A 144,179-nucleotide genomic window follows, 5' to 3' on the forward strand; every position below is an offset into this window, starting at 1 on the left:
AAATATCTAAAAAATCTTCTCAGAGATCAAGGCTGAGAGGAAGAAATAATAATTGTTAGCAGACCACCTAGTTGGAAATATGGCCATGTTTATTACAGTGAACCAGCCCTTCCCTCTCTAAAACCTGTTCAGAGCAATGGCTTTACTCCAAACTAACAGTGTTATTCATTTGAAGTGGTTGAGGGAGTAAGAGTAGTTGAAATCTCAGACTATGGAGAAGATACAAATCACAGAATCATAGAGCCATAGAATCGTTTGAGCTGGAAGGGGCCCTTAGAGGCCACCTAGTCCACCTCCCTGCCATGAACAGGGACACCTACAGCTCCATCAGATGCTCAGAGCCCCATCCAGCCTGACCTTGAATGTCTCCAGGGATGGGGCATCCACCACCTCTCCAGGCAACCTGTGCCAGTGCCTCACCACACTTCTATAAAAAAGTCTTGCTTATTTCCAATCAAAATGTCCTCTCTTGTCCCCTCTTTTAGTTTGAACCCATTTCCCCTTGGTCTGTCATAACAGACCCTACTAAAGAGTCTGTCCCCTTCCTTCTTACAGCCCTTTTAGATATTGAAAGACTGCTCTGAGGTGACCTTGGAACCTTCTCCTCTCCAGGCTGAACAGCCTCAGCTCTCAGCCTCTCCTTATAGCAAAGGTTTTCCATCCTTTGCCCATTTCTCTGGCCTTTCTCTGGATGCACTCCAACAGGTCCATGTCTCTCTTGTACTGAGCACTCCTCATCTGGACGCAGTACACTTTTTTCCATGAAAATTTTTTTGGTTGAGCATGACAATCACCCATGGCTTTTGGTCTTTCAATCATGAAGTTGCACCTGGCTCTGTATTGGCTAGGTTTGTAGTTGCTCTGGCAAGATCTGTCTCCATTTGGTGGCTGTTGGACATGAGGTATTTAGCTTTTGAGGGTGAGACTGTATGAGTGGGAGTGCCTGAAAGGCTAGAGAGGCTGTAGATAAAACTGGTAGTTCCAAGGAAAGTTATTTCAAGGTCTGATCTTTCAGCTATTTTGTAATTATCCAACTTTCTTCAAGGTGTTCTCAGAAAGAGAAGGAATCTTATGATCTTAGGTGGGAAACCTTCTTTTCCCCCCCCATCAGTCTGCATGAGGTACATAAATACTCAGATACAATCATTCTATCATATCAAATTAAGGAAATCAGAGTGGGAGGATTAGAGAAATTTTTAATTACCTCTGGCTCTGTATCTAAAGTTTTTTTTCTTTGATGAAGACAAATCTTCTCACCTCCATAGAGCAGCTCCAAGATCACAAGGATTTTCTCTGCTGAGCCCCAGATGGTGCAAAGCCCATGGCTGTGGCCACATCTGCTTGCAGCAGTGGAGAGATTGACTCTTAATCTCTCCAGTTCAGAATCCTGGCTTGTTTTAGTGGTCTGCATATAAAGAGACCAGTACTGTGCTCCTCTGCTTACAGGGCTGTGTAACCCCTGCTGCCTGTGCTGCCCATGGAGGGATACTGCAGCTCAGGAGTGGTGGGAGGGCACACTGACAGCCTTTGGCATTAAGAACCAGTGCAAAGGTATGATGCATTTATCCCTCCAACATCTTCCATTTGGCAGTGTCCACATTGACAATGCAGGATTAGAACTAATCTAGGGAGTCTTTATGGTTCATTTATTTCCTTGTCATCTCTAGTTCTCTGGTGTTAGTGTATTTTTCTTCTCTTATATTTTTAAGGACCAGCCTGGTACTTCACAACATGTTTATCTGCTGCCTTGGGCTTGCTGTTCCTACCTGTGCCTTACAGTGACTTCATGTCTCACGTTTGATGAATGTCTGTGCTCAAAAAATTTAGTAAGTTCCAGTTTTAGCAGTACCTATGCAACAGATGCAATAGTATGTCATAGAATCATAGAACCATAGAATTGTTTGAGTTGGAAGGGACCCTTAAAGGCCATCTAGTCCCCAGCCCCACCAAGAACAGGGACACCTACAGCTCCATCAGGTTGCTCAGAGCCCCATCCAGCCTGACCTGGAGTGTTTCCAGCGATGGGGCATCCGCCACCATTCTGGGCAACGTGTTTCCCCTCTGCTTAATCACTGTCCTTTGAATGAAATATGAAGACCCATCCAAATTTACCCACAGTCTCTTTGAAAAATATCCTCTATAAATATGATAGAGTTGAGAATGGAAATATGGCATTCACTTTCCAGGGCAAACATCAAACAGCATGTGGGATAAAAAGGGTAATGCATTAACTGTGTTATTTAAATGTATTTAGCGGATATTCCCTATCAGTAGTAATGACATTATTGGGAAGCTTTGTTACAAAGACAAAAATGGAATTAATGGCTCCTGAAGGCAATTACTCTTAAAATCATAGCTTGTTCCCTGTCTCAGGAGTTCAGAGAGATGAGGGAGATCCTGAACAGGGCCAGAAAAGCTGAACATGAGGAGACGTGATTCTTCCTCCTGAGCCAGGTTTCTACCTGATAAATTCCACCAACCCACCCACTCTTTGCTCTTTTCCCCATGAAATGAGGAGAAGGTCACCCCTGGGCAGCCTGAGGGCTTGCAGGGCACCTACACATGCAGTGGCCACCTCAGTAGTTCAAAGCAGTGCTTACGTGGTCGGTTGTGGCTGCTGCTGCCAAGGGGTGGGTGCAGCCTGCTGCTGGCAAGGAGCCCTTGGGCAGCGTCCGGGATGTGCAATGCACCAAAATTCTCCTGCTTTGCACTGTTGCCCATGGGCCACTTCTGGAGCGATTCTGACTGCTCTTCAATGCACTTCAAAGATGAAACAGAGGTAACCATGGCTGGAGCCAGTACTAAATCCAAATTGAAGCAGGATTTTATCTAAATTCCAGCTAAGGACATCAGAATTCCACCTAAATCCTAGAGAATCTGTTACCCATCTGCCTCCTTCCATTCCCTGTGATAGCACCAGTTCAGCTGATGTCTCCCTGCCTGAATCTCAATCTTCTTGTGTCTGAAGTCGGGAGTGGGCAAGCTCATGCAGCACCCCACTTTGGGTGCTCCTCTCTCACCCCAGCTTTACTGCATTTGCTGCTACCTCTGCAGGTCCCTGGGTGGTCACAAGCATCCTTTCTCTGCACTGTATCCCTGGGACTGTTGTGTATGGCAGAGCCTTGCTTTGCAGCACTTCCTGTGGTAAGATTCGCAGTAAAATGGTGCAGCGTGGATCAAAAGAAAATCTGAGGTGGCAATGACCAGATGGCCTTCAATCCGACTTCAAACTGAAAGGGATTAAACCAAAACTGGTGGGTTGCTGTTGGGGCTGGGGGAGAATCACCATCCCACCTTGCTCTCTGCACTGCTGAGTGGCATCCTCAGATGTTAATGATCACAGGAGCAATTTTGGACGCAGAGAGCCCTGCAGCCACCCTGAGAGAGCAAAACGTGCTCTTGGCTTAATGAGGAGATGGACTGAAGGCACTGCACTGCGGCTTGCACATTAGCCTACAGCAGGGAGGGATAAAGCCAGAGATTTGCCTGGTTAATCCTCTACCCAAAGCCAGTGCGAGAAGGAATGATAAAATGAAAGGATGTGAGAAATACCAATAAATTGGATTGATGTGATTAGTCAAATACACATTGTAGAATTGTTTGAAGCTCTCCCTGGAATTATCTTCTCTTAGAAGAAGACCTAAGGCAATTGCAAAGGCTGGCAGGCAATGAATAAGCAGCACATCCCCTCTGCTGGCTGCCTGCTGGCACGGCTGCACCCCATCACTGCTTCCCTTCCCCATTGGAGCATAATCATAGAATCACAGAATCATTTGAGTTGGAAGAGACCCCTAAAGGCCGCGTAGTCCAACTCCCCTGCCATGAACTGGGGCACCACAGCTCCACCAGGTGTTCAGAGCCCCACCCAGACTGACCTTGAGTGTCTCCAGGGAAGGGGCATCCACCACCTCTCTGGGCAAGCCTGGATGGGGATCTTCATGGAACACGTGCCCTATGCCCATATCCAGCATGCTGCTCAACATGGGACCTGGTGCTCAGAACCTTGCTTGCTGTGGATAGGAGCCTGCTGGGAGACAACAGGCTGCAGAAAAAGTGGGAGGACCTAAATGCACACGTGCTGGTGACTCCTGGCACTGAGCACCTCCAGGGATGGGGCACCCACAGCAAACTGGGTAGCTGTGCCACTGCTTCACTGCCTTCTGAGTAAAGAATTTGCTTCCAACATCTAACCTAAACCTCACCTCATTTAACATAAAGCCATTCTTCCTTATTCTGTCACTATCTCCCTATATAAAAAGGCGGCCCCCCTCCTGCTTGTAAGCCCCCGTCAAGTACTGGAAGTCCTGGGCTCCAGGCAGGGAGACCTCTTTTCTTCCTGGGCAGCTGTCTCTGCAGTGACACATAGCACCCAATATCCCTGTGTCCTGCCCTTTGCCAAAGGTACATCTCCCAGTTGAGGGCAGGCTGGTTCATGTGGCACTGGGTAACAGCTGATGGCTCTGTTGCAAAGCCTTGGAAATTACTCAGCGAGCAGAAAAGTTGAAGAAAATCATGTGGAATCAAATGGGGCATTTAATTCAACGTTCAAATATTTCATTTTTGATTTTTTTTTTTTTAAGTATGCAATAAAACTGTTGTAAGATCTGACATAGAATTTCATCTCACTTTTTTTTCTTCCAAAGCATCAGAAGAAAATGTGAACTTTTGTGATTAAGGGGAGGAGGGCCTTCAGTGTTTTTTAAACTGAAGTGATGAAGTAAAATAAATGTGCACTTGTAAAGTGTTTCAATTTAACTTTAAAATATATTTTCTTAGAGAAAAATATTTTCACCACAAATCTTCAACCACTTTTGTTTGCAACCCATATATCACCTGCAGAGAGCGTGGTGTGCCGACAAGCTGTGCAACCACCGAACAGCAGCCCCACGCCTCCCGTTTTGCTTGCAAAGAGCTGCTCCTCAGTCTCTCCTGCAGCAATAGTAACAATTGCCAATACTGCCAAGCATCTGTATTTCTGGTTTTGCTAAAGCTTGGCATTTCAGATCAGATACTTCAGAGAGCTAATCAGCATGCAGACTCATTAAATGCTAGGAAATGCGGAAGGTAGATGGGGCATCCAAGCTGTTAGCCCATTTCCCAAAGGCAAATGCATCTCTGCCTCTTTCAGCTTTATCCAGAGCAACTCAAATCCTCAGGGCTGCTCAGGGAACCCCTTTATACTGTTGACCTCTTCTTGTGCTGGGGATCCGTGAGCTGTGGCAGTGAGGCTGTGGGGCAGTGGCACATCTCCTCCTTGCCATTCCAGCCCGTATCTGCGGAGAGAAAGGAAACCCGAGGGAAGGGATGGTAGCTCTGTGCTCTCATTCTCCAATTACTCTTTCTCACAACGTACAGAATTGGCTGTGGCTTTGTGTGGAAGATAATTAATGATAGTAAATAATATTTCCTTGTGTTAGAAGTGAATAGTGCCCTCTGTTTGGACATCTCATTGTGACAGTGCTCTGTATTTAATTCAGCTTCACAGCAGAGGCACACTGAATTATTCATGGCAAGTAAATGATCTGAAGAATGCAGCCTTTTTTTTCCTGTTGGCCAACCCCATCGGCTTCCTCTGCTGCTCTTTCCTGCATACAGCAGCATCCCTTCAGCAATTTGTGCAGCCAACACACAACACGGGGCTTTTGTTAGCTGTGAGCACGTGTGCTTGTGCTGGGGGTGGCAGGAGGAGGGTAATGGCCTCTGCGTCCTGCTGATGGGGAAATGGCAAAAAGCGATACTGAACGTGCTCCTCATCTGTGCATACACAGAACACACACGTAGGTATACCCAGCCTTGTGCACACTGGGGATCAGAGTGTGTGGTGCTGTGTGGAGCCAGGAGTTGGACTGATCCTTATGAGTCCCTTTCGACTCAGGACATTGTATGATTCTGTGATTTCACACGTGCTCCAGGTAAGACCCACAGTAAGCCTACAAAGAAGAGATGCAGATGGCACCCTCTTGGGCTGGTTTTGGTGTGAGGTCCCATGTTACTTACCAAACACTTACCATGTTACTCATCCAATCTGCATCTGGACAAATATAAACCCCTCCTACACAGCTTCAGCCCATAGAAGACTATTGAAGTGCAGAAAGGACGGAGGCAGAGCAGGTGCCATCTCCAGCCCTAAGTCTGCAGGGTGGCTCTTCCTCCATGGCCAGTCCCAGCACTGGGTGGGTGTGTGGGTTTCCCTGTCCTCGTGCTCCTGGATCCCACCACTGGAAGGAGTTGTTGCTCTGAGGTATTTGGTTGAAAGCTTTGATTCCATCACTATTTGTAATGTGTCTGGCTGTGAAGCGCCCAGGTTGAGCGGCACTGGGCAGCCTCTCAAGGACACCTCCCATGGGGTCTTCCAGAGCTGAACTCAATATGGAAGTTCCTTCTCCAGCAGCCTGAACACAGGGCACATGGCAACACATTACTGCATCTCTGGTTTAAGTTTCATGGAAAATGAATGAAAGTTGGGATTTTTCCAGGCTTCTCACACAACACTTCTGTTTGCTGCTTTTTTGTTGTTGTTTCATTTGTTTGTTTCTTCTAACGAATAAGGTCACCTTTGTAAGAAGGTCTTGTTTTTCTGTTAAAAAAGAGCATTCGAAGTGTATTTTTCCTTTGGAAGTACGTGAGCTGACAGAAAAAGAAATCTTAGATGTGTGTTTTTGTCAGCTCCTTGTAATCAATAACACCTATATAAAAGAAAAAGCTGAAATCAGGCATCAGTAAGGGAACAGGCTGAGCTTGTCATATTTGGGCTGACCTATTTTGTACACATTTGTTGGGAGGAAAATATAACAGCAATCCAGGTTTCTGCCTCCAGCTTGATGCGTTACCTTGGGTTGGTTGGATGCTCAGACCAATGTCCCTCAAGCATTTTGTGAGGACAGCAGTCAGATGCATTGACTGGGATCCTGGCTTCACTGCCATCAGTGGGGACATGATGCTTGGGAGATGGCATGAGCTGAGGACATGGTGCTCAAAAAATGGTTAGAATCAAGTTTCATCATCCTGAGAATGAGCCTCCTAAACCTGCCCTGAGCACCCTGTAATATGCCCATGTATGATGTGAGATCGCAGGGAGCATCTCTGTTGGCAGGCAAGGCCCAGTCCTGAGCAGGGCACCTTCCAGCCCTGCTGCAGGCTGCCCATCTCCTGGCTCAATGTGTGGCACAGAACTATTGCAATAAACCCCTCTCTTTTGGCTCTGTTACGTTTCAGGGCCTTATTCTGGGATGGCCATGTAAGAAAACCAGATTTGGGAGTGTTCGTTTCTGTATGCAAGCCTACAAATTCCAAGTAGAACGCTGAGCACATTTATACGTGGGCTGTATGAACGCTATAAATATTTTGGGAAGTCGGGCCCAGCTAACAACTCGCTTCACAAGGGCACCTGTTGTGCCCCCACGTTGTGTGGATCTCCCACCCATGTGATAGAGAGGGGTTTTGTTCACAGACCTGTGGCTTTTACATCCCATTTGAAGGTGAGAAAAGTGAAGAATTTACATAGTAAACATTCTTGGCAAAAGTTGGAGCCTCCAGTCTCTGTGTGATAAACTAATTATTGTGCTGCCGAGTTTACACACATCAGACAAGCAGACTGGAAACTCATATCCCAAGGTAAAAAAAATGCAAAAAATTCACACTTTGGCTTTGCCAAATGGTTTGTTGGACAAATTCTTCATTTTTAAAATCTAGACAGAACACACAAGTACTGAGTGCTTTTTCTTAGTACTTACCACAATGAAAAAATATTTGCTAAGTCTCTATTTTGTAAAACAGATAGATCTCTGCAATAGAAATTAAAATTGAGAACAGAAACTTGATAGGGAGCAATTTTTCCAGGAACGCAGGAACATCTGGTATGGTTTCTAATTTATTTAGAAAATAGGCACATGGGCTTTTGCCAAGTGAGGAATTTAAGCACATAGATGACATTATTGCACTTCCCTGGGACTATTTATACTTTAAGCCAATCCCAAGGCCAGGCATGCTGCTGAGGTTCACTTTGCAGACCCTTAATGCAATGAAGCTGTGAGGGGTCTGGAGCGCAAGGCTTATGGGGAGCAGCTGAGGGAGCTGGGATTGTTCAGTCTGGAGAAGAGGAGGCTCAGGGAAGATCTTACTGCTCTCTGTCTGAAAGGAGGTTGTGGTGAGGTTGGGATCAACCTCTTCTTGCACATAACTATGATAAGACGAGAGGGAATGGCCTGAAGTTGCACCAGGGAGGTTCAGGTTGGATATTAGGAAAAATTTATACTCAGTAAGAGATGTGAGGCAGTGGCACAGGCTGCTCAGGGAGGTGCTGCAGTCATTTTCTTCGAGGTGTTCAAGGAACGTGGAGATGTGTCACTGAGGGATGTGGTCAGGGATGGGATGATGGCTGGACAGATAATCCTAGAGGCCTTTTCCAGCCTTAATGATTCGGTGGTTCTACGGAGAAGTACAACATCATTTGGATGCTCACCCTTGGAACCATTTCTTGTGGGCAATGAAAATTCATCAGAGCTTGCATAGATCTTAGAAATAATTAGAGAAAAATTTACAGACCTGGTTTTTCCTCTGCACATTTATGCAAATATTTAGTAGGGAGACAGCTGTGCCACAGAAGTACTCAGATGGGCATGAGCAATGAAGTGCATCCTTCACTGCTCTGATCCACAGAGACCCATTTCTGCTGGAAGAGGACACTGAGGCCTGGACGTCCTTGGCTGCCTGCTCACCTTAGTACTCTCAGAGTCAAAAACTCTGGTTTTCAGGACAGTGGTGTCAGACATTCATTTTAATAGCAGCTGTGCCAGCAAAGCACCCAACCACTGCCTTCCTTCATCCTCCTGCCATGCCAAGCTGCCTTGCTCAGCTCTGCAACAGGAACAGCTCATGTCAGTGCCTTCAAGGGCATTTCAGCCGAAGTTGGTTTGTCCAAATGCAATATTTTCAGTTAGTCACTTGCCTTAGCAAAGGAAGAGGAAAAGCATGAGGAGTTGAGCCTTCCTTCCCCGTAACATAAGAATTACAGCTGCCTTACAGAGCATATTTGCAGCAGTTTGACAGAAATAGTTTGTGACAAGAGAATCAAGTGCAAAGAAATAATTTCTGCATTGAAAACACCTCTCTTACAATAGGGTCACCAAATGGCCAAATTCTGAAATATTCAACTTAATGTGGCTGGCAGTAGCTACCAGACTGCTTGTCCTCGAGGAACTGCTGACATTTCTAGAGAAGCCATTAAGAAATCCAGACAAAATAAGGCCTGGAGCAAACCTACTGTTAAGAAAAAAACATTATGAAGTGAATTGTACATATTTATAAAGCACAAGTGCTGCCCAGAACCTTTAGGCTCTGTGTGACAGCCGCATCCTAACAGAAATATTCAGCACCTTTAACCAACTGCATTCCCTTGTGGACACTGGTGGGTCAAGTAGTTTATCCCCACAGTGGCCTCCATACAGAGATGTTGTCAGGGAGCAAGGGAAGCCTTCTGTGGAGGAGAGGAAGTTGTCTGGGATCCCTGAGCACTCACTCAGGGCTCTATCAGCCAGCAGACATCATGGGAAAGGCCCAAGTGTGCTCCAGTTAGATCCTCCTCCAGGGGATTCCTCTGGCCTCGTGAGCACATCAGGCCACTCAGTAGTGTCACTGAGGTCATCTCCCTACTGTACTGTGCTGTGCAGAGTCCAGGATGCACGTGTTACATGCTGAAGGAAAATGTATGTCTTAGGCATACAATCCTGATATAAAGACAACCTGAAGGCTGGGTGTAAGACACAGCTTTTGCTGGTTTTGTAAAAATGTTTTAGATTCTAAGAATCAGCAGGACTGTCTGTTCCAAAAAACTTGATTTAGGTGTCCAAGCCAGTGAACTTTTGCTAAATTCCCCCAGTCCTGATGAATAGCAGTGAAGCTGGTTTATGACTCTCTTTCCTTCAGACACGGGCGATGTAGAATTGCAAACCCCTTGAGGGTTTGGACCAGAGGTCAGGAGGTTGGACCAGAGACATCCTAAGGTCCCTTTCATCCTGAATAACCTTGTGCTGCTATGTTTTTAGGGATGAGAATCAGGCTTCAGAGGACAGAAAACAGAACAACCATCTTTGTGTACATATTGCTATGTCCTTCTTAAGGTGATGGGAGGTTTGGATTGAGCACTAGAAAGAATTTCTTCTTGGAGAGAGTAAAAGCATTTTTGGAGAGGTAAAGCATTGAAATAGGCTGTGCAGAGAAGTCACCATTCATGGAAGCATTTATGAGACGTGGTTGTGGCACTAAGGGACACAGCTTAGTGATGGGACTGAGTAGGTCAGGCTGATGGTTGGACTTTGTGATCTGGAAGACCTTTTCCAACCTAGATTTTATTATGGTTCTGTGATTGTAAGACAAATGGAAACAGGGAACAGAGGAGGCAGGTAAGTGCCAAATGTCACAGAGCACACTGGGAGCAAAGCTGGAAATGAAATGTAGACCATCAAATCCAAAAAGTACGGGGCAAAAGGACGTCTCCAGAACAAGGAAAAAGTTGGAGCTACAGGTGCTAGCAGAAGCCTGGTGGTCAGAAGCATGGCTAAAGGACAGCTTCACTCTGAAGGTCACTTCCCTTTTAGTATTTCCCAGATCATTAAAATATTATTTCCTGTCTCAGCGCCCTGGGATGCTCAGGGGAAAGCAACAGAGGCCCCTGGTACATGGATGTTGGCTCCCCAGCAGCAGCACACCTGGAGTCATCACATACTGAAGTCCTCAAGGTCACATCCAACACTGTGAAAAGGCTCAGTACAATTTATTTTAGAACTTAATAGCATTTATTTTCTTTAGTGAGCAGCACAGACAGTGATTTTCTCCATTAGTGCTCATTTTAGTGATTGTCACAGAATGAGCCCTGTGCAGCAGCAGGGTGTATGTCTTTCAAGACAGAAGCGTGTATTAAATTGTGCTGGGTCTACATCCAGCTTGTTCACCATATGTTTAAATTTGAAAGCACTCTAACATTAGCTACAGCTCAAAAGCAGACACATAATTTGTTTCACATTGAAGCACTCTTGGATATACTTTAACTTCAGCCTAGCAGAGATAAATGACTTGCTGGAAGATACCATTTCTAGGACAGAACATTTATATTGTAGAGACTAGAGATTTTTCTAAAGCTTTATTATTCTTGCAATGAATCAGCATTTGCTCCTTGATGTAATCTTGGCAGTGTGGCAGTGTGCTTTCTGCTATTTTGAAAAGAAACGCGGAGTAGCTGTTTTATTTCAAAATAACATCTTTTTTTTTGTTGTTTTGTTTTGAAGGAGGTGCATTTGCAGAGCTATTAGAGGACAGGTCTCAAAATACACACAAAGGGTTTTTACCTTTGGAAGGTGACTATTACAGATCAGATCCTGCATTTTTATTAGAATAGCTATATATGAAAAATGTGAAAAAGAGAATTTGCAGTGAAGTATTTGAGCTCATAAACATGCTGGTATAGCAGCAAGTGCATGGTATTTTACTGCATTACGAGGTTGTCTACAAACACCTCTCTGTTCACTGATAGAACCACGTGCAGGATTACAGACCCAACCAGCAAGTCTTCGATTCTGTATCTTTAGGTAAGGTTATTTCTAACTTTGTTAACACCCACCCCAAATCCACTGGACGTTATCCACTCTGCCTGACACAGAGCTAGCAATCTTCCTAACTGATAACAGCTGGAAATGGCTTATAGCGCTGGGCAGTGTTTGCATTTTTTCAGGAGTGCTGAGCAATTGGGGAGCACAAGTAGCTTTACCAGAGCGTAGTTGAACAAAATAAGATCTGAAACGCCAGGATTGGCCACTACAAACTGGATGGGCGAGGGCTTTTGAGAATGGAAAGCTAATGAACGAACGTACGCAATTTCAGAAGCGCTGTGTGCATGCACACACGGCCAGATGCGTTTTCTTTAACCTTGTCACTCCTTCCTGCCTCCGTAATCCTGCTGATGTTAAATAAGAGATAACTGCTCTTCTCCTTCCTTTCTCTCTGCCCTAATATCTATCACCTGAAGGTATCTCTGCACCTTGGCAGGAGTGTCCCATTAGCAGAAAACACTTTTTTTTCCAGAGGAAGAACGAAAGGGTAGGAATTCTTGTTTGAATCGTATGAAAACTGACAAAAGTTAACAGCATGACAACATGCACTTTGACTGATGCCACCCAAAGAGGAGGAAAAATGTTGCTGTCCTTTCCTGGGCAACATCAACAGTAGCATCACTGGGACTTTCGCTTTGGCGATAGCTTGCAGAACTAGAAATAACCACCTAAAAACATTGCAAAGAATATAAACTGAATGGACGACATAACAAATAATATTTAATATATAGCATTGAATGCATACACATCAGTACCAGTGCTGTAACAACAAAACAGAACTCATAAAATTAGCAGCAGTTTTTGCAAGTACAAAAATACACATTTTTTCAGAACATATATAATAGCAAAATTTATCAGGATATATTATACAAACTCGAAGCATTTAGATAATGCAGTACTTTTAATATATTATACGATGTTTTAGGTGCTGCACAATAAAATTACATGTGTTCTGCTTGCAGTAATACATAATGCCATTTACAGCGATGTTAAGAAACAATTCACAACTTAAACATGAACAGAACAGCCAACGAAGCACAATAAATGACTGAACACACGGAGTTGGGAGGTGTTAGTTACAAGCTCCAGCATTTACCTTTACATATTTCTGAGCTTATTTCTTCTCTTTCCTTTGCAGCATGAAAGAAATAACTACACCTATCGAACGTACCTCAGAAACACACAGAAAACAATACACTTATTCCTTGACATACGAAAGTCATACCTATCTGTTTCAGAACAGTAGTATAATACCACAGTTAGGGGATCTACACTGACTTTGCACGCTACGTCAAAGCACACACGACTGAGACTCACATGGGCAAGGCTCAACACACGAGTGGTCACGGGGAGTCCCAGCAGGCGCCCTGCTGCCCATGGGGCTCTGAGAGCAGGGTGCTTTCTTACTTAGAGCCTGGGACCTTGTCTGATTTTCAGGAGTTTCTGTTTGCTTGCTTTCAGCAATTGGGATTATTCTTACAACATTCTTTTGCAAAGCTTTACGTAGGAACGTTAACGGTTTCCTGGAAAAAGAAAACCCGTGAGTTCAGGGACTGCTCAATTGAATTTGAACAACCTGGATATTGAACTTAAAATGAACACACATTAACACCGAAGGCATTTTCTTTATGGTGTTTATTTTAAGTGTTAAGATTCCTCTGCAAAAAAAAAAAAAAAAGCTTTGGTCAGTCTCTTCAAACTTTGGATTGTTGCAATCCTTTCCTAGACCTCCTCTTTGATCTCAGATCATGAAGTCTGTCTCTTCCTGCGACTTTCAGAGGCAATGGCTGAATGTCAGGCTTAACCAGATAGCTGTCAATTCCTTCAGTAAGTTTCAGAGGTGCCAGCCTGCTGTTGGGCTCCAGCAAGCTCCCCTCAGCCAGCGCCTCAGTAGGCTGTGGAGATGGGGGCACCATACTGGGTGCAACCAAATAGTCATCAGGAGGCTCAGCAGCAGTCTCTTCATGTTTCTTTACTGGCTGAAAAGTGCTGATATCAAAAGGGGAGGAGGTTTCAGTTGGGGTAAACACAGATTGATCTGAAAATTGAGAGAAAGCACTGTCCAGGGAGCTCATTGATGACAGAGACGGAGATGTCCCTGGAGAAGAGAGGCTAGAAGAGCTAAATCCTGAGCAAATATTTAATCCTTCTGGTGTTGGAGGCAGAAGGCAATGGGACAAGTCCTTCTTTTCAACATTTTGGTTTGTGTTGTCACTTTTACCAACATTAATCCCTATGATCAAGCTCTGATTGATAAGTTTTTGTCCTTCCACTTGCAATGACCGAAGCTGATGGAGATAGTCTTCATCTTCGTAAGAGAGGACAACATCACAGCTGGCTTTGCGCGCTGCCTTCTTGTGACCATCACCAGTGTGGGCAAAAGTAGGGGCGAGGAGACCGATGGCAGGCTCTGAGGAGCGCCTGTGTCTCCTTAAGGTCTTGAGGACACCTGAGGTAGTTGCGGAAGTGAAGCCCAATGCGCTGGAGAGAGAGCAGAGAGGCTCCTTCTCTGAATTTTCTTGCGATGAAAACTTACGGTGAACATCAACAGAAATTGTCAACTGTTTTGATTTGGTTTTATTTTGGATTTCATCCACCTCAGTCTGCTCTGAATCGCCGTCACTCAGGGTGAAGACGGACTCCCTGCTCCTGTTATCCTGATCTCGGTTCTTGATCCAGTCACTGGAAGAGGAGTCGGCTTCATCGTTCGCCTCGTTTTCCAGGCTGTCATAGGAAGAGTCGTTCAGATGGAGGGAGGCCACATCTGCAAGGACAAACCAGGTGGTAGCATGTCAGTGACCGAACCACCCTGCTTACGTGCAGCTGCATTTATTTTTGCAAGTATCCCTTAATTTTAGGAACATTTGCCATTTATTAAAGTCTCTTAAAACAGAAATATCAGTAATTTCAGAAAAAAATACTGTCTAAAAAACCTTGAAATTAGAGGTAAGTTGCAGGCCAGCTAAGAAACACAGAGTAATGGGACAAATAGATTTCTTTGTGTTTTGGTGTTGTTTTTTGTTTTTGTTTTGTTTTGTTTTTTTATGTGAAGACTTCACTAGTAAAAAAATCCAGCTCTGAACAATACTTTATATGTAGAATATTAAATCAGGAAAATATTGAATGTTTCTTTTTGTTACCGAACAGTGAAAACATCATTTAACCTTACATTCTCTCTTCTATACAACTGAAGAAAACAGGACATACTTCATTCAACTAAGCCCTGCACACACGTACCCTGTTCTGTAGACATGATAATTGGAATTACATTAATCTCTTTTGCTCCAGGCTGTGCTAAGCTGACTTATCTCACATTTGCAGCAGACTGAGTTCAGGTATGGGTAGTTACTATGCCCCAATGCCTGCTGGAAAACCTCCTCAGACACATTAACCTACCATGGATCTGACAACTCACAGCACAGCATCACAGGATGGCTGAGGCCGCTGGGAGTTCTGGGTCCACCAGCTGCCCTTCTCCAGCAGGGACACCCAGAGCAGGGAGCCCAGGGCCATGTCCAGGCAGCTTTGGAAGATCTCCAAGGATGAGACCCCACAGCCTTTGGGCAGCCTGTGCCGGTGCTCCATCACTCCATCAGCTGGTGCTCAAAGAGAACCCCCTGTGCTGCAGTTTGTGTCCACTGCCTCTTTGTCTTGGTACTGAACAGAGCCTGGCTCAGTCCTCTTTGCACCCTCCCTTCAGTTTTCTTTGGACACTGATGGGAGCCCCCTGGGCCTCCCCTTCTCCAGGCTGAACAGTCCCAGCTCTCTCAGCCTCTCCTTACAGGAGAGATGCTCCAGACCCTGCATTATCTTGTCCTTCTGTTGCACTGAGCCCATGATTCTCAGGTACTGGAAGGGCCGGAAATGGACCCAGCACTCCAGATGTGGTCTCAATGGTGCTGATTAGAGGGGAAAGATCACCTCCCTTTGCCTGTTGGTGATACTTTGCCTAATGAAGCCAAGAACATCATCAGTCTTCTTAGCAAAAAGGGCATACTGATGACCCAAGTTCATGGTTCTTTTTTTTGGGTAGGAGGACAGGTCAAATTTCATCAAATTCCACTGGAGGTCGTGCATGAGGATTTTTGGATATCAACAGAGTCAGACTGGCATGCCAGGACAAGTGCCATTACCACTTTCAGTGTAGGCCTGTTGTACCAAATCTATTTTGCAGAAATGCAGCTTTGCAAATCATTTAAGGAGAGACCTGAGCCTCAATGATCTGAGAGGTAAAGTGAGAAAAAGAATGATATTCTGGAACATGCTGCATATCAGCCAATTACCCTGCTGGACATTTTCAGTCCCCACTTCTATGACTTTTCTGTGCTAGAAGTAAAATCTGTCTGTTCCATTAAACATCTGGAGAGCTCTCTTTTCTGATAATAAACAATGCTTTCAGCCCTAATATAATGGAGTGAGAACTGTATGATAACTTGTTGATGTACTGATGTACTGACTTTCTGATGTACTGAGAAGACACTGTCAAGGATGCAAATTCAATATCTGAGATGAAATCTTTTCACTGTCTCCCTCCCTCCTTCTTTCTTTCCTTCCTCCCCACCTCCCCCTCAATTCTCCTTCCCTTTTTTTCAACATAGTGGCTCAAATGAATGGAATAGGAGCAAGGAATTCTTAGGGAAAGCTGTTTGTGGTGTGGTTTAGTTCTGTGGTAAGTTGGATCACTATCACCAATACTTTGGGAAAGGAAAAGAAAACAGCAGTATATGGGAACACCATGTGAAGAGGGAACAGCCTTCTTCCACGGACTATGATTGATCTTTGTCTGGTTGGGATTAGCTAATAGGATCAAAACTTCATTACCTGAGCCATTTTCTCTCTTGCATGTCATCAGGATTTCCCCAAAGAGGGAGTTAATCTCCTCTCCAAAAATCTTGCAGCAATTCTCAGTGAGGAACTGCACCAGACTGGAAATCTGCAACAAAGCAACAGAGGAGAGATGTCCTGTCACATCCTGCATTATTACACTCAGGGCAAATTCATCTTACAGAGGAGGAACACAGGCAAGCTACTCATCCATGAAGTGTTTAAAATAGACTAAATGGAGAGGCTCACCTCAGAAGACCTTGGCAGACCGTCCCTTGGCGGCCCAGCCCTGAGCTCTTGCCATGAGCCATCCCTGAGCTCTCAGACGTGCTGAGCCAGGGCCTCCAAGGTGATGAGGGAGAGACAGGGAGAGCAAAGTGACATCTCCTGAACATCACCCTGCCTTGTCTGTTATATCTCATTGCTAGAGTTGTTTTTACCATGTGTTTCCCACATCATACCAAATTCCACCTTCTTCAGCATAAGAGTAGCTGGTAGATGGCATTCATCCCGTTATTTCCTTCCCTGACACCTTTTGCAGTCCTCTCTCCCATCTACATTCCTTTGACCCTTGACTGGGGTCCAAATACTGGTAGTCTTCCTGCATATATCTTTTTCATTTTTACTCTGTCCTGTTTAAGGACAACTGGGGATCTTTTTGATGACAGAAGTCCTCTGCTAATGCACTGTGTATTTCTTTATGATGTCTCTCCCCTTTTCTCAGGCAGATAATAATAATGGATTTATGAATGTTTCTGAGGTGCTGATAAGAGGATGAGAACCGATCTGAAGAGGTGCCACCTATTTTCACCTTTGTAACCAATGGACTGTTTGTACAGGAATATGGTTATCTGTGTTTGCTACATTGTGGTGTCTCCTACCTTTCTTGTGAATTCACTTTCTATATCAGGAGTTGAGGAAGCAGGAGGCCAGAGCAGGCTGGGCGCAATGCAGATGGCAAGATTAAATGCATTCATCTGGTTCTCTTCAGATCGCATTTCTATACCATGTAGCACTCCAAAGATGTAACGTAGGAGAACAACATTGGCTCTGGGGAGTTGCTCTATTAACCTGAAAGCATGTACAAATGTTATTCTTCAAATTACTGACTAGAAAAAGTAAAAACCTTGAAGATAACTCTGTATTTCACCTCAGTTGCTTGACAGTTCACTGTTCACTTCACAGTTCAGTTGTCACTATCTGCCATCCAGTTGCCATAGGTACGTATGTATGTGAATATGCACCAGGTTCACTGGTGTACAAAGCTCTGTTCCCCATAACATAAACTTTGCCCCCTTTCTGCTTGGTATCATCTGCAGTGTGGAGGCTTCCCTTGTCACTGAGCTCCAGTGTTTCATTTACAATTCCATCTTCAAAACAGTCACTAACATTAGAGTTGAACATGGGGGAAAATATGAGGAACTGATTTTTGCTCCTCTTCCCCCTCCATTTTCCCTGTGGATAACTCTGGCTTTGGTATGAGGCAGAAATCCAGGTCTTGGACAGCAAGTTTATAAATATTATAAATGTTTCCCATGGAGGCATGTGTCAATTATTTGTCAGTATCCACAAAAGGCAGAAATGTATGACAAAAGAAAGTCAGAAATTTGCCCCATATAGGCTCTTCCTTAAATATATATGTAAGTTTAAATGCTCTGTATTTTAGCATTTATTTAGATTTGTGGATTTTTTAATTGCAGGTTTTGAGTGGAATGTTTGGGATTCTGCATTCCGGGATATCATTTAACAGGAGGAGAATACAGAATATAAGTAACTCTACCTTTGGATGCTTTTTATCTTCTCTTCGTTATTTCCATGATCCATCACAGAGACCCACTTATCACAAAGCTGGGATGTCAAAATGCTGCCTGGGATGTTGCGAAGAAAATCCTTATCCAGAGAAAAGAAGAATAAAATGTGAACAGCTGTTCCAGAGGGGGGGGGGGGGGGGGAAATAGGAAGAAGCAATGCAGATACAAGAGGATGATTCAGTGGGATAGCACTAACTGACAAGCATCTTGATCCACACAGCAACCAAAACCAGCAGAAAACTACCTCAGATAAAGAAGCACTTTGGATTATGCTAAAATGGATTTTTTTCCTGACCTGTCCTCACTCTTTCTTATCAACAGAGGTATCTGGATGCTTTATGTGCTGTTGATGAACTGAAAAAAAACCCTGCAGTGGGTCCAGTTATTTTGATATTGTATATCTGCATTTACTTATCACTTGAATTCATCCATAGCCCCTGTTTGTTCCCCTCAGCTGACAACTTCTTTCAACACCACCAGACCATAAGCACTCCCTGCCTACCTTCCTCTGGGCACAGTCCTCTGTGGTAAAGGAGTATTTACCCTGGTCAGGGTTAGTCTTCCAGCTCCTGTCTCCTCAAATAGTGGCAGATAAACTACTGCAGCTTGGGAAGAAGCCCAAATTCCTGCTTCCTAAATCCCAAATCCCAGCTTCCCCAACAAGTTAAGTTAAGGGAAGCTATGTTTTGTACAAATAACACATTTTGTGATGCTGTCCCCCAGCCTCTTAAAATGCCCATCCTAAACCATCAGCAGCAATGCAATGGTATCTTAGCCATGAAAACCTCTCATGTGACAGTAAGAGAAATGCTTGTTTTGTTATACTTCTGTTATGCCTTTTTTTTTTTTTTGTCCAAAGCAGTATTTGCTTAAGAATGAAGACTATTATTTCTTTTAAGCCACAAACCACACACAAATGGACATACTATAATAAAATGTAAAGACAGATATGCTCCTTGTAGCTGATATTTTACTGAAGGCTTGTGATGCTTTTTGCACAAACAACATTGCTTTTAACATAGAAGATTTTAGGAGATAATCCATGACAAAATGAACTGAGATTTTTTGGGCAACACTATACACTAGCAATGGTCTGAATAAAGAAACAAGACTGCAAATCTGCCTTTTTGGCATTTAACTGACTTTCAGGTGAGGCTAAGAGAATTATGTGAATATGTCAGTACACTCTTCTTAATTCAGCCTACCAAGGCCTCTCCCCCCCTGGCGAAAAACCCCACTTGTTTGTGCCTAAGATCTGCGCTGCTCTCAACTGATAAGGGAGAAAGGAACATTCTTCACGTACCTTAAACAAAGATGCTGTCACAAATATGGATTCGCACGCTAGGTCCACTTCAGCGCCTGAATCAAGCTTCTCCTTGAGCTCTTTGCAGGTTTTTGCACTCCCAGAGCGTCTGAAAATACCCTCAGTGGAAGGGCCTTCTTGGTACAGGAGAGAAAGCATGTCCTAAACAAAATTAAAAGGCAGAGAGGGTTTCTCAGAAATATGTTTTACTACTGTAATGTGGTTTTACCGCTTTGGTCACAGGCAAAAACCTGTGAGTCCTCAGAAAGCTTACACACAGGTCAGGGCTCACCTCCAGACAATTTGCACAGCAAAGCTATGGCCCGGGGTGCTGATTTTGGTAAACATCCCTTCAGAAGCACAGTGCTGCTACTGCTGAGCACTGACCTCGTGCACCATCTCCTCCAGCACCTGGGCAACTTTTAGCCAAGTCATTGACACAAATAAACGCCGTGGCATGGGAGAAGGCTACTGTCTACCTAATGCAGAGCTCTGCATTTTATTCTCCGCAGGAAGATAAAAAACCCTTCCTGCTCACCAGCACTTTCGATCTCATCACTGATCAGAGATGAAGATTTCTGTTCCAACTGACACCCTGATGTCTGTAGAAAAGGAGATTTCATCTGCTTGGAAAGTGATTGTTTATATGTACCCGCAAGTCTCCACCAGATCAGAGCTGGATTTTGCCCCTTCTTGGACTTGGGAGCACAACGGCACTCTGCAAGCAGCTCAGGACTGCTGGTTAGACCAGCTGCAAGGCTGGACTTGGCTGCTGACTCCTTTGGGCTGTCTCTCTGATGTGCCCATGATCACCTCTCCAAAGATTTGCTCTGAGAAAGAGAGGTAATGGCTTCAAGTTGCACCGGAGGACTTTCAATTGGGATGTTAGGGAAAAATTCTTCTCAGGAAGAGTGGTGAGGCAGTGGCACAGGCTGCCCAGGGAGGTGGTGAAGGCACCGTCCCTGGAGGAGTTCCAGAAACGTGTGGATGTGGCACTGAGTGATGTGCTTAGTGGGCATGGTGGGGATGGGTTGACAGTCAGACTGGATGATTTTAGTGGTCTTTTCCAACCTTAATGATTCTGTGGTTCTACAATTCTAAGCAATGTGGGAGTTGTCGCGTTTATCTCTTCTGAGGGAAAACGCATGCACAGTCTCTCTAACTATGTGCAAACACATGCTGGTCTGAGGACTGAGTTATCAAAAGGAATGAGGAGAAAAGGTACACGAGGAGAGAGTCTGACATCACAAAACCAAGTCACTCTAGCAGTAATGACTAAGCAGAGGCTTCTGGCTTCTTTCAGAGTCTGGCCCTGGTGCACATTAATACAGATATCACTAATGGAAGCTGTATTTGTAATCTTTTAATCTTTACTTTCTTAATGTTTCTTTCTCACTCCTGTAGAAGCGGAAAGTGATGTGTGTGCAACAGGAGCACCTCTCCAGGCAGCAGGACTCATGTCACCATTTACATTTATTTTACGGGGATTTACAGCTCTGCTGACAAAACACCAGTCTCACTGCATAAACACCTTTAAATTATTTTTGGAATAAAATAGCCACAAGATCAAAGTTGGAAAAAATGTACTAACTCCAAAAGATTACACAAAGGGAGCTACTGGTGTAAGATAATTCAGTGAGGCAATGGCTAACAGAGAGCCATTCAGCTGTGAAAGCAACTTTGGAGCTTTGCAGCAAAGATATCAAACACGCCTGCAGCATTCATTCTTAATATCTTCCTTCTCTTGCAGATAAATCCCACACAGTATCTCAGATGCAATTTTCCATTCTCCAGAGATGCTGCATGAAATCAAAAGCCGGTTATATTTTGTGGCATAAACACGGTGTTCTAAGATTCAAACCACAAAGTCTACCAAGCTTTGATTCTATACTTAGTAACTGCACTTTCTTCAGATGCAATTTTCCTAATTGTTATGTTTTGCAGAAATTTCCAAAATGCAGCTTTGGCTCCCCTGTCAAAGGAAGAGAAAGAGAGAGACCAGGTCCTCACAGGGTTCATCTCTAAAGGGCTTATTTAAACTATGATAAAAATTTACACTGCCCCCTCAAAAGAAAATACCAAACCCACGCTCTCAAAAGACCTGAGAAGTCCTGGTGTGATTCACTGCTCAGGAAATGATAAAGCAGCACATCAAGCACAAGCTTTGGAGACAAACACATCTGTTACTGTAAACTGATGTAACCCCATTGATTTCACATTGTTCCAGCTGGAAGTCAGTCTGCTGAAACAAAGGGCCCAATCCTGCACCGCTCATGGTGGGAACTGCTCCCTCCCTTTGGCAAACATTTCAATTGCTGTACCAACAACAGGGCAGTTCTAAGGACACCTTCCTGACCCAAAATCGTAGAACCATAGAATCATTAGGGTTGTAAAAGACCACTAATATCATTCAATCCAAACGTCAGCCCATCACTGCCATACCACTAACCACGTCCCTCAGTGCCACATCTCCACATCTCTTGAACCCCTCCAGACTGCACCATCTCCCTAGGCAGCCTGTGCCACTGCCTCACCACTCCTCCTGAGAAAAAATGATGACTCGGAGTGCTTGTCTGCCCTAGGGTGTCTCCAAGAAAGGCTCTAAAATGTTTTGAGGGCAGGTAGCATTTCTGTGCAAGCATGGGCTGCCTATGCTGGACAGCAGATATCACCTGCTAGGAGCTGGGGATTTTACAGAAACCTTAGGTGTAATTTGAAAAGTATGCATGAATACGGTGTTTATTTGCACTGCATAAGTGAGGATTTGGGAACCAGCCTTACAACATGGGCTACAGAGAAGCAACAGCCCAGAGCAGTCACATGCTTCTCAAGCTGTCTGGCATTAACCAGGCCTCACCACAGCATATGTTAAAAACCAAAGTTTTTGTTGGGAACCATAAACGAGGTTTCCTGCTGTTTTCTCTGCTTGAGTAATTGCAGCGTCCCGTTTCCACAGCATCCCCGTGTTCTCATTGGCTGCACAAAGAAATTCCACTGCTGTAAGAGCCAGCCCTGTGCCTGGACTCACCAGGAGAGGCTTGGGCAGGTTGTCGTCCTCGCAGATGGCTGTTAGCAGCAGGCCAAAGAGCTTCCCAGGGGCAGCCGATGTCGAGGAGAGGGGCGCATTATCCAAGTGGGTGCCTGGACCACGCCAGAAAGCCCAATTTATGATGGATCTTTTCCTTTTAAATGACTTCTGGCTCAAGTCTGGGAAAAGAGAGAGGTGTTTATTAGAAGAAATGCATTTCAATTCTAATTCCAGTATTTGTTTTGCAGTGGTTGCTATGGTATCAAAGGAAAAAATGTCATGAACTCAACCAACATCCTGGCATCCGGCTCAGCCTAATCCACCATGCACATACCTGTGTGTGTGACTGCAGCCCAACCACGCTCTCCGGAGGATCACCAAGAGCCACTGCATGGCCTGACCACTGCCCCAGCACCTCCGCCCGAGGACTTTGCATGTGGTTGGCCTGTGCTCAGGGCCTCATCTCCCATTTGCAGGTGTGAAACCACAGACCTTCTTTGAGAAAAGTGCATACATGAACACCACTGGACTCCCCTGGCTGACCATCTGGAGGTACCCTACTTCTGCTGGCACTGTGATGAGCTTCTGCTGTTGTGGAGGGCAGAGGGTAGAATTAATGCTTGCAGAAGTACAGACTGCAACATAATACCATAATATGAGATTTTTCTCTCCTATACTTTACTATGTGTGTTTCTTAGCCCAAACGGTGATTTTTGCTATACATCATTCCAATCTGGAAGATCATGCTCCCTTAGGGAATGGGCGGAAGGCTTTTCATTAGAGATTTACAGGATGAAAAGTTACAGTTTAACTCAAAATGTGAACATACACATGCTAAAGCCTGATGAAAAATTCCTTTCATAAAAAAATAATGAGGATATACATTTTAAGCCCAAAGCTCCATGAAATATAAGCTTGGCAGTGTCTATAGCTTTACTTGACACATCGTGTTTTGGGAGAACGTAAGCACAATTTTCAAAACAATAATTTTTCTTTAAGATGAGCAGGATATCTGCACATGACTATGGCTTGGTCCACTTGGAGCTCTGGACACACAATCACAAATACGGTTTGGTGGGGTTTTTTTCTGATAGCTTTGTATATCTCAGCAAGTAAAAATGAAGGAGAGATTCTATTTTGGAGGAAAAAAGAAGTAGCAGAAATGACAGAAAAAGAGTCTTAAAATAAGGAACTTTTCTCAGCCTCTCAACTCTTGAAAGCCACAGCCCAAATGGGTGATGTGAGCAACGAGTAACTGTGAGTAAATGCAGCTCTCCTGGAACAGGAGGCAAAGCTTAATTGGTGTTCTTCAGCACAGCAGGACAGAAACCAACAAGCAATGCCACGCAGCAAAATGCCACCTCACTTACAATATCAACACAATGAGCAACAGAACTCATTTGTTTCCCATTCCTATTTCAAAAGGGGAGAAGTGTCGGTGTAAAGAGGAAGATGTAGACTTTCTCTTCTTGAACCTGTGCAGAGCTACATTTGGTGTACAGCTTGCTCCCAGCCAAGACAGATGCAATTTATTACTCTGTGGAAAACACAGCTCCCATATGGAGACACCAGAGTGCACCCCAGGGCCTGCTATGGTGGGTTATTCTAGCCCAGAATCAGAATAAAAGCAACACCACGTTGGCTGCAGACCTTGCTCGGAGCTCAAAACAGCAGCCATCTGCCTAGGGATCAGCTGGGCTCGTATCTTACATACAGGGAATTCAGTCTCTTCATTGGCAGCATCTCAGCCGCACAAGTGCTCATTTCCTCTTCTCACAGACTAATCAGGAACTTCCAAAGAAAACCTCAGATTAGCTTAGAAACACAGCGTCCTTCCTGACCAAATCCTTTCGAACAGCTTTCAAAGACCTCCTTTCTGTATTGAGACTAACTCACTGGAAATTTGCTCTCTCTTTTACCAGACGATTAAATAACAATTTGGATGACAGACGAGTCACTGACAGCAGTCAGTTCTTTCAAGTCATACTTTAGGCAAATTAGCATTTATGGTATTTTGTAGACGTATGCTCGTGAGCATGACTTAATGGCCGTGTTCAGCAGCTAGGTGCTGGTCCTGCTACGTGTCGAAAAGCTGCAGGAGGGAAACATCATGGTGTTCCCACACAGTAAATTCTCCTGTAGGTTTTTCAAGTATCCTGCCAGCACTGCTGACACAACTACAGCAGCACAGTTGGTGTCCACATAGCTTCTTATCTCACAGGACAGCCACTTGTCAGTTGTGTCCTCCTGTCACCACCCATTCGGCGTTGTGTGGTTCAGCCAAGCATTTTCATAGAATCGTAGAATTGTGTGAGTTGGAAAGAACCCTTTAAAGGCCACCTGCATTTAACAGGAACACCTACATCTCCACCAGGTTTCCCAGAGCCCCATCCAGCCTGACCTGAACTCTCCATAGATAGGGCATCCACCACCTCTCTGGGCAAACTGTGCCAATGTCTCACTATCCTTACTGTGAAAAGCTTCTTCCTTATATCCAATCTAAATCTCCCCTCTTTTAGTTTGAAATAATTTCCCTTTGTCCTATCACAACACACCTTACTAAAGTGTCTTTGTATCTTACATCCTCCTTTAGATACCAAAAGTCTGCTTTCACGTCTCCCCAGAGCCCTTCTTCTCCAGGCTAAACAGCCCCAGCTCTCTCTACCTGTCCTCGTAGCAGAAGCTTCCCTTTGGTGAGTCTTGTCCAGCAACACTAGTGCCACAGCGGCTGGCGTATCACAGGAGATGGCATCGGGATGGTATGAGGAGGCTTGGTGGCACAGAGTTGCTTGCCTCACAAATGTGAAACCCTGGCCAGGGTAATATTTGATTAGAAATCATATGATTCTGAACTTGCCAAGGGTGCATGCTATGTGTGTGCTGTGGTTACAGGGAGAGTGGCTGAAGATGCTGCTCAAACTTGGATTCCAAGTTTCCGGTTTTATCATGTTTTCAGGAAAAAAAAAACAGAACACTGTTAGTGCTCAGGTAGCACCACCACCAGAAGAGCAACCACTTGCTGAGGAGCAGGAAAGTCCTCTCCTGCCTGGGGAGAGTTTCTCTGGAGCATGTAAGGAGAGTTACACAGCATATGGGCATCAAATATGCATACCCTCCTCCCTGTAATTTGCCCCATACGTGGTGCTGTGCCCAGCAGTCCCACACTGCTTGGCTTGCTGACCTGAAGACAAGCCCCAAAACAGATCACAGCCTTGGTTAGCACACAGACACCTTTCATCCTTTTCCAAAACCAAAACAGGTGAGAGAGAAGTGGGAAGAGCACAATGAACAGCAAGGTGATCTGGTTTGCAACAGCGAGGCCTATGGAACTCTAATAGGTTCTATCAGACAAGGATGGAAACAGGTATGGCACAAGGACACACAGCTTTTCCTCCAGCCGTGTGGCTCTGGCCCAGCTTCAGTTTCACAGGCTGCCCAGTGCCAGCCTGGCCCCCTCCCACAGCTCACACTGTGCTGCCGACATCACATCTGTGCTGATTTGCATTCCTATTTTCTCTTGCCAGTCAATGTCAGCTGCCAAGCGGGGCCTGTAAACCTAATTACACCCCTCTGTTAGATTGCCTCATTCTTGAAATATGCTGTGAAGTAATACATGATACAAATTACTTGGGGAGGGGGGTGAAGGAGTGTGGAAAGGAAATTAATTTATATAAAAACGCAATCAATTTCCGGAATAATTTGTAACAGGTACTAATGTTGCCTTGCTACATTTAATTTCTCAAAACATTACAAATGGATTCTGCTCGTACTTTTTAGGAGATCTTGACTGTTGGGGGTTGCAGAGTATAACAGAGTGCACATATATTATTTTTATTGATACAGAGTCATTAACGGGGAGGAAGGGCAGAATTCCCAACTAAGCTTAGCGTGACAGCGTGTGAAGCACAATAAAAACACACTGTGGGATGCATCCTCGTCACATGGTGTTTATAGCCTAACGCCCCAGCCTGTAAAGATCTGCCCATATGTTCTACCCGTGAGCAGTGAGCAGTCACTGTATCGTTGACAACAGAGTGCAAAACAGAGAGCAGGTGCTCGTATTTTTGCAGGACCAAGGCCAAAGGCAGGAGAAAATATTACTGTCTTCATCTTACTCAGGGAATAGTGAAATAAAGAAGCTGTATTCCTTCACTTCATCTAAGTACAGTGCCACAGAATCACAGAATCATGAAGGAGCACTGAGATCTTACAGTCCAACCATCCCCACCATGCCCACTAACAATGACCTTCAGTGCCACATCTCCACGCTTCTTGAACACCACCAGGGACAGTGACTGCACCACCTCCCTGGGCAGCCTGTGCCACTGCCTCACCTGAGAAGAAATTTTTCCTAATACCCAACCTGAACCTTGTGCAACTTGAGGCCATTACTTCTCACCCTATTGCTGCTACCTGGGAGAAGAGGCTGACCTGCACGTTGCCACAACCTCCCTTCAGGCAGTTGCAGAGAGCAGTAAGGTCTGCCTGGAGCCTCCTCTTCTCCAGACTGAACAATCCTAATTCCCTCAGCCACTCTCCATAAGCCTTGTGCTCCATATCCTCCATAGCGCTGCTGCCCTTCTCTGGGCACGCTCCAGGGCCTCAATGTCTTTCTTATAGTGAGGGGCACAGAACTGAACACAGTTCTTGAAGTGCAGCCTCAGCAGAGCTGAGTGTAGAGGGGTGATCCCCTCCCTGCTCCTGCTGGCTGCACTATTGCTGATACAAGCCAGGATGCCATTGGCCTTCTTGGCCACCTAGGGCCATCTGGGCACACTGCTAGTTCATGTTCAGCTGACTGTCAACCCCAGAAATTCATGCCCAGGCTGACCCATGAGACAGGTGCCAGTAAGGGAGGCGAGCAGTCCTTGGTACCTTGTTCAGACAGAAGGTGCTGAATTTTGTGCAGAACTGAAGCCTTGGCTTCTGTACCAGACAACCTCCTTGCTTTGCTGCAGAGCACAGAAAGAGGTGCAGGGAGAAGCTCCTTTAGGCTTACAAAAACCTGCAGGGGGAAGATCTTGTCTTTCTTTTGCTGGTTTTAGAGCAACCTCTTGAGACGCCGCTTGTCAAACTGTAACTTATAAAAACAGCACACGGGCAACAGCATTTGCTCAAACAGGGGAGAACCACACAGCAAAATTCCTGTGCAGCTGGCACTGACATCTGCCCGCTGCTCCTCACTGCACACCCTCCAGCCCAGCACTCTGGCTTCCCCCAGCACTGCCAGGCCACAGGCAGGCTCTGCGTTCCGGAGGCAGCAGCAGACCACGTACCGTGCAGCGGCGGGCTCTCGGCCAGGCGACTTGGCTTCAGCACAAACTGGCACTGCAGCTCCTGGGGCAGCTGCTCTGTCAGGAAGGAGCCCTGCAGCTGCCTGGGGCAGGCACAGTGCTTCGAGCCGTGGGGCATCGCATCACGGATGTGGCTCATCTTGATCCCAAAGGGATATTCGTGTCCTGTGCAAAAAGAAATTCCTGTCATTTGGACTGGACTGTCTGGAGGCTCTCAGAGCTCCCATCTACCTCAGAAGAAAAGCAGATTCTGCATGCTGGCCACACAATTTCTCAGTTACCTGAGAACTGTCATTTTTCTGCGTGTTTACACTGGCATAAATAATACCTGGGCAGATGTGGAGTTACTGCATTCAGTGTAACTAAACAGATGTAAAGGTACCATCGGACCTATTACAGCCACCTCACATAAAAGCCATAAAAACAAGATTTTGAGAGCAGTCATCTGTCACCTGAGCATGCAAAACAAAACAAAACAATTCACTACAAAAGTGATCCTCTCTGCCTGTGCATGGTAATGAAGCCAGGAGAGACACAAGTGCACCTACTGCCTGAGGCTGAGAGGAAGGAAACACAAATCCCAGGGCTGCTGCAGGTGAGCTGCATTCAACAGCACCTTTTGGAACTGTGCAAAGGCAACTCATTTCTGGAGGAGCTTTCAAAAATACCAGCAAGAAAGACATGTTTTGAACTTGTCTAAACACATGGCAGCTAAAGTGTATTAAATCTGAAATGCATTAGTTAATTAAATTAGTTATCTTACACTTAAATTTGAGTGCTGATAGTAGAAGTAAACCTATTTGAGACTGTAGATAGGATGAAACTGAAGTGCAAACTGCTTCAAATGTGCACCTCTGATAACAGTCAGCTTTATCTGATAAACCTTTATGTAAATATCAGGAACAGCGTCAGTTGGATGTCAGATTCTTCTTTTACAAAGCTTGTACCTCAAACTTCTAGTGAGAGAGTGTCAGTTAGAAAGGTCTTCCTCATTTCTGAATCCTCTGGTTCTGTATTTAAAACTACAACTGTGATTTTATCTGACTGAGCTACACATAATAGTCTAAAAGACAAAGTTCAGTTTCACATTTCAAAGACAAAACATCTTGCAATGTCCATACTCTTTCTACTCTGCCCTGGTAAGGCCTCATCAGGAGTACTGTGTCCAGTTCTGGGCTCCCCAGTACAAAAAAGACAGGGATCTCTTGGAAAGAGTCCAGCGGAGGGCCACGAAGATGGTGAAGGGCCTGGAGCATCTCTCCTATGAGGAAAGGCTGAGTGAACTGGGTCTGTTCAGCCTTGAGAAAAGGAGACTGAGAGGGGACCTGATCCAGGTCTATAAATATCTAAGGTGTGGGGGGCAGAATGGCGAGGCCAGACTGTTTTCAGTGGTGAGTGGAGACAGGACAAGGGGAAATGGCTGGAAACTGCAGCATAGGAAGTTCCGCACAAACATGCGCAAGAACTTCTTTACAGTGAGGTGACGGAGCACTGGAACAGGCTGCCCAGGGAGGTGGTGGAGTCTCCTTCTCTGGAGATGTTCAAGACCTGCCTGGATGCCTACCTGTGCGACCTGCTGTAGGGAACCTGCTTTGGCAGGGGGGTTGGACTCGATGATCTCTGGAGGTCCCTTCCAACCCCCACGATTCTGTGATTCTGTGATAAGGTGTGCAGATTAGACGTTTCATAAATATTAATGCTGCCTGACTACAGCAAAGCATTTGTAGCTAAGGATGCTTTAAGAAGGAATGCTAAGATTAGATTTGCAGGAGGAGAACAGAAATTTCACAATATTTTCTCGATCTAATTGTGTGTGAACTCTGCTGGACTTCTGTGGGGGAAAGGTTCTTAAAGGTTCTTAATAACGGGAGGGATTTGTTCTCAGAACCACAGCCCAAAATCAAATCAGCCCATCTCATCATTTCTCAGCTTTGAGTTGGTTTCTGTTGACAGAACGTTTAGAAAAGCATTTTAGGAAGTCAGTAAGAACAGTTTGCTCCTAGTCAAAGGAGAGCAGCCAGTTGAGAATCATAGAATCATTCAGGTTGGAAAAGACCACTAAGACCATGCAGTCCGGCCATCAACCCATCCCCACCATGCCCACTAACCACATCCCTTGAACACCTCCAAGGATGGTGACTGCACCACCTCCTTGGGCAGCCTGTGCCACTGCCTCACCACTCTTCCTGAGTAGAAATTTTTCCCAATATCCAACTTGAACCAACCCAGTGCAACCTGAGGCCATTCCCTCTCATCCTATTGCTAATACAAGTCTGCAGAAACACAGGTTTGCAAAGGCCCACTGGAATCAGGTGAACTGTGGAAGCACAGAGCATTTCTCAAAACTCTGCTGAGCTGTGCTGAGGAGGAGAGTAGAGTAAACAATGCTATGGGACTGTAGGAGGAAATACAGCAAAGCTGGAGTGGCTCCACGGGAGGAGGTGGCTGGGGGGAGAGTTTGGCTCTGGGAAAGACAGAAGCTTGTGCAGCCAAAAATAGCAAAAACAAAGCAGGAATAAATGAGGTTTTTCTGTCTCTGTGAATGTGACACAATCAGACATGTTGCTCTTCAAAATTAAGGATCAGCATCTGTTTGCCTAAATAGGCAAACTTGGTAACAGGGAAATAAGAGGAAGAAAAAGGAAAAAAACAACAACAACAAAACAGAAGAGGGAACTGCACATCAATAATCTCTGCATTTCTTGCTTCCTTCAGCACTAAAGACAACGAGTGAACACTGAAAAATAAAATGATGTCATCGACATACCAATAAGAGGGTATGGAGCGTCTTCTCTTCCTGAAATCACCCACAGCTTGTAGTCTTTTTCAGATCCCTTTGGAAGCAAAATCAAGAATAAGTTTGCCAGCTTATGAAAAAGCTTGTGTCAAATTTCTCACAATATAACAATAACCAGCAGCTTGCCACTGGCATCAGTGGAACCCAGTTTACTTCCACAGTGCCCAAATTTGACACCATAAAAGTTTCTGAATTCTCTGCCACAGGGAGTGCAGCCCCCTCGCCTGCAGCCATCCCAGCTGGTGCCAGGGGTGGGTCCCACGGGACTCATGGCACACAGCACAGCCCCAGGCAGCCTTGTTAGCCCTGCTGTGCAGCTACTGGGGGTTTAAAGACTTGGGAGCATTGGATGCTGCTTTAAGGCTGTGGAACCCTCCTTCATAATTCATAGAGGGGAGGATAAATTTACATCAAAGGAGACAATTTCCAGAGGATTGGAGAATGTGAGCAACTTTAGGCAAAGCCTGTAAAACTGCTGATTTGAAAGCACATTCTAAATATTGCCCTCAGCATAAATATAAAAGTCAGTGTTACAGCTTACTTGAAGGAGGAGAATAGCACATTATTTCAGATATGAAAGTGAAGCAACAGAGACAGAAAGAATGACATTTAATACACAGCACTTTCAGAAGGAAGGGCAACAGTGAAGTGGATAAATACCATATGAAATGTGAACTATTGCACCTTAAATGCCTTTTCAGTGAGGATAATTAAAGTCTAAAAATTCTCTGGCTACCCCAAAGCAGCATTAAGCTCAACAATTAAATTCTACCTCCTTGTAAACAGATTTGCCCACTGTCAGGCACTGTCTGGACCTTTCCGCAGTGTCCCCAGAGCTCCTGAGACTCTCCTGCTTGCTGCACACACCTGCTGTAGTGCCAGTACACCCCATAAAGACCATGCAGTTTGCTTGTTGACTGACAGAGCTCTCTGGGCCATATTAGCACTGCTGTTAAGTCAGCTAGCAGGAGGCAGAAGGAAAATAAATAGGCTTTGGAGACATCTCTGGTGCCTCAGGGCAAGCTGCCAGCAGCAAATAAATACAGCTGAGGAGCACAAGAAAAGTATTTACTTTTCCTTTTATATATATATATATATATATATGAATGGGTTAGTTACTGGGGAGAGGGGGCAGGCAAGGGGAAGAGCCAGGCAGGCCTCATCTCCCGATTGCAAATGTTGTCCTTTATGGGCTTTATGAGGCCATTTGTCACTGGAACTCTGGTTGTCCCAGAAAAAGCAGCAAGTGTACCCATGGAGCTGGGGAGCCCAAGGCCCTTCTTTCTGCTCCCCATGAGCATCTGGGAAAAAGGCTCAATGTCATTTTGTGAGAACTAGTTGTTGTTTTATCAGAGAAACCAGAGGGAAAAATCCCGATGCATGAAAATAGAGTGAGCTCAGCCAAAGTAACATGAACTACAAACATGGGAAATGTAGTTTTTATAATTGCTATTGAAAAGTCACAGAGCTCCTTTCAAGTGGTTCTCTCTGGACACAAAAAGCCCCTCAAGATGGTGCATAAGGGAAAGCTCCCTCGCAGTCAGATCAGTCCTTTGGAGGAGCTGGGTGATATATAGACTGCAGCTTAATTTATTTAGCTCATCTGATTTTATTGCTAATCTGATGATCTGCCACTAATGAAAAAGGCCTTATGCTATGCAGATGCAGTGAAAAGAAGCAGTATATTACTCTGAGCAAATGATTCCGTGGGCAAGATTGTACGTCTTGCAGAAGGCTTTCTTTTTTTTTTCCACTTGAAATAAAAATGTAAAGAGGAAGAATGGCCTGATGCTGCTACATACAAAAGAACACAGAGCTGCAACAAAGCTAGCTCCTCCTCCCATGCACCCCAAACACAACATTCTTTTTTGGCAACACTATCTTCCTGATTTTTCTGTAAAAGAAATGAGGAAGTACAAGTGACATCCATGAAATGGGTAAAAATGAAATGTACTGCATTACAGAATTGCAGCTGTAATGTAATGTGGTCTTGATTTCTGGCATAGACGGGGCAGACAGAGGGCTTGATTTTAGCTCACATCATATCCTCTTCACTTCTATGAATTAGAGCTACCTTCACTGAACAGAGAGCAGGACTGTGAGCTTGGGCCACAGCCCCAGACCTGGTGTAGGTGGGACACAGCAGCTGTAACAGCAAAAAATGCTGCGCCCAGGAACAACCATACTAGCAATGTAGTCCTCTAGACACACTAAAAGCCTGTGCAAATTAGGGATAACCAATGCTAGGGAAAGCATACTCTGGAGTTACTCTAATTTGGGCTAGGGGTCTCACGAAGCACAAGAATGGCATGTGGTCATGTTTGACTTCTTACACAGGGCTGCAGTAAGGAAAGCCTTGTCAGACTCCTTGCATTTAGAACAACACAGACACCAAGACCAACACATTGAAAAACATCTTGTTACCCAAACAGCCAACTGTAGGCCATTAAAAACCTGTCATCCAGGAGCTCCCATAACCATCAGCATTGATCAGACACATAATGAAAAGGTGGGATAAAAGGCTAAGGGAGTTGGAACTCTTACGCACAGCAATGACTCCTGTCACCATCTGAGGGACTTCCTTTTCTGGTTTCAGGAAAAGGAAGTTCATTCAGGATCCACCGGGAATTGCTGCATGCACTCAGTGCACTATTTTGAGGTATCTTAGGTAGTTTCAGACCAGTGCTTCAATTAGGTGCATTCAGATTCTGTGCAATCACTTGGCTACTCTCATACCTTACGTGACACCAAAGATCTGTGGGTATTTACAGGGTCTGATCTGGACATTTGAGAGCAGTGCTTGTGCCTGTAATCTGGGGACACAGCTGATCATGCTTTTCTGCATATTTTGAAACTGACAGACAAGCAGGTAAGCAGATTTCCTGCTCACACTGAAGTACACAAAGGGAGTGCATCAAACTCATTTTTTTTTTGTGTCAAGATATCTCCTCTTATGCATCAGAAAAAATAGATTTAAAAGCAACTTCAAACATGACTGATTCATTACAGGGATGGGATTTTAAGGCATTTGATGATCTCTGGAGGTTTTAAGGCATTTGATGATCTCTGGAGGTCTATATATTAACAAAGTATTGCTTCATTCCAACAACACTGAATTGCTAATGATAAAGGTTTTAATTTACATTCATATCCTAAATCTTGGAAAAGGTAGAAGAGAAGATTTGATTATTAAAAGCGACTCATTAAGACCAGTGCAAGTACTTACAGAAATTCCCAGCTGCTGCAGGGCCATGAGAATGACATCATTGGCTGTATCAACATTGGTTACATTTAGGGTTTTTGACTGTGAACAAGGAAAAAGGAGACAGGCAAAATGGCATTAAAAATTGGATTTGCACAGAGTATCTGAAGTCAAATAACTGCATGATTCATTGCAGAAACAAAAGGGAGTTAAAATTTTGCTGAATAAGTAAGTTATACTGCAGAGAAAGACCCAGCTGCCCGAGACAGAGGCCTGACTCCTCTGCCTTGTCACACACTGCCTGTATTCGCTCCCTGCTTCCCTGAGAGCTCCATCAGAAGGGCACAGTGCCATGATTCCTGGGGACAAGATGCATGCATGTCCCCTTTGAAAAGAAAAGAAACATTTCAGTGAGTTTTTTCACTGAAAAAAAGATGGCTTCATACCAATTGTAAATCACTTCCTTCCCTTTCTATTAAAGAACTCCTGGTAAGAGAGCACTGCACATAGGCTGTTCTCTATATTCTTTGCCACTTTCTATATAGTCTTCTCAAAGCTACATTTGGCTTAATACCAGAAACACTTCCTCTTGGGAATGTGTCCTCCAGTTAAAATTACAGCTCCTGCAGCACCCTCCTGCCTCTGCACAGTAGCAGCACAGAAGAACACGGTGGGCACAAAGGCCTGCTTTCTGCATAGCAACGGCAAGACTCAGCACCTGCTGCCTGGTACCAGGCTTCCCCTGCATCATGGGATGCTGCTCTGCACCATCACGCTGCACGTCACACATTTCAGGCACGCCAGGATTAGCAACTCCATTCCTAGCCCCGCTGCGATGCACAGCACCACTGCTATCACCTTGCATGAGGGAAAAGAGGAGGAGAGAGCATGTCCAGAGCGCCTTTTGCCAAACCTCCAAGACATATCCAATGGCCCAAAGAAAGGAGGGGAGCAGAGACAGGATGCCAATGCTCCTGCCAGATCCAGGACAGTTTGCTGTAGCCTGCCGCTCTGTGCAGCACATCAGTTTTATACTGGCCATGTGATGTTTAGGTGAAACAGCCGCCTGACATTCTGCATTTAGACAAGATCTGAGCTGTACAGTGTGTAAGTCCCTGATGGTAACAAGCTGCCATGGCAATCAAATGAAAGTAGTGAGAGTATTCTACATCTTGCTTGAGGACATATCTGAACGCTCATACCATAAAAAATTTAACATTTGCCCAAAGCACTGACATCTGGCTCTCAGCAGTAGGTCAGCACATTTGCATAAATTTTGCTCTGGGCTAGAATACAATAAAACGGTTTATGCCTTGTGTTTACCCTTCCCTACCCTCCAAAAATGAAATATTTCTCGGGCATCCCCAGCTGCTGTAGTACAGGCAGCAGAGTGCCGTAAGACCTATTTGTATCACAAAGTTTCCACGTGCTCCTCCACAGCTTTATTACTGGTAATAGCGAGGCTGCAGCGTGTCATTTCTAGGACTGCCAGGATCAGGAAACTGTATTTGGCACATGAGATAACTATAGCAAAAGAGAAAAGATACAAAATCCCCCCGAACAACCCTGGTACAAGAGTGCAACATCTGGGTGCAGGTGTGCTTTATAGACATTTACACCTGAGCACACCTTGATCTGCAGTCCTTCATTTGAACTACCACAATTATTAATTTATTAACACTTCTTTTAGCAACCCAGCAATTCTATTACAACTCACCTTAACAATGATTTTTTGAAAAAGAATTCTTTATGCTTCTGTCAATGCAAGTACAGAATTCAGTGATGGGCACAGACCTCCAACAAAGTCACTGCAAAGATGCAGTGAAAACTTCTCACATCCTTGAAAATGGTCTTTATGCTTCTGAGCATAAAAAGCATGTCTTATAAGTACCATTAGAAGGAAAGGACAAATGAATAAGAGGAAGAATTGAGGGATTATCACTGAATGCCAGTGTATCCCTGGGGAACTGCCTACCTACAAGAACTTCGTTTAAATTGGTTAAAAATGGCTTTTAGAAGATGTAAATCACCCTGTGGACAATCTTTCTCTACCAACTTCCTTTGTGCCCACAATATACCAACACCCCCAAGCTGATGCAAACCACATTGAAGGTAATTTCAGAGTGTTTGTATACACAGCTTTACAGATTTATTATCATTATAAACAATAAAACACGTTGCAACTTTTGAACTGAATGAAGGCAGCTGTGAGTTTAAATCAGCTTTAAAAGCAAAAAAAGGAACACAGTACATTTCTTAAGATGTTTATGCATAAGTTGTTTTAGATGTGTTTTTTGGGGAGGGTTTAAACTCTATAGTCTTTAGCTTGTGTGTTGGATCCAGTATTTATAATCACAGAATTATTAAGGTTGGAAAAGACTAAGATCATGCAATCCAACCATCAGCTCATTCCTACTAGGCCCACATTCCTCACTGCCACATCTCCACATTTCTTGAACACGTCCAAGGACAGTGACTGCATCACCTCCTTGGGCAGCCTGTGCCACTGCCTCACTACTCTTCCTGAGTAGAATTTTTTCCTGATGTCTAACCTGAACCTCTTCTGGTACACACAGGCCATTCCTCTCATCCTACTGCTGTTACCTTGGAGAAGAGGCCAGCCCATTTCTTACTAAGAAAACTGTCTTTAAAAAGGAACTCACTTAGTAAAGACGGGAAGCACACACTTCAGGGCTGCATATGCTAAGTCTTCTAGAGGGGACTAGATCCTTAAAGGAGGCTGTAACCCAAAAGAACCTGACATGCACAAGATATACAGATGATGTGAATTTATACCCCTAGATTAGAGCACTTACATATGCACAGGTTCCAACATCCTTTGCAATTATCTTCAGAGGAATACTTTTAGGATAGTCTTTTTCTTTCTCTTCCCTTATTCGACTGCCAAAACAAATGCAAAACAAGTGAATTTTTAACATAGTAAGCATAAAGACCAACATTCAAATAGCAAGCAGAAACTGAGAAGGAAGCAGATCATTTTCAGATCTACTGCAATAGAAAGACCTCAGAGGAAATGAAAGCCTCCAGCACAGTCTGAAGGGGATACTGCCCATGGTACCTATTAATGCCTTGTTGTGTCCAAGTTGTTACATTGCAGAAATCAGTGTAAACAGCAGAAGAACCAGATTTAAAATCAACATGCAGACTTCCCTGCAGTTTTCGTTTTAAAGAGACGATCAACATGACATCACTCTGCTTTAGAATCATAGAATCAGAGAATTGTTTGAGTGGGAAGGGACTCTTAAAGGCCTCCTAGTCCAACTCCCCTGCAATGAACAATCAGGTTGTGGCATGATTCAGTGATTGTGATTATTTGAGACCATGACAACTACTTATGAAGGATGTTAATTCCTGAGAAGAATCGTTGCACAGGAGTGTCTATACAACTAGGCCTAACTATGAAGAATGGGCTGCAGCAAAGTCAAGACAGTTTTAAACGGAAATTGAGATAAAACTACTAATCACTGTAATGTCTTAGGCTGTACTATCAGCATCTGCTGAAATCATTTCCAGTTCATTGTCCTGAACAGTGAAAAGGACTGAACAGGAGAAGAGTGAATTAGAAATCACCCCCAGCAGGAATGATTTGAACAGCCCTATGAACTGTAAAGAATGAAATAAAGACAGAAAATTTAGCTGTGGAGAAACCAAAATCACTTCTGGTAGTATTCTGTTCAAAACGTTGACTGAAATCAGAGCTCTGTTTACCCAGAGTCTTGTGTATAACCTCTGGCTGAGGGAACATTTCATACAACCGAAGTTAGCCCCACTGCTCTCCACTGCCATGAGCAGCAGATAGGTTAGAACAGAAGTTCCTGAGCTGGGCTTGGTTAGATGCCATCAATGTTGAAAGAGCCAAGTCTCAACTAGAGTGAAGGTGGCAGTGTATACTTCAACAGCAAAGGAAAGGAAACACATTACAAATAGCTTCAGTTTTCTGTTGGGCCATGGTCAGAAACAAGGAAAAGAGTTTCCTCCTTGACTAGTTACTGGTGCACAAAGGGCACATGCAGCTCTCAGCAGGGAGAAGGTGTGGAATGACTTTTTTCTTTCTTTGAAAGAGCTACTATAATTATGGCATTTGTATTGAATCACTGGTCTAGATGACTGGGACTTTTTCCAGTGCCTTCAAAGACTCTATAATAAAGTACCTTTGCAAAAAGGAGAGCCATGTTTCCTTCTGTTCTGCAGACCTGCAAGAATTATAGAAAAAGAGAGACAAATCAGCTGTCATTCTAATAGCAAAAGAGCCCCTGAACAAATCACAGTGAAACGCACTGCTTCTTGATTGCAAATGCCATAAATATATACAAAAAATAAAAGAGTTTTTGAAATTTGAATGAAAAAGCTGTTTCCCTAAAAAATCAACAGGAGAGCCTGCCAGGGAGATCAAAAGCCCCAGCTGTTATCTTGATCACAGGAATCAAAGCTTTACTGTGAATTCAGTAAGGAACTGATGTCCAAAGAGAAGAGTACTCTGCTTAAAAATGAAAGCTTAATTTAAAAGCATAAAGGTATTTCCTCAGGTACATAGGCTTCTTTCTATTTCCACTGTTTATTTATCTTCTTATTTACTACTTGGCTTACCACCAAGTTACAAAGTACATATAAACCATTTCACTTAGAAACGCTTTGGACTTTTTAACATCCGTCTTGCTTCGACACTTTCAAGGATAAAAAACTACCCAGGTAAATGTAGCTAATAATAGGACAGCACAAGAAATTTAACCTAATTGTGTGCCAACTTCCTTCATCTACATCCTGCCCCAGATGGAGTAGCTGCTATTCCCTCTGCTACTTATGCAAATCAGGTTCTTCACATTTTCAGAGCAGGCATTTAGGGAACTACAAATCTACTGAATGATGCTGCTTCAGGGGCATGCACTTCACAAACACTGTAACTGTGATTCTGCTTTGGCTGCTTCAGTTCTGTAGGATATGCTATCTATGGGCTCACACATGGTGTTTTATATTTTCTACGTGCTTCCAGTCATAAAACAATTTCCCTTCTATAGATCTCTGATTCTGGATTGGTGCTATTGCTTTCATTCTCTCCTACTTTCTAATAGCTACAAAGGATCCCATAGCATCTCCAGATCAAAGCTCATGTTTATTGGCAGGAGTTCAATTCAAAATCAATAGAAAATTTAAGTTTTGTTTCAGGATTATTAAACAAACAAACAAAAAGTCACAAACAGAACAAACATCTCAGCAAAGAACAGTTTGTGCACAGTACTCTGGATAAGGACAATGTGATGTAAAATCAAGCCACATTGCTTTTTGCTCTGATGGTAAAGAGGAAAATGCATTTTTCAAGACACAACCACTATCTGGAATTTAAGGGTGACACTGCACTCCCTCGCACACAGTGCTGACAGCCCTCTCACTGAGAGTGAAATTAGCCTAATCACTGACATTACCTCTATAGCCCTTATGTGTCCTACAGCCAATGCTGCAAAGATGGACCAAAATCTTTCAGTGATTTTGCTTCAGGAGGAATTTTAACATTTTCTTTGGCATAATTTTATGAAAAAGAGAAATAGGAAAAAAAAGTCACTACTTTGCCCTATGTCTCCTGTTACTTCCAGTACAAGCATTTCTGCCTGAAATTGTCCTACAAGGGTCTCTTGGATTCTATCATTAGCTTGGTTGTTTACTATTTCTAATTCATTTTATCAATTAACTGAAGTATGTACCAATTATATAAAAAAAAACAAAAACAACAAAAAGAGACTTCCAACCGAGCAAGTCTGCAGCACAGACAGTGCTCTGCCAAATCACATGCTCTCTCAGATTTTTTAAGTGATAAGAGAGTACTGCTGCTACATTTGCAGAGACTGAAGATGGGGCACGGAGGGTGACTTGCTCACAGCAGTAGAGGGAACTACTTTAAGAATCGATTAATTCTTCCCTCCTATATTCACTGGTGCTGAAATGACTCTATGGCTGCCTCAACCTCTCAGCCTAAACACATTTCAGTAACTTGCTAAATAAAACATGCCTCATTTCTTACCTGAAATTTGCCACACAGTTGGTGGTGGGCCAGCCCAAAACAAAGGACCTATCTGGGTCGGTGCTGCCTTCGCAGACTTCTTCTGTGCAAAATGCTGTCCACATCTCACAGAGACGTGCTTGGCACTTCAGTTTGAAATGAGAGTGCGACCTGATGGCAGAAATTCACACGTTTGTCACACACAGGAATACATAACAAGACAGGTTAAATAACTCAGAATTTCCTCTTCCTTTGAGCACATTTGAAAAGAATTGATGGAAAGAGCACTTCTGCTTTAGTTAAAGAAATCAATGTTTTGTTTGCGTTGCATGTGAAAATAGAGCAATTTTTGATCTAAGTGAGATCAACAGAATTGATATGTGAGATAAACAGGTCCCTTGGCATCTTGCTTTCTGTGACAAAACTGCCCATGTCTGGAGCTCACTTCCAAATTTCACCATTAGGCAAAATCACTCTTGGACTTCAGCAACTTCAGCGCTGCTGAGGTGTTAACAGTATAGTATGATTGCTTAGCTCCACGGCCAACAACTGTGCTGACTGTGAATAGCAGTAACTCAATCAGACTGAAAAAGCTACTTCTCAGGAAAGACACAACAGCCTGGGTCATGTCAGACCTCCACAGACTAGCTGCAGGACTTTACAGCACCACAGGATGGCTAAGGATAGAAGGGACCTCTGAAGGTCATCTGGTTCAAGTGCTTCCTCATGTTTACAGGAAACCTCCTGATTCAAGTTTGTGCCCATTGCCACTTGCCTTGGCACTGGGCACCACTGAGCAGTGCCTGCCTCTGAGCTCTTTGCACCCTACCTCCAGACATCATTTATGGACACTGATGAGATCCCCCTGAGCCTCCTCTCCTCCAGGATGAACAGACCCAGCTCTTTCAGCTTCTCCTCACAGCAGAGGTGCTCCAGTCCTTTCATTATCTTGACGGCCCTTCATTTGACTCACTCCAGCACGTCCATGTGTCTCTGTTATTGGAGGGCCCAGAACTGGACTCAGCAATTCAGATGTGACCTGACCAGAGCTGAGGAGAGGGGAAGGATCACCTCCTTTGATCTGATGACAATGCTTTGCAAAATGCAGCTAGGAATACTGTTTGCCTTCTTAGAGGCAGAGGCATATTGCTGACTTGTGTTCAGGAGCATTGTTGACTCATGTTTGTATGTCCATCAAGACCCCCAGGTCCATCTTTGCAAAGTTCTTCTCCTTTAAGAACACCCACTGTGTTCTCAAAATATCTACTTATTTACAAAAAAGGTATTTTACATGATTTTTCTAAACTTTTGAAATTTAATTTACATTAAAACCACGAGCTTGCTGTACTAGCAGGGAAAGGCTGAAGAATAAATGGCACTTCCCTGAAGGCCCTTCTAATCCGAGGATTGCAAACAAGAGCATGTCAGCTCATCGCACTGCTGGAAATATGGATGGGGACAGCACCAGGCAGCATGGCGATTAGTGCTTTATAAATAAATATGCCAGGTAAGCAGTTTCTTAGGGTTCTGGTACAGAAAGACTACCTTCTCTGAGATTAGTCTCGTTTACAAGGTATTTGATTTAGGACAGACTGAACTAATATGGTCTGAAGCATGAAAGCACTTGGAGTCTGCAGCTCTAAGGAGGATTGTGATGAACTTGCAGTACCTCAGTTGGTCCAGCTGACAGTGTGCTAACAGGTATCTCTGGACAGAGCACTGCTGATAGCCCTGCCACATTCACAGTGCTGGGAAAGAAAAGACCTCCAGTCCGCACCACAACAAAAAGATGCACTTGAATGAGAACACTGTAAAATACCATCTCAAGCTCATGCATTTTTTAAACCATACCATAGTGTTTCCTGCCAGCTGAACATTTCAGTTCTCTTTAAGCTATCACACTTTGTTACCCTGTCCAAAAGAAGCTTAGAATATTTCAGTACACTCATCATCAAGCCAATTTGTGATCTAGCAGATAAGATGAATATAGAAAGGACTGTAGCAGACTGTCCACAGAATGAACTGTATAAATGGAGACTTACAGCCAAATACAGACATAAATTGTAATGTAAATCTTAATAAATGGGTGATTGGCCTGACAGCACCATTAAGACTGGGGTTATGCTGGGGATAAGTCTGCTGAGCTTCCCTTTCTCCTCAATACCTTTTCCCCAGTATTCAGTACAGTAAACTCTCTACAGGCTGCTTCACTTCTTAACATTTACAGTTCATAAAGCCAGGCCCCTGCAGTGCCAGCAGCAGGTGTTGGCAGGGTGAAGCACAGATCTGCTCTCCCCGTCGTTCCTGATGTATATCCTTACCCTATTTGCCATGCCTAGTCACAGCTCTCAGCTATCATCAGTATTCAAGTGGCCTGGTTTCTAGAGGCGCTGAAAGGGGAGCCTCCATTAACATCTAAAGGGCCTGAGGTATAATTTTATCCCTATCTGCCACAATCTTTCTCCAGTCCATGAGTTCTCAGTGCTGCTGAAAGGTGAGTCGTCTATTTAAGTGCCAAGGCATTACATCTAGAAGTGAATTTATCATTACTGACTAAGGAATAAGCATGGCTGAACATTGGAAAAATGGAAGGAGTATCTCCTTTTTTCTTTTTTTTAAAGATGATTTTTATCCAAGATCATTTTTTTAAAGCAGTCTTGAAAAGATCAGGCAGATCCAATTTGCACTGAAATCACAGAAAATTCATGCTCATCAGTGATGGAGGTACTGATGTACCTCAAGTTGTCTTACCTCTGCAGGGCAAACTCAGATCCTTTGGCTTTCTGTAAGTGGCAATTGGATACCTTGAGGCTGTTAACAGATGGAAGATTAACTTCTCACTAGATTTGCTAATCCTCTTAATAGGACCTTCTGACAAAAGCATTAATGGAACTAGTGGGCAATCGCTACTGTAATTCCACGTATTTACTCAACCATTAATCTCTATGTCCAACCAAGTTTGGAAAGTAACCCTAAAATGAACATGTATATGTGTGTGTATGTGTTAGAGAGAAGAAAGAGGAGGCCATTTCCTTCCCTTACAAAAGCTTATGTGAGAAACCTTGATCGGTGAACTGAAACACCCTTGAAATATTTACTCTGCCCAATTAAAACACACAGTCTCTGGAAGAAATCTAATTAGTAAATGGAAAACAGCATACAATTCTGCACCCTTAGTATTGGGTTAGTAAAAAAAAAAAAACAAACAACCGACCAATTAATGTATGGCAATCCTCACATGAAGGCATTAAATGAAGGGACAGAAGACAGACAAGCACAGAGTATTAGTCTTATTTTTCATAAGCTGAGTTAATGGGTGAACTGAAAAGATAACAATCTGCATTTCAAAAACGATTAGGAAGTATCAGAAAATGGACCGATAGGTACTTTGTTCAAAGTCACACCAGATCAGCTGTGGAAAGGACTCACCTCCTCACATTTCCATGGGAGCAATGCCAATTCATCTCTTTCAAGCAGGAGCTCAGTGTTGGGCAGGACTTTGCTCAGCCAGCTTAGAGGACACCAGCTATTTGTTGCTCTCTTTGGAAAAATGTATGCCCATTTGCCAATCACACAAAGTCTAGTTACACATGAGCTCCCTTGTGCATTGACCAGCTACTTCCAGCTCATTTGGCACTGGCAATGTACTGAGCTGCACCTAAGAGGCATCTCTTAGATACGTATAGGCTCCAAGTTGGAAAAAACTGCTTAATGAAAAGAATATTATAAATTTTTAGCATCTGCGTATGGAATAACCCTGAAGTTAAATCAGACTCAGCTGTATCAATTCCATCTAGACATTATCCTGGTGACCTTCTGGCCCGACTCTGCATCCACTACTAGAAAGTCAACAGCAATCCCTAGTTAAGGCTGCAGAGCAGTACATACCACTCAGGTTTTCCCTTTAGGAATCAGAAATGGTATTTTGGTGTGTGGTACCTTTAAAAATGCTGATTTTCACATAGTGTTCATTAGTGACAGCTGTGATGCTTTAATTGCTGTCAGGGAAGCTGTAGAGAGAACATCCCAATGAGTTCTTTAAAATGCATGAATATAATTCAAAATACATGAAGTGATATCACTTTACTATTTTTACCACTTCTAGCAAAGATGTGGCTTATTTCTCCCCTTTTCTTTCCACATACAGAAGCACAATTTGTTCTGTTCCAACTCCATCAAGCATTGCAGACTCCTCACCACATTCAATCAAGTGCTGTAAGAGCCGTTATTACTCCTAGGGACCATATTTTAGAGTGGTGACACAGAATAGGGCTTTCCAATGCCACTGGGAGCCAGTCAGACCTGCAGGTATGCACAGCCCAGCCTGGGGCTCAGCATGCTGACCATGTGGGAGGCACTCATCTCACCTGGCTTCAGCCTTCCACAGCTCAGGAGCTCACACCTAAAGCAGTGAGGTGATGCCTCTGAGCAGTCCCCTCCCCACTGCTGATGCTCTTTTCTAAAGGAGTGGGTTTGCCACAGGGAGGTGCTGGCTTTCCTCTACTGAGACAAAGGAGCCCAGCTGAGTTGCAAATACATAGCATTTGAAAGCCTAAATTGCGTTGAATCCCAGCCTAAATACAACACAATCACAAACAAATGCAGAAACAATTATATTACTGCAACTGCTGGTAGAACAGTAAGATGCCCTGTAAAAATCTCAGTGTTCACCAAACAACCTTAGCAGAGCGTGTTTGGGTACAGTATTCTCCATGTTGTCACACTACATAAGGTGAAGGAGTTCTTCTGGGGGGTTGTATTTACTGTGTGTGATTCAAACAGACAGTGCTCAGATTTCTACTGAAAATGCAGATTTATTCTGGCTTTTCCCAGCAGCCTCTGAAACAACTGCTTAAGTGAAGAGACACATTGCAAAAGCCCAGGATTCACATCGAGATTGCCCACCCTGTGAGACTACAAACAGTGCCTAACAGAGAATGAAGCTGCTTCAGGATCCCTTATGGTTATTTCCCCATAACAACAAGCGAAAGCACCCTCTAAAATTGCCTTAAACTACAAATGCTGCATGAAGCTGGCATGCTAGACACAGCTTGTAAATCTGATTTAATTGTGAATGGTAGAGTGCACAATCAGAGCTTAGCAGCAAGCCTGACTGCACAGGAGCTCAGCACAGACCATTGAGCACTGCTTCCTATCCTCATGCTGCTTCTGGCACAGCACTGTGATGCTGCCCGTGACCTCTGTTCTTAGGCAGCTGCTCATCAGCTGCTCAGAATCTTTCTTCTCAGAAAGAGTGGTGAAGCATAGGCTGTCAAGGGAGGTGGTGAAATCATCATCCCTGGAGGTTTTCAAGAGAAGGGTGGATGTCGCACTGATTGACATTGTCTAGAGTGGTCACAGGCAAGGGGTTGATGGTTGGACTAGATGATCTTAGTGGTCTTTCCAACCTTAAAACTTCTATGATTTTATGATCATTAGAGAGCATCAAAGTAGCTCCCAGGTAAGTGCGAAAGTCTGTAGCCTCTCTCCAACACAGCAACACCTAACCCTTAGCAACTTTCAGTTCAAGGCATCCCAAGGGACACGCTGAGCAGTTGTGAGTTTATAACACTCAGTTCCCAAGGCAGGGAACATGATATAATGCAAGCAGTGTATTCAAGAATATCTGCTGCTGCTCTGTACTGTGGCCTGGATGCTATGGGTTCTAGCATCTACAAAAGTGACTGCTGAGTTCAGGCACCTAACTCATGTTGACAAAAAAAGCTGCTTGATGATTTAGGGAACATTTACTACCGAAAAAACATGAAGGAATACCTCTACTGAAAAAAAGGGCTACTTTGTAGGAGGGGATGCCATACTCACTTGGACTTGGCAACAACCAGAAGGTCTGTGAAGAGGAAGAGGTGTCGCTCCTGGGTCTGCAGGCCTGTCTTCAGCTGCACATGGCCATCAAGGAGGAACGTCCTGTTGTGGCACATAAAGGACTGCACAAGGGGACATGCCTCCGGGCTGATGGGGGAGAAGCAGCCTTCCCTGCAAAAGGAAGAAGGAAAGAATAAAGGAACCCAATTCACCCAAACATCAATGAGTGAGGACTGGGAAGGGACTTTCCATAGCCACCACATAAAGGTCATTTATTTGACCCACTTCTGTAAAAGGTTACAGGGACACTGACGACAATGAGATGTTTGATTACATCTCATGGGACTATCCTTGCTGACTCTTTTACAGCACAAGAACATAGACAGCCTTTAGCAAATGACAATGATTAAAATACAGCCTTCTCCATTTTGTCTATTTATATTAGTCTCCCTTTGTTTGAATTCTTAGGGAAAACACTGCACCTTCTGAAGGCTCTCCATACAGAGGTTTCCTAGGAACAGGTTGCAGGGCTTCTCCGGGTACAAGTTTCCACTGGAAAGCCAGAGATGTGACTTCCAATTCTCCCAGCAGATGACAGAACCAAATCTGTGCTTCCTGCACTATGGTATGCTTTACCTAAGGAAATTCTCGATTAAAGCCAGGACCAATCAGCATTTTTTCTCCAGATCTTGCAGATCTGACTTTTTCAATTATTTGCTTTCTCTAGAGGTCTTTCCAAATGAAACCCTTCCTTTTGGTTGAACAAACAGTTCTGTTTTCATTCAAATACATTCTTCATATATTCTTCAGCAAGGAAAAAATAAAAGAAAAATCAAGCTAAATCTTGGTTGGATCGCCTTGGAAAGAAAAGCCTGAATTGAGCAGCTTTGAGCTTACAGTTTATTCCTATACCCACTGGAATGAAAGACAAACACCTAACGATTTTGTTGAGAGAAGAAACGGACATTACAAAGTGAAAGCCCCAAAACACACAGGAGAGATATGAAAGAAAACAAGAGTGAGCAGAGAAAATCTTTGAAGAAGATTACAAGCCTCCTTACACCTCCCTTACAGCCTGGCTGATTTCCCAGCCTCCTCTCCTCACTGCCTGTAGCTGGATTACTCAGGAAATTATATAGGAAATCCTGACAGCAGAGAGAGAAAGGATAAGCTCTCAGATTGGCCTACATTAGCAGGACACACTTTCACTGATCTGTAAGGGGCTGGTGAGCATCTTAGTTTTTCTGCTTTCCCCTTTCTGGTTAGTAGCCTGAATTTATGAAGGCATTCCTCGACTTAATTCACAGTCTCCCTCTTGACTTTAATTACCTGCTCCTTTAGGGAAGAGAGAAAGAAGAAAAACATCTTTCAGATGAACAATGCAAACCAAAGTTATTTGATTGCTCATAAGCAGGAGGGTTGCTCATGAGAGCAGAGTTAAAAAACAGAGAGGAACTTTGGTGCAACACATTGGGTGCTGCTGACACACACTGCGGCCCACAACATGCCACTTGCATGAGAATTCACCAATTCAACAGTTCATCGGTGACTGGCAGCTTGATGGTACTTGGCCCAGAAACTTTGACAGAAATCGAGAAAGATGAGCAGTCCAGCTGTGCAGGAATCATGCACGGTCTTCACCTCGAAGGTTAAGTGGAGAAATAGTCACTTACATTGAATCCAGTAATGACAACAGTCAGAACAAAACCTTTCATGTTCCACTGCTGCAACCAAACAACCACAAACACTCATAAAACCTTACTCAAATTCCTTGCTGGCTCAGCCTCAAATATTTCCATATAGGCAACTCAACTTGGGTCATTTCTGTTTCCACATTTCATTGGCCTGATTTGTCATCCCACAAATTCATCAAATTAAGCGAAATCTTTGTCACACCGATAAGCGAAGGAGGGTGTACTAGGTTTACTGATGCCAAGGCTCAAACAAATGGAACTTGGTTTTAGAAAAGGAAAACACAATAATATAAATCAGTTATTTTAACGAAATCTGCCCCTTGACTCAGATCTTGAGTTATTTCCATGCATCTCTATCATCTGAACTCTAAAAAGGACTGACATGTTTTAATGGAGTTTACCTGACCAAAAAAAAAAAATTTAAAAAAAGGTGAAAATCTCTTCTTTCTTTGAAACAAAGCAGAAGAAAATCAAAGCTATTTATCCAACCAGGCCTTCTAAAGCCCTGCAGCTCAGGAACATGGGGGAAAATCAAAAGCATCCTTTTGATCCTCTCAAATGATGTTCCAGTTTTTTCAATTTTTGAAAGACGTGAATGAAACCCAAGCTTTGTTACATTGAAGAAAATGCAGATAAGCTGTAACCTCAGGCACAGGGATTTATATGAAAGGTAATGTTGAACTTCAGTTTTTAATGGCTCACTGACTTTTCAGGCCATTAAATGGGTATAATTTGAAAAAAAAAAAAGAAAAAAAGCTAAGCACTCATATATGCACTCTTTGAAAATTCATTCAAATAGAATTATACAAAAATCAGTGCTTATGCCAGTGTGTCAAAAAGTATGTCAGTAATCTCAGGCCTTCTCAGAATTCTCTACGTTCTTCTAAATTCATTCTAAGATCAATACTTCTGGGTCCCCACAAAGTAACACCTTTCCAGTCTGTAAAGAAAAAAGCCTTCATCCTCATTTGTTAAGAGGGACTGTGAACTGATTTCTGAAAGACGGGGTTACCCTGCAAAGTCAGCAGTCGTGTTCTGCTTCACGTAGAATCCAGGCTCACATTGGCATTTCGATGGCATTCCCTCTGCACCTGTCCAGCAGTTGGGTATTTCTACACAAAGGTACTATTTTGGGGTCTGACATTTTCATGCATGATTTTAACCAAGAAGCAAATTCTGTTATTTGAGGATATCTACAGAGGGACTCCCAGGTTACTCGAGAATAGATTAAAATCACTCTACTGCCTGAAATCAGTGAAAAGATAATTGAAGAGTTTTCTCTTGACATTTTCAGGGCCCTGTTTTTACACCTATTATTTTTCAAATTAATCAAAATAGGTGTTTTGTGCCTTTTTTTCAAAGCACAGTGATTTATAAGAACACTTCAATTTTGTGGGTGTAGCATATGAAGCTGAAAGCTCTCAATAGTCAGCCAAAAACAAAAAATACATCCCCACTGCATCCAGCATGAAAGCAAACACATCCATGCTCACTTCAGCAATGCTGTATTTACCAGAAACCACAAAAAAAAAAACCAAGCAATACTCCTTCTTTCCCCACTGGTTTCTCAGAAAAACAGATATCTGAACAATGTGATCCCCGATGTGTTTATTTTAATTCTTAGTGTGGTGGAGTCATCAGCTTAATTGTTTGTTTGTAGTGAAAGCAATGGAAGAAATTATAGATACCCAAAAAGATTTTAATAGCCTATGTTAAGCTGTTATTAAATCCATGATACAAAGGTGATATACGCCAATGGGAAACTTCTCCTTGATTCCAGAGGATGACTTCACCCTATCTGTCATTTAAGGAAGCAATCTGTCCTCCAAGTTACCTAAGCTGGAATGATCTATTGCAGGTATCTCAGCTACATGACATCCTTTTCACACACTGCTTGTGCTCCATCCTAACCACACACCTTGTTTTCATTATTGTCCTCTGTCAGAACCTTCCTTTGTTGATGACAGCTTCTGCAGCTGCAGAAATCTATTTCCTCTAAGGATACAGTCTCAATGCTCTCTCCATGGCTGATTTCTCTGGAGATAAAACAACACTCTGTTCTTTGATCTCTGAAGTCATAGAATCACAGAATCATGATCGGAAAAGATTACTAAGATCTTACAGTTCAACCATCAACCCATCCCCACAATGCCCACTAACCACGTCCCTCAGTGCCACATCTCCATGGTTCTTGAACACCTCTTGGGACAGTGACTCCCCCATCTCCAGCCTATGCCAGTGCCTCACCACTCCTCCTGAGAAGACATTGCTCCTATTACCCAAATGGAACCTCCTCTGGTGCAACTTAAGGCCATTATGTCTTGTCCTATCATAGTTACCTGAGAGCAGAGGCTGACCTCCACCTCACCACAACCTCCTTTCTGGCAGCTGTACAGAGTTGTAGACTTGAACAGGTCTCCCCTGGGCCTCTTCTTATCCAGACTGAGCAACCTCAGAAGTCCTTCAAGGGAGGTAGGTGAGAAATGTGCAATTTCATTAGAGGAGGGACAACGGCTACGCATTGGACTGGAATGCAAAGCAGTCCAGCCAGGTGAGAGCCTGCCCAGCAGCTACGCCTACATCAGACCTTCCAAATTCCTCCCAGAGTGAACAACCTAGCCTAGGTTCATTTCACAGATAGGTATATTAAATAAAACATTTTACCATGTGCAATATTTGTGCCCATTCTGAAGCTCAAGTAAAGATTCAGTTCTTCCCAGTTCACCTGGCTCTTCCCAGTTTTATCCTTACATCTGAAGAGCTTGCAGCTCACGGCATAAACTCAACTTTGTTTTAGACACAGGCTGCAGAGCCCATCAGACAGAGCAGATGCCAGTGCTCACAGCATTCACAAGACCACAAGATTATTCTGTATACCTCAGGGGCTTGCTTTGGATTGATTTAAAGAATCAGCAAATTATCTTTAGTAAAAGCACAGAGCATTAATTTTCAACTTTTGCATTTACATTCTCATCACTGAGTCAGAGCGCTGGATTGGAGCAACCCAGTGAGAGAAGCAGGAGCTCTTCACACCTTCCCAAGGCTGGGGAAAACAGCAGCTATCTGCACAGCCAGAACTGTATACAGCCCGGCCCACATTTTGGATTTTTGCCAACTGTCAGGGCCAACGTGTGATTTGTGACTAGCAGAGACATCCCCAAAACAATTCTGACCCAGAAAAATTAATTCCTGTCATTTTCTTAATGGAGCTTATGCTGGAGATGAGGTACTGATATTTGCACTTTCTTTCCACGTCTCTTTCTTTGACACTTAAGTTCCTAAAACTTCCTATCGGGAGAAAATTCCATGTCAGCTTAATAGATGTTTGCTTCATATTTTTTGCTAACGACACTGGCTTTGTTAACAGGAGCTTTGAAGCCAAGATTGTTTACTCTTGAAATCAGTTAATGCATAAGGTATATTAACCACATTGTGTGGTTAGGAGGTACTTTGCATCCAATATAACAAACTTATTAAGGTATCAATAACTGGGTCTCTTCAGTCTGGAGAAGGTGCCAGGGGGGCCTTACAGAGACCTTCCAGTACCTGAAGGGGACTTACAGAAAAGCAAGGGAGGGACTTCTTCTAATGGCAAGTAGCATCATGACATGGGGAAATGGCTCTAAACTAGAAGAGGGTAGATTTAGACTAGATATTAGGAATAAATTCTTTACTGCGATGGTGGTGAGACACTGGAACAGGTTGCCGAGAGTCATTGTGATGCCCCCTCCCTGGAAGCACTGAAGGGAAGCTGGATGGGGCTTTTAGCAGTCTTACCAAGTGGGAAGTGACCCTTCCAACAGCAGAGCATTGGAACTAGATGATCTTAAAGGCCCTTTCCAACCCAACCCACTCTATAACTGTTCTTTAACCAATCAAAATAAAACGGCTTCATAGTGCTGTGCAGTCCTGTTTTTTCTGAGATAAGGTGGGAATAAAACCAAGACCTGTCTTACGTAAGTGAGCACTGATCCATGTCCCACAGCTGCTTAGAGTGCACTCAAGTGCAGTGTTAACATTTCAAGACTTCAACATTTATCTAATTTCATCATGATAGTTTGGATGTGTCATACTGTATCTCACCAACCTGGCAGTATCATGGTAACCGATTGTCACATTCTATGTGTGAAAAAGAGAAAAGCAAAAAATGCAGAGAAAGAAGAGATTTTCTTATACATTGAAACTTAACAGCTATGCTTGGGACCAAATGCAAGACAACAGGAACAGTCCTGCTTATGTTCTTGATGAGCGTAGCCTCTGTCAGGCTCATTAATGCATATGGCTTGAAAAGAGTCCCTGCCATACAAGAAAGGCTGGGGTTGCAACTGGTTTATCACAGGAGATTGTCTGAACTGCATCAGCCAGGGACTGTGTCTTTGAAGAATGGCTGTGGGACAATCAAAGCCCTGTGTGGTTACTTTATTATTTCCTCAAATCCAGCTGCAGACGCAAAGAGGCAGAAACTGGGAAATACAACACATGGTTCTGCATGTTAACACTCCCTAACTGGAGGTGTCCTTGTGACACAGCTCCTGATTTGGCACAAACTCATACCACTTTATGGAACGAAAAAGATGCTGAGGATGAGGATGCCAGCAAGCAGGCCCTGTCCCCAGCAGGATTCTTCATGGCCACACCAAGGCCCTTTGGCTTCAGGGCCAAGTGCTCACAGCTCCTCCTTCCATGAACAAAGCTCCATGCAGACACAACTCACCCACAAGAGCAATCCGCAGGTTCTGAACCCTATTTAGACACTTAGATTTAATAATAACATTAATAATCCAGTGCACTTTAAGGTGCAAACCACATGCTACCTTTCAACCACAATCAGTGCATTGGAGAGCCACCCGCATGCCCAGAATCACAGAATCACAGAATCACAGAATTGTAGGGGTTGGAAGGGACCTCCAGAGATCATCGAGTCCAACCCCCCTGCCAAAGCAGGTTCCCTACACCAGGTCGCACAGGTAGGCATCCAGGCAGGTCTTGAACATCTCCAGAGAAGAAGACTCCACCACCTCCCTGGGCAGCCTGTTCCAGTGCTCCGTCACCTCACTGTAAAGAAGTTCTTGCGCATGTTTGTGCGGAACTTCCTAAGCTGCAGTTTCCTGCCGTTTCCCCTTGTCCTGTCTCCACTCACCACTGAAAACAGTCTGGCCTCGCCATTCTGCCCCCCACACCTTAGATATTTATAGACCTGGATCAGGTCCCCTCTCAGTCTCCTTTTCTCAAGGCTGAACAGACCCAGTTCACTCAGCCTTTCTTCACAGGAGAGATGCTCCAGGCCCTTCACCACCTTCGTGGCCCTCCGCTGGACTCTTTCCAAGAGATCCCTGTCTTTTTTGTACTGGGGAGCCCAGAACTGGACGCAGTACTCCAGATGAGGTCTTACCAGGGCAGAGTAGAGGGGGAGGATCACCTCCTTTGACCTGCTGGCCACGCTCTTTTTAATCTTCCACGTCTTCCCACTTCAGCTTCTCATGATTTGGAGTAAGCTTTTCATCTAAGTTTATGCAGCACTTTATTATAATAAATGGTAATTATACCTGGAGGGGGGAAGTAAGCACAAAAAGTATCAGCCTGGAGGGTAGGAGTGCTTTCCAGGAAGGTGGTAGGTAAGGGCTGACAGAAAATCAGAATGCTGTTTAATCTCAAGCTGACTATTTATAGAAGGGACTTGGACAGATAAGTATAAAAACTTTCTTAATCACAGAGGCTGCAAACCCATTTCTGAAAACCTGCTGTCAACCTCATCCCTGTTCTGCTAAGGGCTTATTTTTCTGAGGATGCAGGGCAGGTTTGCTTGCTGACATCTATGGTAAAGCATACAGAGTTGAAGCAGCACTGTGAAAACAGTACAGCATTCCAGAAATAGCAAGTCTATTTTCTGCAAGCACTCTTTTAACGTTCTCGTAGGCCATTGCCATCACGTACAGTAGCTTTTGTACAGTGAAGCTAGTGAGATCTACTCAGATTTTTAAAGAGCATTAGTTATTATTTCTAAGTACTAAAATGTCTGCTTGCATTTGCATAAATGTGCAACTAGTTGCAACTTCTTTACTGCTTTTCTGCTTCTAAAATTCAGTGGGCATATTATAATTCAAAATACACTGTGAAAATGTTCCAACTGAAATTATTCTAGAATTCTGAAAGTTGTTCCCTAAGTATCTGAAATCATGTTTGCATGACATTAAAATCTGCTTTAAAATAATAAAAACTATTACAATGAATCAGCATGGTTTACACTGGTTGTTGGAGGTGCCAAAGTGTGTAAGTGTACTTTTCTACTGTAGTCTTCCAGAAATCAGTACATGATTAAGACTTGCAGTAAAATATCAAATAGCTTTAGGATAAGAAGCATCATTAAAAAAATCCTCCACGTTTCAGAATGGAAGCTTGGCAGCTTATCAGAACGCAAACAGCACTTAAGTAATTTCTGCATAGCCAAAAGGACAATATTCTCTGCAGAGCAAACGTATTACAGCGTGGTGGCTGGAGACAGGAAACACACTTGTGGTTTGGTTTACTTCCAAGATTTTTAAAAATTACTTTATTTTAACAAACAGCTGCAAGGTGTTTACTCTGAACATTTAGCATAAGGGCAACATTCTCTACTGGTAAAAAGTAGCACCACACGTTTCAGTCATATTTTGCCTATTTGCACCTGAAAAGAATTTAGTGCAAGTTAAGTAAACACCTAGTGAAAAGCTCTTGCTGTGTGGGTGTCCTCCAGTCCTGCCACATAGCCCAACTGGAGACCACCGAGTCTAAGGGATGTTGGTCCAACTCCTCTCACAAGGGGAAGAAGTGTAAAGGAGGACATATCCATGTGCAGAAGTCAGTGAAATCTGTTTTGGTCTTGCGAAGAACTGATCCTTTGTTCCACAGTGCACTCTCACTGCTTTGGAGTGTCTCACGGCCTACAAGAAGTCTGGAGGAGTTCTTGCCTCCTCCACACTGGCTCCTTTGTACCCATTCTGCTGTCATAGAGGAGAGCATTTTGGGGTTCCAGCTTCACCCTTGTTTCCCTAGATGGGTTCAGCATTATTTTAGTAGCCTGAAAGGATGATGATTATGCCCTACCATAACATTTTGTAAAACAGCAATCACAACTGGGACATTTAATCAACTTAATCCCTATCGGGACATCTAAGAGCTTAGTTCAACTCAGCTGATCGGGAGTTACATCAAGGTTGAAATTAACCCTTACTCCAAATGGGGGTTTCAAATACCTCCTGGCAAAACGTATTACAAGAGTTCAGTGTAGGTCATGCATTAGCCAGGAATTCTAGGCTACCAAAAATAGCCAGGACATGCTGCAGAGCTCAGCAGAAACAAGCCCTGTCAAGCTGAGGTGTACATATGACAAGCTTGGTGTGAGCATCTTTAGAAATCCCTTCTGGCCCATCATTTGTGGCTGTCAGTGAGCCCACATGTAAGCACCTGCCTGCAGTTACGCCACTATCTGCAGCTACCTGTTACATAGGCTGTAAATGGGCAATAACAAGACTATTGTGGGACTGTGTCCTTTTAACAGGGAAATACAGCAGTTTCTAGGTGACTGCCTGAAGGTTTATAGCCTGCCAGACACCTCACATAGTTACCAGGTAGTATCAGAAGGGTTGTTCGTGATCTTTGAAAGCCCTGTTGCCTCTGATTTTGCCATTCTTCAAGAAGTGGTTCAGCAAGGCTCTTCCCCTCAGATCCTGACACATATGAAGAGTACGCAGTTGCGCAGCAACAAGTTTTAAGAGAAGCATTCAAAACAGTGCAAGACTTCAAAACATGTGGCCAGGCAAAGCAGAGATAGAATCCACCAGAAGCTGTTCTCTGAATGCCCTTTTCAGGAGAAACTTGCTGATGGTAAACAAAGTAATCATACACAAAACAACCTAGAAACAGCTCAAGAATTGCCTTTACAAGATAAGGCCTCCTCAGAAGTATCCTTTGGGACCACTTTCCTATGAGGAACAGCCAATACGAGTGCCCGTGTCAGAAGGGACTATCACTTCACTGCACCTGTCCCAGCTCTAATGGGAACAAATCTGGCTTTGGTTTGCTTCAAGGGCTTTAGTTCATGTTTTGATACTAGTACTGCAGCACAGGAATTATCCTATTACAGCAAAGAGATTATTTGATATGCCTGCTGCTGCCAGCCCTTGCATATGTGTGACCCAGATTCCTATGGACAGCCAGCAGCCACATCAGGGGCAGCCACACATACCTGTTTACCCCTTACAACTACCTGCCTGCACGTGCAAGAGTGTTTTGGTGGGTTAGTCAGAGGATTCTACTTCACTGGCGGCCTGTGATGGGGGAAGAAGATATTAGAGGGCACTTCAAACCCACACACCTGATGGTAATAAGTAAGTACATAAATGGGAAGCATGCAACCACTCTGAGCTATGGATATGAAAGGCTGAGCCTGGATGTGTCAGTGAGCCATATGCAAAAACAAAATCCCGGGAACAGACATAGTAGTTGCATCACTCTTTTGGGAAGTGGAAGATGAGGTGTCTGAGGAAGGAGAGAACTGAGCGTGGGCAATTCATTTCCAGTGAAGGTGCACAGGCTTCATGGCCAGCAGCTTCACAAAGAGTAGAGGTGACCAGTGAGGACCTGACCAGTAAACAGGCTAGAAACATCCCTTGCCTTTGTCCAGACAGGTTAAGTGGGGTCAGTAGAATGGTGGTTGCAGTGCCCCAGGGGACAGTGTTCAGTTCTTTGGCATTGACCTGTTCAGTGCCGTCAGCAGCCAGGCAAAAGCACAACTCTATATATATGGAGAGCTTTCCTATTAGCTGGTTAATGCCTAAAGACCAGAGGCACTTGGGAGATCAGGCAGCCACTGAGGACTTTCAAGTCATGGCTTTAAATTCAGGTACCTAAATGATTCCCATTCCTTGCTCCTGAGAGCATTATCCTTCACTGGATCTAGCCTATGGTATTCAAGCACTTAAGACATAAGCACAGAAGAAATCCAAAGATAGATTGTTATTCTCACAGTGTGATCAAAAACTCCCCCCAGCAGTTCTGTATTCCATGAGAAAGCAATTGGAAGTGGAGAAGCGATGCTCTATCAGCCAGGAGGAGAGTTCAATGCATATTTAATGCTGGTCCTTGTCAGAGGTGAGAACACCAGAGGCTGCAGATCAGCCTGCACATCATTAGAGGCTTTCTGCTTGTTTACACAAGATAAACGGCCACAAAGAAGTCTGAGCAAGTCAGTCCTGTGATTTCCTCAGGTATGCTGCTGCCCAAACTGCTTGGCCAGACTGTAGTTTGGCAGAGATTTCATTGTCTAAAACCAGGGATACACAATGGCTGCACAAGGGCTGCATTTTGCCAGATCTCAAGGCTTAATCCCAAAAGTCCCTAAGTGGGCTGAATCCAAAAGCAGACGTGGGCAGAGACATCTGGATGAGCACTCATCCTACTGAGCGGTGCCCTTCGCCTCCTTCGTCTTCAGATTGTCACAACTCCATCCAAAGGGGAATCGGCTTAAAGCACGGGTGTTAAACTATTAGTCATTTATTGTAAAATTAATCCTTCATTTAAACTCCAATCCTTCCAAAACCCCTCTTCCAAGCCTGCAGTCTTCTTACCTTTACTCCCGTTCTTTTAATAAAAAAGCAGCAGATCTCTGAGAGCCCCAGCTCATTTCAATCTCCAGATGTACAAACATCGTTATAAGCCACTTTGTATGTAATAAATGAAGACCTGATGTGTTTTATCAAAAACAAACATATGCACACATACACACACATGCTCACACAAAACAAAACAGAAAAAACAGCGGGGCTACAGGAATGCCAGTCTCGGAGTTAAAAGGCCATTTGAGGCCTCAGAAAGTTCACTTTGTTCCTTGTTAACAGTTAATAAAATTTTATCCCCAGCTATTACTACATAAAAATAACTTATGCATTCAAGTATGTGGTTTAAAGAAACAACACTCCAGTGTAATAATTAGCTTAAATCATGGATGAATTAGAAATACTATAAAAATGACAAATAGTACATTCATAGAATCACAGAATAATAGAATCACCAAGGTTGAAAATGACCTCCAAGATTATCCAGTCCAACTATCCACCTATCACCAATATTTCCCACTAAACCATGTCCCTTATTACAGCATCCAAACGTTTCTTGAACATCCCCAGGGACGGTGACTTCACCACATTGCTGGGCATCCTGTTCCAATGCCTCACCACTCTTCCTGAGAAGAAATTTCTCCTGATGTCCAGCCTGAACCTCCCCTAGCGCAACTTGAGGGTATTCCCTCTAGCTCTATTGGTAGTTACAGGGGAGGAGAGGCTGACCTGCACATCCCCAAATCCTCCTTTAAGGCAGCTGCAGAGGGCAGTAAGGTCTCCCCTGAGCTTCTTCTTCTTCAGACTGAACAATCCCAGTTCCCTCAGCTGCTCCCCATAAGCCTTGTGCTCCAGACCCTTCACAGCTCTGCTGCCTTTCTCTGGACACTCCAGGGCTTTCTCGTAGTGAGGGGCCCAAGACTGAACACAGTACTCAAGGTGAGGCCTCACCAGAGCTGAGTGCAGAGGGACGAGCCCCTCCCTGCTCCTGCTGGCTGCACTATTGCTGGTGCAAGCCAGGATGCTGGTGGCCGTCTTGGCCAGCCAGGCACATTGCTGGCTCACATTCAATAACATTATCATCATTATTTTAATTAAGTGTGATTAATTTAAAAAGGAAGAACAAATTGAAGAAAAATAGCTTTGTCTTTCCTAAACTTTTCACTATCTGTATAGAAATTCATGTTTCCTTGCCTTGCGTGTGGAAACAGGGCATACTGAGGGGAGAACTCCAGAGAAGTTCTCGTTCAGAGACTCACTCTCATTCAGGTAAAGATAGAATGCTAACATATCAGAACTTCTCATGAAATAGAAAATTAAAAAAAAAAAAAAAGTCATAGTCCAAAATGTTGAGTTTTAATTAAATCTCAAAATTAAATACAGAAGTAGAGGGCTCTTCATTTGCATTGTTGGATGAGTCTTTGAGAATATGACTTTTGCTCCATCTTGACACTGGAAATTTGATGTCTAATGAAACTTGCTTGCAGTTCTCACAAAAAACCGAAGCTGTGAAATTTCAGAAGAGGCCTTCAGCCCAGCAGGCACTGTGCTGTCCTCGCTCCTCCCACCAGGAGTTGGTTGGGGGCTGTATGGAAGCAAGTGCCACAGGAGCTGAAGAGATGGCAGCTGCCTGGGGCCTCTTCCTGCCATAGTCACTGCAAGCAGAGAGGTGCATCCAACCCAGTGCATCTTGCAAAGATTACTTTGCAGAGGAAAAATTAATTGCTACCATGGAAACGAGTGAAGAATGAGCAGAACGATTTCAAGCAAAATACCTGCTTAACAAGTTAGTTACTCACAGTGAACTTATTCCATTCCTATTCACAATTGCATTTTTCTGAAACGCCAAGCACTCATCTTCCCTGTGAAAAGAAGACAGTTAAGGCCTCCTGGCAATTCACATTTATTAGAAGCCTCTATTTTTGTCTTCAACCAGTCACATAGCTTGGATCATCCACATATCTTCTGACTAAAACCCTGAAAACACAATGTACAAGACTTCGGGAACACTTTGTATTTGACTTGAGCCAAGTGGAACGCATTCCTAGATTACACATATGATCTTCGTTATCTGGGATATTTAGCATTTGGCATTGGCCCCTGGAAGATAACACACCACAGTCATCTACTGTGCATCAGAATAAGAAAGAACAGCTTCACCATGAGCAGCACAGCCCTGCTTCTATCTACAGGACAGGAGAACACCCTTAGAGATTTCAGAAATACCCAGTCTATACCTTTAAATTCTTTGATTGTTCAATCCAAATAATAAAACTGGGGAGGGCTGACTTTTTAGTATTTCCTTTTCAGGTTCTGTAAAGGTTTGCTTGTAAAGCCATTAAAAACGATGCCTGATTTTATTTTAAAACCAGTCCTGCTTCTCGCTTATACCAAAATAATATCATAAAGATTCTTAACTTCTTAACTCTGTAATAAAGAATAGTTTAATTACTGATATTTTAATGTCTTTAGCATGCAGAGGCACATACCTATAAATGGCCATGAAGACTAAGCAATGTAAAATCATGTTATTAAAGCATGTAAATAATTATATTGTTAAGCATGTAAAAATATGATTTTCAAAGATCTGGTGGGAGCGTGCACGAGGAAAAGGAAAGCTGCCAGCAAAAGCAAGACAGAATTTGGCTGTCCTGTCAAGTATTCTCCATACGAACAGAAGTCCGCCAAAACAGAGCAGAAACTTGGCAGCTTGGGCTTTGTCACTTGTGAAAATTGAAGGACAGCAGAACAAAGGCTGAAAATTTTGTTTGAAATACGTCTTTATTATTAATGTCAATGATTTTGAGAAGACATGCCCTGATGCTTAAATCAAGGTCTCAGACATTTCTGTTCTGTTTCAAGCCCATAATTTGTGCTGCACTGAAGTATATCATTAAGTAGTGTAGTTTTCATTAAAGGACATAACGAAAAAAAAAAAAAAAAAAAAAAAAAAAAAAAAAAAAAAGGGGAAATTACAACTGTGCAACAGGTCCAGGTCCAAATATAACCAGCCCAAGCCCTTCACTGATTTCATACATATTAATGTAGTTAACAATCAAACTTTCCGCATCTGAATATCAGCCAAGAAAAATATCAACATCTTACTCTTTCAGTGTATTCTAGAACAACTCTGCTCAAAGTGCTTCCAAAGAGGACATGTGATAATGTAAAACAGTCCTTGCATTCCTATTCATCACTACTTTGCGAGGAAAGATAAACTATTCAGAAAAGAGGAAGAGAAGCAAAACCAGGAGGCAATGAATAGTTTGCATATTTTCATCTGTTGGAAGTAATGGTCCAAATTCCACTAGAATATCTATACTATTTACTATCTTCCCTTGCTGTCTACAGTTACAATTGAGTGGGACAGGGATTGCAGAGTGGTTGTATATCTGTACACCACTGTGCAATTCAAAGTTGTCTCAGAATTCCTCCACAGGCAAAGTATCTTGGCGTCTTATATGCCCAGTGTGGCAAGGTAAGATCAGTAAGACCTGTACCACATCCTTATCTCCACATTGGAAGGATGTGGATTTGGTGGGTGAACCAGTTGATGGATAAGAAACTGGTTGAAAGGCCGCAAGGCAGAGGGTGGTCATCAATGGCTCTATGTCCAGCTGGAGGCCGGTAACGAGCGGCATCCCCCAGGGGTCTGTCTTGGGACCGGTGCTCTTTAACATCTTTATCAATGACATCGATGACAGAATCGAGTGCACCCTCAGCAAGTTTGCTGATGACACCAAGCTGAGTGGTGTGGTTGACACGGTGGAAGGAAGGGATGCCAGTCAGAGGGACCTCGAGAGGCTGGAAAGGTGGGCCTGGGTGAACCTGATGAGGTTCAACATGGCAAAGTGCAGAATTTTGCACTTGGGCCGGAGGAATCCCAGACATCCATACAGACTGGAAGGAGCGGTCCTTGAGAGCAGCCCTGTGGAGAAGGATCTGGGGGTCTTGATAGACGAAAAACTTAACATGAGCCAGCAGTGTGCTCTTGCAGCTCAGAAGGCAAATGGTATCCTGGGCTCCATCAGAAGAAGGGTGGCCAGCAGGGACAGGGAGGTGATTGTCCCCCTTTACTCTGCTCTTGTGAGGCCCCATCTGGAGGACTGTGTCCAGGTCTGGAGCCCTCAGTACAAGAAAGACAGGGAGCTGTTGGAGAGGGTTCAGACGAGAGCCACGAAGATGACCAGGGAGCTGGAGCACCTTCCCTACAAAGACAGGCTGAGGGAGCTGGGCTTGTTCAGCCTGAAGAAAAGAAGGCTGTGATGTCACCTCATTGCAGCCTTTCAGTACCTAAAGGGAGCCTACAAAGAGGAGGGGAATCAACTCTTTGAAAGGGTAGATAACAGCAGGACAAGGGGAAATGGTTTTAAGTTGAGCAAGGGAAGATTGAGGTTGGATGTCAGGGGGAAATTCTTTCCAGAGAGAGTGGTGAGGTGCTGGAACAGGCTGCCCAGAGAGGTTGTGGATGCCCCATCCTTGGAGGTGTTCAAGGCCAGGTTGGATGGGGCCCTGGGCAGCCTGGTCTAGTATGGGGAGGTTGCATTGGCAGGGGGGTTGGAGATTCATGATCTTTGAGGTGCCTTCCAACCCTGACCAGTCTGTGATTTTGTGATTCTGTAAGGAAGAAAACCAAATGATATAGCTGAGGAAAAAGAAGACAAGTTTTTGAACCCACAAGACTGTCCAATTTCTTTGTCTTTCAAGACTGAAGAAGAGCACAGCAGCACAAAACAGTGTCTGATTTTTCCAGCTTGATCTCATCTCACCTACATCCTCCTGCTGTAAGAGATACAGCAACACAACCATTTAAAAAACTCAATTCACTTAATGCTAAAACAGCCATCTCCAGATGTCACAATGGTTTCTTTGAACATTAATAAACTCTGAACTGCCCAAAGGTAGGTCTGTCCAAAATGGCTGCCACCACATTTTATGAAAATACCCTCTATATAATCCAAGGGCGCTTGACATATAAAGCAGTGTAAAAATACCAGCTGACTTGCGCTTGTAAGTATTTCCTGCCCTTTTAAACTTTGCACTTGTTCGTTAATTTCAACAAATGTTGAGGTGGGCCAGCTGCTGAGGTGAGAGGATTCATATAAATCTCTCACAGATGTATGCTAACTTCAGATAGGAGTTTTATCATCTACAAGTCATTAATCAACCATTAACAAGTAAGTGTAATGGAGTCCCACTATTAAGGTTCACTGCCAAAGGAGAATAATGGATTTTGTAGTCTGGCTGTGTCTACAAAAAGGGGAACTAAGAACTAAGACAGCTCTGAGAAAAAACATTTGGAGGAGATTAGAAAGCACGGGAAGTCATTTTGTTGCTCTCTAGCTCACCTTAAGAGAAAGCACTTCACAGGAGTTAAGCATTTACACAACAAACCAAGTGGAAAGTTCAAATTCATCCATCAGTTTAGTGATGAAGAGGAATGTATTTCGCACAGCCAAACAAGGAAGTCAGGCATAGGTGAGAATTATTGCTCCTGAGAACAATAATAAACACTACATCATCAAGAGCGTTACTCTCTCACTGATAGACTTTGAAGCTACAAAATCACCTGCTCTGGCCTCCAGGGTCTTCAGACTTCATCAGACACTTCTTGCTAAGGCCACAGACTCCAGCTGGAAACAAGAGGAGCAGCTAAATTGCTGCATGCCCCAGGCAGAGGACAGACAGGACTGAGGCAGCACCTAACATCTCTGGAAGCGGCAGGATCAGTCAGGCAAGGTGTTGCTCTTCCTGTAGAACAAGGCATCATTTCCCGTTCTTCAAACCTCTCCACCATAAAGTTGGTGGAGAAACTGGCCTTACAAAAAAAAAAAAAAAAAAAAAAAAATCCTCCTGCACACTTAATATGGATCTGGAAATAATTCTGCCCTGAACTATGGAAGCAAGACATACTTACACTTTAGAAACAGTGAAAATATTCTTAGGTGAAAATTACATGGTATTATCCCATTCAGTGGCTTCTTCAGCCTTGGCCAATTTCTGATACTTATAGTACAGACAATAAAGCAAGAACAAGAAAAAGCAGAATTGAAGAAAAATGCCCAAGTCTGAACCCAGCAGGCAAATGACAGAAGCTCTGAAATATGAACTTTGAATATAATACATTTTTTTAGTATTGAGGACCAAGTGTTGGGACAGTTTCAAGGGAAGACAATTGCCCCATCCCTGGAGGTGCTCAGGACCAGGTTGGATGGAGCTTTGTGCAACTTGGTCTACTGGAAACTATCCCTGTCTATGAAACTAATTAATCCTTAAGGCCCCTTCCAGGCCAAACCATTCCATGATTAATGACTCTAGGCTTATGGGGACACAGGTGTATAAATGTAGGAAAATCCAACATCCAAGGGCTGAGGGATTCCATCTCTTGCCCCCCATACCCTCCAGGTACTGCTGCTCTCCTCACAGCAATAGTCCATCTCTAATTTCAGTTTCAGTTATGAATGTATGATCCATGCCCAAGAGGTGGTACCACAACTGTGAGTACAACTACAAATCCAATGAAGTAGTAGTAAATGGAAAATAAATACGGTAGAACAGACAACAAAAACGTTTCAGTAATCCCACGAAGGGGTTACAGAATACCAATTCCACTTATTTTAAAGACCTGGAAACAAAGTAAAAAAGAGGCCACAGAATAAATTTTACAGCCAGAACCAGAACACGCTGCTGGCTCTCAGCCCTAAACTCAGGCCAGTAGACTACACAAAAAGGTGCAAACACCTTTAGAAATTCAGTGCTCAGTTTTCTCTTTCATGTCACAGCCAGTAAAAAGACACGCAAGTAGTTTCTACTCATTTTCCTTTCCTATTTTGCAACTCTGATGTTTCCACAAAATACTTCCACAAGTTTCTGAAATTCTGTGAGATGACAAATATGAAACCAGGTATTAGTTAGATCAAACACAGAAGACTTTCCAAAGCTCACATACTGATTATTTAACACACCACAGTGTAGGAAAAAAATATTCCTTACAAAGCCATACTTCATTTTCCATCAATAATGTTTCTCAGTAAAGAGCTCTACACAGCTGGAAGCATTAACAACCTACCAGATGGTTCACTTCTTGATAAACACTTATGTTTTGTAAGTTTAAAGTCTAATGAACTGTAGTGCAGGAAGATAAAAGTTATGTATGCAGAACAGTTCAAACGGCAGGTCAGGAGAGAGAGCTGGACAATGGAACAGCTCCATAGAAGCTCCCATCTTTATGGCAGCTTTACATTGGGGTGGGAAGGAGGAGACATGGCTGATCCATGGCTGGCAGATGACACAGACATGAAGTGCTGAACACATCACATTTGCACACACTCGCTCTCTCTCACAAGCTGCTATGGGAAAAGGATAATAAAAGGCAGGAACTAGATCCTGACTCACAGCATTCTCCTAAACCAGCATGAGCTCCCAGACCTCTTGAGAGAGTGCATCATAGCAGTCCATCACAGCTCAAGGTAAATTGTGCAGTCCCACAATTACCATGCCTGAGTTATACCTGGTACAGCATGTACAGCCAGCAAAACTCACTGACTCACCTTGAGACAGATCTAGATCTGTTAAGTGCTTTGACGAAGATCAAGGATGGTGCAGACTGGCGTCTTTGGGCCAAACTCTTCATTTTTTGCTTGAAAAGAGAAACAAAAAGAAATTGTAGGTGAGACTTGGAACCACTACTGCATGCATACAGACTTGTAGTAGCCAGACTCCGATTTCAGATCACAGGAGAAAGGGTGAGTTATCACCATCAGAAACCCTGGGAATGGAAAATGGTTGCAAAATGTCATACTGAGAAAAATAGGAGCATGGCCTGAAAGCCAGTGATACAGAAAAGCTGACAATTAGCGCCCATACAGAGATACCCAAAGTATTGCATACGCAAAATAAACATCTAGAGCTTTTCCTCAATCACTTTTTGACCGTTAAGAACCTATTGTACTTCAAGAGTATCAAGTATCAAGTAATTTCAAATACTCAATACATTTCTGTATGAGTCCGGCAATTTATTATAAATTAATGTTTGGATTTTACCCACCTAAGTTTACACACAATATTGGGCTACATTTTTTTTCCCAAAATCATTAGAACCCCAAAGAGGTTTGAGCAAGTTCCTTTCCTATTAATCTAACTGGAACATTGCTTCTCTCTCTCAGTAGTCATTAAAGACATTTTTTTCATTCCTGATCACGCCTGGGAGGGCAAGGCAGTTCTCAGAAGGCATGGGAAAACCAGAAGGGAATGGGCAAAAGGAAACACAGGGAGAGCAGCAGGAAGAAAAAAAAAAACCAACAACAAAGCATAGGTAAGAGATGGAAATGTCAGTAGCTTTCAAGGGAGCATGGATTCCCACTGAGTGAAGTTGAATACCACAATAAAAATACTGAGCAAATAGGCAAAGCTGCTCTCCCTAGAGGCAGAAATTTTCAAAAGCATGCACTAGAGACAGAAACACACATTTTGCTGCATAGAAATGTATTCATCACTGCACTGCCTCCCTCCTGCAGCCAGAAATAGGACTAAGGTGTGCTGGCCTGAGCACTGGAGCTGCTGTAGGAAATGGTGGTGCAGCCTAGCCTGCTGCTGCCAAGGTGTGTGACTTCTGCCCTCACAGGCCCTCCATCAAAGCACAGTTGTTGCCTTATTTTGTTCAAATACTTTTCATAACAGACTGGTGAACAAGCAGAGGGGGCTGAGCTCCTCCTGAGACCTAGACAGAACATGTCCTGTGGTGGTCCTTCACATCATCAGCCTGCACACCACTGACAGCACACAATCAGAGGAACCTCTGGCGGTCACTGCTCACGGATAATTGCACAGCAAGATTTTCTTCCTTTACCCTAAATATAATCACTGAGTTCCAGGAACAGACATGTTCGGGAACAACTGATTCTTCTGCCAATTTATGCTCAGGATGTGGCACACATTTATTTGGGCATGTGCATGGTTTGCTCTGCTCTGAGAGAAGACCCTCTACAGAACTATGTGTTTTACCTTTGAAAAGTGTATTTCTTTCACTCACTGCAGCGCATTTGTTATTGTCATTATTTGGTTCCCTATTTATGTATGTACATTCATTTTGTTAGATATGTAGTTGCAGCTATTACACAATAATTGTTATAAATTCAACCGTGTAATTTCAGTTCACCTCTAAAAATGATCTCACTTTGCTGTCTCTTTCATTAAGACATAACCTTCTCAAGACAGATCAATTAGGTCTGGGACTATTTAGATGTCTTCCATCCAACTGTAAATTAACTGAATAATAGCTTAATAGATTACTAACATAAGAGATAATACTTTTTTTAGTGAATGAAACCAGTAGATCTCACTACTGGCAAACACGAGAAGTTGTTAACATTTGAAAAAGCGTATTTACAAATGAGAAGGCATAAAGAGATCTGTGTCTAACAGAAAGCAAGACACTGATTTTACTCAACCGTCAGTTTTTGTAGGAGTTTGTATAAAGCATCAACTCCCAATTACAAATTTACTGAAAGTCTCCTTTTGGGTAGGTGACTTCCAGGGGGTGGTTTAAACTGGAGCATCTCAGCTCCTGTGAACACAGTGGAAGTTTGGTGATGTTTCCAGAGAGATCTTAAATCCTTTGATTGCTGCAGTCTGAAGAGAAAGCCACTGAAAAAATGCAGTATTTTAAAGTCACTGGGAACATTTAGGTTGGAAAAGATCCCTAAGATCATCAACTCCAACCCTCACCTAACACTGCAGGTTCACCACTAAACCACATCTCCATGTGTGCCATGTCCACACATCTCCAAAATGCCTCCAGGGACGGCGATTCCACCACTTCCCAGTGCCCAGTCACCCTTTCTGTGAAGAAATCCTTCCTGACAACCAATCTAACGCTTCTCAGTGCAACTTGAGGCCATATCCTCACATCCTAGGCGGTTTCCTCATGTATGAAGGCTCTCTCCTTGCTTCGCAAATGTCTCTAAATTATGGCCACTCTTTTCACACTTGGGCTAGCAGTGCTGCATAGTGCCCTGATTTAAATATCTGAGGACTAAGGACTACAGCATGTTTGATTCGAGCCCAGGTGACTCAGGAGAGGATTCCAGGAGGCCTCGGGTCCAGCCTTGCTGTCCGAGCAGGGCACCACAGCCCAGGGCTGTGTCATTTCCAAGGAGGAGATCCCACAGCTTCTCCGAGCAGCCTCTGAATACAGATAGAGCTTACAGAAATAGAGCTTCATGATATGAAAAAGATCACTGATGAAATTTGGAAAAGGAAAGTCTTCAGAGCAAAAATGAAGAGAGTCAGGTCAGCCACATGCAAATAAAAATGTTACATTAACGACAGACAAAAAGGGTCATTTTGTTTTTATTTTGCCATGTACAGAGTCTGACAAGAGAAAATAAGAAACCATCACAATGACTTATTTTGAGGAGGAATAGGACAAATTCATTTTTGGCTGGGATGGACCCACATGTCTGCTCCCCTATCTCCCTGCTTTCCCATGTGCAAGGATGTCACCGTGGCAGTGCAGAGAGGAGCGGACACATCCTGGACAGCTGCAGTGAAAGCAGATGTTTGGGAGCAAAAGGAGATGCAACGACCAAGAATCGAAGCATGGGACACAGAGAAGCATTTCACAATGTGTCCCAAAACACAACCTCCCATTTTTTCATGTAAATATTAGAAAGGTCAACACAGGGAGAAATCCTCATGCTTGTTGGCTGAGTCACACCCATGTGAAATGTATCATAAAATCGGTATCCATAATTAATGTTTACAGTGTGCCAGATGCAAAGATTACCATCTTGTATCAGTCAGGACAAACTAGAGTTATCTTTGCCTTCCTTGCTTTCAAAAGCCTCAGTCCCCTGCCTCCTCCCCTCCAGTTCAGGTTTAACTTCATACTTTCTGCATTTCTGGTGGTGGCTGCCCTGATTTCTTTCTTAACAGAAACAAAAAGGGTTGCTTCTGTAGTTGGATTGGAGATCCAGCAGCACTTCAGTGTTTGGCTAGTTGTTCATCTGGTATAAACAGATGTAGGGCTATAGATTTCAAAAGAATGAACTTCCACCAGATAATGATCAGACCTGCACTCTGAACCATTATTTTGTAAACTGAGGTGGTAGGTGGTTTGTGAGCAGATCAGCCCACCATACTGAGGATAGTAACCCTGCAAAACAGTACTAAAAATACGCTGTGGCTCTTCTTGAATCAGAGTCCTAACTAAGAGCAGAGTTAGAGTAAAATCTTGACAAGTAGCACACAAGTCTGTGACCGCACAAATAATCTGCTTCTGACTGCCCTCATTCAGCTAATCTGGCTAGTGGTTGAAGTGGGTATTGATACCATATAGAATTTATGTAAATTATTATATCTAAGTTAAGAAATTCATCTCTATTCCATTAAAAAAAAAAAAAAAAAAAAAAGAAAGCGGCAACATCTGCATGAGATCTTTAAAAAACCATCAAGCTGAAGATAAAGCACTCTCTTGTGATTTGTGTATATCGCTTAACCATATCAAGCTTGGAAAGAGAATGGCAGAACATAAATTAAATAAAGAATGCCTGAAAAAAAATGCCTTTGTAGTCAACTGAGAGAAAAGGACATGTTTAGTGCACAGTTCTTCTGTCCTGTTTTAGCTGTGCAAAAATGAAATGAGTCTTGACCTAGAAGTGCTGACTTCTTCCACTGAATGCACAAGAAAACTAAAGAGACCAGGAAGGTTGAATTAATCAGCTCAATTCTCTCCTTGCTATCTGAGCAAAGGACAGGGAACAGAATTTTTAAGCTTAATAAGATACAGAACAATTGCCTTCATAGTGAATGCTTTGAGCTTAGGATGAGAAAATGGTATTACCTGATGTCTATGTAAAAGATTCATATAGGAAATAGTTGAAAAATGCACTCAGTTCCTAGCTGGCAGGTGAACCCAGCAGAAATGCCTCTTCAGCAATGTGCAGACACTTGCTAAAACCCTCCCCAGAGATGAAAGGATTTCAGGCTCCTGACTTACAAGCTTGTTCCAGAAGTGGGTCAAGGCTGGGATGTGTGCCCAGGTCAGTTAACTGGGTGACATGGGCAGCTCTCAGACGGACCGGTACCTTGAGCTGAGGATTGCTCTCAAGTGGCTAAGATCTCCCTCTCACTATTTTTCTAGTGAAAGGAAATCTGATTTTAACAAAGCCTGCTATATGAAACTATCTAAGTTAATAACCATGAGGGATTTCACCCATGCAAACTCCGTTCTTGTTGTCTGAGTAACAAAACATATCTGTGACACACATTTCTGGTTTAGCTAGACATGAAGCAAAGCACAAACAGAAATCTTTACAGAGATCTGTACAACAAAATTCAGCTAACTGCTTGACAAAAAATGAAACATCAAAACAACACTCATCACCCAGCTGTTAATTTTCAAAGACAATTGGGCAATACTATTTCCCCTGTATCACCAGGCTTCCTACAAGAAACAATAAATCCTATATTCCTCTATGCCATAATCCAGCACTTGTTAGACTTACAGTGCACGGCTGCCCAAAAAATACCAGAAATAACAAGAATCTCTTATTCTTGGGTAGGGCAAGAAATGGCCCTACAGTGACCTGTAACATTCCTGAGCCCTTATAAAGAGGGTGAGAAGATGGCTGCAAGTGTATGGCTGGCTCGAAAGGCAGAGTGTGTGCCTGTGAGCCTGAGAGACAGCCAGGTCCCATTTTCCATAACGGCAGAGCAGGTGACAAAACTATGTGCTTGTGTTTATGCTGGCAGAATACTTGTACTTACATGGACTTTCCTAAAAGAAAGCTATTTCTGGAGGGATAACTGTGGATAAAATGATTGCAAGGGCAAAAGAGGAAAGACCTACCAACAGAAGGGAAGAAAAAGCTGGTAATGGTGGACCAGCAGCTGCAGATGGAGACCAGAGTTAAAGTGGAAATAAAAACTGATGAAAGAAACTGTGTGCAAAAGATGTCCTACCAACCATCTCCCACAAGATACTAATCTTTGGAAGCATGGATATATAGATGTGTTGGCAAGATCTCATCCATTTACATCCAAAGCTGCACATGTGGAAGATTATTAAGAACATGGAGGAGGTCACTGTTGAATATTTAGCCCACGGGTCCTGCTGTCTGCTGTACTGCATCCACAGTGCCTGCAGCAGCACCTTCAGATGTGGTGCTGTGGTGTAGAGCCCAAGCTTTCCTACCAAGCTTCACACAATGGATTATTAGCACACAGACATGGTTCTGCCACAGTTTCAGCACACCAGGCTTTTCTTTGGAGCAGCTGACTGATGACAGAGCAAGTATCGTATAATCACAGAATCATTAAGGTTGGAAAAGACCACTAAGATCACCAGTCAACCCGTCCCCACCATGTCCACTAACCATGTCCCTCAGTGCCACATCCACGCACTTCTTGAACATCTCCAGGGACGGTGACTCCATCACCTCCCTGGGCAGCCTGTGCCAATGCCTCATCGAATGGACAATGTAAACAGACAATGATTTGCTATGTTGTAGGTCCCATATGACATGTTGAGTTCTTCTCCTTCCTACCACCATCATGCAGAACTTAAAAAAACACAAGACTGGGAAACTGAAGAGCAAGATCACATTGTTTTATATACAGTTTTCAACTTCTCACATGAACAGGCAAAAGAGGGATAGCTAACTCTCATTCTGAATTAAATCATAAGCCTAATAAAAGGCACATCACTGTAAGTCATCACCAGTCAGCAGTGCCTACCAAGGTGGTTGCATCTGAAGGACAAATGTGGATGACTTCATTAACACGGGCTTTTTCCAGTTCTCATCAGAGATGCTATAGGGTATGTCTCCATGATGACAGGAATTGTCCGACATCCAACACTTACTTCACAGAAGTGTTCCTGAAAAGCTGAGATTTCTGGTGGTGGGATTCTGACCGCAGCCCCCCATATCATCAGCCATGATCACAGTAGAGGACAAAGTCTCACAGGAAGGAGAAATCTCAGCCTTAAGGAGCTTTATGCCAAAAACCATATATACACAAAGGCATGAGACCAAGGTACCATCAAGTACAATGACAAACACATTCTTGATTCATATTAGCAGAGTAAGACAGAGGACAGGGTGAAGGTTGTGTGTGACTGCCTTTACTCTTCCAATTCAATTTGCTTGAATTTTATCCATTTAGTACACAGTTGGGAACACAGCTCTTTTCCTGACAGTAAGCTGTTTCTGTATGTGTGATCAGAATTACAAAGAAACATTGTAATGGTGATAGAATACTGTGCTTTAAGCTTCCACAAATACTATTCTACAAAATGGTTAAGTTTTTTGTACACATTGTATGAATAAACATAACAAATTGCTGAGCCTCACAAAAATTATAAGCAGTCACTTGAAATTTTCAAGGAGGCAGCAAAAAATCTTAAGAGTGATTGCTTATGTTACCAAAGATTGTCTTGTGTAAAATATTCTGGTTGGAATCTAACCCTTCGAAGAAGAGAGAAGTGAAACACCAGAAACTTATAAATATAATTAAATGACCACAGCTGTTACTGCTGACACAGATATACTGGCACAGAAGACATGCTGAATCGTTTGTTTTGATAAATTTGTACAAATAAGCTCCATCAGTAAAATCACTTTTTCTCATCTTACTTCAGCCCATTTCAGAGTTGCATCAATTTACTGGTATTGGTTACTAAGTGGTCAGTACAAAAACTTCTCTGCAGGTCGATCAACCACTGTCCAGTGACTCCAGGTAAGTCCGGTAAAGGAGGGAACCTGACCTAGAATTTTCCAAAAGGATCAATTAAAACACTGCACTTCAGTGTCACCTTCCAGAAGGGCATCTTGAATGTCTTACATGCATTTAATAAGGAGAAGCTCCCATTATTTGTGAGGTATGCTAGCATTTCAGATTGCTTTACATATAAAGAAAAGGAGAGGAAGTGTTTGCAAGACAGCAATGTAAGTGGTCCCACAAAGCACATGGAGTGAATCCTAGACAACTTCTATCTCCTGGTCCTATGATGTGATCCATCAGCTTTGTTGCAACAGCCAAGCGAAAGATAAAATAGGAATTCAAACAATCACAGAACAACACAGGAAATCTCAGCAAAATACATTTGACTTGGGAAAGGTATAATTGAAATAATAAAATAAAAATGTTCACTGGTGGCTCATCACTGCATCCTTGGGGGCATTTTTGTCACAGAAGTGTTCCCAGATTGCTGAGATTTCTGGCACTGTGTGGTGTGATTCTGACTGCTGTCCCCCATGTTGTCGGCCAGGATCTCAGTCAAGAGCACAGAGACTCACAGGCAATGTGAATGTATTTGCAACAATATCTTTAAACTTGCTATGTTGTGTCACCACCAGTATCAAAGCTGATCTCTTGTCAGCAGGCTCTGCCACACAACTACATATAAATGCTACAAGCAGTGCAGTATGTCCTGTAATAACAAAGCCTTCTCTCTGTCAAAAAGTGCTGTGCCTTAGCACTCTGTGGAGCTCAAAACAGAGGTACTCAGATAGTCCATAGCACATAAGGAGCAAAAAATAATTTGAACTGCCATTGAGATCCTGCTTCGAGCAGATTTAGGAGGAGATTTAGCCCAGTGTTGAACAAGCATGAAGGTAGCGACATTCTTCCCCAGCCAAATGGAGAGGCAGCCTGTAAGGAAACTCCAGGGAGCACTGGGACTGTGGAGGAGGACAGAGGCTGGACTGATGCTTGTGGCTGCAGGAGGATTCCCTATGTACCCCCACTGTCTGTGCCTGCATGCTGATGAATTCCAAGAGAGCTGCCAAGATCTGTAAAAAGTAACATCCCTACTCCTTTGTCAGCATCGGCAAAAACAAGATCTGCGTTCCTTCGATGGGAGCAGGAAAGCACAAGTGCTGCCTTCAGTTCTTGTCTTCAGAAAGCTGAATCAAAAAGAATTTGTAGGGAAGCAGTGTTCATCTTTGCAGCACTTGAACATCCCTTCTCATTTCAGGTGGTGCCCGGCATCAGAGCAGCAAGGTGTCTTCAGCAAAAATCAAAGAAGCAGTAGGAGAATAATCAAAGCCACACATTTAGCTACCTCAGGTTACACAGTAGTACTGGGAAGCATTCATTCCATCCATTTGTCCAGCAGAAGACACTCCTCCCCTTCATGTAGGTGTATTGCACTCCTTCTTCAGAAACTTATCAAATCAAGGTGTAGGCAGAAGTCAGGCTAAGCACTCCCCAAGCAGCCATTTTGCACTTTACTTGTGCTCTGAGATGTCCCTGGGGCTGCAGTCAGGTGCATGCCTTGGTGAGATGAGACACACAGAGACACATCCCAGGGACATATGCTCCAGCCCAAAGAGATGCTCCGGAGGAAGAGTGGAACTGTGGCTCCCCTCAGCCACAGAGCCCCAGCCATTGGGTTGGGCACAAGCTACCACGCATCAGGTGGACAGCTTTAATAAAGGACACCATAACCTGGCTGTGTCCTAATCCTCCCAATGTGTTTGACAGCCAGTGACACCATATTCCTCTAAAGGCAGACAGAGCACAGATGTAAATGGCAGAGTGAAGCAGAATGGGTACGGCAGGAAGCCACCCAGCCACACTTCGGTACATGTTAAGCCAAGGAGAAACGAGTTCCCCTACTACATAGTGGGAAGAATGTGGTCATAGCAGCTCACTCATTACAGCACAGTGTAAGGCAGAAATGAGCACTTAGCTGCACCCAGAGAGTGAGCATTCTGCACTTGATCGTGTCACATGCAACTGGCACACCGAAAAGCTTTCACCGTCGGTTGTAAGCCTCTCCTCCATCAGTCACAACAGAGAAGGCAGAGCGCACCTCCTCAGGAAGTTGCCTTCCCATTTCTCTCATCCAAAGCACATGTGGGAGCCCCCAGCACCCCTTGCTGGGAGCAAACCTTCCCCTCCTTGCTTGGCAAATCCCAAACCCCCACTCCTCAGAGCCCCAAACACCCACCCCACGGAGCCCTGGGCACCCCGCAGAGCACCCCCGGCTCTCTCCAGACACCTGCACGCCAAATCACCGCTGCTCCCAGGACAACCATAGAGCACAGACCCGGAGCTCTGGCATCCCGGAGCTCTCCGGGTGACCCCAGACTGACCCTCCCAGCTCTCCTGTACCTCTGCGCAACACCCTCGGGTGTCCCCGATCTCAGCCACACGGCAAAGCTCTACCGCAGAACCCGACCGCCCGGACACGCCTGCACCGAGCTCTCCCGCGGACGCTCGCGGCCCCAGCTCTCCCGACGGCTCCCCCCGCATCGCGGCGGACCCGGGGAGCGCCCGGTGACGAGGACCGCGGCGGGGGATGACACCTTCCCTCACGATTTCCAGAGGAGCAGTCCTACCTTCTTGCCGTCGGCGGCGGCGAACACTCTACTCTCGCCGCTCACCGAGGATGAGCGGCCGGGCCCGAGGTGCTCCTGTTGCGGGGACATCACGTCCATGCGGCCCCGCGCCGCCGATCTCCCGCCGCGGCGACACCCCAACCGCCGCCGCCGCCGCCCGCACCATGGACAGGGCGCGCCGCGATGGCACACGCCCCTCCGGGACACGCCCCCTACGCGGGACACGCCCCCACAGGAGCCACGCCCCCAGCCGGTTCGAGCCCTGCTCTGCGGCGCGGGGCGATAGGGAGGGGAGGGGGCGACGCGCATGCGCCATCGCGCGGAGTCGGCGGCGCGCTCTCGCCGTCCTGCGCGTGCGCGTGTCCTGCGGATGGAACGGTGCGGGGAGAGTGGGTTACGCTGCTCCGGAGCGGGAGGCGTTGCGTGGTCCCGGGGCTGTGGGGGTGTGTTACGTTGTCCCAGGGATGGCTGAGGAACGGCATCGTCCCAGAAGTAGGGGGTGTGGCAGTGGCCCATCACCCGCCCACCTCCTGTTCGAGGTGAGTGCGAGGCAGGGTCCCTCCCCGAGGACTTCCATGGTTTGAAGTCCTTGCTCGTGCCCTGTTCTGGGGGTGTCAAGGGCGTGCCGTCATGCAGCAGGGAGTTAGGAGTCATCAAGGGGAGAGCACGTGTGTGTGAGTGAGCTGTGGGTTAACCTGGACCGGAAACTGGATAGAAGCTCTCTGTCCCTGTCCTTCTCCACGTAGAGGGGTGTTTTTCTCTCCATCCTTTGCAGTGGTTGTAGGTTGTACGTGCATTTTTTCATGTGCTGAGCATCAGAAAGCCAGGCAGTAAAAGAGACACCTTTCCATCTCACACACAGCTTTCCATATGTCCACCTACCTCCTGTGCTGGGATTCAGTGTAGTTCTGTAGGGTTACTTTTCTGGTTCTGGCTGCAGCAGTGCACGTGGTAGCAGCCACTCCTGCCACGTACACCTGAAGCAGCGGAGAATGGCAATGTTTCTGCATCATGCAGCCACTTCTCTGAGCTGTTTAAGCTCGTCAGCTCCATGGGACAGTGCTTGGGTGATCCTATTGCTGAGACTGATGTAGGCTCATGCCCTCTGCTTGCATGGTGCTTCCTGCAAGTCAGGGGAATCGTGTGGGTGCAAGCAAAGGGGAGATGAAATATTAATGCCTAGGATGCAGTCTGAATGCTGCTGCCTCCTCACACAGAGGCACTGAGCTTTCCTGGGCCCAGCAGTTTACTGTTGCCTGACCAAAATCAAATCCACATTTATGAGCATTTCCCCAGTTGGTGATAGCTCTTGGATAACACCATGCCAGTGTCTGAGGCTCAGAGAGCTGCCAGGCTGCCTCTGCTGTCCTCTGGAAAAATCACTGAATAGAATAAAATAATCATTAAAGTTGGAAAAGGCCTCTAAGATCATCTAGTCCAACTGTCAACCATCATGCCCACTAAACTATGTCCCCAAGTGCCACATCTATACATTTCTTGAACAACTCCAGGGACAGTGACTACCTCCTCCTTGGGCATCCTGTGCCAATGCCTGACTACTCAGAGAGTAAATCTTTCTTCTGGCACAATTTAAGGCCACTCCCCCTCCTGTCACTGTGACTGGAGAGAAAAGGCTGACCCCGACCTCACCACATCCTCTTTTCAGGCAGTTGCAGAGAGCGATAAGGTCCTCCCTGAGCCTCCTCTTCTCCAGGCTGAACAATCCCAGTTCCCTCAGTTTCTCCCCACAAGCCTTGTGCTCCAGACCCCTCACAGCTCTGTTGCCATTCTCTGGACACTACAGAGCCTCAATGTCTTTCTTGTAGTGAGGGGCCCAGAACCAGACACAGTACTCAAGGTGCTGCCTCACCAGAGCTGAGTACAGAGGTATGATTACCTCCCTGCTCCTGCTCTCCTGCTGGCTATGCTATTGCTGATACAAGCCAGGATGCCCTGGGCCTTCTTGGCTACATATACTTACAGATTGGAACTCGCACCATTTCCCCCTGTTGGTTCTGTGTGGTCTTTCAGCTGCTCTGTCCAAACCTTGTCAGCATTACGAAGATGATCAGGGGACTGGAGCACCTCCCCTATGAAGACAGGCTGAGGGAGCTGGGCTTGTTCAGCCTGGAGAAAAGAAGGCTGTGGGGTGACCTCATTGCAGCCTTTCAGTACCTAAATGGAGCCTACAAAGAGGAGGGGAATCAACTCTTTGAAAGGGTAGATAACAGCAGGACAGGGGGTAATGGTTTTGAGTTGAGGGAGGGGAGATTTAGGTTGGATGTCAGGGGGAAATTCTTTCCAGAGAGAGTGGTGAGGTGCTGCAACAGGCTGCCCAGAGAGGTTGTGGATGCCCCATCCTTGGAGGTGTTCAAGGCCAGGTTGGATGGGGCCCTGGGCAGCCTGGTCTAGTATTAAATGGGGAGGTTGGTGGCCCTGCATGTGGCAGGGGGATTGGAGATACGTGATCCTTGAGGTCCCTTCCAACCCTGGCCAGTCTGTGATCCTGTGCATCTGGCCCAATGCATCTGTTGTGGGGCAGATCCCAGATCTTGCAGATCCTCTGCAAGAGGGCTGAGAGAAGATTTGCTGGGGTAGGGAGGAAGCTGTACACCATGACTATTCAGAGCTCAGAATATATTTAGAGGTTTGGCACCCTGTTCCCCAGAAACATTTGCAAGTGATGATATTCTTGGTGACGATTTGGAAATTAGGCAGTGATTATGTATTTATTTTGCAAAGGAAATGTTGCACAAGCTTTCCTAAACACTCACACATGTTTTGAGGTGTTCTTTTCTTAGATTCCATAAGCGCATTTCTTACAGCGTTTGTTGAACACTGACTCTGTCACCTGCTCACTAAGATAAATAGATGAGAATCCTGCCATTTGGTTAAGGGAGATGGGAGAAGCTTCTCTGTGCATCATGAATGTGTATACAGACAGACAGCCGTAGTGCAGGAGTTCTGGTTGTCGACAAGCTGAACATAAGTCAGCAGTGTGCCCTGGGGCCCAAAGGGCCAACTGTGCCCTGGGGTGCCCTAGGCCCAGCAGCGCCAGTGGATGGGAGGAGGGACTGTCCCCTCTGCTCTGTGCTGTGCAGCCTCACTTCCAGCTCTGGATGCGGGTTTGGGCCCATAGTATAAGAAGGGCATAAAGCTACTAGGAGAGTCCAAAGGAAGGCTACAAAGATGGGGAAGGGTCGGAAGGACAATGAGGACAGGACGTATGAGGAGCAGCTGATGTCCCTGGGTGTGCTCAGCCCAGAGCAGAGCGGGCTGAGAGGAGGCCGGATGGCGGCTGCAGCTCCTCACAGGGAGTGGAGGGACAGCAGAGGGGAAAAGAGAAATTTGGAGGAGAACAGGATGGGTGGCTGAACAGCTCCATATCATCATCACTTGGGAGCAGTCCCACTGTAAATTTGGGCATTCCTTGTGAACGATGGCTAGATGGCATTGCCCTTCTTTTCTGGAATTCAGTACAGCAGTTTTAGGGACAGAGGGAATTTGTCATTCCTCATCTTCACATTATTTGCTGCTACTCCATGCCAAAAAGGTTGTGGTTTGCAAAGAGCATCTTCCATCCTCTGTGGTCCCTGAGGGCCTTGACAAGAGAAAGCCTGTCCTTCTCTTTTTGATGGTAGCTTGCTAATAAAATTAAGTGCTATGTAAGTAATTGCTAAGTGGAATTCACAAATGTCCAGAAATTCAGGCCATGGCAGTTATTAACATTTTGTGCGCATATATTAGCATTAACAGAAAATACCCTATTCTGCCCCTTCATATGTTAGTAGAGACCTCCAGGTTTCAGTTTTCTATTTCAGTGCCAGGGGCCAAGCCCTTCTACCCCTTCCAAAACTGCTACCTGGACACCAGGAAGGAAAGACCATCACAGCCAGGCCTTGTGCAATTTTGAATATCCATTTCAGCCTGATTACATATGCCGTGTGAAATTGAGTCCAGTGCATCAAAGAGAAGCTTGCCTTTGAAGGGCTGCATGTCTCCTGCATGCAAATGTTGCTCTGACTTAATTAAGCTTGATTTTATAATTGGTGCAGTTAAATTGGTATGATTCTTGTGAGCAAATAACGATTGGCAGGAGCACCTCAGTGTGCTTACAGCATCATGTCAACAGAACCCATCAGCAAGTGACATTGGGATTTCCTTCCATTCACCTTTTTCATGTTTTTTCTGTATCTTACTTCTGATTTTTATGCTTTGTTTCCTTTGTTTGCTTTAATAGACTCATAAGATTGCTTATTTTGGGCTTCTCTGTACTGAAGATTTTCCTGTGGTAGTGACAGAGACAGCCCTTCAACTGGAAATTGTGAGACAAAGTTAAAAGCTGCTGGCTGGATATTCATCTGGAAAGACCTCACAGAGAACAAAATATTAGACATGAAAGGACAGCATGTTTAAGATAAGGCCTAATCTCTTCCCTTTATGGGCAACATTTCTGATCTAAATCTGAGCACTTGCACCCAGAGCTGTTTAACTTTCACTCTCAGGTAGGTGGGCAGCAATGCAAATACTGAGAGCTAAATCTGCATGGCAGTCCTGAGCACAGCATGCAGATGCAGTAAGTGGGAGGCTGACTACCTACAAAATATGCAGGACACCCATCTGGTCAAGTACAATCTTAAACTTTCATAGTTCTCACTGTGTACCCATCACACTACATGACACCTTGAAAAGCCACAGTCCACGGCATTTACTGCTCAGCACTGGAACTGTTTCCTATTTATCAACACGTTCTTGAGAAAGACATCCTATCACTTAAAATTTGATGAGAGTGTGTTAGAAGATGCTTGTCCCAAAGTTCTAGATGAGAAGCATGACTGCGTACACACAGCTCATAAATAACCCATTCTTTATTGTTGTTGTAGGTAGGTGTTGCTGATGGACTCCCTGGAGCTTCACAAAGCACTGGCCATGCAAACAGCCAGATTCCTATTTCGGTGGGTTGAAGCACAGAGTAATAAATTGCATAATGTGAGTAAGTTGGCATATATGTGCCCAGTGAGGATCATACATCCATAACAAGAACCTTTATGGTAACTAGAATGGGAAAATATTGAGGTTGCATCAAGAATAGAGCACCTTTGTTTTATGGCTGATGGGACTTGGATTTATTGGAAACAGAAGGCATACTGTTGATGCTGGCTGTATAGGAGACACAAAGGGATATCCCACAAACAGAGGACCATTCGAGTGTACCATATCAGTCATCCATAAAAATTATTGCTTTATCATCCTTGCTCTGGATTCATTGCAAGCATCGGTTTTCCTATTTCACAGCCTAGACAGATTTTACTTTGTGTTTAAGAACCCAGAGGGCCATATTTTTTGTCAGTTTGTGTTTTTAACACACTGATGGATAGTATTGCACTTCTGGTCCCTCCTTGGATTTACAGTTTTCCATTTACCACAGGGAACTCTCTTTTCTTAACAACCTGTAGGACTGTTGAGCTGTGAATGAGAGACATTAAAAAATGATGGGCAAGATTTTTAGTTGTCCTTTCATGACACACTCTGTTTTTTTCTCTGCAAGAGTGGGATGCTTTCAAAACTGACTCAGATAAATGAAAAATGGGCTAGACATCCTCCTGCAGACAGGGACTCTGAGAGGAAATAGCTATATATTTCCTGCACAAAGTGTAGAATTACTCAGTTTAATCTGATGGACATATCTTCAGCTTCTGTAAGCCAAGGTGGGAGCTTAAACTTCAGTGCATTACATCAAGCGAGGATTTGGCTCTCGTGCCTCTCTCAGCCTCTAACCACATTGCTGGTGGTTTACAGATTAAATGGTCCATTATATGAGGATGGAAATTCCTGGATTGTCTAGCTGATATGCACAATGAGGACTGTCAGACTCCAAAACAGGGTCTGGATTTTGCTGCACTGCAAGAGGGTTTAATTCTTGGGCTCCCAACAGCAGCAGGAGACATGTGGACAATGCCACCACCACTGCCATGCTGCAGCTCCCACCTGCTACGGCCAGTATCACGGTGTTTTAAGAAAAAAAAAAAACAACACAAGGGTGGTTTTGAAGTGGCTCTGAGCTTTTCCTGACACCAACACTGTAATGATAAGAAGCAGATTTAGAAAGGGCCATAGAGGATCACTTAACCTCATTGTCAAGCAGCTTTATCTGTGTCTTTCCTGAAGGGCATCTGGATGAATTCAGAATCTGTAGTGGAGGGGATTTGCAGGCTCCCTCCTGAGCCTGTCTCTGCATTGTCCCTGCAATTAGAAACTTTTTCCTGATGCCTGGCTGAAATCACCTTCTCTCCTGCTAAGCCTATTGCAACTTGTCCTAATCCTAGGGGATACAAAAAGATTCATTCTTTCTTTCTTAGAGCTACCTTTTAGGAATTTGGACACTATCTCCCCACATCCTCTTATCTAGTCTAAGCAATGACAAACGCTTTAAGCTTTTCCTTGCAGTTCATGAATTCTGAACCTCTGATCAATCTTGTTCTCTCAGTTCTTTCCATCTGGTGCAAAGCCTTTCTAAATGACAATTTCCAAAGCGCGGTATGTTTTGTTTGCAAGGACCACGTGCACATGTTTCTCTTCCTTTCACACCCCACCTCCAAAACAACTGTTTTCCTGCTTTTTTTTATTAGCTGCAAAAGGGAGGGTACAGGGAGGTTGGCAGCCCAGTGTTAGCATTTTACACAACATTGGTTGTTTCCCATGATGCAGAAAGACCCTTAGCAAGGAGAAATTAATTGGTTTTGTGTTTTCTGAGTGCCATTGTAACTGCTGAAGCCAGAAAATATACATAAAGCATTAAAATATTTGGATGGCATAAGTTTAGGTAAGATTTCAACAGATATCTGTACTGCACTTGTTTCTCAATGTGAAAGCTGTGACCTAGCACTTCTACTGAATCAGCAGGATATTGGCCCTGGTTATTGAGAACAGTGCTCTCTGGCTAAGGGTTATTGCTTTTAAGTTAGCACAAAGGTGATCACCACTGATGTGTATACATTTGGAGGGAAAACTAAACCATTGGATAGTAGAATCATAGAATCCTAAAATCTTAGAATTGTTTTAGTTGGAAGGGACCATTAAAGGTTATCTAGTCCAACTCCCCTGCAGTGAGCAGGGACACCTACAGCTCCATCAGGTGCTCAGAGCCCCATCCAGCCTGACCTTGAATGTCTCCAGGGACGGGGCAACCACCACCCCTCTAAGCAACCTGTGCCAGTGCCTCTCCACCCTTATGGTAAAAAACTTCTTGCTTATATCCAGCCTAAATCTCCCCTCTTTTGCTTGAACACATTTCCCCTTGTCCTATCATCACAGACCCTGCTATAGAGTCTGACCCCTTCTTTCTTATAGCCCCCCTCCTTTCTTTATATCTTCCCTTGATCATTGTGGGCTTGAAGTATGTTAGTATTCAGGCTTCAGAAAAGAGTTTGTAACAGTATTAAATCCCTGAGCTTCGAAACAGAAAACATTTTGTAAATTCTCTAAAAAATGAAATTTTTGTAGATGGCAAAGAGGGAAGAAAAACATCTAAAAATGCTCATTAACCTGTTTTGAAAACAAAAATCCTTTCTCTCAAAGAGTGAAAATGTTCATCCCTCTGAACACTGGTGCAATAAGAGGGATGGAGTGAGAAGGGAGATGCAAGGCTGTGGGTGCAATGCTGCTGCTCCCCAAGGCAGCTCATAAAGTGGGAGGAAAGAGGAGGTCTTGTTGGGATGTGTGGTACCACAGCAGCAGCATGAGTGCCTGGGGAGGCTGAGCTGCCCAAGGGGACAAGCATGCTAAAAGATAACCATAGACAAGAGTGTGCACAGCATTACTACAGTACAGCGTTACTACACACTGCCAAATTAGTGCCAAAAAGATCACTATGCATTTGTTGAATAGAAGTGTGAAATAGCAATTGTAGGCCTATCCCCCTGCTTCTGCTGTCTTTCAGGATTTGCTGCTTAATTCTGCACAAGAGAGGTTTGTGACTGGCTCGCAGACTTACAGGTCAGTGGAAACTGTTGATCCTGAGAGGTTTGTCAAGAAAATGAGTGATTTATGGGCTTTGGCCAAGCTATGTGCTTGCTTGACCAGTTTTGGTAACCAAGGCAGCAAAAAAATCCATTTCAATGAAATGAAATTAAAATGCATATGAAAGTATAGCCTAGAATTTGCAGGATTTTAATGCTTCACAGTGTGACATAATGGCACACATTTTAATGTTCTCAGACCATTTCTGTGAGTTTCAAAAGGTTGAACTGACACTGATGTCACATTATCCACTTGCTCTAAAATACATGCTGGCCTTGTGCTTTATTTAATGCTTTTCAATGTTATTTGGATGCCATAATTTTACAGTCACCTCACTGGATCGATGAGGAAAAGTAAAAAACTGCCAGATGAAGGTTATTTCATGCACTAAGTCATCAGCAGCCCCAGCTTTTCCCAGCTTACCTTCCTTCTCCACCTGCATGCAAACACACTAAAAATGTTCCAGGAAATCTCTGCCTCTGCATTAACATGTGAGTTGCTCATAAATCATATGTCCTTAACGGAGAGTTGTAATCTGATGTTAATGAAGACTCTGAGGCACTGCTGAATTTGGGAAGGGACTGGTGCCAGAAGCTGGTGCATGTCCATAGGCCTCCAATGTTATCAGTGGAAGCCTTTGGAGTTTCATCAGTGCCAGAGCTTTCCCAGCCTTCTCTATTCAAAAGTTGCTATTGGCAGAATAATAAAAATCCCCCATCGCATCTTGTGAATAGTTTACATTGCAAATTCCTAAGGCCTGACTGCTGTGGCGTGCAGGTCCCAAAGCACAGCGGTGTTGCAGTTGCCCAGTTCAAAGCCTGCTTCCCATTTGCTGCAAGGCTCTCTTGGATCTCTCCAGCAATGTAAAAGGCTCCTTGCATTAAATGAAAGATTTCTTTCATTGAAGGCCCCCTTCCAGCACTAGGTAGGTGGAGGGAGTCCTGAATGCAAACGAAAAGTTGTGCTGGAACCTCACAGGAAAATCTGGGAGGTGCTTCTCTGTGAGGCATGGTGGCTTTTAGGGCACAGGAGCAGACCCCATGCCCTGTAAGTCCTAATCTGTACAATAATGTCAATCTCTTCATTGTAACATAAATCTTAGCTTTTACATCAGAGCACATCAAGGTGACCTGCAGATTCATTAGCCTGGATATTGCAGCCCCTGCTTCTGCCTCCTGTTCAAGCCCTGTGCATCTCTCCCCTCTGCCCTGGGGTGACCACACGGGGTTTCAGGGCATTGGGCTGTGGATGTGAGGCTGTGTGCCATGGCCACAGCTCACTACAGCTGCCTTGGCAAGGAGGGTAAGTCCTCCCAGATATGCCTTCATTCAGATCCATGCAGTTATTTCTGTACACTCTGTCTCGGAGACTAATAACAAGGTGATCCTGACTTGCCAGCCAGTGGATTTGATTGCTTTATTGCTTAATTGGCAAATGGGAATCAATAGCTAATTGGCATGTGAGTATTAACAAATGAGTGATGTGCATAACAATAGGAATAACAATGATTTACTCTGCTGGAGAGTAAAGGCAAGCAACTGCAGCAGGCTGATTGCAGAAAGCTGCTTCTTTTACTCAGTGCTTTTGATGCTATGAAGTATGGCTATAAAATAAATGTATTTTTGTTAGGCACTAGTAGTGTCCTGCTGCTAAATTAATAACTATGGACATAGGTTGCTCCAAAAGTAATACCTCCTATTTATTTCATGGAAATTACATCATGTACAAAGAGAATCATACTATTTGACAGAGCATATTCTCAACTACAGAACACTATTTTTCAACACAATCACTACCAGCAATGAACAAGAGCCTGCATGCTGCACTTGTGAAAATCTGCAGCAGCAGGGGTGACTGACCCACTGCTGCTGACACCACCCACTGCCTCCCTGTTTGATCTCCATAAACATTCAGCAAGCATCAATGAATCCAAATGGTTGCCATTCTTTTCTGTATAAAGGAATTCAGTGACACCCCTTTGCTTCTTGTGCACTTCCATGTCAGATGCCATTTCTTCAGACTGCCTCTCCACTGCCATCTGTCACACAGCAACAACATGTAATGGAAGAAGGCTCAACCTCTTCTGCTATACCACCAACGTACCTCTGACATGGGCCAACATCACAGAATCACAGAATCACAGAACTGTAGAATGGAAGGGACCTCCAGAGATCATTGAGTCCAACCCTCCTGCCAAAGCAGGTGAACATATTTATATAGGAGGCATTACTTTCAGAGCAGACCTCATACAACTGTTTTTCCTTCTGGCCTGTTTACTGACTGATGTGGAGCGGGTATATTTTGCCTGCTAGATGTGCTGCTGTCAGGTGAGAGCTGCCAACTCAGGAACTCTCAGGGCTCAGGTGTCACTCAGCACCCTCGTGAGGCATCACTCATTTGCAGGTCCCAGGTGGCAGCATGAAATCAGCTGCAGTGCACACTCTCATACTGACCAGAAAAGAAGTGATGTTCACTTCTGGGTGGTACCAAGGAGGCACTGGAGTAAGATGTCAATCCTTGCAATACTGTACTCACCAAATGGTCATAAGTACAGAAATAAAAATGAAGTGTAGCTCAATAGAATAGTTGTGGTTGATAATAAGTCTCTGGTATTTTAGCTGCCTATGAGGGACAGTAGAGGTGGTGATATGTGAAAACTTCTGAGAATTTTGATCTTGCTTGACTTCAAATCCTAAGTTTTCATTCAGCATTGTCACTTCCTCCTTTTAACCTCCTACAGTTACCTACAGCAAGAAATATTTTCTCAGGTGTAAAAAACTGCATTTTCTTCTTGCTTCCTTTTTATTAATTGTTCACTTTTCTAATTATCTGCTGCCATTACTCATCTGTTCTCAGCAGTGCTTGCACCTGCAGTGCCCATGCCTTCAGGGACATGGCGACAGCTGACAGCAAAAAGCAGAATGCAGGCTCAGTTCTGGGTGCAATATTGGCCCAGTCTGTAAGTTATCTCTCCCCAGCCTTGCCTTTCAGACCCAGTTTTTCTGTAAGAATGAATCAAAGACCAATCTCTCTGGTCCCTTATGATGCTTCTCTACTCATTGTGCAGTTATTCTTTATAGCACTGTGTTTGTCGTCTCCAGCCAGCTTTCAGTCCATGTGACAATGTTTGTTTCCAGGCCAATTCTGGTTATTATTCTTTGGTGTGAGGCATCCTATCATTTGCTTTACTAAAATCCCAGAATATTTCCTTTACATCATTGTCTTTGTCCAGTAATGGTAAAACTCCATCTTAAATGTAATCAAGATTGTCTGGCAAGATCTTTTATTTAGAAACACATGTGGCTTATTGCACATAATTCCACTGCCCTCTTGATGTTTCATGATTATATGTTCAATCTCAATGTTACATTACTGTGGAGGGAAGGGGGGAGACGTTTGTTTCATACCTGACCAATCATTTATTATGCATGTACACATTTCCCATGATGCAGAACACATATGCAAGGGAGCCATGCTATTTTTCCATGTGGTTTAGGTTTTTTGTTTGTTTTATCATTCATTCTCAACAAGAAGGTCATCCTTTCCCCACAGATGTTTCTTACTTTTGCAAACTGAAGAAAATTTCTCTCCTAACTCACATAACAGATCTGGTACTTGTAAAATACACTTGCCATGCCAGTACTGTAATTGTTTCAAGAACTTTTTTCTTGCAGAGCTGTGGTTTACCACCATGCCATGGCTTACCACAATTTAGCATAGAGCTGCAGCTTTTAATCAGAAACCCAAGCCCTGACTGATTTGAAAACAAAGTGTCTAGAGTATGGGTGTGGAAGATCTGTGATAGATTTGCTGCACTGACTTCTTTCAGCTTTTCTATTTACATCCATTTTTTAAGATTCTTCTCCTATATGCATAGCACTGAGTGTGACAATTGGGTAACAGTAACTACTTTGCAGCTCTGAGATTCACCAGGGAAACATAACCGTCATAGAATTATAGGATTGCTTGAGTTGGAAGGGACCATTAAAGGCCACCTAGTCCAACTCCCCTGCAATGAGCAGTGACACATACATCTCCATGAGGTGCTCACAGCCCTGTCCAGCCTGACCTTGAGTGTCTTCAGGGATGGGGCATCCACCACCTCTCTGGGCAACCTGTGCCAGTGCCTCACCACCATTACTGTAAAAAACATCTTTATATCCAATCTAAATCTCCCTTCCATTAGTCTGAACCCATTTCTCTTGTCCTATCCCTGTTAAAGAGTCTGATTCCTGCTTTCTTACAGCCCCCTTTTAGATACTGAAAGACAGTGCTCAGGTCTCCCCAGAGCCTTCTCTTCTCCAGGCTGCACAGCCTCAGCTCTCAGCCTGTCCTTGTAGGGAGGTGTTCCATCCGTTGGGTCATTTTTGTGGCCCATCCTCTGGATGCACCCCAACAGGTCCATGTCTCTCAAGTACCGAGGGCTCCACATCTGGATGCAGTACTGCAGGTGAGGCCTCAGCAGCGCAGAGCAGAGGGGCAGAATCACTCCCTTCCCTGGTCAAGCCTTTTTCAGCGGGGCTATGCTTTCAACCTTTCTGGGGTTTAGATAAATTATCTTCAGTCAGAATTTTTCCGCCTGTAGAGTTTCTGATCACTTTCAATATACTCAGGTATTTCTGTGACTGCACAGACTACTGGTAACTGCAAGGAGAGCAGATTTGGAAATAAACTCATTTATACATAAGAGAGAACTGACAGGTACAAGTAAATAAATTATATTTTTATGTATTTATGAGCATGAGGGCTGTATGTATGCATACACATTTTGTCCTTGGAAGTCTTACAAGTGCATTTGATTGAGGAGATGAAAGATGTACATTCAGTGTGCAATGTAAAAATGAACTGGTTGTTTGGAAAGGGGCGGCTCATATTTCTGATATGTCTGAAGTCAGATTTCTTCAAACAGTCTCCACGTTTGCCTTGATAGCATGATAACACTGGTGGGACTTGCTAGTAAGATGTATTTCGAAAGCTGAGTAAGCATCTCTGAGCAGCTAGTGGTAAGGATAGGAGATGGACTGAATTAAATCACTGTGATGAGCAGGATTTAAGGAGAAACAAATTTTAAAACTGACATCAAATTGCAGTTGTGACTTTTTCTCAGCAGAAACAGGCTGTAACTACTTTATGTAGATCAAGATATAAATCTTTTGGTCTGATACTGTAATAACCAAGATGTCAGAGACAGTGTTACTTGATCTAGAGTTTGTGGCATCCACTTAATAAGAGGAGCACTGCCACAGTTGTCACACCAGATTCAGGGATTGAAATGGTTCATCTCTTTTCCTCATCATGGGATTTTCACTACAGTCAAGTCTGTGCTAAAGCAATAATTCACATCTGTCTTCCTGCAGGCAAGGACAACAGCTGTGTGCAATTCAGCATTTTTGTATGTTTTGATCAGAAATATTTTCAAGTAAGCTTTCTGCACTTGCACAGAGGCTGTTTCTCACTAGGCACTGTTCTCTGTGTTCCCTGGTCTTGCTGAGATGTGAAGAGAGTCACCCATTAGGCACTGCAGCTTTCCAATAGCCTGGGGATCAGGAATTCTGGTCATGTCTCTAAACTAAGTTATCCTGTGAAAAACTCCTGACTCAACAAATTATCTCAAAACTATTTTCTGTTCTGATAACGCAACACTCAGATAACTGAGTTCAGTTCACTGGAGTGAAGCCTGAGGCAGCAGAATGGGAAGTGGTTGTACCCAGTGAAAATGAAAGAGTGATGGGCAGGGGAAGGGAAGTAACTGGGGAGAAATTGGACTCAAGTCCAAAGGAGATCTAACTCCTTATTAAAAACAAAGCAAACAGCCCAAGCAGGCCAAGCCGTAAGATTTTCTGGATTCTGAAGATTCGATTCAGTAAGTTAGGATACTTGCTGAGAGTTTAATTGATAAATTCAGCTATGTAAATAACTGAAGGAAAGAATATATTTTCCAATTGCTTATAGAATCATAGAATCACAAGGTTGGAAACAACCTGTAAGATCATCTAGTCCAACCATCCTCCCACTGCCCTTGCTACCACAAGCACTAAGCCATCTCTCATAGCTCCTCATCCAGATGCGTCTTGAACACTGCCAGGGACGGCGACTCCACCACCTCCCTGGGCAGCCATTCCAGTGCCTGACCATTCTCTGAGAGAAAAGGTTCTTCCTTATGTCTAATCTAAACCTCCTCTGGTACAACTTGTGGCCATTCCCTGGGTCCTGTTCATTGCCTGGGAGAAGAGGCCAAACCCCTCTTCACCACAATCTCCTTTCAGGAAGTTGTAGAGTGCAATGAGGTCTCCCCTGAGCCTCCTCTTCTCCACACTGAACAATCCCAGCTCCCTCAGCCGCTCCTCATAAGACTTGTGCTCCAGACCCCTCACCAGTTTTGTTGCCCTTCTCTGGACACGTTCCAGGGCCTCAATGTCTTTCTTGTAGTGAGGGGCCCAAAACTGAACACAGTACTGGAGATGCGGCCTCACCAGAGCTGAGTACAGGGGTTACCTCCCTTATGATTGTTGACATCTACAGATAAACTAATAACAAGTGGTATCTTTGCAGGCAGCTGTCCGTAGTGACCTTCCTTTCGTGAGAAGAGGTGGAAAAAGAGGTGGAGAAGATGTGGCTTCCCTTGTCCTTGGTGGGTTGGTTTTTAACATCTTATGTTTGTCTTCCTCATTTCTATCTCAAAAAAATCAGAGTCACTTCAACCAGAAACCAGGCTTTCTGGTTCGTTACAGTGACAGATCAACAGATTTCTAATACCATAAAAATGTACTCACATGCTTCTTTTCCCCATAAGGTAACAGGAAAGTCTATTCAGGATAAATGAGAAGCACTATCACCTTCTCCATGCCTTGGAGGATTTGCTATGATGTACTGCTGACTCTCTGCAAGCTTCCCCAGCCCCTCCTGCTCACAACTCTGGGAGGCTGGGAGAGGAGACAAACTCATGGTGTCTTCTACCAGTCATGAGGGGCGTGCTAACCCAGTCCTTAGAGACAGGTGTCCAAATGGTGGGATTTTAGCAAACCCATATTGCTCCCGCCTTCTGGGTCTGAGAGGGCCCAGCACACCAGCTGCTGTGAGCAGCAGTGCAGATTCACCAGGAAATGGTGGCAAGCATTTGGCTGTGCATTTGCTGATGAAGGCAGTCTGACCTGGCCCACATGGGCCTCCTTGCTGGTGCTGCTTTGGACCTGCTTCTGCTGGCACAGAGCTCCAGGCATACCTAGAGATGCTTCTCAACCAAGCAGTGCAGTGATGTGGAAAAGATGGAAGCTGTGAACCACCAGAAGCAGCAAACATCTGTCTAGAGAAGACAAATTGGTCTTTTTCCTTGGTTCTGCTAATATCTCACTTGGCACATTCATCACTATGAACACCTCCTCTCTAAGTGAGAAATATTTTATCTGGCTAACAGATTGCCAAAGCCATTCCATGGGATATCTCAGACAATAAATCTGGTATCGAATCCCTTCTCTTACTCTAAAACCTGCTTTTTTGACAGATTTATCATTCTTATCTTCCTACATACTACATACTGTGATATACAGCCACAGCTGAAGAGTGACTCGATTGCTCCACACCACTTCCATCCTTTAGGCCTCTCTCATTAACCACTCTGGCAAGAAGTTAGCTGACTGCTGGCACTTCCACATCTGTGCAAATGTGTCCCATGCGTCTTGACAAAGCTGTCTGCTAGCTCAAAAGGCCATTGCTCATGGCACACAGCTACTTCTCCATGCAAAGGTCCCAGTTCCTCTCTGTTGTGCAATCTGTGTGATGTTCTAACCTCACAGAGACAGTTGCTGTTTCCTCAGCATGCAGAGGAAGTCAGGTATTTTATGGATTAATGACTTTACTGCAATGAATTTACTCCAGCTCTTAGAAGAAAATAGCAACATGTAACTCCACTGCAAAAATACAAAAATTGCAACAGCATCTGTCCTCTGAGCAGCTATTACAGAGCTCCCTTTATGAAGAAGATGGAAATTATGGCATTAGTGTGGAATTGTGCTGCTGAGGCATCAGTCAACGGGAGTGTCTATTTGTGCTTTATGTGAGTATGCAAGATTAGGAACCTGGTTTGAGAATGTTCATTTCAGTTTCTTCTAGCTAGTTATACATTCTGCTCTTTCCTTACAGACATTTATTGATGGTTTTCCCTTTAAAGTGTCTAGAGTCATCGTACCAGTTTGTCCTGCCAGGCTGGGTGACTCCTGGTGGCCCTAGATCTTTGGTTTCTGTGATTGAAGGCCATCAACACAGCTTCACTGGAGCTGGCTTGCTCTGTCCTGTGGAGTTTATATGCCTGACCACATCCAACACTGCAGGGCACCTGCTCCAGTTCATCACAGCCCAGCAGGCTGCGTGGGATATCCAAAGCAGCTCTCTCACACTTTGTCCCCTGTACTTTTCCACTTGCTCACTGATGCATCTAACTTTATTTTTGAGGTCTGCTAAATATACAGCCAACCCTAAGCTTCAGCAATCAAACCACAGAACCCAAACAAAAGAAAACTCATTCCTCATTTCCCTGTTTCACCCGCTACCAGACACAAACAACATCTACAACACTTCCCCAATTTAAACATGCATGATTTTCCTGCCAGCCTCTGCAAAACAAAATCAGCATCCTCTCTGGCAAATGCTAGACAAGCTGTGATGCAGCCCTACATATTTTGGCCCAGAGGCAAGCCCTTGTTCTTTTGGTTAACCGAAGAGTTGTTGCTAATATCTTTTCTGACTGTTTTTTAGCACTGTGCTCTGGATTCAGTGCCAACATGAAGGCAGAGCTATTCCTGATGGCTCCTGCACAGTTCGTACCCACAGCCTCCTGTACCACTGCTGGAGAGCTCTTGTATCACTTATCATCACCTGACTTCAAAATAATTTCAAAAAAATAAAATCGCCTATCCTTTGATTGCCATAGGTGAGTAAGTTTCCACCTTTTTAGTAGTGCATATTTTTTAAAACATGATATTCTGCAAATAGATTTACTATGCACAAAATGAAAGCCTCAGACTAGCAACCTCAGCCAACACATCATGAAAGTGAAGTGGCTGTAAATGATCTCTGTGCATAAGATCACTTTGAAAAACAACACCTTGATGTCTGTAGAAATCCACTCCTTTTAGGCAATTTCCCCTTTTCTGCAGCTCTCAGGCTAGCACAAAGAAGCATAAAGTATCATGTGAGAAATAACTGTGAGGTCCAGCAACAATACAGCAATCTTTTGGAAACAGATGCCAGATCTGTCTCTTCTCCAGCAGTAGTGTTGCTCTCCTGCTTCCTTTGTACTTTCTTTAGATGCTCAACTCCACAGAAGCCATTGGCTTCTTTTCTGCTCCCCACAAGACTCCCTCTTCCTTCACCTTCACTCATTTACCTTCTCCTTCCCTGTGACTCTACATCTCAACATTCATTCATTAATGATCTGGACGATGAGGCAGAGTGTACCCTCAGCAAGTGAGAAGACTACACAGAATTGGAAGGAAGGGCAGATGTACCAGAATGGTATCATCATTATGCTGCCATGCAGAGGGACCTCAACAAGCTGGAGAAATGGGGGTCCTGGTGGACACATAAGCTGAGCATGAGCCAGCAATATTCTCTTGCTGCAAAGAAGGCTCATGGTATCCTGAGCTACTTAAGCATTGTATTGGCACCAGGACTTAACGTATCCTTTTCTGCAGACCCACTTTTCAGCTAAAAGGCTCCCAGCATGGACTGTTGCCTGGGGTTGTCCTCCCCAGCTGTAGGACTTTGCAGCATGGCCCCCTGGTGAGTCAGCCACTCCTTCCTCATTTGAGTCACCAGCAAACTTGTGGAAGGTACATTCTGCCTCCCCACTGAGATCATTACTGAAAGTGTTAAAAAAAGACTGGACTCAGTGTTGACCACAGGACTGCACTACTAGTAACTGGCCTCCAATTGGACTTTGTGCCACTTCTCACCACCCTCCAGCCTCAGCCTTTACTCCTCCTTCACCCTTTCCCAAACTTATAAGGCAGGCAATCCCTGTATTGTTGGACTCTCCCATCAGAGCACACAGGGGATCAGGATCTCTGGTGGTGCCAGGAAGCTTCTGCTTCTCCACCTTTCCCACTCATCCCAAGAGTGAGTGCTGCAGCATGCCACTTGCCCGTGGAAGTGCTTACATCCCATGCAGCTGCTGAGGGTCCCTCAACAATATTCCACCATATGGCACGACACTCCTCTGCTTTATCACATGGAAAATATCAAGATAATCAGACCTGCCTAGCTGTGATTCATGTAACCATCTGTCTGGGCTTCCTACTATTCGAGTGCTGTAATACCCAGCCTACTAGCCAGAACATAAGCGGCCTTTTGCTGTCCAAATTTCTTAATCTAAACAAACATGAAAGGCCAAATTCTGATCTGGGCTCCATTTGCAAAAATCTCATTTGTGACATTAAATGAATGAATCAGTATGAATCAGTCCGAGCATGGAGTTTGGCACAAAGTTTTCTCACTGATTTATAGTGTCCATCTGGCTGCTCTTAATCAAGGAGCGTCTGGCCTCAGTGCAGTTTTTAAACAATGACGGTATACACAAAACTCACTTATGGCCACATTTGTATTTGGTACCAGAACTGATAACTCAGTTATATCCCTGTTGCATCACATTTATGTAGCTCATCAAACAGGTCCCTGTTTGTTCCTAAGTAAGTCCTCTGCAATGAGGGTGATAAACTTTTAATGAAAGTTTGGCCATGGACAGTTTAACTGCTACTGAAGATGGCTGCTGTAAATTGTTCTTCACCATGGTCTAACACACATGTCTTCAGCTACATGGGAAAAACTGAGAGGTGAAGTGGTTGGCTCCCAGCTCTGCTGAACTACCACAGCATCAGTTGCATTTAGCACTACCAGAAACATACCCAGTCCCTCTTGGGCATCAGGACCCATTGCAGTCCCTTTCCCCAGTGGCCAAAGGGAGCATCAGCCCCTGATCTCTCTCAGTAAAACCCACTCTCCACTCCTGGCCACATCCATCCCTCATCAGATGCCAATGTGGGGCTTCACAGTGGAAGAAACTTTCTCATTGCCAAGTCTCCAAGGCTGAGAGCTGAGGACTCAGCCAGTCGAACACAGCACACAGCTACCTAGTGGCCCATGGTGACTCATGGAAGCCACCGTGATGCAGTATGAAACATTTTGAAGAATACTGTGAACATGCAGAACGTTACCCTGCAGAGGTGAAAGTGTGAGCAGTGCTTCCTCTTCCCGGAGATGCTCATGGACTCACACCTCTGACGTGCTAGTCCTAAAAAATGGAGGGTTTAAAACTAACATCTGTGCATTCTCTTTATTTGGAAAACAAACGATTTTTGGAGTTCCTTCTAGCCCTTTGTGCCCAATCCTTGAAATATTTTAAGACCACAGGTCTTTAAATCCAGGGAGCACAAGGTATTCATAGCTTGTTTTTAAAAAAAAATCATTCAAAAAATATCCCTTTTTCTCCAGTTTTTGGAAAAAATATCTATTGAAACAATAGAGCCTGCAGAGTGGAAGTCTCCAAATCAGCCAAAAGGCAAATAAATTGATGTGAACCTCTTAATTTTAAAACTTGAAGATTTCTGAGTGTCAGGAATTAGTGACACACAATTTGCATATAGACAATTAAACAAGCCTTCTAATCACTCATCATGATGGAAAGTCTTTTGGCTGCTACCCACAGGATCAGTTATTTTTATAACCCTCGGCTGTTTTAAGTTATTTTTTGAATTACTCTCTCTCATTGCAGCTTGATGTTACTTAGTGTAGAGCTGAAAAAAGAAAATGTGCTATATCTAAAAACCAGGAAGAAACAAGAAAAAGGCCTAGGGTTCCAAAAGCAATGTTGTCATAGCTACATTAGGCCTACTAATTACCATATCAGAAGTTTCTCTGAAAGTGGTGTTCAGAAAGACAATGATGAGGCCAGACAGCTCTGCTAGGGAACCCATATTTATGCATTTTGGCCTGTGTTTTTTATTGAAGCCAAGAAAGTCTCAGAAGTGCCCTCAAAGAGGGCAACAGCCCAGGTATGTGTAGAATGTACATTATCCCAATTCTGCCCACTCTCACATAAAGGAGTTGGAGCTGTGATGTTCCTTCCATAGGGTCTTTCCAGGCTGTTCTGCACTGTGGCTTCAGCATTACTTGACTAAGCCACCCAGCTAGCAAAGGGAAGCTACCTGTGGAAGGAAGCTATCTCTTTGAAAGAAGTAATTATTTATTGGATGGATTGAAACCAACAGCTTAAATACCTTCTGCAAACAGCAGGGAACCCAAGAGAGATGTAGGAGCCAAGGGAAAAACCTCAGTTCTTCTCTTTGCCCTGGCACACAGGCAGGAACTCTGGGCTCCCCCAGACACGGACTGAGTGCTCACAAACTTCTTCTGTTTTCTGGGTCAAGCCAGCAGCTGATGTGGACCGGTGCCCAGTGGCTCAAGCTCTGTGTAAAGGCACTTTGCTCTGGGCTGGCAACTTTTCCATCCTTCTCCTTCACTATTTTCCCTGTATCTTCTTCAGAATGGATGACAACAAAACAAGGGCTCCAGAAATAAAGGTACTTAAAAATTTCCCTGTGAGTAGTATCACCTTTTGTCTGTAAGCCATTTCTAAATCTTTTTCAGCATTTTTCTGCCTATTCTATGCTGTGCTTTCTGACCTTTCAAATCAATCTGTTGTGTGATGTGGTGTTAAATACACCCCTGGCATCTGGATAAACTGTGCCCACTGTTTCACCCTTGTCCACTCATCCAGTGAGCAAATTTATCAGGTATGACCTACATCACTAACTGGAGAGTGACTGTAACTCACGAGAGCCTCTCCATGGGCTGGAAGCCACAAGCATGCAGCCCAAGCACTTTCCTAGAGACAACCTAATCCTGAAATCGTGGTCTATGAGCCAGCCCCACTACTCATTTCTTCCTCCATGAAATAAGAGTAAAATCAAAGTCAGTGGAGTGACACGAGTGATTTTGGCACAGACGAGGAGATTCAGCACTGTCATTTACGATAAAAGATTATATTATATTTGCTTTCAAAGTTCTAGCACCTGGGGACCCTCCTTCTCCCTCTTTAATTGAAGTCTTCACAAGAATCACAAGAATCACAAGGTTGGAAACGACCTATAAGATCATCCAGTCCAACCGTCTCCTCATCACCATTGCCACCACTAGTACTAAACCATATCACGCAGCACGTCATCCAGATGCCTCTTGAACACTGCCAGGGACGGTGACTCTACCACCTCCTTGGGCAGCCATTCCAGTGCCTGACCACTCTCTGAGAGAAGAAGTTCTTCCTTATGTCCAACCTGAACTTCCTCTGATATAACTTGTGGCCATTGCCCCGTGTCCTGCTCGTTGCCTGGGAGAAGAGGCCAAATCCCTCTTCACCACAACCTCCCTTCAGGAGGTTGTACAGTGCAATGAGGTCTCCCCTGAGCCTCCTCTTCTCCAGGCTGAACAATCCCAGCTCCCTCAGCCGCTCCTCATAAGACTTGTGCTCCAGACCCCTCACCAGTTTCATTGCCCTTCTCTGAACACGCTCCAGGATCTCAACATCTTTCCTGTAGTGAGGGGCCCAAAACTGAACACAATACTCGAGATGTGGCCTCACCAGTGCTGAGTACAGGGGGATGATCACCTCCCTGCTTCTGCTGGCCACACTATTTCTGATGCAGGCCAGGATGCCGTTGGCCCTCTTGGCCACCTGAGCACACTGTCGGCTCATGTTCAACCGAGCATCAACCAACACCCCCAGGTCCTTCTCTTCTGGGGGTCTTGTGGAGCACTGCTGGAAATTTATGTGCTGTGTCTGAAGCTGAGCCAGGTCAGCAGCCACACTGAACCACAAGACATAAAGGTACAGGGCTGGGAAGCAACCTGGGAGATAGCATCTGGCCAAGATGGACTGTGAGACAACCACACCATCCAAGGTGGATGCTTCTCCAACCTTGTCTCAAAATTCTCTAATTATCCTTATAATTAGAAAGATTTAAAATTAAATATCTCTGGCTATAAATGTAGCTGATTACCTCTTCTATGCCAAGATGCTCTTGAGGGAGATAAAGAACAAGGGGCAAGCAGGTTTCTGAGTGCTTGTCGGTAATTTCTAAAGGCATGGGGTCAAAATACATACCAAATGAAAGACCTTGTAGTGCTGTGGTACTGCTGTGCTACTCAACAAAAAACAGTCATCTGTGTTTTATGGAGAATGAGTACAGGCAGGAAAATGGGTGAGCATCCTGAGCAAGAAGGTGAGCATGGCTTCTCTACTGTGCTCTCTAACCTGGCAATGTGCCCCGTATATACTGCGCTCATTACTCTTCAGTGTGATGTCACCATTGAGAAAGAAAAAACACGTGAGTTTCCTATACTATAAACCAATAATTTTCCCCATACTTCCTCCAAAATGAGTGCTGAGCAAAGTGCAGACATAGCTGAACATTTCCATTGCTGACAGACCCCAGTTCTTGGAGAGCAGATTTTTCTCACTGGTTTTTCTGACCGTCTCCAGTCTCAGTCCTGTCCCCTGCAGCCTAGGGATTCAGCTGACATATTTCACCTCTAACCCTAAACGATACTGAAGCTGGATTCTGCACTTTCTCCCGTAATTTTTTACATCACTTAGCATACATACACCCAAACTCTCATCACTATGTAAAAATACTTATTGGTCTTTGACTTGAGATAAGTTTGACCAGAAATTAGCAGTGTCACAAAGCTCTAGTACTGGCAATATAAAATAACATGTCAGATGGAGCACACTTTCAAACTCCTACAAGTCACCATCCTGAGGTAACATCTCCTTGGAAACCTTACAGCCTGGCGGTACATGGCAGCGATACCATGTGTTGTGTGAACACGTGAGCATAGAATACCTTGAGTTGGAATGGACCAACATGGATTCCTGAGCACAACCCCCGGCTCCACACAGCACCACCCAAAATCCAATCCTTGTGTTAGAGAGCGCTTCCAAATACTCCCTGAGCTCCAGCACTGGGGCCGTGCCCACAGCCCTGGGCAGCTGTTCCATGCCCACCGCCCTCTGGCGCAGCCCCTTCCCCTCACCCCCAGCCGCCCTCCCCTGACGCAGCTCCATGCCGTTCCCTGTCGCTGTCACACAGAGCAGAGCTCAGCGCTGCCCTCTGCTCCCTGTGAGGAGCTGCGGCCGCCATCAGGCCTCCCCTCAGCCTGCTCTGCTCCGGGCTGCAAGCTCAGGTCCCTTTTCTGCACAGATGTGGGCATGTTTAACCTTATGCACAGTAATTCCCTTGGCTTTATATGCATGGGGCTAATTTGGGGAATGAGTCTCATGTTTCATTATTATAAACATAAACATACGCTCAGCATCAACATAAAGCTGTTCCAGTCACAATCACTGAAGTGCAGCACATCCTGGCTCCTCACCAGTGTATTTTAGGATATGTTAGAAGGAAGGGAGATCACTCACTCTGCATGGAAGCAGCTAAAACCAGAAAGCATCTGAAAAGATCACGTTTTCTTGTTTATCAGCCCTGTGTGTTCTTAAGTGCTTTATTTGTGCTCAGAAGCACAGGTTACAGCAAGGACATGATGATTTGTGTGGAGGGACATTTCTGGGCTGTAGGTTATTTATTTCTATATATTATTAATGTGTTGGGTTTTTTTCTTCAGCTACCTGGATAAAAGCATAGAAGTGTGGCAGTTTCTGTCCCTTCTGGGTGGACCTCAGCTCAGTAAAATGGGAAAATATAAGGCCTAGGCATGAATCATATCCCAACTAAATCCTGTATTTAGGAGTGAATTTCCAACACCCAGAGCAGCAATGCAGACTCCCCCAACCATAGCATCCTCCAGAGCCACTCAACCCTGACTGGCAGAATACTACCTCAGGGGCTGAGAAAATGGATGGTATTTTGTTTTTCAACCCCCTTTTACCGCAGTGAAATATTTCCAATAAAAATAGGAGCTGTTCAATGTAAGTTTCCAGCATTGCCAAATGACAGCAGCACTGGGACTTCACAGTTTAGAAAATCCCTTGTTCACCCTTATGTGATGTGTGAGATCATGGAAAGACAGAGCAATGCACCTCTTGCCTGCCAAACACCCAATCACCATTTAAAAACTTTACAGCATCCCTTGGTGGATATATATTAGCACCATTTAACTATTCGCAGATATTTTCAGAGAAAGTAAATTGCGAGTATGAAAAACAAGAGATAAACAGGGCAACCTGTACAGCAGGAAGAAATCACACACAGATAGAAAGTTAATCTTGGGAACTTATTTTCATCCTCAGTTGGGCATAGAGCCTATCTTTTAGGTAAACACAGGTTTGTTTATTGCTCACTGCTACCACTGCTTGCATTTTTCCAGGGGCAGTAATAGGAGAGAGCATCCTTCCATATCATTTGCATGCCATTAGGAAAATGCACAAGCAGAGCAAGTAAGTGCTGGTGTGCTTAGTAGGATCAGCTGGCCAGACTTACCTACAGCCCCATACCACTGACTGGGAAAAGTGCCCACTTGCTAATGAGCTCAGGCATAGCAATTAGATTGTAAGCACTTTGGATTAGCACCATCTGCACCACGCTCATATAGTACCTGCTACAGAAGGCCCTCAGTCCATGCTGGTGATAAGTTCCACTACACAAACACCCAGAGCAAGGAGATCACACTTTTCCTGATCTCTGCATGTCTTTTTGGAGGAAGTGGGGGAAGTGATCATTTTCAAAAGAACATCATGTTACAGCAGCTCTTAGCGTAGCTCAGTGCTGAACTCAGTAAAGGTTTCCAGCTGAGAAGCAGAAAAGAGACATATGTAGATTTTTGGACTGGAATGGAGAAGATGGACTTGAGACAAATCTCCAGAAGACTTAAGTACATTTCTAGGCAAAGACAAATGATTCATCACACTTCTAAAAATGGTTGTAGGCATAAATGCAAAAGCTGTTGCAAAACACAAGCAACCAGATTAAGAGGGACCAAGAAGACATCTGTTCTGCGGATCAGGGAGAGCAAAGGAGTTTGGGTGCTGTATCTTCAGGCTGAAACCTCCCATGCAATCACCAAATCAGAATTCACAGCACAAAATATTCAGGACAGGGCAACCGGGAAACTGGTCCTGAAAAGCACTGCAGTTCAGCCCAGAACCAGAGCAGCATCTCATTCCTTCTGCTCCCAGGAGCCTTCTGATCATTGCACCTTATAGCCTAGCAGCTCAGGATAGGAAAGGTTACAGAGATTTTAAAAAGTTCCTGGGATAAAATTCATCTACTTGATTCTGTATTTGTAAGATGTCTCATGTTCTGTATTTGCCAGGGAAAAATGCCAAATTTTGGTGCCAAATTTATTTGAGCATTCAATCTACTACTAATGAAACATCAGCTTTAGGCAGAACAGTAATACAAGACTCTTAACATGGTGTGTGATGTAACCAGGGACATAAGATTAACTAGGTTACACAGATGTGATGCAAGTGCCACCAACCATTGCACTGTCCTGTAGAGGGACTGAGTAAGAATTTATTTTCACAATTCCAGCATATATTAAAAAAAATATGCACTGACTGTAGGTAATACATGTAACCGTGCTGTAGGATCAGTTATATGTAGAGGTACTGATTGTTATTGATCTTGCTGCATAAGGCAGTGGCTGCAACGAAATCTTAATTAAAGTCCCTAGTCACTTCACCGAACCCAATGGTTAATGCATTTTCCCACTGATTCTGTGAAAGTCTTATTTTTGATCAGAAGCTGAGAGAAGAATTGTAGAATCCTGGAATGGTTTGTGTTGGAGGAGACCTTAAAGCTCATCCAGTTCTAACCCCCTGCCATAGGCAAGGCTGCTCCCCACCAGAAGAGCACTCAAAGATGGTGGGCAAAACGCATACTCATTGAAACAAAGATGAATGGTGGTTCTGGGCAACAGCACAACAAGGTTTATTTGTGGGTTCACCTGAGCTGGAATGGAACTGTGCATCTTCCAAGGGGAGGAAACCTTTTAGGCTGTGTCCTATTTCCCTCTAGAGCTCAGTTAATTCTATGCTACACAGCTTGTGGTTGGACCTGGCCCAGACTCTGGTGTCTCCAAAGACACTGCTCCTGAAGCCTGCAGCAGAGACCTGTGTAATTCTCATCAAAAGTTACCAAATATTTTCAAGAATATTGATCTCATCTCTCAGTAACAAGGAAGAAGATACCAAAATTAAAGCATTAAAAGCTCAGTCTAGCTTCTAATATTAGTTGTTAGTGTGTTCCAGCAGACATAGCAGACAGTCATGACAGTGAGAACAATCTGTGGAGCATCTGTCTTCAAGTTAGGAAGAAATATTAGGGGCCTGAGGAACCCTGTTATTTTTTAGAAGATTTTTATGGCATCAAATGGTTCATTAGTTTTAAGGAGAAATAGGTGGTTAATGAGAAGCTCTCATTAAACCGGGCTGTGTTTGCACACTGCAGGATGCATGAAGGCCATCTGACCCAGAGCTCATGTCCCAGGTTCCCTGTTTGCACAAATCCACCAACCCTTCCACTCAGTCTGGAATAGCAAAGACAGAGTTGAGAGGGGCTCTTTCCTCTTTATGTGTGTAACAAAAGTACATTTTGGGTGAGTAAAATGTGAAATTCTGCTGTCTGATAGACTCACCCTGGCCAGAAACCACGAGTCCCCTCCATATGCAGTGGCATGAGCAGACTGTGCATACAGCTCTCAGCTTGCTGCGAGCACCTTGCTGGAACCTGTGACAGTGAAGCCATGCCGTATCTGGCCAAGATTTCTTTCCAGGACTGATCCATGTTCTGGAACGTGGAGTCTCCAGGCAGCTGGATATAGGTGGTCAGGCAGATTTTGGTTACCCAAGCAACTCACGTGTTATGATTCCTAAACAACCAAGATGTTGGAAGGCTGGGGGCACTCGAGGGAAATGGTTATGGAAAATAGAAACAGTTTTCCAGCCATGCAGACGCATGTGGTAAGATATATTTATTGAACTATTTTCAAATCCTCATCGTTCTTTGGCTGGTCAACAGATTATCAGCTATCACACCAGATATTTTGTTCTCCTGCTTTTCTTTATTAATTCTAACCTAGCAAAGGAAGACCTTGTCTTGAAATAGGGCAAGCAAGCTGCCAGCCAGCCATGCCCCACAGTGCACAACACAGTGGGTGGTGTAGTTCTCCTCAGATGTGCTACCTCTAATCAGCCATTCCCAGGTTCCAGTGGTTTCATTAGGCTGAAGGAACTGTGAAACGTTATTTGGGATTGGAAAATAGGATTATGATGATGACTGCTGAAAGCCAAGAGCATCAGGTGCTGATGCTGACGCCACACCAACCAGCATTGTTTCAGGGACATCATTTTCCCTCAGAGGGCAGTGAGGCATTGGCACAGCTGCCCAGGGAACTGTGGATCCCCTATCCCTGGAGGTGCTCAAGGCCACGTTGGGTGGGCCCTGGGCAGCCTGAGCTGGTGGGTGGCAGCCAGCCCATGGCAGGGGGTTGTAGCTGGGTGGGCTTTCAGATCCCATGCAACCCAAGCTGTTCTATGATTCTCTGTTCCTATGATTGCTGTAGCTAAATTCTCTTGCAGATCATCTTCACCATCCCATTTTGAGATTTCAGTTTATTTTCACCTGGAAACAGATAAGATAAACAGGTTTGACTTGAGAAGTGCTATGTTCAATCCCACACAACAAGCTGATTTCCAGCAACCTGCATTGGTTGATTTCCACTGCAGATCAGTGCCCATAACCCTGATAACCTTCACAGCTTCTGATGTGAATCAGTTCCCCAGCCATTTAATATGAAGCTTGTGATTGATTTTGTAGGTAGCTCATGTTAATCAAGGGCTTGTTACCTGTCAGAATGCTTGCCTTGTGAAAGACTGTGTTTCTATAGTAAAGGTCCACCCAAGGAGAGCCATGATGTGCAGCAGGTCAGGTAGAGCAGTGCTTTTGTTCCAGTCAGTGTAATGTATTTCAGTTCTGGCAAAATTAATCAGATTTATCCTTTTCCTCTCTGTCTTCTCTGAAGTGTGTTTGCAAAGGTTAGCTGTCACTCACAGGATATAGCTCTAACAGAAATGCTGCAAATTACTTGAGATGCCCTATCAAAATATTTTCAAGGCAGGTTTTTTGGAAGTACTACTACAATGTGAGTCATCTCTGAAGTCAGACCCAAAGTAGCAGCCACTGTGATAAGCAGGCTAAATCAAATCAGTGGGTCTGACTCACAACTCATATTCATCAATTTTGCAGTGATTTGTCTTTTCTGATAGCTAGACTGCTTGCACATACTCCATTGATTCAGAGGGAAGTGCAGACCAAGGGGGCTGAGCAGCCCTGTGTAAAAGCCAAAGGAATACAAGTAACCAAATGTCACAGGACATAGGAAAAAGATCCTCCCTGGTTCCTCACTGATGCTTCCTAGGACAAGGGGAAATGGCTTCAGACTATAAGACGAGAGATTTAGGTTGGATATAAGAAAAAGTTTTTTTACAGTAAGAGTGGTGAGGCACTGGCAGAGATGGCCCAGAGATGTGATGGGTGCCCCATCCCTGGAGACACTCAAGGTCAGGCTGGACAGGACTCTGAGCACCTGATGGAGCTGTAGGTGTCCCTGTTCGTGGCAGGGAAGTTGGATTAGGTGGCCCTTAAGGGTCCCTTCCAACCCAAATGTTTTTCTGTGATTCTGTAACTTCTGTTGAAGGGTAAAGCAATCACTGCCTGAGCAGAGGAGACTACTCAGCTCTGAGTACACAGCTGATCTGCAGTGTGCCAGTCAGCAAGCTAGACAGAGGCTGCAAGCCTCTTCAGGTGGAAAAAGATCACAACACTGCCAAAGCTAGTGTAATAAAACAAGATAACAAAACCATATCTATATTGGTATGCCTGTAGCCATGCAGACCTAAGAAGCCTCCACTAGCCCAAGCCTAAGGCAGCCTCTGGATACCTTGAGGCAACCTGTGCTCTTCAGAGATCCAAAATTAGACAAGAAACAGACGCTGCTCTTTCCTCTACCAGCCCGATCCTGCTCTCATGCTCTGCCCCCTCCTCCCCATTCCACCCAGCATGCTGGACACCCACACTTGTAGGGGGCCATATACCTAAAAGTAGTCATCAAATGCAGTTGAATGGGAAAGGGCTCCATACCTCTGTTAATTAACCAAGTATACCAGTCTCCCTCAAAATATTTAAGGCCAAAGTCTCTTTGACAGGTTCATGTTTACTGAGGGTTGTGGAGGTGATCTGGTTTGCTATGGAAATGATTGCTTTGCATATCTGCAAAAGTATAAAGTGTAGGTTAGATACTCTGACACTTTGGTAGTGCTAATTTGAGGATTATGGACTGTTTTTCTTTAAATAATCCTAGAAATTGATAGTCTAACTTATGCCCATAGGATCACAGTCCCAAGCCCTGGTTTTGAGTGATTCTGTGTGACACCAGGTGTTGGGCTTGATGATCCTTGTGGTCCCTTCCAACTTGGGATATTTCTGTGATTCTGTGCTTCATTAACACTTAGTCATATTCCAGCAATGACAGTATATGGAGGGCCAACTTTGCAACCTTGAACTGTTTCTTCATGGAACTCAGTATAGTCAAATGAAGCAAAAGACGAGCCATAGAAACGGAGAAAGACTCTTGTAGCCCAGGATGAGACATGAGATGAACAGAAATTTGATGGAATGTAATTTCCAGAAGTAGTTAGTGGACACAACTTTGGAAGCTGCTAGGAAGAGAACCAATCTGTCAAGGGCTTTACTCATTCAGCCAGCACTGTCCTCATGCTGATTGGGCTGACAAGGTACAATATCCCACTGCCAATATTCCAATCACTTTTATTAAATCAAGGCTAATTAATGATGCTTTGGACTCATTTCTAGAGGTAAGAACTGTGCCTCAGTGACAGGTATGCTGTTCCTTCTTGAGAAGGCTTTTCTGGGAAAAAAGGTACTGATGAGTTTGGGAAATTGTTATTGCCTAGGATGCTCGTTGTGCTTTCAACTTCAGTCAGATGATCACAATTTGAAATGTGGCTGCTTCTTGTCTTCCAAAATTATTGAGAACCTCATCTTAAAGTTTTAAAAAACCCAAAGCAAACGGCTTCAAAAAGCACATACCATTCCCTGAGTATGTTCAGCCAGCTTTGCAGCTAAGCAACATACCGATTTTGGAATAGCACAATCCATTTGGGATTTGAAAATTAGCATATAAGCTTAAAATACTTTTGATTAATTTTTCTTAGTGATTAATTGGTCTTTAACAAAGGATATTGGCTCATAATTTACTGCAACATTGAGGAAATTACAGGATTTCAAACTCATGGCTCTTCTCTGAACAGTGCACTCTATATTCACACATCTGGTCTCCTGTTTTTAAGTGAAGGTCTGTGTTGAAGTGAAACCAAGACTAGAAGCAGACTATTGTATTTGTAATTTGGTCAGGAGTTCTGAGGAACAACAGAAATTTTGAACTTGTACTCTTTCTAGGCCTGATGCCACTGCTCAAGTTGCTCATCATTCATGTAACAGATTAGATTTTTTGGAGAGAATCACACACTGCTAGAGGGCTGTCTTGTACCTACCCTAATCCAAAATGTTCAGTTCTACCAAGAAAGATGTGATGGTGCCTGGTGGACTGAAACAGGGAGATGACAAGCTGCCTCTTCACTTAATGAAGAAAGAATAAACAACTTCTGAGTTGGAGAAATCTTTACACCTGGCAAACACCTGTTGAAGCGGCCAAATCCCTGTTACTCCATTTTCCTCACTGGGGTCAGATAAAGCACCACTAGACCAATACTGTACACTTAAAAAATCCTTTCTATTAAAAGAAAACGTGCAAAACCAGCTCATAAGCATTCTGTAATTTAGAAGAATTTTGACTATTGCTATGTTAATATCCAGTGTATTAATATCCAGAAAAGTAGCTTCCTGGAGCTGGTTAAAAGGCACAAACCATTGCGAGATCAAGGCCTTAAACTAAGGTGAGCTTAATTTCATTATCTTACAACAAGGTAAAAATGCCATTCTCCAGGCAGGAATGGCCAGATGAGGGGTCACACACTGTTATGTGTCATTCTCTGTCAGTGCTCTCTGAGATGGCAACCTGGACGTGAGCAGCAATGTGCCCTCACAGCCCAGGAAGCCAACCATATCCTAGGCTACATCCAAAGCAGCATGGCCAACTGGGCGAGGGAGGTGATCCTGACCCTCTCCTCTGCACTGCTGAGGCCTCCCCTGCAGTACTGCGTCCAGATGTGGAGTCCTCAGTACAGGAGAGACGTGAACCTGTTGGGGTGCATCCAGAGGATGGGCCACAAAAATGATCCAAGGGATGGAACACATCCCCTGTGTGGACAGGCTGAGAGCTGGGGCTGTTCAGCCTGGAGAGGAGAAGACTGTGAGGTGACCTGAGAGCAACTTTGCAGTATCTAAATGGGAGCTACAGGAAAGAGGGGACAGATTCTTTAGCAGGGTCTGTGGTGATAGAACAAGGTGAAATGATTTCAAGCTTAAAGAGGGTAGATTTAGGTTGGTTATAAGGAAAAAGTCTTTTACACTGAGAGTGGTGAGGCACTGGAACAGATTGCCAGAGATGTGTTGGATGCCCCGTTCCTGCAGACCTTCAAGGTGAGGCTGGATCAGGCCCTGGGCAACCTGATCAAGCTGTGCATGTCCCTGTTCGTTGCAGGGGTGTTAGACTAGATGACCTTTAAAAGTCCCTTCCAACTCTAAGTATTCTATGATTCTTTGATTATGTGATCCACTACAAGAAGAGCTTGTGTGAAAACCAAATCTTAAAGGATATGTTAACAATTTAAATTTTCTGTAGGATTATGTGGGTCCCTTGGAGTAGTGACAGTTCAAGGTCAGACATGCTTCTGGAGGCCTAGAGGTTTTTTTTTTACTGAGAACCTAGTAGTAGTGTAAAGAAATAAGGAAATTCTGAGTGAACTTACAGACTTGCCTCACTGGCATTAATTGATCATGCAGGATCAACGTGCAGTGGAACTACTCAGAAGAAAAAAGCACGTTTTCCATACTATGTATATATGTGATGTCATCACTAGCAGAAATACTGCAAGTGTTGAAGTAAATTCTACTTTGGAAGAGGTGGATAGCATTTCCACCACAGCCACCATGCACTGTTACCAAGGTGATGAAGCATCTGGAGCACCAGTATTATGGGGAGCAATTGAGGGAATGGGGATTGCCCAGTCAGGATACGAGGAAGCTCAGGGAAGACCTTATTGCTCTCAACTGCCTGAAAGGAGGCTGTGGTGAGTCGGGGGTCAGCCTGTTCTCCCTGGTAACAGCAGTAGGGTGAGAGGGAATGGCCTGAAGTTTTTCCAGAGGAAGTTCAGATTGTGTATTGGGAACAATTTCTTCTCAGGAGTGGTGAAGCACTGGAACAGGCTGCCCAGGGAGGTGGTAGAGTCACTCTTCCTGGAGGTGCCCAAGAAAAATGAAGATGTGGCATTGAAGGACATGGTCTAGAGTGGTTACAGGCATGGATTGGACTTGGTGGTCTTTTCCAACTTTAATGAGTCTATGATTCTATGATTCAAGCTAACTATATGCTTAAATACAACACTTAGCTGCTGTCAATAGCTGAGCTCCTCTACTCCTCCTCATTGCCCTCTCCTTCTCATTACAACAAGGGGCTGCCTTGGAAATGGGACTCTCTCTGGCCATGTCCCCTCTTTGCCTTCTATGAGCTTCCCTGGACCCTGAGGACAACATGCTGAGGTGGTATGGGGAGGCATGCCAGCAGAAAGTGAATTCCCCCAGATACACAAAGAGCTGCCTCCTGTCATTTCTGCCTCTGCCAAGAGTTTACGGGCTGGTTTGGCCTAGTTCCATGACTGGAGGGGTGGAGGGATCCACGGACCCATGAAACCATGACAGCCTCGAACCAACTCATTCTCAGAGAAGCACCTAGGCCAAGGTGCTGATGGTGTGATGATGGTGTGATGATGGGCACATCATCACAATTCTCAGCTATAGCATGAAACAGATTTTCACAAAGACTATTTCAGAAACCATTGGAAAGAAACAGTCTCACTGAGCAGACATTCTGTGCACATGTGTATGTTTGTTTGGAGGGGTAGATTCATGGTGTCCCTTTATGTTGTAATGATGTTTATACTCAGGATAACGGATTACTAGCTTCCCAGTGACATTGTGCAGGCACCAACAATAGCTATATACTCACTAAGCACCATCAGCAATGCCAAGAAATGTTTCCTGAATGCCATGCAAGCTTTGCTGACACTGCTGCAAGTAGGAATACTTTCCATCCTGGAAGGCCAACACCATCCTGGACTGCATCAAAAGAGGAGTGGCAGCAGGGAGAGGGAGGGGATTGTCTCCCTCTACTCTCCCTCATGAGGCCCCATCTCATGCAGATCTGGGGCTCTGTGCACAAGGACGTGGAACTCTCAAAGTGAGTCCAGAGGAGAGACAGGAAGATGATCAGAGGGCTGGGGCACTTCTCCTGTGAAGAAAGGTTGAGGGAGTTGGGCTTGTTCAGCTTGAAGAACAGAAGTTTTTGGGAAGACCTCACTGTGGTGTTCCAGTACTTGAAGAGAGCACATAAACAGGAAGTAGATTGACTTCTTACATAATCTGGTAATGATAAAGACAAAGGGGAATGTCTTTAACCTAAGAGGGGAGATTTAGGTGAGATGTTAGGATCTGGTAGGTGGCAACCACGTCCATGGCAGAGGGTTGGAACTAGATGATCTTTGAGGTTCCTTCCAATCCAAGCCATACTGTGATCCTATGATTTTATGATTCTGTGCTCCTTGTACCTCACTCTCTCCTTGCTCTAGCCATGGGCAGGGTTAGCTCCTGGTCAGGAGCAGACCACAACCAGTCCTGGCTTGAGCTGCTGACAGCCTTCTCAACGCTGTGATGCCCACAGGAATTATCCATGCTGATGTGGGTTTTTCCATTGTCCACCAAGCTGCGTGCTCCAGCACAGATACTGTGGGTGGCTTTGCCCAACACTGCCCCTGAAGAACCATGGCCTCCCGGAGCATGGCTCCTCTCAAAAAACACCGACTTCCTCCAAGCAGAGGTGAGCCGAGCTGTGCTCACTGTTTGGTTACAGCAGAGTGAACGTGGTGCAGCCCCTAGCTGAGGTGTGTCCATTCCGTACCTGCACAAATGGGCGAAAGCTAGAAAGCCACCAGAATCATACACCCATCTGCAGTGAACAGCATCCCAGCACCCATGGAAAAGGGAAAGCATTGCTTTCAACCACAGCAAAAGCAGGTTTACTTATAGGTGTGGCTTAAGAAATAGATGCTGGCAAGTAATAAAGCAGTAGGATAAACCAAACTCTTGCAGCACAGCATATATCTTCCTGCTTCCTACATTTCTCCTGCTGCTTCTTCTAATCATCTGCCATTAGAATAGGCCATACTCTTCCCACTTGAATTAATCAGTATTTGCAGTGGTTAACTGACCAAAAATGGAGATCAGGATATACAAGTACTCCATAGTATGACCTTATTAACCTCCATAATCCTGTCTGTGGTTATTAAAGCTGATAACAGTTTTGCTATATATTTATTTTGTTCCATTAGGTAGTTTTCTTTAAATAGATCAGCATTTTCTGTTTGTTCTACCAGCAAAGAAGGGAAGACATGACACTGCCTCTGTCTTTCACTCTGTAGGGGAAAAGATAAAAGCTAGAGATCTGTGGGAACACCACGAAACCATATTCATAAATGAACCATCTCTGTTCTCTTGGTTTATACTGAATGTATTTATTAGAATTACAACTGAGTAATTGCAAGGACACATTCAATTTCAAAATTACTGCATCTCTGCCTGGAAATTGCTTGCTGTCCCTTCTTACAAATAAAGCTGAGGCTCAGTATAAATGAAAACATGACAGAAGGAAAAGTCCCTGTTATTCTTTGTGGAAAAAAAATTTTGCATTCACACAGCCTTCTATCTCTTGGCAGCCATCTATTGTCTCTTTGTCTTAGCAGTCACTCTCTCTCTTTAGAGGCCTGTTTGCATGGTTGCATTAGAGGGAAGAACATTCTTATTAGAAATAAAGGCATCAGGAGGTGGGAAGAGTCCCGTCCACCACTTGCAAGCCAACTAAATGCAAACTGAAAGAGAAAACGTAAATGAAAATGAATTCTGTACATAAAAGTACCTGTGTGCTTCTGCTTATGCCTGTATGAAAGTAGTTTATATAGGAAGGGAAAGAGAAATGGCCGTGGTAATGGGGAATGGGTCTCCTCGAGCATGTCCAGGTGTGTGAGCCCCAGGGCTGTCCCACTCCTGTCCCCCAGCCCCAGCTGTCCAAACAGCCTCAGACTGCCTTTCAACACCATAAAAGTTATGAATAACGGGGTCTTGTTCCCTGCCTGCCAGTGTACGACCCTCTGCAGGTCACCTTCTCCAGATATCCCCTATAATCGTTGCTGCTGGAAATCTGCTGTTCGTAAGAAGCAAAATGAAAACTGTCCTTTTCCTGGCTGCAGCTGTGCTGAAGGTTCAAACGTGCAGCTCCCATGGTCCCATCAGGCCTAGCTGACCTGAGGCCACCACAGCCACCCTTACATGAGAGGGGAGACCCCTACACTGGCCCAGCAGATAGCAAGTGAGCTTTAAGTCCCTACCCAAGGAAAGCCTCACTTTGCACAGGATTCTCCTGTCTGAGTCAGGTAACACTGCTTCCTGTCCTGTTGCCACAAACAGAAGCATAAAAATGTCTGCAAAATGCCAGCGAAATTGTTCAAGGTGACATCAAACATTTTTCCTGACATTAAATTTTAGCTCAAACCATGTTTTTGCCCAGCACTGTTCTCCATGCAAAGTTCAAGCTGTCAGAAACACAGTCTGCCTGGTGTGAGCATGCTGAGCTGCAGATGCTGTGTAGCTCCGCTCTTTCAAAAGCTCACTACAGGATATCCTGCCTTCCTCCTTCGAGCCAGTGCTTCTCCGGGAATGGCTGTGACACAGTTCTGCCAGCTCTTCACCATGACATCTCACACTGCACACCAGCTTCGTGCCCTCTCCGCATGGACACACACAGGGGATCACCCACCTGTGTCCCATGGCTTGGAGCACCAACAAGGATCACTTCCATTTGTCTTCGCTGAGTTTGGGGAACAGCCCTTCAGAAGGGTGAAGCATAAAGGGTGTTCATTTGCACAGTCTGCCCAGAGAAGCTGTGGGTGCCCCATCCCTGGAAGTGTCCAAGGCCAGGTTGGATGGGGCCCTGGGCAGTCTGATCTGGTGGGTGGCAGCTCTGCCCACAACACAGGGGGCTGGAGCTGGGTGGGATTTAAGGTACCCTCCAACTCAAAACGTGCTGTGATTCTATCATAATAATTGGGGAACAAGCTATTATTGAAGCATATTGCTTTTAGTGTACGGATCACTAAGGAAGTACTGGATGCCCCTTTCATTGCCCACAGGAGCAGTTTTTAAGTGCCTCATAATAAGAGTGCTTCCAAAGCTTTCATAAGCTTAACATCGAGTAATGAAGTAAGACTTGTCTGAACTTATATCCTTCTTACTCTCAGAAAGAAAGGGCAAATATTTGGTGAACCCATAATAAATTAAGGATAGGTGGATGGATAGATATTAAGAGCAGAATGGTCTATTCTTAGAATTATGTAAATGTGATTTAAATAGAATTTCTCACAGGGGTTGTGCAGAAAGATAATGGGAAAATTGCATTTCTAATGTACCAAGCTATTTTGAAGTCTGGATGAGTTCTTGCTCTGAAAATGAAAATTTTTCCAGTGCCACCAAGAAGAAAGGAAAATCAATGAACTTTGTTTTAATCCAACACTTAGTTTATTCAGGTTAGTTTTTCTTTGGGCGTGTGGTTTTGCAATGGGGGCTGGTTCCAGGAAACCAAACCACAGCATCCAACTTGTGCACAGGATCCTAAGCTCTTGGCAAGGTGACTGTGAAGCCCTTTCCTCCTCAGCAGGTGCCAGGGGTGCTGCTTTTTGGGACATTCTAAGCATCCCCTCCCTTCTCTGAAGAATGCTCTGTGAGAGAGATGGCAACAGGGAACATTAACATTCCTCCAGGATTTCACGCCCAATGAATTTGCTCATTATATTGCTCCTCTTCCTCCCATTGGCTTTCTGTCACTTCATACGGCTCTTGTGCTGGACATGCACGCACCCACACCACTGATCTCATGCAGCAGATCCCCTCTTACAGCCTCCCAGCAAAACTGCCTGCACTGTGGATTCAGCTCCTTGTGGGTCATTCGAAGTGGGCTTCATGCTTGTGGTGCTTAGCAGAGTTTTACAAAGCAGCAGACCCCGGGGAGCATTCTTGGCCAGCAATCCACCTCTCATTTCTTTTTGCCCCACCAGCACAAATATTTACGAGGTGGCATGTGATGTGATGGTATCTGGTTCCACATGTAATGCTGATGTCATGTGTTTTAGATTTAAAATGCCAGTTTCATTTTGTAGTGTGCAGTAATTTGTTTCTTTGGCAGTCCATAAAGAATTGCACTGAATGTTGGCGTACCGGCTGCAGCAGCATGGAGGTGGAGGTAGGAGCACCTCCCATGTGCTGTATTGTTGTACTCAGAGCCATGCAGTGTGTTCCCTGTGCCTGTATTAGCAGGGCACTCTGATGCATGCCCAGAGCACCTTCTGCTCCAAAATCTTTGCCTCCAATGATGAACGAAGTCTTGCAGCATCTAGGCAAGGAGTTATTGGATATAAATATGGAGAAACTGAGGCACAGAGTCCTCCGGAGGTCACAAAGCCCGTGGAGAAGAGGGCAGTGCACTCATCTTCCATGTTTTCCTAGAATCACAAGAGCCATCCGTCCTCTCCCAGATGCAGGCACCATCAGAATTTGGCTGTCTCTTCTCTAAACTGTGTTTGATTAGAGACAGCCCAAGCCTTCATGCTGGTATTCAAATCTTTCTGAAATCAGGATCATGATCTATTAAATCTTCTATCTAGTTTTGAGCCAGTTCCCAGTGCAGGATGAGGAAGGTACATTTGGGAAGCAGATGTTTAAACTGGATAAAGAAACAGACAAAGAAAAACATTTACTGTCCTGAAGTGCTGATGAACAGGTCTCAAACTTCAAATAATGGGACCCAGTGAGACACTCACTACCCACTGCAGTGGATAGGATCATAGAATCATAGAATATCCCTGACTGGAAGGGACCCATAAGGGTAAAGGAACTGCTGTCAGATACACACACATCCTTCACAAATGTGGATGACTCTTCACACACATTTACACAGGGAACAACACCCTGCAAGCTGCAGAGATGTCTGTGGCATGCTGTGGCTCCCCAGGCACTGTGGTCTGAATGCTGCTCACTGACTGGTGGATGTTCACACAATCCCAAGGGCAGCCCTCCCTTGTGCCATCTGCAGCCCTGAAAGTGAGGGGTGGTGCTTCTGGCAACTGTGCAAAACCAATCAAAAGGAGATCATCTCCTGACCAGGCTGGCATGCATGAATCCAGCTGCAATGAAGTGAAAACCCCTGCTGATCTCTTAACAGTGTGGTGTCCTCCAGACCTCTAGCATGGCCTAATACTTCTAAGCCAACAGAATCCTGGGCTGCATCATAAGAGAGGTGACAGCAGGGAGAGGGAGCTGATTTTCCCCCTCTACTCTGCCCTCCTGAGGCTCCATCTGGAGTTCTGTGTCCAGGCCTGGGGCCCCCAGTACAGGGAGGATGTGGAGCTGTTGGAGCAGGTCCAGAGAAGGGCCACTAAGATGATCATAGGACTGAAGCACTTCTGTGGGGAAAGGCTAGAGGAGTTGGTTTTGTTTAGCTTGGAGAAGAAAAGGGTCAGGGGACACCTCACTGTGGTCTTCCAGCACGTGAAGTGAGCTCATAAACAGGAGGGAGATTGAGTTTACATGGTCTAGTAGAGACAGGAGAAGAGGGAATGGTTTTAAGCTAAAAAAAGGGGAAATTTAGGCTAGATATTAGAAGCAATTTTTGACTCAAAGGGTGGTGAGGCACTGGCACAGCTGTCCAGAGAGCTGCAGGTGCCCCATCCTTGGAGGTGCACAAGGCCAGGTGGGATGGAGCCCTGGGCTGTCTCAGCTGGTGGGTGGCAGCCTTGCCCACAGCAGAGGGTTGGAACTAAATATCTTTGAGGACCTTTCCAACCCAAACCATTCTATGATTCTATGAAATACATAGTGAATTCCGTTTCCTACTCCTCTCTATGCTCCAGTGGCTCTCCTCACTGAGGCAAATGAAGGGAGAGGCTGAAGGGCATTGTTGGAGAAAACATGCCTGGAGGAAAACAGACCTTTCTTTAGAACTGGCCCAGCTAAGGAACTGCTGCAGGTTCAGTTCTGGGTTTGGCCTGACTATTTTAATTCATGTCTGATGAAATGTAGAGAGCACATGATGTTAACATGAGAAAAGATGGAGAGCCACCAGTCCTATTTCAGCTCTGGGGAAGGGATGGTTGGTCCACATTTATTTTCGTCAGCTCAGTCTGCTGCTGTAATAAAGCATGCTGTCTCCTCCTACATCTATCCTGCACTCCGAGGCCCTCCTGGTGACAACACTGAAATTATTTTCTCAGCTGAAGCATTCTGATAGCAGGGTGATAAGTACAGCACAGCTGCCTTGACAGGTTGATTGATAAGGTTATAGACAACATGACAGGATTTCTGTTATTGCTGACATGGCCTAAAGCTCAGTAAGAGCTGAGCAGCTCTTTCTTGTGACACATCTAACTGCTTTTCCAGGCTGTAGAACTCTGAATAAATGTCAGCAGGCACCAATCACTCAGGTGCATGTTGGACTCCCCACTCTGCCACCATTCCTTAGAAGAGACCCAGGGGACACATTTCTGGCATGTCAACTTCAAATTTCCCCTGTCAGAAAGCGCTTACCAAAACGGAGTAGTGGAAGGTCTCCAATTCCAATGCTGGAGATGTGAAGTCTCTAAAAGGGTGGCCAGGAGACCACCAGCTCATAACACACTTACCTTTGTTTCTGCTAACGAATTGCCTGCAAGGAAGGGTGCTTTGCAAGTTTTGCAAACATGATTGCTGTTCAAAAACATTAAAAAAATGAGCATAGAAATATCAACATACTGCCTGCTTTTGTTTCCCATGAGTGCCTCGTAACTGCACTGTGTGTTAGTCTTTTTCAAGCTCCTAATTTGTTTTGCAGAATTTCAGCCTTCTACTACTTTAAAATAAATGTCTCCAGCAGTTCTTTCTTGGGAAAAAATTCTCGATATCTGAACTCATGTAATCTGTGTGTAGACATCTGTGACTCCCATACAGCACAGAAAAACAGAATCACAGAATCATCAAGGTTGGAAAACAACTCTAAGATCATTGGTGGCAATACCACCAATGCTGACCACTAGCCATGCCTCTTGAACACCTCCAGGGACAGTGACTGCACCACCTCCCTGGGCAGCCTGTGCCACTGCCTCACCACTCCTTTGGAGTACAAATTTCTCCTAATATCCAACAGCAACCTTACATAGTGGTTTTCTGGACAACATGAGTATTTCATAGAGGTATATATTCTGGACCTCTATGGTCTTGTCTTCCTAATGGTCTGTCCCACTGCCTGTGACAGGAACCTCTGCTCCCAGTACACTCATTTGACTTGTTGAACCACAAATTTCCAGCAACGAACAAGCCAGTGCTTCCACAGGCAGTTGGCCCCACTGCATGACTGTCTGTACCATTAGAAAGTGATGCTGAACATGTGGCCCAAACTGAGCTTGATTCCTGTCAAGGCACCAAGATTTCTTATCCTGTCTCCTGTAGGTGTGGGTGCTGTTACACTCAAGTTTTGGTGGGGTGTCAGCAATCATAGAATCATAGAATCACTAAGATTGGAAAAGTCCTCCAAGATCATTCAGTTCAACCGTCCATCCACCCAACAACAATATTTCCCTCCAAACTCTTATTGTAACATCTAAACATTTCTTGAATAACTCCAGGGATGATGATTCCATCCCTGTTCCAGGGCCTGACCACTCTTTTGCAGAAGAAATTTTTCCTAATATCCAACTTGAACCTCCCTTGGTGCAACTTAAGGCCATTCCCTCTTATGCTATTTCTGTTATATGGGAGCAAAGGCTGATCCCCACCTTGCCGCAACCTCCCTTCAGTTAGTTGTAGAGTACAGTAAGGTCTCCCTTGAGCCTCCTCTTCTGACTGAACAATCTCAATTCCCTCAACCACTCTTTATAATACTTGTGCTCCAAACCCCTCACCCCTCAGTATGCTGTTCCTCTCCACACTAGACCCTGGGAAGCTGTCCAGTAGTCCTTCCAGCACCAACCATTATCCCCTGTGGTGTCACTGCTCCTTGTCCCCCAGCAAAGCCTCCTGACATAGGAACAAGAGGCACTTCCTTTCCTCAGAATCTGGCTCCAGAGATTGCATCTTGCATTCGGCCAGGGTGAGCCTTGGGTGATCATGGTTTTATCAGCAGCTGGGAATAGTTTGTACACAGAAGATTCATCACCTCTTTGCTCTGACAGCATGTCATAAAATTTGAAGTTGAAAGGAATGTAATCTCCCATCTCATCAAAGAGGAGAAATTTGTTGTGTGTTGGTCCTTCCTTTAAAAAAAAAAAAAATATATATATATATATATAATCCCTCAAAATTTTTCTAGTCTGAATCAACCACAAATATAAGAGTCTGCTGCTCCATTTATGGCTCAGCTCCTTTGTGTAACTGTTTTTTCAGGGAATGTTGTCTTGGGATCCTTCATTTTCATTTTACTACAAAAAATTAACTCGTTAGTGCTCACGGGCAAAACACAGCAAGGATGAGATCTATCTGTCAACAGAACTGTCAAAAATTCAGATGCCTTTCTAGACCAAGCTGCTTGTCCCTCCAGTGGTGCAGGAGACCCAAGATGGCTGGCATGAGATGAAGCATGTTCACTGGAACTCTCAAGAAGCCCCTATTCTTTCCTGGAAAGCTGCTTTCATATATTACTACCTCTAGCCATCCCTCTGCCCTCTGCCACTGCTGAGCATCTCTCATGAAAAATTAAGCATGAAAGATGGAAAGACTTCATGAGGAGCACCAATTTCATGGGGAGCAGCTGAGGGACCTGGGATTGTTCAGTCTGGAGAAGAGGAGGCTCAAGGGGAGACCTTATTGCTTTCTGTAACTGAAAGGAGGTTGTGGTGAGGTGAGGGTCAGCCTCTTCTCCCAGGTAACAGTGACAGGATGAGAGGGAATGGCTTGAAGTTATGCCAGGGGAGGTTCAGGTTGGATATTTAGAACAATTTCTTCTCCTTCTAAGAAGGAGCAGTGGCACAAGCTGCCCAGGGAGGTCAATGTTCCTGGAGGTGTTCAAAAACATAGAGATATGGCACTGAGGGGCATGGATAGCAGGCATGGTGGGGATGGGTTTACAGTTGGACTCGATGATCTTAGAGGTCTTTTTGAACTGTAATTCTATGATTCTAAGTCCTGGACATATTGTCAGCATATGCTCTCTTTAGGCCATATTCATTTACTTTGTCCTTATTTTAAGCAGGCTTCATGGCACTGCAAGATTTGATGAGTTCCATTTGTACAGTAGAGAAGGGTTTGCAGCTTTTCCTAAAGCTGAAGGTGACACATGTCCCCACTGCAGAGTTCCCTGTGGGGCTGTCAGTGCCCATCACCTGTTCTATCCTCCTTCCTCTACAACCACAACTGTGTTTCAGCTGCTGTTCCCAAAGGCAGGTTTGGAATCCCCTGTCCATGTAAGGATCTTAATCTTAGTTCTAAGGGAGGACAATATTGTAGTTACTGCTTCTCCATGACAACACAGTTCAGCCATGAAGGCAGCACCTCCTCCAAGCTCTGGTCGGCTGGGTCCATCCCAAGGACCCTCTTTTGGGTGAGTAGTTAAGGCCAGTCAGGGCTGGGAGCATGAGGGGAGTGTGGCCTGGACATGCAGGATGTGCCATAGGCTTTCTGCAGACAGGCAGGCAAATCATGGTCACATGCAGCTGAGTTACTAGCTCAGGATTTACAGCCAGAATGAATTTAGTGCTACCCATGTTACTGAAATAAAGCCCATGAAAGAGAGTCAGTGGCCATAAATCAGCCGATCCCCAAATCTCCAGAATGTCAGGGGATGAGAAATGCGTGTACTGGTAAGCTCACACAGTGGGCTGCCTGGAAAGCTGGTCTGTATTTCATTTGATTTTTTTCAATTAACAACACATACAGCACAAACTGTATATATCCCACTCTTTCCATTCTTCTTTTGTTAAAGATGCCGTGTCTGCACTCACTGTCTCTTCAGCACCCCATTTCCTCTTTTTCTATTCATAATATTTAAGAACTCTTGCAGCATTTCCTCGCTATATTAATAGCTAGTAACATTTGATTCCCTCAAAGTGTCTCATGAAATGAAACATTTGTCGTTATTGCAGCCTCATTGAGAAAGAAAGCTGGCAAAAGCTGAAAAAAAGAGACCCCCAAGATGGGTTAGATCAGAAAGCTTCAACTTTCCTAACTTGGGTGCCAAGAATTAGGCCCTTCAATTCACACTGATTTTGTAATCCATGCTCACAGCACTTAGATGTGGTTTCATGGGGTGCTGAGCAGCAGACAGGTCTTCCAGGACAAATTTTCAGGTGTCTATTATGTGAAGTTGGTTCTCCCAACTGCACAGGAAGTGGAGCTGGGTCTCCATGCCTCAGCTTCGCTTTCGGAAGCATGCAGGTACCCAGGCAATGTGTTGAACCCTCCAGCACCCATGGGCTTTGGCCTTGCATCAGCCCCGACTGTACGCTCCTCAAGGCCAGGTTGTGTTGCTTTTCATAGTCTGGTGCTAGGCTGGTACCTCAAACCATCTTGCTGCAGTTTCTCAGTTACAAATACTCCTCTATCCCTCATTATTCACCTTGGAAAGTCAGCAGCACTTTGATGTAAGCAGAAAGGCATTCTTAGAGATAGAGTTAAATGAAACATATGCTTCCAGAGGCTCCTCAGCACCTTTCTCTCTGCTCAGGAAGTTTAATGGCATGCACATGGCAGTGGTGCTGCAGGAGCACAGTCAGCCTATAGCAGAACCTGCCTGAATTCATAAACCACAGTGACCCAAAAATCACAGCCAAAACAGGACCACAACTCTCTGTTCTGCACTTCCTATCATGGCTGTCTACTGGTAAAAATACACCTATTGTGCTTTTTTCACAAAATGTGTCCTCCAATGTGTCTCAGTCTGGGACGATTCCCCCACTTCTGCAGCTGCATGCAATGCTGTTGGTGCTAATGCTTGGGAGAAATGGAGCATTTGGCATTATGACACCCACCCACCCCCAACGGGCTCCAGGTGAGATGCTATCAGCTCCCCAGTATGAGGGATGCATTTATGCAAACTGCAGGTGGCTTTGTCGACATTCTCTTTCTGTGTGTTGCTTTACATCAGGCAAAAATATAAGGTGCCATTTCTCAGTAATTACTGTAGCATCCAGCTTTATAGTTTGGCATCTTTACAAAACAAAAAAAATGGGGATGTTTTAAATTGCTTCTGAAAAGTTTTTTTGGACAGTAGGGAAGGAATTCAAGGTATTTAACGCAGGTTCCTGTGGGTTTATGCCTCTTGCTGAGGTTGGTTTTAAGTGAGGACTTTACTGGAGGTTCTGTTTTCAAGCTCTCTCTTCTGGTGGTGGCAGCTGTGGGTAAGGCAAAGCTCTTGGGGGGCTGGTATTTATTCTTTATTTTTGGCTTGTAGATCTGTCAGCCATTTCAGCACCTTAGGTTGTGTATTTCCTTGAGTACTTTTGCAACAGTGCAAGGGCCTGAGGAGGGCCAATCATTTTCCATAGACAGAGTTACACCCACTGGCACAAAGGGGCACTGCCAGCCTGAGCAGCTGTTCAAATCAGCCCATATTCAGTGCCATCAACCTCCATGGGCAGTGCTAGCTCATACACGGGGCAGACCTAAGGGGCAAAATGAAGCTGTGTTAGGTCTGATTCCTGCCGCGCTGTGTCTCAGCAGGCTTTCTGTTACAGCACAGGTGTGAGATGACTCTCAGATGGCTCACCAACCACAGGGCAATGTGTGCAGCTTTGTGCCAGGTTGTTCTGTTTCTCTTTGCAGGCAGCTCTACCACACTGGGTGATGCCGAGGGAGCAAAGAAATATAGCACAGAAAGTATCATAGAAGCTGCCGGGAGCCCATCCTGAGCTGGAGCTGCTGCCCACCCCCAGCTGCCAACATGGCACTGGGCACAAGGAAGGAATTTCACATTCCTTTCTAAGCAAGTGCTTATTGCCTAAGGAATTATTTGTAATGGTGTTTTCCTTCCAGTAGGAATTAATTACTGCACTTTTGACACACTGCAATCCCTCCTCAGTACAGCACCAGGCCGTAGATGCAGCAGGGCTGTGCAAAACACCTTCTGTGCTCAGAAGAATGAATCTCTTCCTTCTGGTTTATCTGAAATCCAACATCTGTCTGCAGAGTACTTGTTTCCCTGCAGGGCATGAGACGTAAGGCATAGCAACAAGGTGAAACACAGATTAATAAACCCACTGCAAAATGCACTTAGTTTTGGTCTTCCAGGTCCAGCAAATATGGACTGCGGAGAGCTAATGCCTCCTCCTTCTTTATTCCCTTCCTCTCCCTCTCTTCGTTTTGTGAGCAGCCAGCTCTCAGGTCACCCACACACAATATCAGAAATGCACAACTTAAAGCACACGCAGTCCTCTGCAGGCACTTGGCCCTTCTCTCTAGAAACCATCCTGGTAACTTCTTTATTATTTGGAGCCTTCGTGCAAGTGTCACAGCAGTACATGGCACCTCAAGACATAAAGCAGCTCCTGGAAAGCCTGTGCGGATGCCTTGCCATGCACGTAATGGAAACAGGTGAAATTTAAACAGATCGCTTAAGTACTTGTCCAGTCCCCATTAGGGTTTTGTAGCTCTCCTTTATTTAAAGAGCAAATTTCTGACACTTAAAAGAAGTTAAACATGTTTGAAAGCTTTAACATAGAACAGCCTTAACGCTGCTTGTTCTCTTGAGAAAATTGTTCAAAGCATTATTATATAAAGTCTGTGCTCAGAATACGGAAATATTTGGATTAAATGGTATATTTACTTTCTAAAATTGCATGCAAAGTACAAAATAGGAGCTAGATATACAAACATGCAGCAAATGCACACAGACATAGAAGCAGCATCTGTTTGGAAAGCAGCAAGCTCTGAGGGCATCCAGGAAGGAGTGTTCCCCAAAACACCGAACATCAGCCACTGTGGCTAATGCAGCACCATCGGTACAGAATCATACATGTTGATGAAATCTAAACAAAATCAAGATTTTTTTAAGGTCATATTCTGTGACAAGAGTCTGCTTAAAGTGGCATCCTAGAGAAGGACAAGTAGCTGTGAATTCCCTTGGATCTGTTATGAATCCCAAAGGGAAATGTCTAGCCGTGTTAGATGCCTATTTGCTGAGACAAGGGATGGCTCCACAGTGCTGTGAGGCTCCCCAGGGACAGTACCATGGGACACGGACACCCCCCAGTCTGAGCCAGTGACTAGTGTGGCTAATGAGGTCAGATAGAAGTGATGCTTGTTGATGTTGACTTGTTGGAGATATTGACTCCACATCTGTGTCCGGGATGTGGAGCCCTGAGTACAGGAGAGATGTGGACCTATTGGAGTGCATCCAGAGGAGGGCCATCCACCACAAGGGGTGGAGCACTGCCCCTGTGAGGACAGTCCGAGAGAGCTGAAGCTGTGCAGCTTGGATATGGGAAGGCTCCAAAGAGACCTGAGGGCAGCCTTTCAGTATCTAAAGAGGCTGTAAGAAGGAAGGGGACAGTCTTTTTGGCAGAATCTGTCGTGATAAGACAAGGAGAAGTGGCTTATAATTAAAGGAGGGGAGATTTAGATTGGATGTAAGGAAGAAATCTTTTACAGTAAGGTTGGTGAGGCACTGGCACGGGTTGCCCAGAGAGGTGGTAGATGCCCTGTCCCTGGAGATGTTCAAGTTCAGGCTGGATGGGACTGTGAGCACCCTCACTGAGCTGTAGGTGTCTTTCCCATGGCGAGGTTGGTGGCCCTGCATGTGGCAGAGGGGTTGGAGATTCATTATCCTTGAGGACCCTTCCAACCCAGGCCATTCTGGGATTCTGTGATTCTGTGATTCTGTTTATTGCCGGGGAGTTAAATTAGATGGCCTTTAAAGGTGCCTTCCAACTCAAATGATTCTGTGATGCTGCAGTTCTGGGAAGTTCACCCTCCTTGTCCTTACTGGATACCAGTTCTTCCTTTTGTTTCTCTTCTGGTTCTCTTCAGTGCTGCAACCTCCTAAACATTCACTGTTCATACAGTGAGGAGAGCCAATTCAATGTATATCTGGAACTCTTAGTTTGCAGTGAATGAAGTGCAGATTTATCTGCATACATTTATTATTTTATTTTCTATGTTGCTTTGATTATTTAAGCTAAGTAAATGTCAAATGTGCTTCTGGAATCATGGTTCCAGAAAGACTGCAGTGCTTCTCTATCTCTGTGCTCATCTTCATCCCCTCCAAGAATTTCTCACTGAGAACATCCCAGCCCATTCCTCTCACCGAGAGCCTCAGGGGTGAAGGAGAGCTCTTATCTCTTGGATATGAGCATATGTGTATGTGCACACCAACATAGATCTGCAGGGAGAGATAAAATGACTCTTAACTGGAATTGCCATATGCAGTGCCAACTCAAAAGCCAGATGCATAACTTTCAAGACTGAAGGGGAAGTTTATCCCCTGCTGAAGTGGAAGTTAGCTCAGGATAAATCACTATATACAACAGAGCTTCTCTCATTTAAAACTTGCAATACCACTGCCAGGGTGATGCACTCTGTATAGCCAGCACCAAGAAGGGAGTTAATTTTTGTTCTCAGAGTGCAAAGACCAAGATTGTGCCTTCAGAACAGATGCTGGCTCTGAATCCGGCTGCGAGGAAGTATAACTGGCTTTGCTGGAAGTGAGACTCTCACTGGTCTCACTCCTTGCATTTTATTCCTGGGAAAATGTGTTGTACCTACTACAGATGCTGAGCAGCTTATGGAAGACAGAAAATCCCCTGCTGTGAAAGCTTTCTGGGCAAGTAAAAGTGATGAAGCACCTTAATATTCTTGCATCTCATGATGCCTTTAAGGGCTATTCCAGGCCCACTGGCTGGGAGCTCATTTTTATCCAAGGAGCTAGCTATAGTGACATTAACTTTCTCTGGCCTCATGAGCTTCAATAGCTTTTCCTATCATCCTGGCCCATCACCCACTCAGTCCTACTGCAATATGAGACAGTACATGCAGAGCTGGTGCCAGAAAAATCAATATTTATTTCCCTGCTGAAATTCTGGGAGGTGACACTGGCCACCCATGGAGCTGCAGAAGGCTCTCTGTGGCAGCCAAGGTGTTGCCATACCAAGGATGGGCAAGGCTGTACAATCAGAGCTTGAATTCATTCATCCTTCCTATTGCAACATACATGTGTTGTAGCAAGTTTGCAGCGTCCCTCCATCAAGCAGTGTGCATCTCCTAAGGTCTCAAGGGCACTCACTTGTCAGACTCATCAGGAGTCCCCTGCATTGGAACATAGGGCACCAGATAGCTGGGACAGAGCCCTTGCTCCAGTTCAGGTAACATTTAAGCAGTGCTTCAAGGAGAAGCATAATACACAGGGCTTGTTCGTGTTTCAAAGAACTCCAAATCTGCTGAATGTAGAAAGTGAGGGCAGAAGTGGGGATGGGATGTTATGTTAAATGGGGAGACCAATCCTGCATGCAGGTTGACTTTGCAAAATCTGGCTGCTCATTTACATTCCTGTGATATTTCCTATCTATCTTTCCCCAGTAAAGAATAAATTAGTCATCCAGATTATGCATTATTTGAAAAAAGACAAGAAATCATAGAATCACAGAATGGTTTGGGTTGGAAAGGACCTTTAAGGTCATCTAGTTCCAGCTCGCCTCCTTCTATGAGGTTATTTGAGAAGTGGTGATGTTTGTGTCTGGTTTAAGCCTCGCTGTGAGGCTTGATGATGAAGAAATGATGAAGAAGGAGAAATTAATGATGAAAATGGAAAAATTCCTAAGTTCATCTCTGCTGGAGTTTCCCAGGGACTCCCAGCACAGAGGGCAGTGGATGAATGTCACCACCTGGAAATCAGGAACACGAGCGATTGTGCATTAAGCTCACAATGGCATCTTTATTCTGGGTAAATCTTCCTTCCCGCTCCTCTAACCAACGGCAAAGAAGGAAAGTGCAGATTTCCCATTTCACCAATAAAACATCAGTTTGAACTACCTTGAAACCTGGGAAAGTTTAACTGGGCTTTCTAATGCGCAGAGATCTAGTTTTCTTCATTTATAAACATTAAACCTTCTGGTTTAACAAGGAGAATAAAAGAAAACATCAGGCAGAGGGTTAAACAGGATAATAGCTAGTCTATAAAAAAACTATTTCTCTGTTAGAGAGAGAGAAGGGTTTAAACCAGACACTGTAAAAAGGAGTTGTGCATTACTCAGACTTTGACTCTGGCTGCACAGACCATCCTAAATGTCATCTCTGATTCACACTTGCCCCAGTAATTCCCTATGAGACTCCTCAGAATGTCCCAGAGACAGACAGTGACACCCAGTTGAGACAAAGACAGTGGCACCCAGTTCAGTTTTTTGGACAGCCATGCACCCACACACATAATCAATGATCTGCTGTTAGTATTTATAATTTAAGCTGTTTTATCACTTACAACAACATTCAATATCATGTTCTTCCAGAGAATGGAAATCAGCTACAATTTCATTTGCTCACTTTAATTTCATTCCCTGAGATGAAATTGTTGGTCCCAGCTATTGACATTTTCTCTTGATGACATGCACATTGATATGTCAAGTATCTGTGTAAGCAAGTTGCTTTTTTCTGTGTTAGCAAATATGTTACAGAAATTTCCGTTCCAACATTAATCTACAGCAGATTGTATGAGGAGGTAAATGAAGCACAGTACTGAAGGAAAAGATGTAGAACAAAAGTCACTGGTTTATGTCCTTTGACATATTTCTTCGAAAGCACCTTCCTGCACATATCTCTTAAATCCAAGGTTTTAAGTAGCAACATGCATTTTTCACGTCAACAGCGAACACCATGCAGGACCCAGAGAAACCAGTGGTGGTTCCAAGTGGTATGGCCAACAGCTGGGGCAAAATTTTCACTCATTAAATTTGGCTTGTTTACCACCAGCTGAACAGTTTCCCACTCCCTCAGCGTGAGGTATGTTTCCCTTCTTCCAGAGATGCTCACTGCACACAGTCCTAGGGATCTTATTCAACTGCCAAGCCGAACGTTCATCTTCACTATGGCTGTTACAGTGCATGCCTAGACACACGCTAAGACCCAGCATGATGGCACTTGTGAAATGCTTTCAAGAAAACAGAGAAATTCATCAGAGATCACAGAGGAACGAGAAAAGCAAACCAGTCCTGGGTGAAAGAATATCTGCATGATCCTGAAAACGTCACCAAGCCCTTACCATCTCAGGACCACAGCAGAGAGAGAAACAGTATTTCCCGTGATAAGAGACACATAGGTAAGACCTTCATCTTTTGTAAGGTATCTTGGATATTCTTGAGCATAAAGCCAGATGTAGAGTTTTTGCCTATGTAAATAGACCATGGGCTGTGAATGGTTTTTTGCTAGATGAAAGGATGTCTGCAATATTCTGTCAATGTGGGTTTTTTTTTTCCACATCTCAGCCCTGGAGTACTATGAAGTACAGCCCTTCATAGTGCCTGACAATAAGGTACAATAACAATGCACTGGACTGACATTTCTGTCATGTGCAAAATGGGCATGCAGCAGGCTTATATGCCATGGAATATGTGGACGTGACCGTGTATGCTAGATGGAGCAGAGGCATCCAGGGATGAAGATAAACAAGTAGATACTCTGGTCTTGCATCCTCACTTTCTTCCCAATTCCTGAATCACAGCCAGAATCTCCTTCTTACTGTTCTTTTCTGGATGTCTTCTTATCTGGGCCTTAGCTTCACCTTTCTGTACTTGTGATCTAGGATAAACACAAACCATGTGAAATATCCTGAGAAAACACCCCCTCCACACTCAGATTTTGGGTGGCAGTAGGCCCTCAAGGGGGTAGAGTTGATACTTCGGGGGAGAAAATTCCTTTTCGAGAGGTACAATTCTGATCAGGGCTCCTACTTCACCTACCACTATTCTTGCAGTGACTGAGAGATTTACTGCAAGACACAGCTCAGGTTGTATATGTCACTTCAAATGCCACCAAAAAAGGCAAAGGTAGAGCTCAGCAATGGAGCACCCTGCCTAGCCCTTCAGCCCTTCAGTAAAATTTTGGGCTGAAGTGGAAGCTCCAGAGAGATCCTACTCCAAGTGGGGATGGGAACAGCAGGAGGGGTGGAGATGGTACAGTGAAAGGATCTTCTTAACTCAAATGGAGAACAGAAACCAGCTCCTTACTATGATAAAGGCAGTTAGAAAGGTATTTCACCCTTCATTCATTTTCAGCTCACATTCAGAATTCTGTTTAATCCCATTACTAAACATGAGGTGTTTTCCTTAAGTTATCTCACCTGCAATTTGTGCTGAAGAATACTTATCAGTTGGAATAATCCCAGTACTACCAATTAAATTATTCACACAACTGCTAGAAAGAAGGGTGTTCCCTGCAGCCACAAGTAAACCTGTGGTGGTTATTCAAAGCTGGAAGCCACAGAACAGAGGAGACAGGGTGTGCACATTCTTTCTGCTGTGGGAGAATGACCAGTAGGTATGCTCACTTCCTGGAAACCCAAGTATCTGTGTCAGCTTTCTTAGGCTTTATGGGGAGTTTTAGTAATTACTGAACAGCAATAGAAATAAAAAGAAGAAAGTGAGAGGTAAGGGGAATGTAAGAATGAAATTCATGACTTACACAGTCTAGTGTAAACAAGGCTGATGTGTCAGTGTACAGATGTGTCAAATGGTTGAAACTGTTTCGATTTAATAACATTTTGTATTTTGGGTATAATTCAGATTCAAGCCAACAACACCTCTTTTGTCTGTATTAGCCAACTCATGTAAACTAAAAAGTTCTGTTGTGTTTGTTTGGTTTTGCTGTTTGTGCTGGCTGCCACCAGTGGCACAGCTGCTGGAAATGGACATATTTCAGTGGGACCATCAGGGAGCCATGCTTGAGCTGCTGGCACTGGACTGGCCATCTCCATTCTCAGAAAGTATTTTTGTATGTCATGTGGTGCCTACATAAAATGATGGTGCTAGAAAGACAGTTATTTCCTCATCTTTCTTTTATACTTACATTTCCAGCTTGTAAATATTTGGTAAGTAATCTTTCTTGATTGATCTTTGTCCTGCTCTCCATTCATCCACTGATCCGCGCATCTACACAGCAACCTTTCATCATGCCAGAACTGCTTTGGTAGAACAAGGTCTATAGGAAAGAACAGGGTAAGGCGAAAATCTTCTATGTTGCCCTTTATTGCATTCATTGTAGACACTTTTGGTTTCAAGACTGGCAAAATATCATGATGGCCAAGAGTAGGAAACTTGGGTCTGTCTTTTCTGAGACACCCAGAGCTCAGTGTCAGACATGGGCATGCTCCATGTGCAAAGCAGAGGCACAACCCCTGTGCTCACAGCATAACCTCTCTGCTCCTTTGATGAATAGAAAAAGCTGCAGTTGTGAAGAGGCGCCTGAAGGGTGTGCGAGCAGTGGGAAAAATGCAGACTAATGGCAGAGATGCTACCACCTGAAGAGCAGCTGATGGCACATGTTCAAGAAAAAAGCAGTATGGGTGTTGTGTTTTGGGAGGGGTGCCAGAGAGATGAATGCTGGAAATTTGGGCATCATGGGTGAGTGGCTGCTGCTCATTTCAACCTGGCAGTATAGCAGCTGCCCTTTTTAGAGAGGAGCCTTCACCTGCACACCATGCTCGTGGATGGAGGCAGGTTTGTTCCCACTCCAGTTAATCAGTATTTGAGTGCATGTGGGAAGCAGCACAGCTACGTCAGGCCTTGGCATCCCAGCAGTGCAGCACTGTTGAGTGAGTGAACCTGACTGTCTGGGTCACTTGTTTGTTGATTTTCTTTAGGCAAAGATGTTTTACAAAATGAGAAAAACATTCCAAAGTGAGTGCTTATTTTGTAGTCAGCAGCAAAGGCTGGAATTCCAGACATGATGCTATGCCAGGACCTGACAATGCAATAGTAGAAGTTTTTAAAGTAGCACAAAAGTATGAGCTAACCCACTCTCAAATGTCTTTTTTAGTAATTAATTTAATTTGCAACACTTCATTTCTCACCTTCATTTCACTGCTTCTAGACTATCTTGTTACGCAATAAAATGTTGTTTCCTCCAGCTATTTGCTGTAAAAATTACTTAAAAAAACAAACAAAACAAACAAACAAAAAAAACCCCAGACTGTGTATGAAGAACAACATGTGCCAGTTCTGTCAAAAAGAAGGACTCAGCCCATAGTTTGGCAGAGACACAGGAGGCACTTGGGATTGTGCCAAGGAGGGGGCCAAGCCCAAAGTAGACCCTGGTCTGAAGAGAAGCATAGTGACATCTTTGGGCCAGGCAGCTTGAGCATCTCCTTCTGCCTGCAAGCCATCTGCTTGCTTTGGACCTGCAGTGTCCCAGTTTGCACATGTTTGCAGGGAAGGAAGGAAGGAAGACAGGAAGGAGAGAAGGAAGGAAGGGAAGGAGGGACAAATTAATGATTATCTGCTACAGTAGCGATAAAATAGTTTCTGCTGTAGCACACTGCTATTTCAGATAGCAGTGCATTTTTCAGGCACTATTGTGAAAAGATTCACTTTCAAAGTCATCAGACAAATTATTTTTCTTTTTGTTGTTTCTCAGAATTCCTGTGATGATTCTTATTTTTCCTACAAAGCACATACAGTGAATACCTTGCCTTCTCCCATCCCTGCATCTGTGAGTTCTTCTGGACCTGTCCCCCTAAGGCCTCTATGAGCTATTTCCTGGATCTCTTAGGATACTACGTTTGTCAGTATTGTGTTATTGACGCTGGCCACCTTCAGAGCCTTTGGTGAGCTTTGCATTCCTCTTCTCCCAACGATGAGCCTTAAGCATAATCAATGGCTCTTCTGCACCTGCTTCAATGACTCTGGGATCTTCTGAGGCCTTCCTCATCTCAATGAGCATACCGTTATGTTGGGCTTTCATTATCTCATCCATCATCCTGCAGCCTTTGTCCCTCTGTTTTCCGATTTGACTTCTTCAATTTATTCAAGATAGTTCCACTGTGAGACCCAAGTTCTTTGGACAGGTCTTGCTTTCTGGACAAATCCCTGAGCCAGTGTGACGTGGTTCTGATGCTGTGTGTACTGTGCACGCACCAAGCAGAAGTCTGTGCCAAGGCAGAAAGGGCCGGGCCTGCCGTACATGCTCTGAATAGTGCTTCATTACCTGGCCCATGAGACCATACTTCATATTACAAATATCAACCCAACCTGTGTCATGTGAGCCATGGAAACACTCTCTACATTGTCTGGCTTAGTGAAGCAGGACAACACATCTGCCCAGAACCTCTTGACACAGCTGAGATGGCACTGATCTACAAATCATGTCCAAAAGGGCGGCATCTCTACTGGTCAAGAAAATGTTCCAGGGACTGCCCCCTAGAGGCAAGGCCATCTAGCAAAGTGGCCTGTAGGAGATCTCTTAGCCTCTAAAATTGTTGCCATTTGGAAATAATGCCCAGTAAATGGCCAGGGATAGTGTAAACAAAACAGTGATGCTGCAGTGCTGAGAGATGTTCCCTGGCTTGTTCAGTTTTCTGGGAAAGGTGTAGCCAGGCTTTCTCTGCTGTCATGCATTACAAAGATTTTTGGCCTGTCCGTGTTCTTCCTCTGCTCCCCATCACTTCCCACAGTAGATTTGCACTTTCTGTCCTCCCAGTCCCCTCTCATCTTTCCGCCATTTTCTCTAAACCATGGCAGTCCGACCTTTTGGCTTGGATGGGCCACACTGAGTGAGGAGGAAATGTCATGGCAAGAGGTTTTGGTTGCTGTGAGCTATAGGTATGCACCCAGGGCTCGGCTGCACCGCCGCGATGATGAGGGCAGATACAGGATGAGCTGGGCCAGGCGACATGCTGTCTACAGGCCACAGGTTGCACATGCCTGATCTAAACCATTTTCTATTCACATGAACAAATGTTTACACTAACAGATGTTCTTCCTGCATCCTCTCCCAGGTGCTTTTTTCCCGCCTCCATTTTCCTCACCTCTGCTATTGCCTTTTTCACCATTTCTCCAGGAGTATTGCTGGTGCTGCTCCAAGAACAGCCTCCAGAGTGAGCTCCTCTCTTCATAACTGTGGGCAGGGGAAGGCAGATGTGCAATCAGCTTTGGTGGGAGCCTGGCAAAGGCCTTGCTCCAAAGACTTGGGGGAGCTCTGCACAGTACAGGTTTTTCCAGTCAACAGCTCTGTCTTGGTCTATTGCAAATCCAAGGCTTTTTTTTGACACTCTGTTGCAGGGTGAAACTTGCCTCTGGCATGATTTCCAGGGGTCTGTGAACATCGCTGACCCAGCAGTCAGCACAGAGATGTGGATGCCTTTGGTAGACATGTGTCACAGCAATGCTTCAGCAGCTCATGTGTGATCCTGTGTCGCTGCTGGGTCCCAGCAGGCCTCGTCACACAGCCCCATGAACCAGCACGACCTTCATTCTGACCCCCTCTGCTCTACATTACACTGACTGTCGGAGCAGTTTAGCATCAAATGAATAAACCAGACCTGAGTTACAAGGACTACCTCGCCTTTACATTTCATCAGTTACAGCTGAAACAAAGAGTTAGAGCCCCAGGCAGCCCACAGTGGCTTTCCAGGAGCCACACAGCATTTTGTCAGTCCCAGCAACGTCTCACAGCAATATTCTCCTGGCTGGACCTGCTGCTCCACCCACCCAGTGGCTGGGCACTGCAATTCAGGGCAGCTTCCTCAGGGAATTCATTAAAAATCCCAAAACACACAAACAGATTTTGATTTCTCTTAAATAAATGTTTTTCCAGTTGAAAATATTGAACGAGCATCTGAAAACACTGTGGAAAAATGCTTTTCTTTTTTTTTTTAAACAGAGTTTAATTTATCCTTGATGAAAAATAGAGGGCATAGCGAAAAAGGCTAATGCCTCCATTTTGTTTTCTATCATCAGCTCAACACTCTGGAGAAATTCTGTAATAACGTAATGTAAGATAATGTAATAAGAGATGGGGGAGAAATTAGAAGACAAATAAGCATCACTGGCAAAATAACTAAGGAAGAAGATATGTTTAAAAGAGTAAAAACTGCAACATTCCATCCCAGTTGAAATCTGTTGAGAAGCCTGTGGGCAGCAGGATTTGGAGCCAGGCTCATCTTGAGGAGACTTACAAAGTATTTCACTGTTTTTGCTTGATGAGATATTGCTGTCATTTGTATTGGAGTGATTGACTTCTGCATCGTTAAGGTGCTTCTTCTGAGGTTAGTGTCCTTGTACATCCATCTTGTCTAATGACAAAGTTCATGGCTAACTCATACATTGTTATGGATGGGGTATAAACTGCTGACACTGGCTGGTGATACTGCCAAGAAACAGTTATGCTCCATTATGAACTCTTGTAGCTGAAATAACTGTGGCTACTCCAGTGCAACACTCTAACACAAAATGGCATAGTAGTGAAGAAATGTCACTAGCTATTCTTCTCGAAGGCTTCCGTCAATGAGAAAGGAAAGTGGAATGCTACAGATCCCAGAACAAGCTGAAGGGAAGATCTTCAAGGCTGAGAGTTGACTAGCAGAGAACTGAAACTCTGAGCAAATAAACGGCTAATCACTATTGGATTTCTTCTATGTTCAGAGAAATAGTTTCATTGTGCTCAAAAAGTAAACAGAATGGATCAGTGGATCTCACAATAGGATCACTTTTTCCCTCTTAACCTTTAGGAAACCAGACTTTAGTATGAACACTTGGGTCATAAGGGGATAATGCTGGCTAGTTATCTATGCATTCTTAACTCACAGTGTCCCACATTCTCTATCACTTTTATAGGCTCCTTTTTCACAGAGGGGCAGATAAATCATCCAACCCCTTTGCCAAAACCTGCATCTCAGGTAACCCTGGAAATGAATGGAGGACCTGCTGCCAGAGCTAAAGCCTGTGCTATGAACTTCGGAGTTACAGGAGGCTGATTTCTTTGGACTTCAGTCCCTGGAAAAAAACAATTGAGTTCATTGGATGAACTTTTTTGAGGATAGTCAGTGAAAAATGGAAATATCCATCAGGGCATTTGCTTGGCACATTTTTTTTGGATGATTTAAGAGCAATACATTCACGGTCATATCCCAAAGTGGAGGACCTGCATTGATTTTTCTCTCTTTTCATCCATTTAATCAATCTAAATGTAGCCTCATAGCTGCATAATATCCTTCAGGTTCCATTTCCCTTTCTTTCTTCACCTTATGGCCCTCCTGACACTGTGAAAACTTTCTGAGCATAGTCATCATTAAATACACACACCATCTATATTATTGCAACCTGTATTTATTTCACAGCCTATGAGAATTGCTGGAGAAATTACTGCAAGCAGATACAACTGCAGAGACCATCCCTTGGGTACCCCTGTGAGCGCGACTCCTCGGAAGGTTCCTGTGAACCACCTGCAGCACAGGACTATGTCTGGAATTCATCACCACTCCTATCCACTTTTTTAAACTTCATTTTTTTCTCTATAACTTGCATTTAATAAGGCATAGTTACAAACTTAATTAGCTTGTGTTCTTAGGGGCTGCCAAATTTGAGCAATTCAAGAGGGGGAAGTTGATTTTACCCCAAGGCAACCACTACCACACCACCCCCCAGACTAAAAACTCTGCTCATGCTGAACACCAGCTCTGGGGAGATTTATGTTTTCTCAGGTGAAATTAAGACATTATGTTGTGTGATGTAAAGGGCAGCGTGGTCTTCCCACCCTCCTTCTTTCCTCTTCTGGCAGGAATGCCTCTCAAGCTGATGAGCACAGGAGAGGAGAGGGCAGGTAACCCTGTCCATCAACATTTGTGGTGACCATGCTGTATTTCTGAAGAAATAAACTCGAATAGTACAAAAAAAGGGCACAGAAAGAGGGAAGTCCAAAGAACATGGTCCAGCAGCACAGCCTCTGCATTGTCTTGTGTTAACGTTAAAAGTAGTGTTGAACACTTTTGTGATTAGTGTTTTCACAGTAACTATGGGGTGTTCTCTCCAACAGCTGCAGGAAAAATCTGGGTATCAGAAAGGCACGTGATTTTCTAATGGATTAGGACGGTGTTCTACATGTGTTTTATCTACTAGAACATATATACTGTGTGATGATATGAGATCAGAGAAAAACTACGGTGAAGAAAGGAAGTGTGATCCAAGTCTGGCCCCACACTGACAACAGCAGATTCAACTCACTGCCTCCTTGCAGGATACCTGTGTAAGACCCCATTTCCCCGCATGTAAAACAGGAATAATCCCTTTATCAGGAAGGTTTCATGCTCATAAATACATTAAAGACCATGAAATGTTCCAATCTGGGGGGCAGAACAATATAAAAATAAGTAAGATAAACCAAAGCCCATTTTTCTGGGTTTTAAAGTCTGAATCATTATATATTTATTTAGTTTTAAAGTCTGAATCATTATATTTATTTAGTGCTGCGTTATCCTTCCTCTGCTTCTTGCTTCCCTCTATGCACACATAACATATTGTCTGTTAGCATGTTGTTATTTTAATTTGTGCTAACTATTGTGTTTCTTCCTTTACTTGTCTCAGAGCTCCCCGTGCCACTGCAGGGATTACGGCGCTAATAAAAGCTCTTGCTGTTCTTGGTGGAGTCCTCGGGTAGGAGATGTCTGTTTCTAATTGTTTTATTATTGTTGGCTTTGAACTTCACATCTTTTCTGCTGATGTGTGCCTTGAAAGCCCTTCCCAGGAAAGACAGCATTGCTACCACAAGCTGTTGCTCAGCCCCACGGCAGGAGGTTTGTGTGCAGAGGAATGGTTTGATTGGGGGCTGGAGCCCAACTCTGGATCTCACCTGAGTTAATTTGGATACTGGTTCGCTTTTTTCTGACAAACTGCTTTCACCCTGTTTTGGTTTTACTCCATAGGTTTAATTTCTTTGATTTATCAATGGCCAGTGAATCATATTTTTTGCCACTTTTACAGCTCATATGGTAAGTGCTGTTTTCAGCAATTTCTATTTAATATTTAGAGAATTTCAGATTAATGAGCTGTACTGTTATACTTACTTTTTAAATTTAATAGCAGATGCCCCTAAATTTGATGTATTTATATAGTATTTGTTACTTCTGATTAAATGCAGTGCAGTCTGCAGGACATGCATAGGACTTGTATTTGAGTGTTACCAAGCAACATCTCATGAGTTTTATATCTGTGAGAGTCACAAGGGATGGCTTGAAAGTCACAAGTTGGCTCGAAAGCTAACTTGTTGTTGCTGTGCTGCAAAAAAGAGAACTCATTCCAGCTGTGCCACACTGGCTGAGATCCTTGGTCAGACTGATTTGATCTGGTATCTCTCACCTGGTACTAGCTGACAGCCGCAGAGAAAAACTGAAACAAATAAACTAACCAAATCTGAGAGATCATGGAGGCAATCTACAACACTATTTACAATATCTGAGCGCTCTTTCTTGACTTACAGAGATGGCCTGAGGCAAAAGACTGTTGTTACCTTTACTAAACTTTAAGGACAGCAGATTGAAAAGAGTTTGGGTGGGATGTTGGGCAGCTGGGAGCCTGACACAGCACTGGGAGGGATGTGATGATTACCTCCTTGGATGGAGGAGGGGGAGGTGAGAGGCCTGTTTGGGCAGTATACAGCAACTGCCCTTGGAGATGTCAGGGCTGATGGTGGGGCTGATCCTGCCCCAGCTTGGCACCAACCTGTTACTGAGGGCAGACTGTTCCCACAAAGGACATTCTTCCAGGTAAGGTACATCAGCACTGCTGTGATGAGGGAAAAATGTCCCAGTAGTTAGATAGAGAAGTTATCAATGAGAACTGATTCTATTGTTGGTGCTAGAAAGGGACCAGAGGAAAGCTGTTCAGAAAATAACTTACAGAGATGACTCACTGCAGGAAGGGTTTTGAGTTGCTCAAGAATATGGAGAGAAGAACAACAAAGTTGGGGAAGGGACTAGAATACAAGGAATGACTGCAGAAGAGCAGGCTGAGGGAAGACCTCATCACTCTCCACAACTACCTGAAAGGAGGTTGCATTGAGGAGGGTGTCCTTGAGTTATACCACAGGAATTTTAGATTAGACATTAGGAAGAATTTCTTCATAGACGGGGAAGTCAAGCATTGGAACAGGCTGCTCAGCATAGTGATGGAGTTCCCATTCCTGGAGGGATTTCAGAGACGTGTGGATGTGACGCTAATGGAACGGTTTGGTGATGGGACTTGATACTTCAGGTTGATGGTGGGATTTGGTAATCTTGAAGGATTTTTCCCATCTAAGTGATTCTGTGATTCTATGACTCCTCACCCTGGATGTGGAGACGGATGAGGAATGAGGTGCAGGATAGCACAGGATAACTTCTCCTCCAACAAGAATGTAATGAGTGATCAGAAAAAAATGGTCCTATGCCCCTGGAACCTGATCCTCTGTTGAGTGCCCAGATGACAAACTGACTTCTTCTGCATACATCGGCTTAGTCCAGAAAGGGATCTGATTGTGGTTTTAAATACTTGAATAATTTTGCCAAGAGAATCAGCTCTGTGCTTAAATTCATTGCTGGTTCCTTCCACAGTGTTCAGTGCCTGGAAGGATCAGCTCTACACATTTGTCACAAGCATCTCAGCAGTCCAAAGGTATAGAGACTGCCCCCACATATTTAGGGAGAGGTTTTGGCATGGTCTCTGAGTCATAGTTGCTCAGGGACCATACATGGCCATGCAAGGTGCAGAGGTCTTCTGTCAACATTTCTGGAACCCCTGTTGGAGCCTGCTAGAATCAGCAAACCCCTGTACAATTGAAAACATTGTCCTACAAGGTCCTTCATTATAGTTTCTCTTCCAAAGACAGTGAACTCCATCCTTTTCATCAGGAGCGGAGTAACTGCTTCTGAACATAATTTAAAGGTGGGGTTTTTTTGTTTTTTTCCCAAGATACTTTAAATTCCTCTAAAATGTCTGTATGCCAGTGCTAGTAGTTTGATTTTTACATATGTCTTCTGTTGCAGTGAAGATAAGCAAGCTCAGCTTTAATGCTTTTTCTATACCTTCTAACCTAGAAAACCTACCTTGACTGTCTTGATCTCCAAAGTAGGAGCTGTCAAGCACAGTTTTCTGTCCTGTCAGGTTCTTAGGAGTCTTCTGGTCAAGAAGGATGTCTCCTATGAAAACAAACGTATTGTATCCTTTTCTAAGTCCCTGCTGGTTTTCTGCTTCATGAGACTTTTGTCAGCTCTCCCTGTAGCGTATGGAGATTTATAATAAGCAGCTTATTTTAACAGAATACCTTCATTTCATATTCCTGTTCTTTCTTCATCATAAAAGCATCTAGGAACACACAGCTGTAAGGATTATATTTGCCATGTAGTGCTTTCTAATAGCACTCTAACAAGATTCAGATCAAAGTATGAAAGAAAAAAAAACAGAAAACAGCTATTGTATAACTAAAACGTGTATGTGTAGAGGCACATTTTTATCACCTGTGAATCCACGTTACCTCATTTTGCCTAAAAAATGCAGATGGGTAGCAGTAAGTAGTCTCACACGCAGAAATACATATCCAGACACAGTGGAAGAACTCAGATCAAGCCACTGTTGCCTGGATTTTTCTCTATATGAACATCTTTTAATTGCAATAGTTAGAGGTTTCCAGCAGAGCTAACTGACAGTCAAGGCTGGGAAAGGAAGATTGGGAAATATGTGTATACTGTAATGCATACAGTAATACCACACATACAGCACTAAGAGTACATGTCTGTGCAAATAACATCTGGTTCTCAACAGCATTACATCATGACACCATTCAGCAGCTAGTCCAAACATCCATCTCCCTTTCAGTAGAAATCCGAAAACACCTGCAATGGGAGAACTTTTGTGGGAACAAATAATGAAAAAGAAAATACAAACAAGTTTAGCTTCAAAACATATTTCAAGGCACGATTTTTGAGCGTCCCTACTTAACAGTAGAAACAAGTACCAACCACAGAACTTGAAACACCTAGCAGGTCAGTTCATGAGAGCTAGGCGTTAAGTCAGCTTTGTGAAACTTGTGCAGGTGAAGATAAATCATGCCTTGAAGAGTTCCATCAGCTGCGTGACAGCTGCAGTCACAGGTGACATTTCACAACTCCTGCATGCAGTCCAAATTGCCGCTTTTATTGTGAGCTTCAGATCTTCGACACGTATTTAAGAAATAGTTACATTTGCCCCGGGTTTCTCGTTTTTCGCTTGTGCTAATTTGTATGTGGGAGACGTGCCTCCTTTTATTAAAAAATAAACACCACTCTCAGCTCCTGGGTGAGATTAGAAACTGATATATTTTTAACAAGCACTGTTTCAGAACTCTGATTTTTTGAAGGAATGAAAATACCGCTAAGGATTTTATAATGAGAATAAATCTTAATTAATATACTTGTATTTCATAGAGGGACATAGATAAGAACAATATCTTACCTGGTATCTTACCACAGCAGTGACAATAGAAGATGTTATTTCAAGAAAACAGAATATGGTCTTCTTTCTGTGGTTGTTTTCTATAATACTTCCCCATCATCTGATATCAATACCTAACGTGGTACTTGTTCTGGTGCTGTTATCTATGCATCTGCTGAATTCCTATTTGAATCCAGTAGAATCAAAAGGAGTCTCAGCAAGTTTGCTGATGGCACCAACCTGAGTGGTGCAGCAGACTGAACAGAGGGGACAGATGAGCCATCTAGAGGGACCTGGACAGGATCAAAAAGTGGGCACATGAGAACCTAATGAGGTTCAACAAGACCAAGTGCAAGGTGTTGTATTTGCATCAGGGCAATCCCAGATACCATTACAGTGAGAAGAACTCATTGAGAGCAGCCGTGCAGAGAAGGACTTAAGAGTCCTGATGAACAAAAAACTGAGCATGAGCCAGCAGTTTGCACTTGAAGCCCATAAGGTCAACAGTGTCCTGCACTGCATCAAGAGAGGAGTGGCCAGCAGGGAGAGGATTGTCCCCTCCACTCTGCCCTCTTGAGGCATCATCTGGAGTACTGCATCCAGGCCTTGGGCCCCCAGTACAAGAAGGATGTGGAGATGTCAGAGTATGTCCAGAGAAGGGCCATGAAGATAATCACAGGGCTGGAGCACCTCTCCTATGAGCAAAGACTGAAGGAATTGGTCTCGTTTAACTTGGAAAAGAGAAACCTCTGGAAGGACGTCATTGTAGCCTCCCAGTATTAAAAGAGAGGAAATTTAGATTAGATGTTAGGAGAAAGTTCTTTACTCAGAGGGTGGTGAAGCATTGGCACAGGCTGCCCAGAGAGGTTGTGGATGCCCCATCCCTGGAAGTGTTCAAGGCCAGGTTGACTGGGGCTCTGGGCAGCTTCAGCTGGTAGGAGGCAACCCTGCCCATGGCAAAGGTGTTGGAACTGGATGATTTTTCAGGTCTTTTCCAACCCAAGACATTCCGTGATTCAGTGCTTCTATGATGTATGAGTACCCTCTTTTTCCACGTTTCCTACCACCTGCCCAGAGCACTACCAGCTCAAGAGACAGAATCACAGAGGCTCTTCTGCATTATAACTTGCCTTCTTGCTGGGGATGGAAGTCAAAATCACTGGTAGTTCCCCTTTCAGAGCCATGTTGTGGAGATCTTCACTGGATATCCACAAGACTAGTGACTGTAACAGCTCACAAACTCTGGCCTGCTGCCCCCTAATTTAATTGGGAGCTATTCAGCATTCTCAAATCAACATCATCCAGTTCTCCTGACTCATTGTTATCTACCTTGCCTGCTCAGGCTAATGCTCCCTATCTTCATCTCAACTCAATGTAGGTCTTCTGAGCTATTTGTCAAAGAATCTCCCTGTGGTGAAGATTGATGCAAAGAATTCACTGTGCTTCTCTATTCTAGCTTCATCATCTCTCAGTGTCCCTTTTAGACTTTGTTCATCAAGTGGTAATATCAGCTTCCTTGCTGGATTCCTGCTTTTGAGCTACTTAAGTAATTTTCTGTTCTGATTTGCAAGGCATACTTCAATTCTTCTTCCACCCTCTTATTTTCCATTTATTCTTGAACTGTCACATTTTATGAGTGCTCTGTTCTCATATTTGTATAGTTTTTACATGCTGTAAATGGTAGTCCTTTCACATTTATAGCCTTCATATTGCTTCCACTGAGTCTCAGGGCTTTTGCTGGTTAGCTGTATTATCTTTTTTGCATGGTAATGTATGGTGGTGCAGACACCAGGTAGGACAGAATTGCCCATTGGGTCAGAACTGTACAGAAACTCCACTGAGCCACAAGCAAAGTGGCACGCTCACATATGGAGCCTGCCAGAGCAGCCAGGACTGTGCTATCCAGGTCAATCCAAATGGAGCACAGGCAGCTACTCAAATGTTTCCACCCAAGATCCATGACATATCAAGAGTGTATGCTGGTTTTCTTTCCTAAAATGTGTCTTTGCATCTGTTTTAGGTACACGTACAGTAAAAGCAATTACAAATCTGACAAACCAGACCATTGAAAAATTATAAAGATTATGAGATGAATTATTTGCTCTATCCCTCAGCCCCCCTCAACACTTTGCACTAGGAGGATGACATCATCAGCTGAAAGAATAATTGGTTCTCCAGATGCTTGAATGATACTGAGGGCTCTTTCTTCTCTTATTAATGTTCTCTACCTGTATCACTTTGCCTATTTCAGATGTGCACGAGTAATAAAACACGTGCGTGAAAAGGTTTATCAGTTTAACATTCATAGAATTCTTTTAATGCATGTTAGGAATAAAATTACTGTGCTCGATTTGTTGCTGCATTTCTAAGATTAGAAAAGAATCACTGTAAAAGGTTGCTCTAATAAGGAGTAGGTTTTTGAGAAACTGGATTCAAAAATACGTATGGTTTGCAGGCAGCTTTTCAATGAGGAATCTGATTAGTTTGTGATTTATTTTATGTTTCTAAAGCAGAGTGAATTCAAAGTATTTAGACTGTGTATTATGTCCCAGAGGTCCTGTTAGTACTTAAAATGGTCTTCTTATTTGCTGGCATAGGCCTAAAGTAATAAGTGATATATCACCACCACAAGTGAAGGAATGCTGGATGATATAAACAAAGAATTATCAGGAAAATTGGACCAGTGTTACTTGTCTAATAAATTATTTTTTGGCAAACATTCCATAAACATGAATTTTAATGTCTATAGCCTCTACTTTTTCTTTCTAGTGATGCAGTTTTATGACTGCACCCTCAGCAATAATCCTTATTGATTGTCACCATCAGTTGTTTGGCTCCAGTCTCCAACCAGTCAAAACAGCCGGTGCCTAGCTGTGGGAGGAATAAGGGAGAAAAACAGATTCATGTGTGAAAAAATATCTACAAAGAAACAGACACAATATGAGGCTGATATTTCAGTTTAACCCCCAGAACAGAGGCACAGTGGAGCAGGCATTGCTCTTAGGAGTTAGACACAGAGAGTTGGTGACGTTCCCTTGGGAGTCAGCAGAAAGCGCAGGCACAGCGCTCTACAACTGAGGGTGAATCAACATCTGAAAGCGCCAATTTTTGGCTCTGAAGGGGTGGTGCTCACATGATAAGTGCTAGGTCTGGCCACCTCTCAGGCTGTTAACTTCTCTTGAAATGAACTCCACTCAAAAGCTGTCTGTGGCTCACATTCATGCACTGGCCACACTTTGCATCTTGAGGAAAAAACTGTATGCAACGGTGATTAAAGAACACAAGCACACAAAAATATGAATCGCAGTTCAGTGCATGATTGCTTTTCTGCATCCCACGGTAGTGTTTTGCCCAGTGGAAAGATGGATGTATGCAGGTGGACTGCTGTAAAAGTATTGAGCTGTCTGTATCCCCATCTGGCCTTAAAAAATGGGTTCACTCTGAGTAATAGATGAACTGTGCCATAGAGCTGGGGGAGAAGTCCATTATCCTCCAAATAAAGCCCATAAGCAAAGGCCATACATGGTGTCAGATGCCTCAGCTTTCTTTTCCCATTTCAGTTTTCTTCCTCAGATGTCGTAAAGATTCTGAAAGCTGCCAGCTGGAATACTCCTTATGCCAAAAAATCCTCATTCTGCTCACAGAAAATTTCCTTATGTTTGCCAAGAAAACTGCATTGCAGCAGCACTAAAGAACTTTGCCTTGGGATAAACTGATGAGGAAACTTCTTACAACATCTGTTAAAGTTCCTATCTAGCCACTTTAAAGCTCCAAAGGCTTGGCTCTTCAAGGACTAATGAATGGAGATGGTAATTAACACATACACTTAGAACTATTATTTTCAGCTCTCCACAATTTCAGCAGAATTATTTCCTTTCCAAAGACAACACTGGATCAAAGTATTATTTGTTACAACAAATAGCATCAAAAACTATATACTTAAGAAATTAATTAGTCTTACAGATGTTAAAAAGTATTGCTATAAAGATACTGTTTGTTGATCCACTCATCTGCTTGAAGAAGAAGCAAATAAAGCTGTGGATTTCACAGCACTCCGACTGCCTCATGCATGCTATTTGCAATGTACAAGGTCCACGCCTGTTCTCCTGGATGCAAAGAGGTTCAGCCATCTGCAGAGACTGTGCTTCAGGACCATCCCAATCCAGGGAGCTCTAAGCAATGGGTATCCAAACTTCTGGTTTGCTTGGGCTGCACTGAGTGAAAAGGAATATACATATACATAGGTTGCTTTGAAAGTAATGCCTCCTGTTGCACTTGCATGGAAACTACAACAGATACAAAGAGCACAGCACCACAACTTGAAAGAGCAAATTCCCAGCCACATAACAGTATTTTTCAACATAGTTACTGCCAGTAGCAATGCATTTTTGCCAGTAATGAACACAAGTCTTCATACTGCACTTGTCAAAACCTGCATCAGGGGAGATGACCCGCAGTCACTGTTGCCACTGCTGAAATGCACCACTTCACTCTGCTCGCATTCAGTGTTTGGTCTCCATAAACGTTTAGCAAGCATCAATGAATGCCAATGAGTACCTCTGTTTCCACATGTAGGAATTCGATGACAACCTTGTTCCATATGCTGTACCATGTTAGGCACTGTTTTGTCAAACTGCACCTCTGTGGCCATCTGTCACACAGCAACATGTGAGGAATATTGGTGGGAAGGTACAACCTCTACTGCTGTACTACCAACATCCTCCTCAGACATCATGGGCAACATCATAAAACAGGAGACGTTACTTTCAGAGCCCTTCTAAAATATACAACACTTAATATATAAGTAATAAAACCAGTAATTTTTAGTATTTTTATTAAAACATCAGAAAAGAGAACAACAAAACCATAAAACTAGTGGGATATATGACCACGTTTTTGTGTAACTAATGCATCAGTCTGATTTGATGACAGTGGTTGCAATTTGTGGTGAGGTCTGAGGTGTTCTTCAGTGATTTTTGATGAAATTTTACTTTTCCTGTACTCCATCCTCGACAATTTTTCACAAACATACATACTGCCAAAAAGCTATGACATGAACATGGCTTGATTGTCAAGAGAGAGGTATTTTGCTCTGGTAAGAGAGGGCTTATGAAAGTCTGGTAAAGTGACAAGATCAGATTTTTGAGTTGAATATCTGATTGCAACTCTATACATACCTTTGAGAATTTGCAGGTAACGTATTTATTGAGACTGAAAATGGAGTCACAAACACAAATTGTTATTGTTTTCAGCAATTTCAATACCTATTCCCAATTTCCTGTATCAGAACGGAAAGCACAGCGGCGTATTTTTCTCTGTTCACAGGACTGTGTTTAGTCGGTGTATTACAATGCACAACATTATTTGCCATCACTTGAGTTAGCACTGCACTGCACCCTCTGTGTGCCCTGGTTTCAGCCCAGACAGTGCCAGTGACACGATGATGTTTGGTTGTTAGTGACGGTGTGCACCCAGGGCCAGGCGAGGGCAGGAAGAGCCGCTGCCATGATGGCACAGGCCTGGGGGTGGGCTGCAGTATGGCCTGGGCCAGGACACATCACTATTGAGATTAGAGTTCAATCCTTTCCTCCTGAGAGCATCTTCAGCAGGGCAGGAAAAGTGTGCATGAGTTTACATATGGATGAGCTCATGGCAAGGATCTGCTGTAATCTCTTGACAGTTGCTTAGCCTGCTGCTAGGGAGATGTGTTTGTCCCCATTGCTTTCCATGTGCCTGCCTCACAAAGAATAGGCTGGGGTGCCAGGTTGGGATGTTAGCCTCTCATTGGAGTAGGCCTGCTATTGTGGAATTTGAACCACGCAGAGAAACCACTTCCATACTCCATAACTTGGTTATTCTTACCAAAGTGTCTTCAGATTACAGGGGTTATCCAGGGAACCTACAGTCAGTAGCAAATAATTGTAAATTTCTCAATATTATCCAACCAAATCTTCAGCAGGAAAGCAGGCTACCATCTGCAAGATTTGTGAATGTACGTTATCTCCATTAGCATCAGTAAGAGCAGTGACCATAAATCCTTTCACAAGATTAATACACCAGAGTGTGTTATCTGCATTTCAGCACGCCTAGCAGAACAGGGAAGGAAATGAAGATTAGCAGCACTGCTTTCCACTCATCACTGGCAAATTACCATAAATAACTACCCTTACAGTAACAACAAAAAAACAGATGATTAAGTGTTTGCCTAGAGGCACACACACAGTCTGAATATTTAGCTTAATTATCTCAGAAGTGTTCTACGTCAAAAGCATTGTTGAGCTACAGCTGTTATGTGATTTTCTTTTCTTTCAATACAGATTTTTACAAGCTTGAATTATTTTCTCTGAAATGCTTTAATATTTCTGAATAAAATATGAAAAGAGAAATGAAAAGTCTCTTTCAGCATTTTAGGTTGATTGTACTTGTTTTCCACAGACGGCTGTAATCCTGAACACATTCCAGCTGAATATTTAACTGCCTACCTAAAGTTTACGCCAAAGATGCACTTGATGCATTTTTCTGTTTTCATTTCCTGAACAGAAATGTTGCCCAGTGCTTTGACCATCTCACAAATGGCTGCATTTTTCTGACTAATTTGTCCACAAACATCTCACATGAACCATCAGAAGCAAAGGACAGATGAAACAGGCTCTTGTTTTGACAGGCTCCGCAGATAGCAATTCATGCAGCTAAAAATATCCTCAGATTTGCTATTACAAAGTCTTATTTTCAGTTACTGATAACTTTGTTCACCTTTTTTTTTACCCAATTTTACTTTCTATCCTCGCTATTTCTCTCAGTTCGATTTCCTTTGGAAACTTCCAACAGAAACACAACATTTAAAAAGAGACTAAGGAGACTTTTCCCCCTGTATTAATATGTTGTGCATTGAAACTTTGGGCACTTCTATCCTGGAGAAGACTCTCAGAGTTCAAAAAGGTTTGCTTTGTTCTGAGGCTGAAAAAAACTCCCACAGCAGATGGAGGTTGAGTCCTTGTGGAAAGCCTGGAGTGAAAGCTGCTCCTTCCAGTGGCTGGACACAATGCAGAACCTGCTAGTTTTGTGAAAGTGCATGAAACAAAGGAGTTCTTTTTTTGCTTAAAGATTTCCCGGTGTTTGATCTTGAAATCTTAATTTCCTTTAAA

At 44.1% G+C, this 144,179-nt stretch overlaps 1 protein-coding gene across 2 annotated transcripts; it reads right to left on the bottom strand.

Annotated features, from left to right (window-relative positions):
• Window positions 1–12,362: 12,362 nt before the first annotated feature.
• ARHGAP20 (Rho GTPase activating protein 20) lies at window positions 12,363–74,432 on the bottom strand. Of its 2 annotated transcripts, XM_042867358.1 has the most exons (16): window positions 74,334–74,424; window positions 64,536–64,624; window positions 45,699–45,869; window positions 42,627–42,686; window positions 39,897–40,046; window positions 38,035–38,076; window positions 36,679–36,763; window positions 33,887–33,964; window positions 30,631–30,697; window positions 27,846–28,028; window positions 22,570–22,748; window positions 19,542–19,703; window positions 18,208–18,317; window positions 17,309–17,498; window positions 16,425–16,536; window positions 12,363–14,367 (listed from the first exon to the last, which is right to left on the bottom strand). In XM_042867358.1, exons 1-16 carry the CDS (start codon window positions 74,421–74,423, stop codon window positions 13,298–13,300), a joined length of 2,838 nt encoding a protein of 945 aa, XP_042723292.1. In that variant the 5' UTR covers window position 74,424; the 3' UTR covers window positions 12,363–13,297. The 2 variants fall into 2 exon arrangements, with proteins under 2 accessions (XP_042723292.1, XP_042723293.1); XM_042867359.1 differs by lacking the exon at window positions 42,627–42,686 and having other exon boundaries at window positions 74,334–74,432.
• Window positions 74,433–144,179: the final 69,747 nt, after the last annotated feature.

The sequence above is a fragment of the Lagopus leucura genome, unplaced genomic scaffold (assembly GCF_019238085.1).
Source record: "Lagopus leucura isolate 7727_CA_CO unplaced genomic scaffold, USGS_WTPT01 Super-Scaffold_100001, whole genome shotgun sequence".
NCBI classification, from domain to species: Eukaryota; Metazoa; Chordata; class Aves; order Galliformes; family Phasianidae; genus Lagopus; species Lagopus leucura.

Excerpts from the sequence above, each read along its gene's own strand:
- ARHGAP20 (XM_042867358.1), bottom strand. The coding sequence starts at position 74,423 with ATGTCCCCGCAACAGGAGCACCTCGGGCCCGGCCGCTCATCCTCGGTG. Across the intron at positions 42,687-45,698 it reads CTGGTTGTTGCCAAGTCCAA|CCTCAAGGTATCCAATTGCC; the intron begins GTGAGTATGGCA and ends ATCTGTTAACAG. Across the intron at positions 28,029-30,630 it reads CGCTCCATACCCTCTTATTG|GACACGAATATCCCTTTGGG; the intron begins GTATGTCGATGA and ends CTTTTTGCACAG.